The sequence below is a fragment of the Anastrepha obliqua genome, chromosome 3 (assembly GCF_027943255.1).
Source record: "Anastrepha obliqua isolate idAnaObli1 chromosome 3, idAnaObli1_1.0, whole genome shotgun sequence".
NCBI classification, from domain to species: domain Eukaryota; kingdom Metazoa; phylum Arthropoda; class Insecta; order Diptera; family Tephritidae; genus Anastrepha; species Anastrepha obliqua.
This window is the reverse complement of record NC_072894.1, coordinates 16,854,682-16,998,860: the sequence shown is the minus strand read 5'-3', so window position 1 is coordinate 16,998,860 and position 144,179 is coordinate 16,854,682. Positions and strand designations below refer to the sequence as shown.

Below are 144,179 nucleotides of genomic sequence, written 5' to 3'. Positions count from 1 at the left end.
TTTTTTTTTTGCACACATTTCTAAGAAACGTGTCTTCTGTATAAAAGCAGTGTTGGGAGTACCATACTTATGTTTGTATGAAGACGTTCCCGTAGCCCAAGTTGAGGAACGCCAACGCCAAACGTCAAGGCGCAAAGTTTTGTCTTCGCATGCATTGATAATTCTTGAATGTGCACAAATTAAATAATTCAAGAAATTATAATTGTAACTATTTAAGTATAAATTTAAGAAATACATTAACATTCTAAATTGTACAACATCCACACGCACAGCACAAATAAGAGAGATACACCCAAAGTGGGTGTAAAAGCCATTGAAGATCGACCAGTTTCGTAATATATTGGGTGTGTGGCCGAACTCCTCTTCTTATTTGTGGCGTGCAAATGCCTGTTGTGGTTAGTAAAGTGTACAAATACTCGTATATCATCCAGAACTTACCCGTTTCTGAGCTCTAAGTACTCAGTGGAACAAGAAATCGCCATTCTCACATTGCAATGCATTGATTTAGAGAAAAAATTCCCAGAAAAAAAAATTAAAAATTATATTGAAATTTATTGCAAAGTTTATTTAAAGAAAGTTTTCCGTCGACAAATATCGTTCACTGTTCAAGAGGCTGCAAGCAGAAAGAAAAGTTTTTTACGCACCACAAATGCCCACTTATCTGCAACGTTATTTGGACATGTGCAAAAGTTGTTGATGAACTTTTACCCAAAATACCCAATTAGCCATAAAAAGGTGGTACAACTCGACCACATTAAAATGTCAAGCACTTACGCGTGTTAAGAAAAATTGCTGCGAAAATAAACAGCCAAAACTTTGCGCATGTAGTCCATCGAACTGAAGTATAGTAGTTGCACGTGCGTTTTATTGTTAGGCAAATTTAGTTAGTGGCGACGAAAATTACATTTTCTCTGCACAATTCGAACCCTCTGCAGCGTCGCCACAAGTAGTGAGGTGTGTTTTAATAGTGAAAATAAAGTGATAATATCATGTACCGTAATAGCAAAAATTTGTAGTATAAAAATCGTTAAAATTATTGTTAAACTTTTTTAATCCCATGCAATTGTTTCTGATTATTATTTTTATGCTTTTTTTTGCGTAAAATTAAACAAGCTATGCCATAAAGTTTATTTGAAGCGCATTTCGGCTCTAAGATATTCAAATCAGCTATAGCAACGAAAGTACAACCCTAATACAGACAACTCACAAAGCTCCAATAACAATTACAATCAAATTCTCTAAAAAGCTTTCGGAGGTATAATAATTCGAAGCATACATTTAGGCGCAAACATCGAACAGATATTTTGCATATGCACAGCTGAAAACAAAATAACCGATCAACGATAACGCGTTCATTGTTCTGTTCGGTGCTTATGTGGCAGACACACAAATACATAAACAGATTGTAAATAATAGACCCCTCAGGCGGAAAATTACCTGTATTGTACTTACGTTCCACATCATTATTATTTGCTAATTGAAAATTGTCAATTAAATAAGCCACACTTAATCCGCTTGCCTACTTGTCAGGTTGCAGTTTGTGATGCACAATAATATCATTAGTCGGGCCACTGCGCTTGTCCGCAAGTCTATTATTGGGCGCTTAGGCTGAATTTGGGCACCTCGACGCTCTGTTCCATTCCACTAAAGGATTATAACGCTAATTGCCAACAGCCAGTCCACTGGACATGGCGGTGATGATCTTCATGTCCTGGTATGCAGACCAGCAAGTCGGTATTCTTTACTCCCAGCAAAGCATTCCTCAATGAGTTTAAATGTTATTATGTGAGACTGCATTGCACATAAGGTTGTCTGGCTGTCAGTGATAAACTATTGATGCATTTCGTGGTAATACCGCTTCGATGCGCTCATGGGTATCGATATTTTAAAGTTCCTCCAAAAGCCCGCAGTAGTTCTTTCACCGACAATCTCCGACTCATTTGTGTACCAGATTCCAAGATAGGTTGAATGCATGGATGGGCTGTGGATGTCTGATATGGATGGATATCTTGAAATTTCTAGAAACCTTTAACGCAGGAGTTATTGCATCACGTATTTACACTGCAGAATTGAATCTTAGGGCTTACGTTAGGTTAGTTTTTTGTGACAGTCGGCTTAGAGTAACCAACTCACTTAGACCATGTAGGTCCGTTGTGCTACGGCAACCTAACTGTTAATTATTTTCATGGAAGCAGTTAGACTCTTCTAAGAAGCGCAGGATAGGTTTCATCCCAACATCGGTTTATGACGTGAGAGAGTCAAAATGGTATTTTCCTAACAACCTCGCTAAGACTCCTAGCGAAGACTGGACAAGTACAAAGGAAAAGGAAGTGTTCTACTGTTTCTTCCTCTTCCTCGTCTTTACAACTTCTGTAGTATTCGTGCCAGCCTAGAATAGTGACACAAGCCATGACCTTCGAGATGTTCTCTCTTCAGAGGTTAAGCAACTCTCCTGATCTTCTCTTATCTATTTGCGGCCAAATTCGTCTGGTTGTAACACAAGTATTTTCTTCTCTCCATGGCCTATTGGCTTGCTAGAGAATATTATTTTTCATTCTTAATTTGCAAGTTGCCATAGGGATTCTAATGTCGCCATTTCAGGAAGTGGAAGATTAGTACCCTTTCTGACTAGCTCATAGGCCTTACAATTTCCTTCAATATACGAGCATCTATGTCCCGGAACTTCAAGGCTGACCTTAAAAACGTCGCTAATATAATTTAACGCTACCAGGCATTCAGTAAGCTTTCATCTTAATAGATTTATATAAAGGGTTTTTCAATTGGCACGGGTCGATTTTAGCGCCCTGTGGCAGCCATTTTGTGACATCTGTGGTGACATCTGTCAAATCTTTTGTTTATTATTCAGTTGTTTGTGCCAAATCATCATGGCAAGTTACACGATTGAACAGCGCGTTCAAATGATAAAACTTTGTTATCAAAATGAGTGTTCATTAACGCAAACGTTACGCGCATTGCGCCCATTTTTCGGTAGACGTGGTGGCCCTTCAAAGTCGACTCTTCAACGTTTTGTGGCCAAATTTGAGACGACCAGGTCAGTAAACAATCAGCCAACACCCGTACGTTCAAGGAACACAAGATCAGCTGAGAACATTGCCGCGGACCGTGAAAGTGTACAGCAGAACCCGAGGCAGTCTATTCCTCGCCGTGCACAAGAACTTGGCCTTTCGCAGACTTCAATTTGGCGAATTTTGCGTCGGCACTTGGGCCTACACCCGTACAAGATCCAACTGACCCAGGAGCTCAAAGTTGATGACCATAGACCACGCCGTTTGTTCGCTGACTGGGCTTCGAATCGTTTGGAAGAGAACCCCAGTTTTGGGCGAAAAATCATCTTTAGTGACGAGGCGCATTTTTGGATGAATGGCTGTGTTAACAAACAAAATTGCCGTATATGGGACGACACCAATCCACACGAGGTTCACCACGTGATAATGCATCCTCAAAAAGTTACCGTTTGGTGTGGATTTTGGACCGGCGGCGTCATTGGTCCGTACTTTTTGAAAACGACGTTGGTGAAGCGGTCACCGTCAACAGCGAGCGCTACACAATGATGATAACCAATTTCTTATGACCCATATTGAACCATAGACGACATGTGGTTCCAGCAGGATGGCGCTACGTGCCACATAGCAAACGCCAATTTACATACCTGTATATACATACTATATATATATATAATTGGCGCGTACACCCTTTTTGGGTGTTTGGCCGAGCTCCTCCTCCTATTGTTGGCGTGCGTCTTGATGTTGTTTCACAAATGGAGGAACCCACAGTTTCAAGCCGACTCCGAGCGGCAGATATTTTTTTTTGTATGCAGAGCTTTTTCATGGCGGAAATACTCTCAAAGATTTGCCTTTGCCTGCCGAGGGGCGACCGGTATTAGAAAAAACATTTTCTTAATTTTGGTGTTTCACTGAATTTCGAACCTATGATAGTCACGCACCAACCCATTCGGCTACGGCGGCCGCTAGTGGTAGAACTACCTTTATTGATTTGATGGCCGCCTGGCTGTACATAGTTCTTGTTACGGCGTGTGTGTTGAGGTCTGCAGTTACCTCCTTTATGGCTAAGACTTCTGCCTGGAAGACGCTACAGTGGTCCGGAAGTCGGGCAGATAATTCCAGTTCTAATTCTTTTGAAAAAAATCCACAGCTTACTTTATTTTCTAGCTTGAATCCATCCATGTAAAAATGTATTTCCCCTCTTCTTCGTAGTCTTTGAGTTTGGCACTCTCTTCTTGACGGAATTTTAGTCTTGAAGAGCCTGTCGAACGTGGGTTTCGGGAAAGAGTAGTCAATTTCTTTGTTATAACTACTCTAAGTATTTATGTAGTATAGAAGCATGACCGAACCGTTGGGTCTTCCATAGAGCCATACTGTTAAGTCTAAATGCTGAAACTGCGGCCACGTATTTTCCCACCAGATTTAGAGTAGGTAAGCTGGCGTTGCGACATGACCCGGTTTTCCGGGAGATCCAAAAGGCGATAATTTTTTGTGAGGTATTTTTTCAGCGAACCACTTTTATTGGATTAAACTCATCTTGAAAGCCAATATGGTCGATTGCTGTTTTGTTCCCAGCTCATAGACATAGATCCGTGATTCGTCACCAGTTATCATGTCATAGGGGTGATTTGAACCACTGTCTCTGAGTTTCTTCAGCATTTCTGTACACCAATCGACACGAGTTTGAGGACTTTTTGGACAATTATCAAATGATGCCGTATCCAACGAGAATAAATCTTCTTGAAGACCAAATGTGTATACAATATTGAAAATATTCTGATCCCACTAATGCCTCTATCTCGCGATATGTCACATGACGATGACGCAAGGCATCAATTGTTTTTGGTTGGCCTTCTCGAAATTCATTCTGCAAAGATCGAAGGCCACGGTGGAACTCGTTGTACCAACGTTTCACAATGTCAAAAGTCGAAGGAAGTTGATCAATGCCCTCCAGTCTCGATAAAACACGCCGAAAATCGTAATAAATCATCGTACGAAAATTTTCACGAGTTAGTCGTAGTTCCATTTTTTCGGCGAGATGTATGTATATAAAACTTACCTGCATTTATGATTTGGCGAACTGGCGCTTAATCACAGTGCAATCAAGAAGCGACCAAACAAAAATACCTCCATCAAGAATAATAACTTACTCAAATTGCATAATAATCTGAATGGGATGTAACTGTACCCTTTATCGAAAAAATGAACTTAGTGCTTTCTCTGACGTGTTTCACATGTGACTGCGGTTACAGTTGGTTACTTTGGCGAGTATTGCCTTCCTTTTCGCCATTTGGCGTGGTCAATGTACTCATCAAGCAAGCCCGAACCCCACATACCTTATGACCGAAACTGACATCCAGGGTTTCGGAGGAAGCACCATACTACCGGTGAAAAGTGGTACATTGACAGTGGCAGTGGAGAGCCGTACGAGTGAGAGCAATATACCGATGTCGAAACCATACGAAGCAACTGAACAAGCTGTGGAGGATGTGGAGATGTGGGGAAATCCTCAGTAGACTCAAACGTATATCTGGTACCGAGTAAGTCTCTGACAACGGTTAAATCTGGTGTGAGAGAGAGTAGCGGTAAAAAGGCTGAAGTTACTGAGGATTCGAATGCAGGTGCTGGTCTATCCAAAAGGCTGATCAAACGGAGAAGACAGAAGACAAAGAAAGCTGAAGCATTAGCTAAGGCAAGTACTCAAGCATCCTCGACTTCGACACCTGTAACCGCAACGGGAAATCACCTTTAGTACAGATTATTCCTCTGTAATGTGGCAATCTTCCGAAACCGAAACGCGGTCTCTGCCAGCGTCCGGGAAGAGGAGAAAGGCAAAGAAGAGGAAAGTCGCGAGACTTAAATCGGAAATGCCTGCATTCTCGACCCAATTGGAAACAGATAAACCTTTACCTAAAAAGGAAAAGGCTAAGGGACCTCAAATGTCGAATGACACTCGTCCGTCAATGTCTGGCGCATTATTTGCGAGAGTGGCAGCCAAGGCAATGACTGTAGAGATACATACCGACAACAAGACTATCTTGACGGCTATCTTTAGGAAGGCTTCGTTGAGTCGCAAGAACACCGACTTTCGAGGGTAAAAGCATAGTGAACGGCATTGTAAAAGTTCAATGATCCAATACGAGTAATGTTCCGAGAATGGCTGGAAAATTTTTTTTTTTTTATTAAAATGTTATAAATTTTTAGTATAAAACTAATATAATAAACAGTTTTCATTTCACAATTTGAAGTAGCTTAAACAATATTGACAGCTAAGTCTTGAGGTTTCTTTCTTTTCAATCTTCTTTTTACAGTTGTTTCATCGCTTAGTACGGAAGCTTCTGCGTTAATGTGTTTTTTTAATTTTTTAGCATGCTTAACTGCACAGAAATTGGCTGTGTCTGAGACGGTTTTTAAATTTAAATCCTTGTGCAGATCTTCATTACGCACGTACCAGAGAGCTTTAACGATTCCCCTGATTACTCTATTTTGGAGGCGCTGTATAATGTCGATGTTGGTCTTTGCAGTACATCCCCATAATTGAAGACCATAGGTCCACACCGGCTTTAGCACTTGGTTGTATATGAGGAGTTTATTTTGAGTTGATAGCTCAGAGTTTCTGCCAATTAGCCATTGGAGTTTTTGCGTCTTTAGATTCAGCTCAGCAGCTTTGATTTTCACGTGCTCTTTCCACTTGAGCTTTACATCTAAAGTCATGCCTAGATACTTTGCAATATTAGCATTTGGCACTATTGCTGACAAAATATGAACTGGTTTGTAGATAATTTTTTTATTAGTAAAATCCACGTGCACTGATTTGGTTTCGTTTAGCTTTATGTTCCAATTTTCAGTCCATGTGACTACTTCGTCAATGGACTTCTGCAGTTTCTGGATGGATTCGTTTTCAGTTGATCCAACGGCTAAGATGCGTGTATCGTCAGCGAATATAGCTACTTTGCACATTTTCGGTACTGGTAGGTCTGCGGTATAGAGTAGGTACAGTACTGGGCCGAGTATGCTGCCTTGTGGTACTGCGGCCAATATTTGTTTTATTTCCGAATACGCCTGCTTTTGCTTTACTCTAAAGTACCTATTTGTTATATACGATTCCAAAATGTCAGTGAACTGCAACGGAAGAAGGGATTTTAATTTACAAAGTAGTCCTTCGTGCCACACTTTATCAAATGCCTGGGCAACGTCAAGGAATATTGCTGAGCAGACTTTATTACTCTCTAGCGCGTCTTCTATTGTATGTGTTATCCTGTGTATTTGTTCGACGGTAGAGTGTTTTTCCCGGAAGCCAAACTGATGTGAGGGTATGATGTTTCTACATGCAATTATAGATTTTAAGCGTTTGGAGAACAGCTTTTCGAAAAGTTTACCCATTACTGGAAGCAGAGCGATTGGGCGGTAAGATGACACTTCATTCGGATTTTTGCCTGGTTTAGGTATCATTACTATTTCGGATACTTTCCATTGGAATGGTATATATTTCCAATCTAGACATGCATTCATTATAAAAGTCAATTTCATTAGCGCCTTAGTTGATATATTTATCAAAACTTCGGCGGTTATTAAGTCGAACCCTGGACTCTTCCTTAATTTTAAATTGGAAATTTCGGTAGCAACTTCATCTATACTGAAATGCTTTATTTTAACGAACTCTTGTACAGTTGATGGCGGAGTGAAATTTATTGTTTTTCCGTGCGGTTGAAAGATTTTCTGCAGGTGGTTGGCAAATATGTCAGCTTTTTCTGCATCGCTTTTAGCCCAAATGTGAATACCATTTTGCTGTTTTATTGGCGGATTATGTTGAATTGGTCGTTTGACACACGTCATCGCTTTCCAAAGCGAGAAATCACCTGTTTTTTCTGCTGATAAGTTTTTCAGAGTGTTTTTTGTGATATTGTTTTTATGCTCCTGTATTTTTTCTCTGAGCAATTTTGTTAATCTGTTTAGTTCAGTTTTCTTGGAAGGCACCCTTGTTGATTGCCACTTTCTTCTTACTTTTCTTTTTTCTCTTAATATTTTTAATATTTCTTGTGGATATCTTTGTTGATGGTTATCTCGTGTTTGTTTACTTGCTGGCGTGCTTATCCAAGCTGCTTTCTGAATATGTGTTGTAAGTTTTATTGTTTCGTCTTCAATATCTTCTTCGTTGGTAATTGTGTCGGTATTTTCCATATACGTATCGAGTTTATACTTGAAAAAATTCCAGTCGGTCATTTTATTTGAGAGTACGGGACTTCGTTCGTTAAATTTTGATTCGCCATTAAGATACATAAAAATAGGTGAATGGTCTGAGTTCAGGTCTACGCCGTCTTCTACTTGGATGATATGGTTTGGTATTTGTTTGACTACAAAGAAATCTATAACATCGGGGATTTTGTTAGGGTCTGAAGGCCAGTAGGTTGGACTTCCGGTAGAGATAATTTGGCAGCGAAGTTGTTTTGCCGCTTTCCATAGTTCACGACCTTACATGTTTCGCGTTGAAATCTCCACCAATTATGTATCTCCCATTGTAGTTTTCAAAAAGTTTTTTATAGTCTTCTGACTTTAGGTTATGTCTAGGTGGACTGTATAGCGCTATTACTGTTAAATCAGCTTCAGATAGTTTTATACAAACTGCTACTGCTTGGAACTCTGTTAATCTGGAAAAATAGCCAGAATTCCAGCCTGTGAAAACTGCAAGTTCATTCTTGTTGAGAGTAGCAAAGAAAGGCTGGTACGAAGGAGTGTCTGGATCCCAGGGTTTTCCTGTAACGTGTAGTCCAGCAGAACTCTTCACACGAATCCGTGCCCAGAACCATTGGAATCATTGAGGACCCGATTTGCCTGTCTTGCTTAAAGAAGGCGGACGGCACTGAGCATTTTCTCTGTGTGTGTCCCGCATTTGCTAAAGCAAGGCTAAGAATTTTAGGTGTCAGTGTCAAATAAAATTCGTTCTCTTCAACTAGAGGATATTTTCAGATTTATCAAAGAGTCTGGAAAATTCCCACAGGTCTGGCTACCTCTATTCTATCCTATATTTTTCCTTCTGTTACTTCTCTCCATTCCGCCTGGACTATCTACCCTTTCACTTTCCAGAACTTTAAACACAATGGGCTTTTTAGCCTTAGTGTTTTAGAAGTTACTAAGTCTTTCGGTGCTTTCAAATTTCAATAAACTCATCAAACTCTTTCATTTGATATATGTATGTCTATTTTAACTCTGCAGTATTTTTGAAGCGGCTTGTGTCAAAATTTGTGCTCAATCAGTGCAGAACTTTTTGAGTTTTTTGCCCACCAAAAAAATGAACATAAAATATGTTTTTTTTATTATTATTTATTTAATTACTTATTTATTTAGTCTAAGATAGAAGATTAGGAAACGCCTTTTCCAGCGTCGGGTATTTCATGCCCGTGGTTTGGTACGCAATAATAGTCACACACCAACCCATTCGGCTACAACAGCCCAAGATGTACAATTATTGTAAAATACGATAATACAAAAGGCTTCTCTTTTAGATATTTCAGCATTACGAGAAAATAAATTGATGCCAAAAATTCTCGATATTCAAATGCAAAGAAAGTTCACAATCAAATGCCATTAACCTGGCACAGGCATGGCAATTTGCAACTTCCCAAGGCAGCACAACGACTAAACGGGAATATTTGCCAGTGCCATGATGAGAAGTAATTCGCATTTAATTGAAAACTGCCCTAATGCCCTAATCTATATAAAAAATCGAACGAAAATATCTATAGCAGCGCGAACAGTTTGAAAACCACTGTTGCTTTCATGCCCAGTTAGTCGAATTATCCCCACTCATTTCATTACTGATGCTCACGCTGCTGTTCTCCAATGGCTCGGCGTCCATTAGATCAGTTGTGGTGAACTGTTGTTGCATTGCTGGCGTCTGCTGCGGTTGTTGCTCCATTTGCTGCACTGGCGATTGTTGTTCGCCCTGCTGCAACTGCTGTGAGTCTACTTGCATTTGTAGTAACGCCGACTGTTGCGGCGGTCCCACACATTGGATAACACCAGGTTGCGATTGCAGCTGTTGTGGTTGTTGTTGTTGAAACTGTGTAACTCTTGGTGAGGTGGCAGTCATTGGTTGCACAGATCCACCAGTATTTGGCGTCATTATATTCAATAACAACTCACTCATCTTCGCACGAAATTGCAAATTTTGCAATTCACTCATTCGCTTCATCTGTGGCAGAAAGCTAACAAGAAAGTTGTAATCAGAATCACCCACATGGCTGGTATTGTTGTCGCGTCTCATATCCATGCGCGTCGACTGCATTAAACTCTGCTCTTCACGCTCCAAATTCTCTAAAAAATGCACTTGATCATCAGCACGATTTGAGCATTTACAACCGGGGCGTGTACTGGCGGCAGATGTGGTCGCATCTTCAACAGCATTTGCAACAGATATTGAATTCGAAAGGCGGCGCACAGCTTGAGGCGTGGCGGCACTCACGAACTGTTCCAGCAATCGTTCCTCCTCTTCGCGTTCATCTTCGTCGCTAGTGTGATGTGGTTCCATTTTGATATCGCAAAAGCTATGAAAACCGGGCGGTTCATCAATTGAGCCATTAGAGCCCTCACCTTCGCTTCTGTGCGTATGCGAATGATATCTGGGACGGCGTGTATCATTAATGAAACTCATCGGTTCAAAATATGCCCATTTGCTGCCTATGTTCATGGAGCTGTCGTAGTCGCCGGAAGCTTTTAAACGCTCCACACGACGCTCGGTGCGACGCAACTCGGCACGATAAGCATCGCGTAGATTCTTCCATTTACGCTTGCAATGCTCGACTATGGGGAGGATGAAGAAAATGAGTAAAAAAGTTGATGAGCAAATTACTGAGAGAGGTTTTGGAGGGGCATATGATAAAAAATTGCTTATTATTTTTTGTTAAATCAAAATTTGTCATTAACCTAAATCCTTTATAACTATTTGTGCTTTAGGGCGGATCTTATTTTGGTGTCTACCACTTTTAATTATTTTGGATTATTTATACTATTTTGGGACTAAACAAATTAGAAAAAGTGCATTTCTCTTTTGCTATATATATTTTATCAAAAATGCCTCAATTATAAGCATTCAAAAATGTTAATAATCTGGTTTGACAATATTTTTCTAAAATGTGTTATAGAGTAAAAGCTTTACTTGATTTCATTTTTGATACTGAAGTTGTTCGCAGTTATTTAAAATGTTTAGTACACTATTTTAAACATTTTTTTTTATGCAGACCTTCAGATCACAATAAATAAATGGATAACAAAAAAAAAGTTTTATATTTATCTTTAAATAAATTTATTTATGAAAACTCGATTTTTGGACGAATTTTCAAATCGGTCCAGTTCACGTAAACTCTTAAAACATTTTTTTACTATCCATTTATTTATTGTGATCTGGTTAACAATATTTATACTTAAAACTAACATACTCTACGAGGCATGCATGGGTTTGCCATGTGAGCTTGCAGTCAAGATGCATTCAGACATATTTTGTTACATTACTTTGGGGTATGACTGTGTTATTGAGTTTAACGGGTGGGCAAGTGTTTCGCTTGAGTGTAAAGGTAACTTGAACAGATTTGGTCTCATTTGATTTTACTTTCCAATTTTTGAGCCATTGAGTTATTTCATCAAGTTATTTTTGGAGTTTAAGAGAAACCACATCAGGAAGGGAGCCAATTGCGAGTAAAGCGGTGTTATCCGGAAAAGTTGCGACGATAGTCTCCTCAGTAACTGGTAGATCGTGAATGTAAAGCAAGTATAAGATGAGGTCCATAGTACTGCCTTGGAATACATCAGCTCAACTTACGCAGAGCTGAGATTGCTCTTGAATTTGTTTTACAAAAAGATGCCGTTTTTTTGGTAGGATTTGTTTAAACGACAAGTTTAAACGACTAAGTCTTCTCCAAATATTTAGTTTTCTTTTTATTTTGTTAGCTCAAGGCCACATTATATTGATTTCATTTATTTGTGTTTGGTGGACACAGCCAAGAGATCCTGAGCACGTAGAAATCATCTCCAAGTAACGGCAAATAAATAAAAGCAAGAATTCTCTTCCTTTCTCTCAAAATGGCAAAATTTCTAACTACTTTTAATTTGATTTTCGACGCAGTCCCTCTCATCTTAATCGCATTTTTTGCAAAGCTAATTTTTTTATGTTAGTCGGGCTCTTAACTCTAATAAATCTTGACCGATTGACTTGAAATTTAAACTCTGTATACACAATTACATTTTGCGTGCATTTTTTCTTATGCAAAAAATCGTCTACAAATTAAATTATTATTATTATTTTTTTTGGAATTAAATGGGCAATGAATTCCGCTAAAAAAAATTCTGAAGCGCTGAGTGATCTAACTCACAGAACGTTCATGTCAGAAATGGTTAAGTAATTTCGCTCTGTAGATTTTTACTCAAAAATCACCAAAATTTTAGCCTTCCCGCCGAGGACGGGTGCAATTACTTTAAATATGTTGGACTTGGCAGAAATTAGAAACTATAGGTTAGGAATCCTAGTTTATTCATCACATAGTCCTCATCTTGCACAATTAGATTGCTACTTATGTTTACGAACGGTAGGAAGCAAATGCGACCCTGTGCAAGGTATTTATTGTTGACTGTATACTGACTCCTTAGACGCAATAACTTCCTTTCCACTGAACCGAATGTCACCAAGCTTTCACTGGAAGTCCGCTAGGGATGTAAACTCCAACGCACTTACTCATTAAAAGGATGGCGCCATCAAAAAGAAAATAAAAAAACAGTCTTGTTTATTTTGGATCTCACCTTGTATGAAATATAAATTCGACTTTTCTTGATTGGATGCGTTCCTATTTAATAAGGAGTAAATATTAATGGGGTTTCTACGAAACAGTTCATTGCCACGTCTGGTGTACTTTAACGTAGTATTTTAGGACCTTTGTTATTTTTTTGCTTATATATGATATCTGTTCGAGTTTTTCTTTTGCTAATTTTCTTCTCCTATGCTGAAATAAGAAATCCTAATGATTCAGCCGTCCTAAGCTAAATAATTTATTTTCCTGGCACCTTATGAATCATCTTTAATATTAAAAAATGTTATAAAATCACATTTTCTACGCTTCAAACCCCCTTAATACCTCTTATCATATTAACGATACATATACATATAATACATATGTATTGCTTCATCTGATGTGATTAAAGATTTATCGATTTTGTCACGCACTTAAATTATTTCGTTTCCAATTCACTTGCTATGCTCGCTTTTGTAAGACGTGACTCATCGCACTTCACTGACCCATATACTCTTAAGATATTATACTCTGCGTTTATTCGGTTCACATTACATTATATACATATATAAATAATTGGCCGTGTTCGGTGTTTGGCCGAGCTCCTCCTCCTATTTGTGGCGTGCGTCTTGATGTTGTTCCACAAATGAAGGGACCTACAATTTCAAGCCGACTCTGAACGGCAGATATTTTTTATGAGGAGGTTTGCCATTGCCTGCCGAGGGGCGACCGCTATTAGAAAAAACTTTTTTTTTGATTTTGGATTCGAACCTACGTTCTCTTTGTGAATCCCGAATGGTAGTCACGCATCAACCTATTCGGTTACGGCGGCCGCCACATTAGATTATGCTGCTTTTATTTGGAGACCTTATCACGCAGTCCGTATAAATCGAGCGGTGAGTGTTCAAATGATTTGTTTACGTTTCGCACTACATTCACTCCGTTTTTCAGAAAAACCGAAACCATTATACGAATCTCGCTGTCGATTGATTAGGCTTTTCCCATTAAGTGACAGAGGTACTCTCCAGGCAGTATCATTTACCTTTCCGCTCGTTAATGGCGAAATTTACTACGCGGTTCTTCTAAAAAGAATACAGTTTAATGTTTCTTGCAGAAATTTTCGTAGTTTTAAGATTTTTCGCATTGGCTTTAGTAAGTGATAATGCGCCAATCGTTAGAACGTTGTCCGACTTCAATTATCGCTCAACCTTCTTGGATTTGGATCTTTCTGGAGCCAAAAAGCTATTTCAAATGCAATCAAAAAACTACTTTCTTTGTAAGAATTCAAAATAATACTTTGTAATAGGACTATGGTTAAGTTCGTGCGGTTTTTTTTCGAAATTTGAAACTTTATTGACGTAAAATGGTTACAAATTTAATATTCAAAGTATTGTCCATCGCTTGCTACTACTTTTTCCCATCTTTCTGGCAATTCACGGATTCCCTTTGTGAAAAATTCGGTCGGTTTTGCCGCAATCCACGAATCGATCCATTTTTTGACTTCATCGTAATTACGGAAGTGCTGGTCAACCAGGCCATGTTGCATCGATCGGAAGAGATAGTAATCGGATGGCGTAAGGTCTGGACTATACGGCGGGTGGGGTAGGACATCCCATTTGAGCGTTTCTAAGTATGTTTTGACCACTTGTGCAACATGTGGCCGAGCATTGTCATGTTGCAAAATAACTTTGTCGTGTCTATCGGCGTATTGCGGCCGTTTTTCTCGCAGTGCTCGGCTCAAACGCATCAATTGTCGTCGGTAGACATCCCCCGTAATCGTTTCATTCGGTTTCAGTAGCTCATAATACACAACACCCAGCTGGTCCCACCAGATACACAGCATAACCTTCAGGCCATGAATATTCTGCGCCGACGTCGATGTTGAAGCATGGCCAGGGTATCCATACGTTGCCCGACGTTTTGGATTGTCGTAATGGACCCACTTTTCATCGCCAGTCACAATTCGATGCAAAAAACCCTTTCTTTTGTGCCGTTGAAGCAGTTGTTCGCATGCCATAAAACGGCGTTCAACGTCTCTTGGCTTCAATTCATACGGCACCCAATGGCCTACCTTTCGGATCATTCCCATGGCTTTTAAACGTTTGGAAATGGTTGATTGATCAACTCCCAAAGTTTTTGCAACCTCTTCTTGCGTTTGAGCCGGATCTTGATCGAGCAATTCCTCCAATTCGGTATCCATGAACTTTGGCGGCGCACCCTCGCGTTCTTCGTCTTCCAAGCCAAAATCACCACTTTTAAAGCGTGCAAACCACTTCTGGCACGTTCGCTCAGCTAGAGCATGCTCACCATAAACTTCCACCAAGATACGATGACTTTCGGCTGCTTTTTTCTTCATATTAAAATAATGAAGAAGAATTCCCCGCAAAAACACATTATTTGGCACGAAATTCGACATTTTCAAGTGTGGTAAAAATATTGTTGTTTACGCTTCAAATAAAAAACTTATACTGACGTTTGTGCCTTACGACAGTAGCTCTCCAATGAATGTTTGGAAATGTGGATCGATGGAATAATAATCAAGTTACGCCATCTGTTGTAAAACCGCAAGGAACTTATTCATAGTCCTATTACTTTAGTTTCAAATTATTAATTTCGTTAATATTCAATTTTAACCTGTATACATTTTTAGCAATGTAATGGTTACTTATATTTATAATCTATAATAACTGTACTACACTTTTTAATCTTAAATATTGTAAAATTTGTGTTTAAGTTTTGAATTATATTAATATCCTAAAATCTCTGTTCTGAATTTTGTTAGACATTGATAAAACAAAAATAAATAATTGCATTACAGTAGTAAGGCAAGTGGCAACTGGGGTCATCGGCCTGTGTAAAATAAAAGTCACAAATTATTGGCTTCATCTCCAACATTACTTGTCTAAAACACTTTCAACCAAAAGTCACGTCTCTGTACTAGCGACGGACTTCGAAAGGGCATTCGATCGCGTGGGGATTCATGTGGTGTTATCTCAACTTGAGGCATTGAGAGTCGGTCCTAGGGTTTTAATCTCGTTAAAAGCTTTATGACTGGTCGCAAGTTTCAGGTTAGAATAAATGGCAACCTCTCCAATTGTCACCCACTCAACAATGGGATCCCTCAAGGGTCCCCTTTGTCAGTTGTACTATTTGTCATAGCATTTGAACAATTTAATAAAATTATTTTAAAATATAGAAACATAGGTCTATCTGTTTATGCAGATGACGCAGTAATTTTTACAAAAGAAAAGAATTTAACTAAAGTAAACAACAGATTTAAAAACATAATAACATACATAAACACGTAGGGTGAGCTTTCCGGAGCAAACCTATCAATTGGAAAATGTAAAATATTGCATATTTGTAAAAAACGTAACTGTTTATACCCTACTTTGACAATTAATAACTTGCATATGGAAAATGTAAACTTCTTAAGAATTTTAGGCATAACATTTGATAAAAGATTTATTTACATTTAAGCAACATTGTTTAGGTTTAGGAAAAAATCTAGCTGCCAGACTCAATATACTCAAGTATTTGTCATCCAAACACTCTTTAATCCATACAAACACCTTAGTCAATATCACTAGAGCAATGATACTTTCTAAGATAGACTACCGTCTACCTGTGTACGGATGGACTGCCAATACTAATATTAAGCTACTTGATGCTCCATACCATACTGCTGTTCGTCGTAGTATAAATGCGTTCCCAACATCCCCCGTAAAATGCGTTTTGGCAGAAGCTGGTCTCCCTACTATAAAGGAACGTGTAATCGAAGCGACATGGCTACTAATTCCGAAACTCTCTTCTACTACTAATCATATTTTGCACAAGGATTACATATCAGCGTTTCGACACAAACGTAGATATAGGCTCAAGTCCACAATTTGCCGCTGTATTTCGTATGGCTTAGAGATTGATTTGACTCCAACTAGGAGCTGCACTAAATTAAACTGCCAACCATCGTGGTTTATATATAAATCGAATTTCAACACCGTGCTTCACGCACTTAATAAATCTACGACAAGTAGTTCGACCTATCAACAACTCTTCGCAGAAGAGGAAAGAAACTACCGGAACAACAATTGGAATTTTTTATATACGGATGGATCAAAAACCAGCACTAACATCACGTTCGCTGTAGTTAATCAACAAGGATTGCTCATTTCTGGAGGCCAGTTATCTAAACACTGCTCGGTGTTCACAGCGGAAGCAATGGCCATATACAAAGCAGCAGAGTAATAAAGGAAAATTCCTCATTTGTACGGATAGCATGTCGTCCATACAAAACATTTATAGTAGTGGCAAATTGGTTGACAAAAAGGGGAGACCTTTGTATTCGGAACTTAAAAAAGGCCATAAAGGCATCCGAGGCAACGAGCGAGCCGACGAAACAGCTCGACTTATGCCAGCAACAAGCTCATTGTTTCCAGTTTATTCAGAGAATGATTTACATAGGCATTTAAAAAAACATATTGACTCGATTAAGCTGACAGAATGGTATACGTTTAGGCATCGGTATACTGAATCCAACGACAGGCGCAAACCATCTCTATACCCAAGCAATACACCTCGATATTTATCAAGCCAGTTCGCCAGACTCAGAATCGGACATACTAAACTCACACACCAACACCTCCTCACAGGAGGTACCCAACAACAATGTCCATTTTGTGATAATAACGCATCAGCTGACCATCTTTTAAACGATTGTCGTACCTTAGAAAGTTTCAGGAAAAAACACTTCGGATCCACCAAACCTTCTGCTCTGCTGGCTACGGTTTCTACCACCAATATAACTGCTTTAAATAATTTTTTGAAAGATTGTAACTTAACTACTATGATTTAATATGATTTGCTAATAATAACACAGACTGTTCTATCTATCTATCGAGTTGTAGGCCCTGGCAGCTAGTACTCGCTCTTGTATTAGTTTTAGTATTATATATTAATTCTAATAAATAAATAAATAAATAAATAAAATATTGGCAACACGCTGGCACGCTTTATTTTCAGCACTTAATCGCTTTACTATTCGTGCACACGCTCATACGCTTAACTGAAGACTGAATCTTTATGAATCGTCTCTATTCGGAATTTCTCTCTATTATGAACAGGTATAACGCACACAAATACAATTTTGTACGTATACGGAATTCTTTCTCTATTACGAATTTCTTTGTAGCATTAAAAAACAGTGCAAATCAGTAACCACACGTTGATTTTCTTTTATCATCCATGGAGAAAAATATACATAGCTACGTTAAGAGAGTAAACCACAAAACAATATCTATTAAAAACTTTTTTTGAAAAACCTTTTTGAATCAATACACAAGCAAGCAATTTTCCTTCAACTGGGGACAATTTTTTTCCTACAATTGCAGAAAAGTAACCAACTAAATAAGAAACCCAAAGTCTTCAATACATAATTCGTGGAATAATTTTAGTAATTTAGAAAATTTCAATAATAATAATACAAAATAATAATAATGGAATGGAATGATTGGAAGGTCTAACTGAAAAAAATGTTTATCAAAACGTCTATAAAAGAGATAGCAGATCTGATATACATACATATGTACATATATACCATGATGGAAAGAATAATAAAGAATTCTATCATTCTTACATACAAACATATACGAGCAAGTAAATATATCCATGTGTATGGTACATTTGCGAATTTGTACAATTTTCTCTAAAGCGAAAATGTTATTTCAAGAGAGGCATTTTATGCTACGAAGTTCTCTTTAAAACATTTCTTATCATCACGGAATGCTTCGGTATAGAGATGCCTTGTGGTGTTTTGGCTGTAAATTTTGGGGCTTTCGTTTTGCAGCAAATCAGTGACAAATAGGTTAAGATGTAAGCTGATAGCCCTGCTAGCTAGAGCTTTTATATTTGATTAATCTATAATTTTAATTATATTTTAGTAAATAATAATAATAATAATAATAATAATAATAATAATAATAATAATAATAACCCCGCAAGGGCATACCCAAAAGAGGTGTGACGGGTGTGACAACCCCGCGGTCCCTAGTCCGGACGAGAGAACAACAAACCTACCGTCTGAATGCCAAACATGCAGGCTAGTAAAATGTATGTCTGAAGGATACTGTGAACCCAGAAGGAAAACTGTAAACCAACCGCAAAGGAATGCCTCTTTGGCATTACGGAAATGACGAATCCGCGGACCCCAGTCAACCACTAGAATAGACCAACCATCTACTAGTGTGAAAACACGGTTCCACGAAATATGAGAGCCTCGGACGAGCGTCGTAACGGTCGGGAACGACGCGGGAATCAAGAGCCCGATCATGATGACAATAGCCAACAACCTGCTCCAAATGTTTTGCCTGAACAACAGACAACCACAAAAGCAGGAAAACCAAGGCAGCGCATAGCATGGACTACAAAAATGAATGAAGATATTATGCACTGCTACTACACTGCAACGAAATTGGACACACTGAAAACAGGATACAGAACAGATTTCCATAGACTATTTATACAATTATATCCACAATACGAACACAAAATAACTGCACAAAGAATATCAGACCAAAAGCGAGCAATAATGACAAATAAACTTTTAACCGACGTCAACATTGAAAATATTAAACAAGAAGTAGCCAATAAAATAGCTAACATACACAACAACAATATAGAGCAGAACATTACACAAAATCCTAATAATAATAACCAAATAAACGATTTAATAGACCAAAATAATAATGAAGAACAAAGTCCCAATAGAAACACAAACAGAGCTGAAATCACAAATAACCCGGACAACGATATGATCGCAAAAACTCTAAATGAAATAAACACTAATCTAATAAAGTGGGAAGGTGTAAACCCAGTTAGTCGACCTCGAATTCCAAAATTAATATTTAAAAAAGACACCATTAAATATATCGAAACTATAAACAACACTATACTACCAACAATGCTCAATGATAACTCCACAATAGAAAACATTCACACATATATATACGTAGCTGCAATAACTACAACAATACTTAACAACCAACATCCTATAACACAAAACAACAAGATATTTAACCCGAGAAAACATAAATGGCAAATACGAATTGAAAATAAAGTAAATGAACTCCGGAGGAACTTAGGACGTCTAACACAATACAAGAACGGTAATAGATCAAAAAATATAATCAAACACATAAACGTTTTACAACAAAAAAATAACAAACCATTAGACGAAATAATAGACACCCATAAACAAAAACTTAAGGTGTACGCGGCCCGACTAACACGTTATAAAGAATCCAATCAAAGGAGGACTGATAATAAGCTATTCACAAATAACCAAAAGACTTTTTACAAAAAATTAGCATCCAAAGAAGACTTTCAAATTATCCCACCAACAAAAGAACAAATAACGAATTACTGGAAAAACATATGGTCAATACCTACTCAGCACAACGAATCAGCTACATGGATTCGCCAAGAAGAACACCGACAAAAAGATCTACAACCACAACACAATATCGCACTATCAACAGAGGAACTAACCAACATAATCAATAAAACTCACAACTGGAAATGCCCAGGAATAGATAACGTCCAAAATTTCTGGTACAAAAAGTTCACCTCAACACACCATCACCTAGCACTAGCAATTAATAAAATAATAGACCAACCACAAACCCTACCAGAATTTCTTACAATAGGCAAAACATACATCAAACCAAAAAATAATGAAACCACCAACCCGTCCAACTATAGACCAATAACATGCCTACCTACACTATATAAAATAATCACCTCCACAATTTCCTCGAAAATAGAAACTCATCTAACACAACAAAACGTCATAACTGATGAACAAAAAGGATGCAAAAAAAACAGTCAGGGCTGCAAGGAGCAACTTATAATTGATACAACAATTATGAAACAAGCCACATCAAAACAACGGAACCTACATTCATGCTACATAGACTACCAGAAAGCTTTCGACTCCGTGCCACATAGCTGGTTAATCAAAGTGCTTCAAATATACAAAATACACCCAAAACTAATAAACTTTCTACAAAACACAATGAATAAATGGAAAACACAAATAAATCTAATAACATCTTCAGAAACAATAACAACAGAACAAATAGACATAAAAAAAGGAATCTTCCAAGGTGACTCTCTAAGTGCTCTTTGGTTTTGCCTCTGTCTGAATCCTCTTTCCAACACCCTCAACAACACAAGATATGGATACAATATAATACACGAAAAGACTACAAAACACACGATAAACCATCTTCTATACATGGACGACATCAAACTATACGCCTCCACACAAACACACTTAAAAGCACTTTTAAAAATAACAGAACAAATAACAAACGATATAAAAATGAGCTTTGGCATCAGTAAATGTAAAGCACAACACATAGAGAAAGGAAAATGGACTAACGCACTGACTGAAACGTTAAACGATCAACTCCTTGAAAACATGGAAGAACATGAAACGTACAAGTATCTCGGATTCCAACAAAGTACAAAAATAGACCACACCTCTATTAAAAACCAGCTTTCACTGCAATACAAAAAACGCCTTAACCAGATACTTAAAACACAACTAAATTCCAAAAACCTCTGTAAAGCAATCAACACCTATGCCATACCAATACTCACTTACTCCTTTGGAATAATAAACTGGACCAAAACTGACATTGACAACCTGGAAAGAACAACGAGAAGACAACTTACCAAACATAGAAAACTTCACCCCAACTCATGCACACAAAGACTTACAATACCAAGACTACAAGGAGGAAGAGGACTGATTGATATCCAAAACCTTCACAATAGCCAAATCTCAACATTAAGATAATTTTTCCACACCCACACATCTGATCTACACAAAGCAATAGTCCTTGCAGATAAGCACTACACCCCACTAAACCTACAAAACACTGAAATAACAATCACCCAAACAACTGTTGACGAAAAGAAAACTATTTGGGCACAGAAACAGTTACACGGAAAACACTTACATCTTATGGAAGACCCAAATATTGACAAAATAAATAGCTACACTTGGCTTCAGAGAGGAGAGCTTCATCCTGAAACGGAAGGGTTTATAATTGCCGTTCAAGACCAAGTAATTCTCACCAAAAACTATCAAAAATACATAATCAAAGACCCAAGTATAACTAACGACAAATGTCGAAGATGCCAAATACACCCAGAAACAATAGACCACATAACCGCAGGATGTCAAATTTTAGCAGGCACAGAATATACACTTAGACACAACATAGTTGCAAAAATAATACATCAAGAAATAGCCAATAAACAACATTTACAAGAAAACAAAGATCCATATTACAAATATATCCCTTCAAACATCTTAGACAATGAAGAACATACCCTTTACTGGGACACTACAATACACACCGATAAAACTATAACAAGCAATAGACCGGATATTACTTTAATAAATAAAATAAACAAAATAACATACTTCATAGAAATCAGCACCCCAAATGATACCAACATACACAGAAAATATGTAGAAAAAATTGAAAAATATAGTGAACTAACGCAAGAAATAAAACGAATATGGAAACAAAAAACTGTAAAAACAATTCCATTTGTGATTTCAGCAACTGGAATACTCCACAAAACATTTATTAAAAACTTAAAAGAACTCAACATCAACCCAATTATACATCATAAGATACAAAAAGCAGTCATTTTAAAAACATGCAACATCATTAGAAAAACATTGACATGAATAAATAAACACTGACATAAATATTAATAAAATAATACAAAACATAACACAAAAAAAAAAAAAAGTGCCGACACGACTTGCAGCACGAAACTGCCGTCATGCTCGGTGAAAATGGACCCCGCCTCGCGCGGTATGCGGGGGGGAGAGTGGCGTGGGAAGAAATAATAATAATAATAACATACTCTTTTGGAGTAATCAAGTGGAGTAATACAGATATCGAAAATCTAAAGATAGCCACAAGAACGAAATTAACAAAACATAATAAACATCACCCACATTCATGTAAAGAGCGTATAACAATACCCAGAAAAAATGGAGGAAGGGGACTTATTGATATCCATCAGCTGCATAACAACCAAATAAATAACTTAAGAACATACTTCTACAACCAAGACTCATCCCTTCATAAAGCAATAGTACTAGCAGACAAAGAACTAACGCCCCTTAACCTCAACAACCAAAGCCTTATTCTACCAAAACATACAATAGAGGAAACCATAGCAGCATGGAAACAAAAACAAATACACGGAAAACACCCACATATAGCTAACAACGTCAACATAGATCAGCAAAATACATATACGTGGCTAAGAAAAGGAGATCTACAAGCAGAAACAGAAGGATTCATCATTGGAATACAAGACCAAATCATAGCCACAAGAAACTACAGAAAATACATAATAAAAGATTCAACCATCACATCCGACAGATGCCGTAAATGTAACATATACACAGAAACTATAGACCACATAACAGCGGGATGCCCAATGCTCGCTGGGACAAAATACACACAAAGACACAATACAGTAGCCAAAATCATCCACAAGGAAATAGCCACCTTTCTCAACTTAACCAATGACACAGCACCATATTATGAATATACACCCGAAACCATACTAGAAAACGAAGACTTTAAACTATACTGGGACAGAACCATATACACTGACAAGACAATAATATGCAATAGACCAGATATAACAATAATAGATAAGAAAGAAAAAACCACACAGTTCATAGAAATAAGTGTCCCCAATGACGTTAATATACACAGCAAATATACAGAAAAAATTGAAAAATACATAGAGCTTGCGCAAGAAATCAAAAACATATGGAAACAAAATGAAGTGAAAATAGTACCATTTATTATTTCAGCAACAGGAATATTACACAACACTTTCATACAAAACCTAAAATCAATAAATATAAACGAAAAAACACACGCACAAATACAAAAAGCTGTCATACTGAAAACTTGTAATATAGTAAGGTCCTTTCTAAACCAGATCTACTAAAATTTCACACTCCTGCAACACTCTTAACACAAAACAACAGAGCATTGTCCCTTGATACCGATATCCGGGACACATGTTATCTCCGATAGTTGCGAACCCTACCGAGATGGAGTAACTCTATAAAAAAAAATAATAATAATAAAATATAAAACGAATATGGAAACAAAAAACTGTAAAAACAATTCCATTTGTGATTTCAGCAACTGGAATACTCCACAAAACATTTATTAAAAACTTAAAAGAACTCAACATCAACCCAATTATGCATCATAAGATACAAAAAGCAGTCATTTTAAAAACATGCAACATTATTAGAAAAACATTGACATAAATAAATAAACACTGACATAAATATTAATAAAATAATACAAAACATAACACAAAAAAAAGTGCCGACACGACTTGCAGCACGAAACTGCCGTCGTGCTCGGTGAAAATGGACCCCGCCTCGCGCGGTATGCGGGGGGGAGAGTGGCGTGGGAATAATAATAATAATAATAATAATAATAATAATAGGTTAAGATGTAAAGGGTGTTTTTTTTAGAGGTTAGGTTTTCAAAATGAAATAAAACGTATATAATTTAATGTTATGGCCAAGAATTTAGCTTTATTATAAAGATAAGGGTTTGCCATCATGTTTTAAAAATGATTTCGGGCAAGTGGCCGCCGCGGCTGGCTCGAATAAATTCCAGCCGAGAGGCCCAATTTTCGACCACTTTTTGCAGCAATTGGGGCCGTATGTCAGCAATAACGCGCCGAATATTCTCTTCCAAGACGTCAATCGTCTCGGGCTTATCTGCGTAGACAAGCGACTTCACATAGCCCCACAAGAAATAGTCCAGCGGTGTTATATCGCACGATCTTGGAGGCCACGCCACAGGTCCACGGCGCGAGATAATGCGCTCACCAAAAGTTTCCTTCAATAAATCGGTTGTTACGTTGGCTGTATGGCATGTAGCGCCGCCTTGTTGGAACCAAAGGTCGTCCACATCAACATCGTCCAATTCAGGCACGAAAAAGTCATTAATCATGGCTCTATAGCGCTCTCAATTGACTGAAACATTATGGCCGGCTTCATTTTTAAAGTAATATGGACCAATGATTCCCTCTGCCCATAGAGCACACCAAACAGTGACTTTTTGAGAATGTAACGGCGTCTCAGCAATGGCTTGTGGATTATGTTCACTCCAAATGCGACAATTTTGCTTATTGACATACCCATTCAACCAAAAGTGAGCTTCATCGCTGAACAAAATTTTCTTGTGATGCGTCGCGCGAACCGAACCATTATTTTCGTAATAAATTTGCACGATTTGCAAACGTTGTTCAGGTGTAAGTCTATTCATTATGAAATGGCAAACCAAACTGAGCATAAATCAAGTGACAGCTGTCAAAAAGACCATCTACGAGAAAAGTAGTGCCAACTTGAAAACCTAACCTCTAAAAAAAACACCCTTTACTAGCGTTGTTAATTTTTTCGATGAAGCCATTTAATAAATATATTTTTTATTTTAAGTGAAAATTAGTAACAAAACAGAAGTCAAGAGTTAAATTTTTACGCATTGAATATTACATTAAAGTGCACATATCTGCCAAATAAATTAAAGTTCGTTGAAAAAAAATTCGTGCAAAAATAATTTAAAAAGTAAACAATGGAAACTAAATAATATTCGTGATTGAAATAATAATAGAATATACAATTTTTTTAATCTCGTACAATTTAAATGTAATAATACATATGCACTTATGTTAAATTCATCGAAAATTAAGTAAGTCAATGTAACCTGTTACGATAGAGGCCTTTACATGTGTGTATGTATTGTTTTTTATATAAAAAGAATTAAGACGTTTAAACATATCCATATTTGCTAAAACGTTTTTACATACATAATTACATACTTAGTCCTGCCAAACATTTTAAATTTCCATTCGCAATGGTCACCATTTGCTTTTACACAAGCCTTCAAACGATTAGCCCATAGCCCAGCTATTGCAGCTCGCACGGTTTCCACGAATACTGGCGACGAACCAAAGATTTTTTGGGGCTCTCCGTATTTCTGTGAGACCTTCGACAGGCCATATTCTCCAATTCTGAGCACAAACTGTAGGCCAATGGATTCGGATCTGGACTTCCAGACAGACAATCTTCTGTATCTATGAACCCAGGCATATTGTCTTTTAGCTACTGCTAAATGGTTTTTGTCTTATAAGCTGCAGCGGAATCTTGTTAGAAGATCTAACGCTCTCCATCGAAAGAGAACTGCTCAACTTTTTCACCACGACTTCTAAGACACTTTTGTCCCGGTCTTAACCCCTTTTTCGCAGAAATGAAGAGATGTAACGCCTTTACAAGACACTCCCCACCAAACCATGACGGGGGTTGAATGGAGACCACGCTGACCTATTCAAACAACATTTTTTGTTCGTCTTTAGAGGTTTTAACATAAATTTGGTCGTTTTGCTTATTAAAAACTTCGTCTACAGTGAATATTTTCTCATCTGTGAAAAGAATATTTTCATGGCCGTTGACCACATACCACCGAAGAAGCTGTTTGCATCTGTCGAGTCCAGTTTTCTCCAAGCGCGTTGCCGAAAGATGACCAGTTGAGCGACGGAAGGCTTTAATGTGGAGATCGTCTCTAATTAGGTTTGACATGTATCTAGTCGATACATTCATTCACTGCCCTGGACGTGATTTTCTGGCTTCTATGGGGATTTCTGCGATTTCTTCTCGAACAGCTTTTACGGCTGCACCGATTCGAGCCACGCGAAGACGCCCATTTCTTTTTCTGTCTGTCACATCAGACGTTTGGGGAAAACGATTAATATTCAATTTTTCCAGCAAATCGTAAATCTCACTTGCACTTTTACCTCACTTACGTCATGCAATCACTGCAATACGATTTTCCTTAGCTTTCCACTCCATTGCTAACAAGCGGAATTTGATACGAAAATGCATACGAAAGAAAGCAAAAATAGGGGAACTTTTTGGTACAAATTTGTTCTCGCCGTATGCATTGTACACTTTGTCATAGATCTTATGGCAAGACTAAGTATATCAACTAATAAAGGGTCTTTCAAAAGATGCGCCTAGATGTTGTTTTAAAATTAAACATTTAAAAATTTAGATTCTTTTAGATTTCACTATTTTTTATTCAAAATAATACTTAAGAATTATAGGTGAAACATTACATTATTTAAATGTCCACCATGAGCACGTTTTCAAATAAAATGCGCTAGATTGTCAATTCACGAATTCGTATTGCTGAGAATGTGGAGATGTTCAAAGTTGTTCCGCAACACTTTGCGCTAGAGCCACAATATTTTCAACAGAACATGCAGTTTTTTATCTACCAATCCTTTTTTCATCCCCGACAGAAGCATTTTCTTGAAATTTGTGCACCAAGCTTTGAATTGTCGACTCATTCGGACGATTAGTTCCACCAAAAAATAATAACGAATTTTGCGATGTATTGTTCTTAAAGATCGACCATTTTCATAATAAGTTTCAATCATTTTGACAAGTTGTTCTATCGTGTAAAATTGTGCGTCTGTGTACTTACCAAATGTAAAAAAATTACCGTCTAGGAATTATTCACTACTGACGTCTAGGCGACGCTTTTGAATGACCCTTTACCATTTGTAGTTAGTTGCTAACAAAGCACGAGCTACCTTTAGTACTACAAGTAACGAAATACTATGTATTAAAATATAATTCATATATAATATAAATTATAAATATTTTAGAATTCTTATTATACTGACAGTTAAATAACCCCAGGTCACAAGCCATTATCTAAACGAGCTCCACGATTTGCCTATTGTTTAATAAATTGATAGATACGTGCCAGCGTTCAATTTCGTAAATTTAGTTTATTATCTCTACGAAATTATACCGAAAACAAATTTAACTCATCGTCGCTGCGCCTACAAAAGCAGCTACATACCTACATGCATCGTATGTATGTATAGGTTTTCTAACTCCATTTCACATGCTTCATAAGATATTATAAATCCCGGCATTGTAGGATTGGCATCCCTACCCTAGTATATACATATGTATTTATGTTACAGGCTTAAAAAGAATGTTTTTTACATATTTATTTCAGATAAAAAAATGCAAAAATACTTACATACATATACATATAAATATGTATGTACATATGTACATACGCAGGCACAATAAATGTCTACAACAGGGAAGCGTACGTACATGCGCACATGCAAATATTCATTGAAATTATTTCGGTTTCGCATTGAATCAGCGTTTTTTCCATTTCATGCATTTTCACTTCTTTCACACATTTTTTTAAGTACCTGTGTACATATGTACATATATACGTGCATGTGTACATCTCACTCTATATCGCCAACTTACCGTCGACCCCTAGTATTGCAGCGATTTCTGCCCATTTCGGAGGTGTGTTCGTCCGGTCTTTGCCGTATCGTAAATCCCATAAGATGGGACGCGCCTTCACTTCTTCAATCAACCGACGTACATCTAAATCGTCTGGCATTTTTCGCGTAACTGAAATCTTTCTCGCAGAGTGATGTCATGTGCCGGCTAGCGATTTCGTTTCGTTGTGACGAGAATAACGAAGAGCGGCACACGATAACTGCGAAAGCCGCAGTCCTCTTCTCTCAGGAGAGCGAAAGAGAATTAGTTAATGGAAACGAATAACAACAAGAACGAAGGAAATAATTATGTTGCTTGGGAGGTAGATAGGCAGACAGGCAGACAGCAGAAAAGCAACCAGTAACAGCAATGAAAGTGACAAAGCGAGAACAATTCAGTACAAGATCTAGCACAACCAGACAATAAGCTCTACATATGTACATACAAATGCACATATCTACAAATTAAGTCCAGAGAAATACAAAGTGGCAGGAGAGGAGGCAATAACAATTTAGCAACGCAGAAGAAATACTACGTGCACCCATTTATACAGTGGTCACACAATTATTCGTACACTCACCGTTTATAAACAGATATACCTGATACTTAGCACGGTTTATACAAAAGAACAAAATTTGAATATATTCCCACAAAATAACATATTTATTCAATATTTAATGAACAAAAACTTTCAAATTCATTTCTGGAATAAGAGAACTTAAGGCAACAACGGAATAAGGCACAATTTCATGCAAAAATATTATTCGTACATCGCCACATAAAGAATATTTTATTAAAAAAATAATAGAAAAAACGAGTATTCAGTACTTTGTTGCGCCGCCTTTAGCTTTGATACTGTTTCCAAACGCCGTTGCACACTTTTTACCAATACCTTGGTTTCATTAGCTGCAATTTTCTCCCACTCAACACGTAAAGCTGTATTTAATGATGCCTTTGATGTTATTTTGTGCTTTCTGATTCTCCTTTCTAAGAGCTGCTAGACAGGCTCATTCAGATCCGGCGATTGAGATGAATATTTAAGCTGCTTACTGTGGTAAATAAGCCATTCTTACACGAGATAAGATGAGTGCTTTGGGTCGTTGTCTTGTTGAAACCAAAACCCTTTAGCATTCAGTCCAAGTTTAACGGCACTATCATGCGAATTATTCTTCAAAATGTTTAAATGGAGATGTTTGTCCATTTTATCATCAATAAAAACCATTTTTTATACGGAGCTGCTATGCACGCCCAAAATATAGCAATCCCCCTCCATGCTTAACTGTAGGAATAAGATTTTTTTCTTTTTGTTCTGTATTTTTTTGCGCCGAACTTTTGGAGCGGCATCTGATCCGGAAACATTAAATTTCGACTCATCACTGCATATAACGTTTTCCCAAAAAGAATCTAGCTTAATTATATAGCGTTTGGCGCACTCCAATCTCTTATTTCTGTTAATATCTGAAATGTAGGGCTTGCGGCGTGCCACTCTGCTATGATAACCAGCATTTTGCAGACACTTGCGGACTGTTCATGGGCTTACTTTCTTATGCAAAGACTCTAGAATATTTCAGCATAGTATCGTAGATGTTATTTTGGGATTTTGAGCGACTGATGCTACTATATTGCGTTCCGCACGTGAAGTCAATATTTTTCGCCTTCCGCCTTGGTGATGATTAGCTTCCAATTTACCAGTATTAACGCAATTAGCAATAACACTTTGCACCGTATACTGCGATTCGCCAATTTTTGTCGATTTCGCGAAGAGACCTGTTTTCCATGTATAATTTAATAACAATTTAACACATTTCTAATGGTAAATCCACACCTCGTCCCATTTTGCCACTTTCAATCGAGATATAATAAACTCAATCAGCGAGAAAAACTAAAAAAAAGCCTACATTATTTCGTGTTCAGCAATATTAGTAAAAACACAAACCATTTTTACTGTTACTTTTATATCTATTGTACACGGCTGATCTACCGGAACCGAAGTCAGAAAACAGCATGATTGCAACATTTGCGGATGACACAGTCCTCATGGTATCTCATAAAGATACAAAAGTCACAAAACAAAATTTACAAAACGAATTAAATGTGACATTAAACTGGTTCAAAAAATGGAACATCGAAATTAACGCTGACAAAACAATACAAGTAAACTACACAAACCGAAGGACAAGCATTGAACCAGTTAGCGTTGGTAATTCTGACGTGCATATTGACATCAAAGCGAAATACCTGGGTATTACGATCGACTCGAAATTAAACTGGCATATAAAGAAAAAGCGAAATGAAGTTAAAAATCGTTTTAAGAAATTGTACTGGCTTATTGGATCTCAGTCCAATCTATCATTGCAAAATAAAGTACTTATTTATCGAACGATAATTGCTCCGATCTGGAAATATGGAATTGAGATTTGGGACACTGCTGCAAAAAGTAATCTAAGTATACTTCAACGAGTCCAGTCTAAAATACTTAGGACCTTAACTAATGCACCTTGGTATGTACATACCTAACGCAGATATTCATCGCGACCTTGGTATTGATACTATTGATGAAACAATACAAAGCGCTAGCAGAAGACACATAAATAGATTACACAGGCCAACAACCAAAAAACTTTTTCGATAATTTTAACTAATTACTTTGTAATTTGGTGTCCTGATTACGAAAAAAAATTATTAAAAAGTTATATCACCCATCAATTTTTCACATTTTACAATTAAGTAAAAATAAAGTTTATGTACCAAAATGTATCGGATATATTTCACAGTCCTGCGAGGTACAGTTTCTAAAACGGCTATGGGTGTTTCTTGAAGGTTTTTTTGTGCTGAAAACGAATATGACCTTGGATATTCTCCAGCACGTCAGGATTTTTGGCAATTTGAGGTTAAATAGTAAAAAAATGCAAATTTGGCCATTTTTTTAATTTTTTTTGAACAAGGTAAAGTTTTTTTTTAATTTTCCACAACGGCATCACAAAGTACTACTCTTTAACTTTAAGTTCCATTTTTAAAAATATTTTTGCAAGTAATATAAAAAAAGTTATACTATTTTGAATTCGCCCTTTACAGGGGCGTTAGAGAGTTAGAAAGGTTGAATTTGCATATCTAAAAGTCTTTTTTTATGTTAATCGTAAAAATATTTAAAAAAAAGGACCTTAAAGCTAAAGAGTAGTACTTTGTGATACCGTTGTGGAAAATTAAAAAAAAACTTTACCTTGCTCAAAAAAAATTTTTAAAAATGGCCAAAATCTGCATTTTTTTACTATTTAACCTCAAATTGCCAAAAATCCTGACGTGCTGGAGCATTTTCAAGGTCATATTCATTTTCAGCATAAAAAGACCTTCAGGAAACCCTCATAGCCGTTTTAGAAGCTGTAAAAAAGCGAGATTTTGCAGGCCTGTGTTATTAACGCACACAAATCCTATGATGAGAAAACTACCAAATAAAAAAAAATCTACCCAAAGTCGGCTTAACCGTCAAACACCAACAGATCTTGCAAAATCCATGTAATCAATTGTCAACTAATCGTATATGTCATTGTCATTGTTTGTTAACCACTTGTTTTTAAATAATATGTATATTTCTTCTATATAAGCTTGGGGGCATTGGCCCTTCAATATCACTCTCATTCCATCTTTTTGTAAATCAAATTACTTATTGTCTAATGACAGGTGTAATATTTTATGAAAGAAATAAAAAAAAAAACTTTTGTAGCAACAATATCACGAACTGAAAGTGTACGAATAAATGTTTTGTAGCATTTTGCTACATCTGCCTGCTTTCCTTGGAACTCTTCAGTATGAGTTGAAATATCGGGAGTTTTGTTTGCGGCAATTCATCAGGAATATAACATACTTACACTGACCCAAAAAAAATATATTGTCACAGTAAATATATTGCGCAAAGCTAAAGTTTTTACGTACTACGCAAGGTGTACGAATAAATTGTGTGACCACTGTATATACAATACTTGGTATGTGCATACATACATACATACATACATACTACATGCATATGAATGGCTTGTATAGAACGCAATACGTTTTTGCCAAAACTGCGTTTACGTCGGTGACTATTTTCAGCATGATACAATACACGATTGCGCCTTCCCATGCCGTAACGCCAGTACAGAAAAGACACAAACAAACAAAAGAGAGAGAATGAGCGCAAGTTAGTGCAAAGTTGCGAGTATTGAATTGTGCACACACACAACTGCACATGTATGCATTCGCACTCAAAGGTTTGCTTAGGTTCCGTGCTAACATCACTCAATTGTCAAATTCGCCAAAGTAAAGTAGCGCTTTTGGCAAGGCGTCACCTTCTGTATTCTCTACATGGTTGCGTTTTTGCCAATCCACTTACTGTACAATTTTGCTTACCATTGTTTTGAATAGTTCATCTATTTTATACAATCCACGCACCTATGAACACAAAACGAAATATATGGTAATGTATGCGTTCCTACTACGAATTTAACTGCCGTGCAGCTGTTTGGCTAGTTTGGCTTATAGTGTTTTCTTTTCTCGAAAACAATGCCCTCTCATTACATGCGAAAATTTTATTTATTTATTTTACTTATTAAAAACTAGTGTTATAACTGAAAAATTATAATCTAGTGCAATATAAAACTATGCTATCGCAGGCCTTACATTCTTCTCATGTCATAGGTAATAGAAAATAAATGCTTGCAAATAAATTTATGCATGTACATTAGACTGGCCGTAACTTTTTTTTTGTGAAATCCATAAATTTTCGGGTCTTAAAACATGAGCTTAGGAGTAATGAAAAGCGGTGTAATTTTTTAACCCGATCCGATGATGCCTAACCGTGCCCATTTGACCCCAAAGTATGGACAATTTCAAAAAATCACAATTTTTACAAAATTTTTTTTTTTGTTTCCAATTTATATAATTTAATTTAACTTAATATGTTTATACTTAATATATATATAATTTAACTTTATTTATATATTATAATTTATTTTAATTTAATAAAATTTTAATTAAAGAATTAGATTGTCTGTTTAATGAGAGATGTTTTGGTGTAAGACGGATATAATTGCCTGTAGTGCTCAACAACTTGCAGTAAGTACTGTTTATCTTCTTCATTATAAGTAAGCGATCTGTTGTAGTCTGTGATCAATTTCAATGCTCTCTCTGCAGCGTCATTAACTACAGACAAATGCTGACAAATTCGTTTTCCCGCTATATAGTCTTCACTTTCTTGCCATGTTGAAGAATTTGATTCCAAAAAACTTGTTCGGGTAAAGAATGTTTTAGTTCTTGATGAATTAAAATCATTTATATTCTTGCTGCCGTAGAGCGTTATTTCTGACATTGTTGCAACAACTCCCTTTGGAACAGCATCTTCCTTCTGGTTATTGCTAGTAATTGCTTCCACCATTTTTCGCTTAATATGTTAAGGAATTTGATCATCAAAAAATGAAAGGTCAACCGCCTCTTCCGACAAATACAGGGTGGCTGATGAAAGCCGCTACCAAAAAAAATTGAATAACTTTTTTTCTTTTTAAGTTATCTGTTCCATTTTTGTTTTAATTTGCAGATTGATCTTTAAAATTTATTAAAATGGATAACTGGGACACGCAAACAAGAATTTGGATAGTCCGCCGCTATCACGCACTGGAGTCCGTAGTTTTGGTACAGAGAGAGTACAGGCGGATGTTTGGCGGCGATCCCCCGAGCAGATGGACCATAATGATACTGGTGAATAATTTTGCTGAGCAAGGAACGGTCGCAAGAAGGCCTTATCATCGAAACCCATCAGTTCGGACGGAGGAAACGATCGCTGCTGTAGCTGCAGCTATACAAAGCAATCCAAGGGTTTCAACAAGAAGCTTATCTGCTCAACTTGGTGTCAGCCCACAGTCTTTGCAAGCAATAATGCACAAAGATTTAGACTTATTTCCCTACAAAATTCAAATGGTTAACAAACTGAATGCAGCAGACTTGCCGATTCGCTTGGAATTTTGCCAGAAGATCCTGCAAATGGTGGAAGAAGACCAAAACATGTTAAACTGCCTTTTCATGTCTGATGAGGCCCATTTCGATTTAAACGGCAATGTGAACAAACAAAATTGTCGAATATGGAGTACTTCTAACCCACAGATACTCCACGTGACGGAATTGCATCCTCTTCGCGTGACAGTGTGGTGTGCGGTTTCTTCACGCTGTATTGTCGGGCCTTATTTTTTTGAAGAAATTGGTCACACCGTTACGGTTACTGGAGACCGTTATTTGAAAATGCTGAAAGAATTTTTCTATCCAGAACTACGCCGAAAGAGAATTCCTTTCAACTCTGTGTGGTTTCAACAAGATGGGGCAACGTCTCACATAGCCCAGACTGTTATGACAGAGTTGCGACGAAAATTTCCCAATAAACTGATTTCAAGAAACTCCGAATTTCGTTGGCCCCCCAGGTCGCCTGACCTTACTGCACCTGACTTTTTCTTGTGGGGTTTATGTAAACAAGAAGTTTATAAAACAAAGCCAACAAATTTGGATGAACTAAAACAATCCATTCGGGCAACAATTGCGGCTATTCCTGTCGCAACTCTCAAAGCAGCAATGAACAACTTTTTAGTAAGATTCCGCACTTGTGTCAACGAGCATGGGGGGCATTTAAATTCAATTATTTTTAAAACTAGTTAAGCTACATTTAATAACATTTAATGACCTTCAACTTGAAAAAAAAATAAATGAATTCCATACACTAAAAAAAAATTATTTGAGTTTCTTAATGTAGCAAAATTCATCAGCCACCCTGTACTATAAATGATTTTTAATTTTATGTAACAAGGCATTGGATGCATTCTTATCGAAATATACAATCACATCTTGAATGAGCTTAAGGTCATTTTGTGGAGCAGCTATTGGATCCACACAACGAAACCAATATGGAACGTAGATGCAGGTAAAAAAAATACCAACGCTTCTTAGACTCTTTATCTCTGAAGTCGTTAACACGAATTGCTCGCGAAACAGAAATATTTTGTAGCAATATAGGCACTTCGACATAAGCCTTGCGTGTGATGTTGCACCAGGTGACCGTACTTGTGAAAAATTTGGTACGTCTTCCCCAACAAAGAGCAACGATAGTTGTAGTAATTCTTTATAATCGGCACGAGTGTGGTGACTATTTAATGCAGTTAGACAAAAATTCTTAAATATATCCATTTCAGCTGTTGTAAAGATTTTCCGAAATTCATTTTCCGATATTCCACTTTTGAATGACTTAGAATTAATGTTTTTCCAGCTGTTAGAGAAACGATTGAATAAGGGAACTTCCGGTGCTGATGATTTGCCAAAATTTAGTTCGAACACTGCTTTGACTAGCAACTCACTAACATGGTGACGACAGGGAAAGAAAAGTAGATTTCGGCCCAACCTTTTTTCAAGCAAGAACGCTGCTCCATTATTAACTCGCGTATTAGCAGCTGTTGTATCAAATGATACAATTTCCACTAAATCATCGAGCTTCCACTTACACAAAAAATTATGTATTTCTGCAGCTATTTCATCTCCCGTTGAACTTTCAATTTTTATTATAGTATCCCCACCAGTTTTTCCATTTTTTCTCCTGTGACAACGAGAGACAATCTATCTTTCTTTTCTGTGCCTCGGATTTCTGCAAGCAGCTTGCCATCCCAGTGAAGGACAAAAGCGTCGGGAATCTACAAACAAGTAAAAAGAAAGGTCAAGAATCCAAAATCTTATAAACATATTCAGTAAAACCATTACATTGAATCCATTAATAATCTCTTGAGCTTGTCTGCGACGATAATCTCTTCTCATCGAATGTAATGTTGTTCGATTAAGAATTAAATCTTCCATTTTTATTGACGGCGTTCCAATAACATTTTGCATGGTATTTATGAAGGCAGCAACCCTTGCACTCACCAAATGCATGGCATCTCTTGTTGAGAGGTTACATTTGTCCATGCATGCAAGCATTCTATCATCAATAAAATTAATTTTTTCTCGATTTGCCTTTTTCGGTAGTAAATTAATGTTACTTCCGTCTGTATCTTTGCCTTCATTCATATCTTTTGCTGCATTTTCTTCGCCAGGTGAAATATCCTTTTCAGCATCCTCGGTATCAGAGACTTCAAGAGCATAATTAGCTTCAAATGGGATCAAATATTAAAAAAAAAGAACCAGTAAAGCTTAACTTTAATAAACTTACTATGAACTAAATACTTTTCAACGCGCTTTCTTTCTTCTTCCATTCGTTGCTCTTTGCGTTTTTCTTTTCTTGTGAGTACAGTATCGGCACCATACTATACAAACTACCTGGATGTCCTCTATTTCTTTGGAGCAAAAGAAAGTCTTTATCTTCCTGCATTTTCATTATATCTAGGGCATCCATGGCTGCAATGTCAAATATGAAGTTTTCAATTTTATCCTTAAACTCTGCTTCATTTTTACGACACTTCTCGTTAGGAGTTTTGGAATGTTTTTGTAAATTTCTCCATTCCTCGTAAAGATTTTTAAGTTTTTTAGTACAATTTTTTTTTTGCGCCGTGGGAATTTTAGCTTTTTTCCAAAATTCAATCGTGGCACCAATCGTGTATTTCATATTGCTTTCCAAAGTCAAGTTTTCGTGCCTCATTTTGTAAAACAATAATTGGAGCACCTGTTTCATTGATGGCAACTTGGCCCCCAAAATAACACTTTCACCCACAAGAAATACTTTTTGCTCAGAACGTAATCTTTTTTTCGGAATGCCTGATAATGATTTTGAACTCATTTTTTCACTAACTAATTACTTTTGTACTATTAAACGCATAAGACAACTGAAACTGAATAAAAATGCAATGCCAAGGCCTACTAATTCAAATGTCGAGTAAAAATTCATGATGAATTGTTTAGTGATCACCAAAGTGTTGATTATGAAACAAATTTTTATTTTTATTATTATAGTGAAGTGTGAAAAATTATTTAAAAAGTACCTTTGCATAAAATTAAAAAAAAATTATTTCATTTAGCAGCTGGCTCAACACACCGTTCATAAAACACAATTTCTATTATTCAACTGACGGGGACATATTTTCCACGTATCACTAATCAGTTATGTGTGCTGAAAGCGCCTTTTTTCAGGTGGCTTTCGCGATATAAATTGGGCCATACCGCAAAAAAGAGAAAAGATCATTAATTAAAATCGCATCACATCAGTAAATATAAGATTCGAACAAAAAAATTGGAAACGAAAAAAAATTAGTAAAAATTGTGATTTTTTCAAATTTTCCATACTTTGGGATCAAATGGGCACGGTTAGACATCATCGGATCGGGCTGAAAAAATATACCGTTCTTTATTGCATCTAACCTCATATTTTACGACCCGAAAACTTTTGGATTTTCAATTTTTATTTTTCTCCATACAAGCTGCGGCCAGTCTAATGTACATATATATATATATATATATATATATATGGCGCCATACACCCTTTCTGGGTGTTTGGCCGGGCTCCTCTTCCTATTTTGTGGTGTGCGTCTTGATGTTGTTTCACAAATGGAAGGACCTACAGTTTCAAGCCGACTCCGAACGGCAGATATTTTTATGAGGAGCTTTTTCATGGCAGAAATACACTCGGCGGTTTGCCATTGCCTGCCGAGGAGCTACCGCTATTAGAAAAATGTTTTTCTTAATTTGGTATTTCACAGAGATTCGAACCTACGTTCTCTCTGTGAATTCCGAATGGTAGTCACGCACCCACCCATTCGGCTACGGTGGCCGCCATGCGTGAACATACATACGAGTCAATAAAATTCATAGTATTCATTCATGTGACTTCTAAATTAAATTAAAAGTTTGATTCTAAATGAGATGATAATATCGCTTGTTTTAAAAAGGATGATATTAGGTAGGGTTTTCCAATAAGAGGTGTTGTATTCAAAGAAAAATGTTGCTTTTCAATATAAATGATCGGATGTTTTTTTCATTATAAATAGGAAGGTATGCCGTTAATAGTGGAAAATAACATCAGGCAAATGACCACCACGACCACGCTTACCGGACCATATCATTTTCATGAAATTTTCCATAACCGAATTGCAAAGTGGCTGCCCTATGTCCTCGATAGCCTCACGAATTCCATCTTTGAGATCTTAAATCTACCCTGGGCTGTTGGTCTTTCACGTCGCTTGGTGGCCAATTGTGATCACCTCTTCGAGAGATAACACGGTCCGGAAACTTTTCCCGTAAATGGATTCGTTGCTTGTGTGGCACGTAGCGCCGTCTTGTTGAAAATAAACGTTGTCCAGATCAATACCATCCAATTCCGGCCATGAAAAATAGCTAATCATTCCAACGTAGCCGCTGGATCTTTATTCGCTGCGCTATGTCTATGACGTCGTAAAACTCATACAGCTCATCGTTCCATCGCCTGTGATACTCACCGTCGTCAATGTGCAAACGTCTAAAAATCTTCCGCAGAATCTTTCTCTCAAACACTCCAAGCTACGCTTCATCGGATATTTTCATCGTTCACGCTTCGGCGCCACACGTTACGATGGGCATGATGATAGCCTTGTATAGTGTTAGTTTTGTTCGTCGAGAGAGGTCTTTACTACTCAATTGAATTGAATTAAAAGACCTGGGTGTTTATTTTGACTCCAAGCTCAACTCCACCACCCACATAAACTTCTTCTTTCTAAATTGTTATAAATGATAGCCTTTATTCGTTGGAATAGTTCTTCGTTTTCTGATCCTTATACTCTCAAACTGTTGAGCTCGTCCTTAGTTCGGTCCAAGTTAGAATACGCGGTATTCGTTTGGAGACCGTTTCATGCAGTCTATATTAAAAGATTAGAGTCTGTTCAAAGAGCTTTTGTGATCTTTGCATTGCGCTCGATGAAATTCGTTGATCCCACTCCGTCTTATCGGTATCGTTGCTTATTAATAAATCGAATGCCCTTAGAGTCTAGGCGTGATCTGGTGGCGATGTGTTTTGTCTTTGATATTTGTGTGGGCTCAATAGATTGTCCGTATCTGCTCAATAAAATTAATTTTAATATTCCCTCACGCATTTTCCGTAGTAAAGAATTGTTTTTTGTGGGTATTGCTATGGAATGTAGGCTCCTTTTAGAAGTACGTTAGCTCAATTTTACGCTTGATATAGTAAATATTACAATCATTCTATTGGCAACTACCTATGTACAGAGGGTTATAAAAGTGAAGCAAAATGCATCCCACGCTTTTAACTCTAATTTGAATTATTCTACAGGGTGTCTGATGAATTTTGCTACAAATAACTTTTTTTTTAGTGTATGGAATTCATTTATTTTTTTTTTTTTCAATTTGAAGGTCATTAAATTTTATTAAATGTAGCTTAACTAGTTTTAAAAATAATTGGATTTAAATGCCCCCCATGCTCGTTGACACAAGTGCGGCATCTTAGTAAAAAGTTGTTCATTGCTGCTTTGAGAGTTGCGACAGGAATAGCCGCAATTGTTGCCTGAATGTATTGTTTTAGTTCATCCAAATTTGTTGGCTTTGTTTTATAAACTTCTTGTTTACATAAACCCCACAAGAAAAATTCAGGTGCAGTAAGGTCAGGCGACCTGGGGGGCCAACGAAATTCGGAGTTTCTTGAAATCAGTTTATTGGGAAATTTTCGTCGCAACTCTGTCATAACAGTCTGGGCTATGCGAGACGTTGCCCCATCTTGTTGAAACCACACAGAGTTGAAAGGAATTCTCTTTCGGCGTAGTTCTGGATAGAAAAATTCTTTCAGCATTTTCAAATAACGGTCTCCAGTAACCGTAACGGTGTGACCATTTTCTTCAAAAAAATAAGGCCCGACAATACAGCGTGAAGAAACCGCACACCACACTGTCACGCGAAGGGGATGCAATTCCGTCTCGTGGAGTATCTGTGGGTTAAGAGTACTCCATATTCGACAATTTTGTTTGTTCACATTGCCGTTTAAATCGAAATGGGCCTCATCAGACATGAAAAGGCAGTTTAACATGTTTTGGTCTTTTTCCACCATTTGCAGGATCTTATGGCAAAATTCCAAGCGAATCGGCAAGTCTGCTGCATTCAGTTTGTTAACCATTTGAATTTTGTAGGGAAATAAGTCTAAATTTTTTTGCATTATTGTTTGCAAAGACTGTCGGCTGACACCAAGTTGAGCAGATAAGCTTCTTGTTGAAACCCTTGGATTGCTTTGTATAGCTGCAGCTACAGCAGCGATCGTTTCCTCCGTCCGAACTGGTGGGTTTCGATGATAAGGCCTTCTTGCGACTGTTCCTTGCTCAGCAAAATTATTCACCAGTCTCATTATGGTCCATCTGCTCGGGGGATCGCCGCCAAACATCCGCCTGTACTCTCTCTGTACCAAAACTTCGGACTCCAGTGCGTGATAGCGGCGGACTATCGAAATTCTTGTTTGCGTGTCCCAGTTATCCATTTTAATAAATTTTAAAGATCAATCTGCAAATTAAAACAAAAATGGAACAGATAACTTAAAAAGAAAAAAAGTTATTCAATTTTTTTTTGGTGGCGGCTTTCATCAGCCACCCTGTATTTGTATATTAATTTTTGTTATAATTCTGTTCTGAGGTAGTTGACTATGACTGATCGTTCGATTTGCTATTACTTCATTATAGGTCTCTTTGTCATTAAAATTTAGTTTCTACTTTCTAGTTCGATTACCAATAAAAGCGTGTTTTTTAGTTTTTTTAAACTATTTTTTAATTTCTACTTTTTAGTTCGATTAGCAATAAAAGCGTGTTTTTTAGTTTTTTTTAACTATTTTTTATTATGAATGAAAATTATTGTTATCATTGCAGTCAGTGAATTAATGATGCGATATATTCGTGTTATATTTAATTCCTTTCTTATCGACTGTGAGTCTAAAGCTATGCAGTTATCGGCCGTGATAAAGAAGTAATCGGGATGAAAAACTTATTTCGTGGAGGGAGCCTGAGAAACTGATTTACAAGAATAAATAAAGATTTTTCATTTTACAACCAAATTCACCTTACTTTTTGCCCACAGTAGTAAAAAAAGAGAAAATATTAATCCTGGCAATCCTAATAAGGATAATGGAAAACTTTAATCAAATTATTGCATTGTCATCGGTCCTTGATAGGTGTGCAAAATTCCAAGTCGATCAGATTTTTAGAAGCCAGTGAAAATTAAGCTCCTAGATTCCGTTACATACATACATACTTGCAACCCGAGCTAATAAAAGTGTGTTAAAAAAAAACTGAAGAATAAGCAAAGGTGAGTGAAAAGACAAGAATATAGATTGAATCGCACAAAATCCTCAGCACGTGCTTACCTGCGCACACAAAGGCTCGTTTATTCTCTGTACTAACGACACTCAATTATCAAATTCGCCAACAAGACAGAGCGGTTTTCGAAAGGCGTCTGTATTCTCCATATCGTGCAACCTTCTTACAAGCAAAAAATACTTACTTATGTACATATTCGTGTGCAACAAATGAGTACGGTTTTGGCACCATCATAAAGACATTTACAAATATTTGCTTAGCAGCATTAAACACACCGTTGGGTCAACCCAACTGGTAGATTTTACCAGAAGCATAATTTCTACATATTGATATCAACAATAATATATCCCACTAACACAGTAGCAACAATAGGAAGACTAGGTTGTCAATAAGTTTTGCGCTTCGTTAAGAAAAACACAATTTTATGGATTGAAATTCACTTTATTATTCCGTATAGTCTCTCTTATCACCAATACACTTGCTCCAACAAGTTTCCAATCGTTTGTTGAATAAATTCTGCAGATCGACAGTGTCAAAATGTTCCTCGCGTGTTTACCGTTTTGAAACAGCAACTTTGTTGACTGGATCATGTCGTCCGAAAGGATACAAACGCTCCTGCTCTGAAAGTATTCGTTGCGATATCAGCTGGTGGTAGCAGAGGAAAATAAAGGCCCCTCTTCGTTGGTAAGATCAGGTCGAGAAGGACTTGACTTCACTTGGCGCCAGTTAGCACGAGAAATAAACAACTAGCGCGCTTTTGTTAAACTCGGCTAATATAGCGTAAGCTGTTTTCGCGTAAATCAAGAAGAAAATGAAGTCACGTTTGCTCCGGTATGTCGGACAACTTCGTCGTGAATGTTGGCCTTCACATGCACGCCAAGTCTGAATTGCCGCTGCTATTATTCCTGTTGGTGTTTTCATTCTGCTTACTCTGATTCTGTCTCTGATTTTGCTAGTCTCGCTTTTATTTGAATTTTTATTAGAATTTTCCTAAAATGACTATTATATTTTTTGTAATAGCTGATGTCATTAATGTATTTGTTATCGTCGTCAATGCTTCTCGTTCGCTCGTTTTGTTGTGCAATACTCTTCAAATGCTCTCAAGGCCAATGACCCAAAATAACAGTTATCACATTGTTCAGAAATAAAAAAGTCAATGGCAAAATACTATTGTAAACAAAAGTATTTATTGTCCGTGAGGTGCCCATGACCTCCTCTATAAGAGGCTTGCATGCTTTGTATTTTTCTATTATAACTTTTTGGAAAAAGGTCAAATATAAACTGTCAAGGACGTTGAATTAAGTCGAACAGTAAAGTTCTTATTTTCTTCCTTCCTAGTTGCCTTTTCTTCCTTCCTTCTTCTTATTTCCTAAACGAATACTTATGTATTTATGGATGTATGTATGTTTGTATAGCTTTACCTACGCACCTTTATTTTATATTATATGTTTGTTTCATTTATGTACGAACGTAGTGGCAAAGTCATGCCTTACGCACATTTACAAACACATAAAGATACGCGTACATTTTGATATAAAAAGGAATTGCGGAGTTAAATCAATGGCAGTTTTAAAGAGAAAAAATAAACCGAAAGTTTTAAATTTTTGCTTTAAAATCGGTACAACGTTGACCGAAATATTTGAATTGATGAAAAAAGTATATGGCGATGATTGTTTACCTCCTGCCAGAGTTCCTGACTGGTTTACACGTTCCAGAGATGGTTGTGAGAACATAAATGACAATGAGCATTAGGGCCGTCCAAAATCAGTAATCACCGAAAACTCCATCGAAATTGTTAGTAAATTTAGCAAAATTAAACCGAAATCTCAGTTGAAATTCATGGAATCGGAGTTGAATATCTCCAAAACATCGATTTATCGCATTTTAACTCATCATTTGGGCTTACGAAATGCCTGTGCACGTTTCATTCCGCACAAGTTAACCGAGGACCAAAACTTGCTTAGAATTCAACATCCGAAAGACCTCATTAAAGAGGCTAGAAAAGGCGAGCACTTGCTTTACATTGTAACTAATGATGAAACGTAATGTTTCCAACAAGAACCTGAAACTAAATGTCAAATTGCCGAATAGAAAGCCTCAGACAAGCCACCACCCAACCAAATTGCGTTTGGAGAAGTTAAAAATAGAGTCGGTGCTCATTTGTTTTTACGACTCCAAGGGAATTCTCCACAAGCAGTTCGTACCAATGGGTCAAACCGTCACTGCAATTTTCTATCTTGACGTTTTAAAGCGTTTGTTTAATCGCATTCCTCGACTTCGCCCTGAATACCGCGAAGGAGGAAGCTGGCGCTTATTGCATGATAATGCACCATCTCAGCGACTCTCACTGTTGTGACTGGTTTTTTGCTTAATTAATTAATTTAATTTTGGTGGTTCACCGGGATTCGAACCGACGTTCTCTCTGAATTCCGAATGGTAGTCACGCACCAACCCATTCGGCTGCGGCGGCCGCGAAGATGTTAGCATCAGTTTTTTGGAATGCTAGAGGAATTTTGTGTGTGGATTACTTGCAAACAATTCTTAATATTATTGTAACCTTTTAGACCAGCTAAAGGAAAATATTCGTGAAAAATTACCCACTTTGCAAAATAAAAATATTATTTTTCATCAGCACAGTGCATTGACAGTGTCAATGTCACAGTGTAATAAGAGCATTTGGACAAAAACCAAAATCCATGAATTCAAGCTCGAATTGTGAGAGCATCTACCGCATTCACCAGATTTGACCCCAGCTACAGTATCCCAGCACGCTCTTGGCCACGCTTAGCAACTGGACAGATAATAGGGGACTCTTTACAAGGAAACAGTCGCCCTGCTAATTTTCAAGCTTATGAAGAAAAATAATGTTAGATACTTAGGTCTCAAATTAGACAGGACGCTTACATGGAAATCTAATATTGAGAATAGGGCTCAAAAGGCCAACATTGTATTGCTCACATGCAAAAATACGGTCGGAATCATCTCGTATCACACATTGACTTTAAAATTCAGTAGTTTGGCTCATTTTACTTATATGGAATTTTATACGAAACTGCTGAGCAACGTCCAAAGAACTGCATTTTTATGCATCCCCGGTGATTTAACGACCCTCCTTAATACAGCGCTCGAGCTGCTAGTCAACGTCCCTGCTCTAAATTTGGTAGGAAATCACGTGGCCGGCGCTTCAGCGCTGCGACTTAACAGTATGACGCTATGGAAGACTTGGCGGTTCGGTCACGCTTCTGTACTACACACTTTGAGTAGTTATAATCAAGAAGCCGACTACTCTTTCCCTAAACCCACCTTCGACACGCTCTTTTAGACTAACAGCCTAAGACCATGGAGAAGAAGGGAAATAAATTTCTACATGGATATATTCAAGCTAGAAAATAAAGTAGGCAAGTACTGTAGTACCAGCTATACTAAGACCAAAGGTTGCTTAAGAATGCCTGCTAGCTCTAAATGATATTAGCATCGTCTTCAAGGTCAGCATTATATGAGTTTTGGAACATAGAGATATTGAAGGAAATTGCAGGGCCGATGAACTAGCCAGAAAGCGTATTAATCTTCAACTTCATAAAAACAGAGGCGACAGTGGAATCCATATCGCAACTTGCAAATTAAGGATGAAAGATAATATTCTCCAGGAGGCCAATAGGTCATGGAGAGAAGAAAATACTTGTGCTACAACCAGGTTAATTCGGCTACAAATAGATAATAGAAGATCAGGAGAGTTGCTTAATCTTTAAAGAGAGACCATCTCAAAGGACGTCGCTTGTGTCACCGGTCAATAAGCTGTTAGGTAGGCACTCTTCTAGGCTTGGAAAGCATTCAGGGAGGTTCGGCGGATATTTTCTTTATCCATGGGTCCAAGAATGAAATAGGGTCTGGAACCGGATGGTGCGATAGTAATAAGTATCACTATGTTGTGGGGGAAATGGCAACTGTTTTCCAAACGGAAATATTCGCCATCCTGAAAGTAGCCGATTGGATAATCGATAGGAGATAGGACGGGAAACAGATTTTTTTTTTTTTTTCAGTGGCAGTCAGGTTGTATTGATGACCCTCGAGAACGCGAAGCCAACCTCGAATATTGCTCAAGAATGTAAGAAGAAGCTTAATTCTGTCGACTTGTACTTATATGGGTGCCGGGACACACCGGTGTTCAACGAAATGAAATTGCCGATGAGTTGGCCAGCCGTGGATCAGCGGTTCCCCCACAAGGGCCAGAGCCAATAATCGGAATCAGTTCCGCAGGAATCATAAATTGGATTAGCGATTATGTATGCAATCTGCATAAAGAGAGATGGTCTGGTCTAGAACGCTGCAAAACTGCAAAGGGTTTTGTGAGAAGTCCGAACAGAAAACTGTCAAACTTTCTACTAAAACTTGGAAGGAAAGACGTTCGGTTGATGGTTGGTATTATTACAGGACACAACCCATGGGATCAGCATATGAACAACATTGGAATCATTGAGTGTCCAATGTGCCTGTCATGCTTGGAGGAGGCGGATAACACTGAGCACTTTCTCTGTGAGGGTCCTGCCTTCCGATGTCGTGAGAATAAGTAATATTCGTTCTCTAAAACTAGAGATTTGCCAAAGAATCTGGAAACTTCTCACAGGACTAACTATCTCTATCTCTGTCTCTATACTCTCCTATCGCGTTCTCTGATACTTTTCTCCTTCCCTCCTTGACAATCCACCCTCTTTCCAGAGCTCTAAATACAATGGGCTTTTTAGCCTGAGTGTGAGGCGGTCGTCGTAGCCGAATGGATTGGTGCGGGACTACCATTCGCAATTTACAGAGAGAACGTCGTTTCGAATCTCGGTGAAGCACCAAAATTAAGGAAAACATTTTTCTAATAGCGGTCGCCCCACGGCAGGCATTGGCAAACCTCCGAGTGTATTTCTGCCATGAAAAAGCTCCGAATAAAAAAAATATTTGCCGTTCGGAGTCGGCTTGAAACTGTAGGTCCCTCCATTTGTGGAACAACGTCAAGACGCACACCACAAATAGGAGGTGGAGCACGGCCAAACACCCAAAAAGGCTGAACGCGCCAATTATATATATATATGTATATGTTTTGTGAGCCACCAAATCTGCTGGTGTTCCCTGGACCTTTTCAAATTTCAATTTCACGTTAGGTTTGTTTCCAGACCTAAAAAAATCATGCATGGAAAGTGTTTTTCATCAAATTATAAGATCATAACAGCGGAAGCGTATTTTACAGCTCTCATTTTAGGGAAAAAACACATAAATTGTGATCTCGTCGCATCAATTGTATTGATGTTTAGGAAGACTATACTGGATAATAAAGTGAATTTCAAACTTTTATAAAGTTGTGTTTTTCTTATCGAACCCCAAAACTTATTGAACAACCTAGTTTCTTACTTTCGAATGTCAAATTTTTCTGCGGTGAATTTAATCAAAGCCAAGGCTGATTGCATACAAATAACAACGGGATTATTTTTGTTTGTTTTTGTGTTTTAAATATATTTTGTTTTTATTAAATAAAAGAAAATTACATTTCCTCAAATCTAACTAAACAATTTTACATTTGTCTGTATTATTATAGTAAACATTAAATAAAAACTAGTAACTAAAATAAAAAAATCAAAAAAGTGTACCAAATAAAATAAAGTAAGCAAAAACGTCAAATAGTAAATAACCAAATCATAATAAACAACATTTCATATTGTAAAAATTAACTTCGTATTATCATTGCCATTATCATTATAAAAACTCATTAGCTCATAAAATGCGCCCAAGGCAAAAGCAAAGTTTAAAATAAATTAAAATTTGAGATTATTAATACCGGAATATTAATAAACTAGAGGAAATCGCCTCATAAATTTTTAGTTTACATTTTTTTACAACACGCATTGGTGAGTGATATAAAAAAGCGTTAATTTAGCAAACAAAAGAACAAATTTAACAATTTTTTAGCTCTCTCATAAATTTAGTACATACATAACATATTGAGAGAAAGAGACAAAGATTCACACATTCTAAATTACATACATTTTTAATACGTTTTATGCCTAAGAGTATTTGTTGTCTTTTTTTTTTATTACTATCTTCCTTTCCATGACATTTTTCCGTTATCTTCTTTCTCTTAGTGCTTACAATTTGATTTTTATGAGACACTGTAAAAACATGAACACAAAAGCGGCAACTGGATATATGGAGCAGGATCGGAAACAGGATCAGGATAAGGATCGGGATCAGGATCAGGACCAGGATGTGCTTGGTTCGTTGGCAAAAGGAACAGGATTCCGTGTGCTGGAGCATTGAGCGTGTATGGGAACCATTTGCGATGGGCGGGATGACGGTTAGGACGGGAGTGTAGTGTGTTGCGTTGAGGACTGGGAAGTACGAAAGGGATTGAACCAACTGCCAGGCACGTCATATGCAGGAACGGAACCAGGAACACTTACACAGCCATCAAAACCCTTTAACCAGCAAACACTCGCTGCTTTACAAGGAACAAGTGTATGGTGTTAGAAATACAGGATGGGGAAACGGGGTGTTGGTGGCTGTCGTGCTGTTGACGTTGAATTTAACGGACGGCGATAACTCACAAATATCCTTAGATATTTCAATATGTCATCCCTAAATTGGATAGGATGTTTTGGATTGAATGTATGTAGATGACAAATTAGTTGCGTCGTCGTAACGTCGTTTGTCATAACGTCGTTTTAGTCTCTCTTTTCTACTTCGACTACTGTTTCTGACGGTGTTTCGATATTTTCATTTTTCTCAATTTTGGCATCTTCATTTGATGTCGTAGTCGTTTTGCCAACTGTTGCTGGCGGCTCCGCTGCCTCAACCACAGCTGGTGTCGTGTTCGTCGTTAGTGTCTCGACACCGCCAACGTTGTTGCTTTCTCCCTTTACATCCGTTTCCGTTTTCTTATTCTCGGCCGCAATTGGCTTCGATTGCTCATCCTGACCTATTGCATTTATCGCGTCTGTCTCTTCTGCTTCTGTTGCTTGCAATGAAACGGTTTCTTTGTCATTATCAATAATTGCTGTTGCGTTCAGTCCTTCGTTCGCGTCAACGTCACGTTTCCTATGTAATTTGTCCGGTATGTTTTGTGTACAAGAGCACGGGCACATGCACTGATCTTTGCGTGCACCACCCGTGATCTGACTGAAACTAAATGGTATGGGCGCAGGTTGTACACCCAATGGGAAAGGATCAACATTTTGTTGGTAATTGCCATTCGTATGTATCGCATTGTTGTCGCATTGTTCATAAGCTGATTGTGGCAAAATGATCACCGGCATGAATGCTATAACCGCACCCTTAGGAATCTTGTCCGGTGCGTAGGAAGCCGCATAACCAGGCGCTTGTGGGAATACCGGTAGCTGCTGGAGCAATGACATAGAATTCGTTATACCGCCAAAACTGGCTTGGCCGGCTGAAGTTGTGAATTGTTGTTGATTATATTGATTACTATTCGACGCCGGTTTGCCGAAGGAAGAGGTTGTAGATTGGAAGGAGCCTACTGTGGTAGTTTGTTGTTTTGATGAATGCGTTCTATCCGCTTCACATGAACACAGTCGTTCGTTATTCAGTTCTGTTGGTGGATAGGATGGGCGAGGCGTTTGGTAGTTGGTGTTTGTGTGGGTTACCACGTTTTTCTCCGGTTGTCGACTTGTCTCGTAATTGGTTGGGTAACGTTGGCCGCTAGTAGGTTGCGCTGGCTTGCTGGGTGTGTAACCTTCATTAGTGGTTGTGGTGACTTTCTCAACAACCCTTTGACCAGTCTGATAACCGGGCACTTTTCCAAAATTATTATCTACGGTTGTTGTTGTAGTCACTTTTTCTACCACTTTCTGCCCAATAGGATAGCCAGGAACTTGCGTTGTGATAACTTTTTCGTTAACCTTCTGGCCATTATAAAAACCGGGAGTTTGTCCAAATGTAGTTGTCGTTGTCTTTTGGCCTGTTTGGTAACCAGGAGTTTGACTGGTAGTACTTGAGCCGCCTCCACCGCCTCCAACGGTTGCAGTGGTTTTCTGTCCCGTATGCAGGTCTGTGTTCGTGTATGTGTTCTTATTGGTATTTGTAGTCGTTACTTTTGTATTTGTGTCGAAATTGTGTCCATATTTATTACCGGTATTTGTATTTGTAGTAGTTGTGGTTATTGTCTTGTACGGTTGCTCCTTCTCAATGGAGACGTCCTGTCGTTGGAATGTATTCGTAATAGGTCCACGATTTGGTGGTATATATTTGTTGTTTTGTTGATAAGACGTCGGCGGATTAACCGGTACATTGTTATTCGAGTTCGTATTGGTATTCGTGTTGGTCGTAGTTGTGGTGGTGGTGAAGGTTTTGGGGGGAGATGGAGGAGAAGAAGGAGGAATATTGGTTAGTGGAGTTTTAATATTATTATTAAACTGAGTGTTAGTATTAGTATTGGTGTTGGTTGTGTGGGTAGTGGTGGTGGTGGTGGTTGTGGTGACCTTCTTTTGTGCATAATCATTATTATTACCATAATTTGGCACGAAAGATGTTTGTGTATTGGTAGTGGTATGTGTGGTTTTCGGCGGTATTTCACCTTCCACAACTAATGATGATGATTTAAAAGGTAGCGTAATTTTACCAGTTTTTGAGACGGGTGGCAAATAGCCGGGTGTATTCTTATTTGATTCTCTTGGATTTGTAGGTGGTCCTGGTCTCAATGGTTTGTATGGTGGCTGAGGTCCGGGTGGACCTGGACGATCTGGTCCTGGTGGTCCTGGTGGTCCGGGACGAGTTGGGCCGGGTGGTCCTGGTGGTCCAGGGCGAGTTGGACCTGGTGGGCCGGGTGGGCCTGGTCGAGTTGGTCCGGGTGGTCCTGGTGGGCCAGGGGGGCCGCCTGGGCCTGGACGAGTTGGTCCTGGTGGGCCTGGGGGTCCAGGTGGGCCGCCTGGGCCCTTAGGTCCGGGTCCAGTTGGGCCGAATGGTCCTACATTTATAAAAAAAATTTGCCATTTAGTAATTTATTGCAAGTGCTTTGCTTATGTATAATTCAGCTTCGCAATCGATTCGCTTAACAACCTGGTGGTCCTGGTGGACCAGGGGGCCCGGGTGGACCCTTTGGGCCGCCGGGTCCTTTTGGACCGCCAGGTCCCTTAGGTCCGCCTGGGCCGCCTGGTCCGACACCGCCGCCGTCGCCTCTACCGCCGACACCGCCAGCTCCGCCGTTGCCTCCATAACCTCCCTGGGGTCCCTCTATGTGTACATATGGTGGTGCTGGTGGACCAGTGGGACCTTCAACATGAACATATTTGCCCGAATTATCGGGGATATATTGACCTTCTCTAATACCTAGAACGAAATGAAAAGAGTGGTCGAATTAAGAAAGAGTCGAAAATAAAGTCAAAAAACAAAATAGCTCACCTTTATAACGACCATCAAAACCTTCATAATTACCATTTCCTAAAGAACGAGATTGAAGAAGTTTTTGGTAAGAAAAGAAAACTATTAGTAATGGGTAAAATATATATTAATACATCTAAAAATTATCGGCATTACTCAGAGCACTACGACAAATAATTTTAAACTAATTTTTAGGTTATTTCGAAATATACGAGTATTGTACATAACTACAATAAAGCTACAACTAATTCAAAAAAGGAACTTTTTGAAGTATTACAAACAAACCTAGAAGGTTCAACATAACTACCATTACATACCTACATCAACTACATTTACTTCGTAATTAACGCTGGATAATTGCAAAATTCAAACAAGTTTAGTTCTCTACTTACATATGGTTAGCAACTACAAGCTGTAAGCGCCTGCTACCGGTGAAGCTCAAAAACGATTCCAATATACATAAATTCAAATGAAAATTTTAGTCATATGTTCGCATGTATGTGAGATGAAAGCTGGTTAGTGAAAACCACTGGTCGTGTACACAGTTACAGAAAATATGCCGCACACGACAAATCAGAGTCAAATGAACAAAGAATATACGCAGTGCTACGATGTGTACAAAGAAATTCGTGCTTAATGGATTTCAGGAATACTTATGTGTAATAAGGCTTGATAGGACTTAGTACAGTATTAATGCAGGCGTATGAGAATTGTTTACTGATACCAAGCGCTGGTTGTGGACGATGATGGATATAAGCGAATAAGTGCCGGTGTTCATGAGCAGCTGAATGGTTATATGTGTGTGTGTGTGTATAGTGCATGAACGGTGTAATTAGGTTTCATTTGTTCAAACCTTTTTCGTGGCAAATGCATGTGCATGTGCATGTATGTATGAGAGTGTGTGGAACCGAAATCGGCAAGTTTTGTGCGGCATTCGTTTCGTTTTGAGTTTTGAGATAATGATTTTCAGTTCCATGTAGGCATATTTATTGTTGCAAGAAAAATAAAGCAAACAGTTTTCTTTTTCGCCTTCCTTTTTTTGTGTGTTTTTGTTTTGTTTTTTCTTTTAAGTCTACGTGGTAGTGGAAAAGGTGTCGATGAATATGAAAACAATATTTTTCGATATGAACTTTAGTGCTAGATCAGACATTTAAAAAGAGTGCAGTAAGGCCATATAATTCCCTTTCAGTCGTATCATTCTTGCAGTGGCTAAAGAAGTCATATGAATTGTAATAAAGTATGATAGCGAAATCCGATATACGTTTCACAAACGCGGAATTAATAGATATATGTGGCTAGTAGTAACCGCCTATGTATGTATGTGTGTCAAATCAAGTTCTGGTCTTACTCTTCGCATACACAAAAGTCATCTTGGCCATTTAAGGGGGCCCGGTGGACCAGAAATTTCAAAAACTCGATTTTTTGTTTCTTCGATATTTCGAAAGTATAGTGTCTTAAGAATATACTGTGAAATTTTCATGCGGAAATTCCCAATATTATAGCTTCTACAGCCCATTAACTAGGTAGAGAGCGGTCTGCGCGCTGCTGTACCTCAAACTTTAAACTCATTTACCTCGAAACGACTTTTTTCGGCCCGGCGGCGATGAAAAAAAAAACAAAACTATTCAACGGAATCAGTTGAAATTTGAATATGTTGTTCAGAACATGCATGGCTATCGTCGGAGCTAGCACCTTAATTTTATTTAAATAATTTCCTATATTTATTTATACTAAAAAACTAGTGAAAAAATACCCCATTTTACGAACTTTTTTTTCAAAAGCGCGCAATTTTGTCAATTTTTAATTTTTTCGATTTATTCTAGTTCCGACCATAACTGCACTCTTTCTGATTAAGAATCTTCTTAAATTTTGTGTTTCGAATGAGTAGAAGTGTTGAAATCACCTACGCCGTCCGGGTCCGATTTTTCGAGCGGGTCATCTTTAGCGGCATTCTTATAATAATAAATATTATTTTTAAAATAAAAAAAAAATTTGTGTGCTCAATAGATGTAGTAATAAGCACGCAGAAGTGAAATCTTTTTTTTTTTAATTTTTAATGGCAAAAAAAAAATCGTGAAAATAGGTGAAATTTTCGTGCTCTAGACCACCGGGTCCCCTTAAGTCACATAATAATTATTATTCTTCCAAAATATGTACGCATCCATGTAAGTATAGGTAAACGTATCGAATTTGTAGAAAAATGCGTCCTTAACTATTTGTCATTACATTGATTTCGATGCATTGCTTTTCGAATTGTGTGTACGCGCTTATGTGTGTGTACTGGTGCGTACATAGCGGCTTACGTAGTGTACGTGAGCTTTTATTTGCGTATATGTAAGAATAAATAAAATAAGTAGTTACATATGTTTTTTATGCAGTAGACGAGTGTATATTGTGCTATGCATGTGTTGGTGTGTTGGTGCGTATATGCAAAAAAAACTCGCATTAAATAAATTATCGCAGAAGATAAAAATATAATAAAAAAACATATATCAACACGAAATTATATTATATTTTAAATATTCCTAAAAAGCTTTTATCGCTAACCTAAATGCTTAATAAACTTAGGTTGAGAAATAATAAAACAAAAAACGGAGAGTCCTCGAAAATGGAGTCCACATGCGCGAATCAACGCTTACCGTTATGCTGCCGAAATAAAAAGAAATGAAAGCTCTATTATATTAGTTCACATTTGTATGTGAAAGCTTTACTGATTCACACCACTGGATGATTTTGAAAATGGTAAAAATTGTTGTGCACGCTAATATGAAAAAAGTAGACAAAACACCGGTTTCTTTAAGATGCGTAAGACGACTTCCAAGTGGAATGCAGCGGAAAGGAATGAACTATTGGCAAAACTTTAAACAGCGGCTCGAATTGGAAAGATTGTAGCTCTCAAGACAATCTTCAAGTATGTATCGGCTTTAATTAAAAATGAAGCATTGGGATCATAAAAACCATTTTTACAAAATTTCAAACGAACGGCAAATGGTGAACGAATGTCAAATAAAGTTTTCGCCTCGGAAAGTAAGAAATCATTTGGATGTAGGTATATAATTCATGTTTACCAAATCGCATTCATTACAGGTGGTGGCACTAGGCCAACAACAATATTTTGTAGGTTTGATTGTCAAAGCAAAGTTATGGCAAAGTAGAAAACAAATCATGAATTCGCCTTGTTTCATTTTGCGCTGACAGCCACATGGACACGGCGAAAGCAAACAAATAAATCAGCTGATTTACTGAAACCACTTTCAAAAGATTCGCAGTGGTTTTTACCCGATTCTCCGGCACAAAAAGCGCAAGCTTTTACAGTAAAAGAAAACTTTTAACAAAATGTGCACCTATTCGACGATTTTAGCAATGCTCACATAAACAAAAAAACATTAAAAGCAGCAAAAGCATGATTGCGCATATGGCTACTCCTTTCAGACTTCTCGAAAATAACCTACCCTAATCTTTTAGAAAACCTAAGAGCTGAGTTGTTCTATAAAGTATCCTGCCTATCAGAGTGTATGAGTTATTTATGCAAGCTAACCTGCTGCATCCGGGCCACCAGGAGAGCCGGACTCTACATATGCCAATGCGCCCGGCCCTCCTGGGCCACCCGGACCTACTCCTCCGAGTGATCCGGGTGTGTAAGCACCACCGCTACCTCTGTTACCGCTGCCGCTGCCGCTACCACCTCTGTTGCCGCTGCCGCTGCCGCTACCACCTATGTTGCCGCTGCCTCCATAGTCATTGCCTCTACCGCCTCCTCCAGAGCCCGACGACCCGCTAGGATATTTGGCACCACTGCTGCTATCACCTCCGTTAGCGCCGCCATTATATGGACCATTTCCATTATTGTATGGGCCATTTCCACTATTGTGTGGACCAGCTCCATTATTGTATGGGCCATTTCCACTATTGTTTGGACCAGCTCCATTATTGTACGGACCATTTCCTCCATTGGATGGACCATTTCCAGGGTTATATTTGTCATTTCCACTGGTATATTGTCCGCTATTGCTGCCGCCGCCGCCTACATTGGCTCCGCCATTATATGGACCATTTCCATTATTGTGTGGGCCAGCTCCATTATTGTATGGACCATTTCCTCCATTATTGTATGGACCATTTCCTCCATTGGATGGACCATTTCCAGCGTTATATTTGTCATTTCCGCTGGTATATTGTCCGCCACCATTGTCGCCTGGATAAGGTCCGTTGGTGCCGGGTCGCACGGTGGCCACAACATGCGCCGAAGGTGCTGGTATGCGCTCACGATCAGCATAACGTGAAGGGCTAAGAATAGCTGAACCGCTATGTACACCCGCTGCGTGAGAAAGTGAGAAGCCTGGTGTAAAACCACCTGGCTTGCTCTTCTGTAATAGGTAGTAGGTGAGGAAAGAGGTATGTATGTAGATATGGTTGCGTCACAAAATTAGTGCTTCAAGAGTGTTAAAATAAGTATTTCTTATTCAACGTACATCACCCAAATGTAATACTGGAAATTCTGGCCGTGCGCCACCCTCGAACTTGCCACAGCCTATGGGGAAGTACAGTTCATCCCACTCCAAAATGATGCCATGGCCCTTCTCGCCATACACCGGGAACACCTCGACCGGCTTTTGTGGCTCGACAGTACGATAACCGTGCGTATCGGCAACATAATGTGTTGCACGTAACATGTGATAAGGATCGACGTAACCATAGCAACCGTATGTGACACCATCGGGACCGCGTGTCTCATGATGAAAATTGCCAGTCTTACCGATATCATATCCATAACGGTAAGCACCTTAGGGGTGCCAAAAGCAAATGTGTAGGTTGTGTTTTGTATGGCGGGAGTGCAAAGCGGGTTGTGTTGTAACGGATATATTTTAGGGTAGTGGTTGTTGTTGTGGTTGTTTTGAGGTTTCAAAATGTGGTAAAGTGAAAAATTTAAATTTTCGAAATATTATAGTACAATAATTGGTTACTATTTTGTTCTTATAGTTCATTTCGGTTCATAGGAATTGAGTATAAATTTCAAATACAAACGTGAAAAAATATTATTTATACATAAATGTTTGGAAATTTAGATTTGACAATTCCTTCCGATTATAAAGTAGTCATAAATAAACTCATTTTAACATGGCTTATGCTTAAATTTGTGTAAATAATAACAGCACTTTATATATATATATATGTGCGTATATACCTTTGCGCAGGTGTTTAAAAAAATTAAAAAATAGAAAAAATAACGCTAGCCTTTGGTTCATAATGCCTAAGCCAGAGCTCAATACATTTCGGAGCCACACGGGTACGAGTGAATGATATGAGTGGAGTGAAAAGGTATGGATATGGATGTGGGATCAGGAGTGATGTATGAGAGGTATTAGGGGAAGGAAACGGAATCAGTTTAATCTTTAGCTAATTAATTGAGAATCAACAGACGCTTTTGTTTTAAAAGCTTACATAAATCGTATGACAACCGCAAAAGTTCACTTTATTTGAGTTTAGCGAAAGCTTGGAAACTTTGCTGAGACGACAGTGAAAACAAATTTACTGGAAACGGAAGTATGCCATCTATTTGAAGCGATCTTTTAATATAGGCAACAAATTATTGTAATAGAAAAAAGAACTGCAAATGAATATTTGAATAGTTGAAAAGCTTCTTTATGAAAAAAAAAAACATGAAGTGATTGAAATCTTTATGGGAAATACGAGTATTATTTTTAACTCACTATTGTTGGCCTAGCCATTGGCTAAGGTGCGTTGCCATGGGTCTGGACGCCATTTTAGGCTGATACCGCATTTTTTCATTCTTTTTAATGTATAGACGAGTATATTTTTTCATTGGTAAATGATGAAAATAATGATTATGCGAAGCTTTTATGGTAAAAAAAACAACAGTAGTCCACTAGTAGTTATAAAATAATTATCAAATAAACTAATAAAATACATACAAGTTATAGTGGGATAGTGGAGTGGGGTGGTGTGGCGTTGATTTGATTTGAGTTGATTTGATTTGAGTTGAGTCGAGTTGTGTATGTCGGTACGAAAATATTTACAATTTGAGACGAGGTTTGTTGATATATTGATTGGTTTATATCGTTATAATACTAAATAGATGTAGATATATTTGATATTTTGTGTGCGCTTCGCTTGGGTTTTAACTACGTTTACGCATTCTTTATGATTATATTTGGTGTTTAGTACAAAGCTACAACAAAAGTAACAACGTAAATGATTAATATGCATGTAATTTTTTCGATTGAGTAGTTACTAATTTTTTCTTTAATCCTTTACTATTGGGCAGTCTTAAAGCCTATAAAGGATTTTTGTGAAAGGCGAAAGAACTTCTAAATTGAACTTTTCTCTTTTTTGTTTGTTTAGTTGCTGTTGTAGTGTTTTAATCAAGGCTACGGCGCGCTACTGTTAATTAATTAATATGTATTTATTTATATGTGAACAAATCTGTCTAGTTTTCAATAGAAATATAAATTTTATATTTGAGGGCAAAACAAATATACCAAGGCAACCAAAATTAACTATGTAAATAGATCGATATAGCAAATTTGAATTTCCTTTTTAATTTTTTTATCTACAAACTACGACTTGTACTAGCAACATTTCAAAGTATCATCTAACTGCGCAATTATTAAAAGCTGAAAGGACCCCTTTCGTCGAAGGCTGCAAGGCGAATGAGTCCTTTCGATCGGCTCGTAGTGCAGCGTAAATAATAAACAATTTTTATATTATGTTTGTATGTATGTATAAAATGCTACTAACAAAACAACTACAATGCATGAATTACAAACGCAAATGTGAATTAGAGTAATAAAATGAGAGGAGTAAGAAAGAGATGGAAATTATAGTAGATACTAACTCGCTGGTTAGTTGAAAGAGAGAGAAAAAAATTGTGAGAGAAATAGAGGTAACTGAGTGATATGGCCTCTGGTGACGGTCAAGCATTGTTTGACAAGAACTTTATATGTGTGCGTGTCGGGTGCTTGACGCTAATATCTAAAATTTTTGATTTTTACCGACAACAAGTATGTGTGACACGACGCCACCCGACTGCACTAACACATACAAAGCGCAGTCAAGCATGCTGTATCGTCACCAGAGGCCAATAGTGCGAGAAAACGAGGTAACGGAAAGTTAGTGAGGAGAATGAAGGAGTAAAAGGAGCGGGAATGAAAGGAGCAGGAATAAAAGGAAACTGAAAAGTAAATAGCGAAGAAAGCGGAAACATAGAGAGATACAAGGAAAATGTACAAAGTAAAATATGCGCAAATGTAGTAAAGTTATGATTATATATATATATATATATTTTTTTTGTCTTTGATACTACGTGTGGATATGTATGTGTGTATGTATTTATTGGTGCATTAAAGAATAATCAATTTGAAACAATTTCTACTTACTGGTATCGAAATTTGACGAATAGTATTGTTGATTGGTCGTTTTTTGGTCTTTGATTTGCAGAATAAGGCGGCGGTTCTCCTTATCTACCTTTTGAGCGAGAGCGCATTGCAATAATATGCAAGCGATGGCCTATTGCAGAAAGAAGAAACACAATGAAATAATTGCATGAAAGTCTTATACATAAATAATATGAACATTAAGAAATAAATTCACTTAAGCGCTAAGATAAAAATAAGTAGAACAAAGCACTCCTATGGTGGTCGACGCAAACGAATAGGTTGGTGCGTGAGTACCCTACGGAAGTGCGCTCATGATAGAAAAAGTTTTTTTTTTTTTTCGAATAGCGGTCGCATCTTGGCCGGCCATGTCAAATCACCGACTGTATTGCTGTCATCAAGAAGGTTCTCATAAAAAGCCATCTGCCGTTCGGAGGCGGCTTAAAAAACTGTATATCGCTCCATTTGTGGAACAACATCAAGACGCACACCAAAAATAGGAGGAAGAAGCCGTTCTCGTGCTAATCGGCGCCGATTGAAAACACCAAGGCCACTTTATTTTATATAATTAAGTCAATGATAACAACCTTACTGACTAAATTTACAGGCTTGCATAACAAAAACTTAAAAACTAAAATTAAATATTTACTTTATTTAAAAAATAATAAGTTTCAATAAGTGACTTAAACAGAGGCCTTGGTATCGCGAAATCGAGAAAGCCGATTAACTAATTCTGAGAACTTCAACATAAAATGGATTATATGTAAGAGCGAGGTGCTCTATAAGAAACTTTGAAACTTATTTGGGTGAGTAGATCTAAGTCGCCAATGCTAGGAGATATTATAAACATTAAGCTTTCAGAAAGTCGCTTTCGTCGTCGTCAAGTGGTAAAACATTGATAAGCATGCACCTGACTCTGTATAATCGGCAAAAGACTATCAAAGTGTAAAGGTTAACCAGCGAAACGTACAAACTTGCTTTGAACTCTTTCAAATCTTGAAGAAAGGGTCTTCATGGACTTGTTAGATGGCATGCGGTACCACACCTATGATTTGTTATGCAAGGCCCAGTCATTCAGCGCACTCATGTCTTCCTGTTAAAACAATGTATCGGATAGAGCAGAGATTTTGCGAAAAAGTTTCAAATCGTCTGCATAGAGTAAATATTCAGAAGATTTGCAGCAACGGCCAATTAATGAAAAGTATAAACAAATACTAAGAATGCTACCTTGTGGTACTCCAGTAGTTGACACAAATGTATGGAATTTAATACTCTCAACTGCAACAAATGGGACTCTATTTGACAGGTACGATTTCAGCCAATTCATTCAAAGTGCTTTAACTGAAGAGTTCTTCTACGCTAGCAAAGAGTTAATAATTGAATTAATATTTTATAAAATTTAAATCGTTGCATTAGTATGCAAGGCAGCTCTCGGTAGAGTAAATTCAAAAAAATAATAAATAATTAATTAGATAAATTTCTGCACCATATTTCTATGAATTTCGTGGAAAATTTTAAGCTAGAATTTTCATGCAGCACATTTGCAATTTTTCGAAATTTTAACGGTATTTTTTATTTTTTCACATTCGAAATTTTTCGGAATTTTAACGGTATTTTTTATGTTTTCCCATTTGCAATTTTTCGAAATTTTAACGGTATTTTTTATTTTTCCCCATTTGGAATTTTTCGGAATTCAACGCTATTTTTTATTTTTTCCCATTCGCAATTTTTCGGAATTTTAACGGAATTTTTTATTTTTTCCCATTTGCAATTTTTCGGAATTTTAACGGTATTTTTTATATTTGCCCATTGGAATTTTTCGGAATTTCAACGCCATTTTTTAATTTTGCCCATTTGCAATTTTTCGGAATTTTAACGGTATTTTTATTTTTTCACATTCGCAATTTTTCGGAATTTTAACGGAATTTTTTATATTTGCCCATTGGAATTTTTCGGAATTTCAACGCTATTTTTTATTTTTCCCCATTTGCAATTTTTCGGAATTTTAACGCTTTTTTTTTATTTTTCCTAATATTTAATTACTTTAACTGAGTTGAGTTGAGTAGCTATAAAGAGGATGATGCTCATACAAAATTTATGAATTTATTGCCACATTTCAAATCTCCAATTTAACCTGATTCCAACCATTATTCCTCCACTTCAACCTTTTCACGTATAATCGATATTATTTCACTCATATTTGAGTAAAAAGTGCAAGTATTTTCGCACAGATTTGAGTCATTATTTTGAACAAATAGCAACATGTACCGCATCCATTTGTCAAATAATTTCTACATTTCTGCATGCAGGCTAAAAGAGAGCCAAAAAAATCCACAAATAAATATAAGTCCGCATATCTACATCTGTATATCTACATATGTATGTATGACTAACAAAAGGGTGACTAATTGCGGAATTACCCGAATACGGCTTGGAAATTATGCAAGAAATACAGTTAACAAATCGCTTTCAATTTCAATCTCAATTCATAGATGTAAAACCATATTTTTACGCTTCTTTTAACGATAATTACCAATTGTACCACGAATAGTGTCTGAAGCCACCGAGCCATTGCGTTGGCTGGCAAATGCGTTGAATGGCTGAATCGTCTTGCTAAATGATGGGCGTGTAAAATTTATTATCAACACTTTGAATGGGATTTTTTGTTAAAAATTTCCAGTAAATTGAAAATATGTTCAGCGACGCCCACACTTGCCAAAGTTATACAATACTTTTTACACGCACTCACACATACACACACCAGTGTGGTTTTGCTGCTAAAATGGAGCACTCAAAAGCGGATATGCGGCGCAACTAGCAAATATAGAAGATACAAATGACAATGTTTTTTGTGCTTTTATTGCATTGCTAAACAACCCACTACTAAATCGGATTGTCAGTTTATTGCTTGAAACGCGCACGATAGAACTGCGCGCTGCAACGGTAAAAGCGGGCTTATATTATATTTAAAAGAAGATTTGGCTGGCGCAAAGGTGTTGGCTTATTAAGAAGATATACGTATATATGTATGTGGCATAAGGATGAGCGTTAATTCATCCAGTTTTTGGATATCTATTTAAAATACATACATAAGCAAGTACATTTGTATGCGCGTATATATATGAGAATGTACACGTTTTAAGTAAAACGAAAACGTTTCAATTCGCTTTGGGAAGTCATGCCAAGATGAGAGAACGGGTTTTGAATTTTTGCACCATTTTTCTTCGTACTTTTCTGGTTCTATATGTATTAGGAATTAAGCTGGTTCTAGCGTGATTCAAGATCAATTTACTTTTGCTGCGCTTATGTAAGTAAACTACCTGTTTAAAAAACAAAAACACCCGAAAACTTATACAACTGCCCAAAATAGCATTGATGAGGCTTAAATTTAAATATTTGGCAATAATATGAGAAAATATAAAAGTGTGAAATATTAAATCATGCCGTCACTTGATTTCGCATTTGAAATATTTTGGCAGCAGCTTAATTATTATAAGTTGAATAAATTTATTTTGTGGATTATGATTTCATTGCCAAAACGAAATAAGCAGGTGAGTTGAAATGTTTCCTGCAGTAACAAATAAATATCTATTGTAACCATGCGACATTTATGGAATGTTTACAGAAGGGTCTTCTTTAAATAAATGCGTAATTTATGTGCATACATACAAGGTGGCGCAATTAATCAGCCAATTTTCTTTTTGAAAAATTTGTATATTTTTTTATAAACAAAATTTTATAGTGTAATTGAAATTTTTATTTTGACTTTTACGTGCTTCATTCCGCAGAATTAATTAGCCAATTTTGTTTTGAATATTTTTTTTATAAAATTTTTTGTTTTTTGAGTTTTTGAGTGATGAAAATTTTTATTTTGACTTTTACGCGCTCCATTGTGCAAAATAATTCAGTCAATTTTGGTTTTGAATAAATTTTTTTATTACAAAAATTTTTTGGAGTGATGGAAAACTTTATTTCGGCTTTACCGGATCCATTGCGTCAGAAAGCCAATTTTATTTTTGATTAATTTTTTTTTTGAATCATTTTTTTTTTGTAATAACTTTTTTTATTACAAAATTTTTTTTGAGTAATTGAAATTTTTATTTGCACTTTTACGCGCTGCATTGCTCAAGATCAATCAGCCAATTTTGTTTTTGAATAATTTATTTTTTATAAATTTTTTTGTTTGTTTTTTGAGTGCTGAAAATCTTTATTTCTACTTTTACGCGCTACATTGCGCAGAATTAATCAGCCAATTTTGTTTTGAACAATTTTTTTTTATAATTTTTTTTTGTTTTTGAGTGATGGGCATTTTTATTTTGACTTTTACGCGCTCCATTGCGCAAAATAATTCAGCCAATTTTGTTTTTGAATAATTTTTTTTATACACATTTTTTGTGAGTGATGGACATTTTTTTTTGACATTTACGCACTACATGGCGCTAAATTGATCAGCCAATTTTATTTTTGAGTAATTTTTTGTATTAAAAAAAATTTTTTTAAGTGTCGAAAATCTTTATTTCAACTTTTACGCACTGCATTGCGCAAAATCACAGCCAATTCTGGTTTTGAATAATTTTTTTTTATCACAATTTTTTTTTTTTTTTTTGAGTGATGGAAGTCTTTATTTTGACTTTTACGCGCTTCATTGCGCAGAATTATTCAGCCAATTTTTTTTTGAATCATTTTTTTTATATTAAAATAATAATCAGGCAATTTTGTTTTTGAATAACTTTTTGAAAATCTTTAATCAGACTTTTACGCGCTGCATTGCTTATCTGTTCGTACACTGCAGCTGTCTAATTCACAAGTATTGCAAGAATTAAAAAAATCTTCCAATAGGATGATTAATTTTGCGCCTCCTGTACAAGCATAACCACAAGCAGCACGCTAACTAGGAGCCATTAACTGAATTCAAAAAATGTAGTAAATAAATTTATTAATTTAAAGAAGAATTAGACGATCGGAAAACGCCAGGTCATCATTAGTACAGTTTAAACCCAAAAAGATTGCCCCCATGCTGTCCTACCAGCTTGTCTCCAGACGTCCTAAAGCTTTACGTTCAATTAAGGCTTGGCCACACTATATTTAGCCACTCTCAACTGCTCACTAGGAATAGGCCATCCTGTTAACCCACAGTACAACACCTGATCACTCACTGCCCGAAAACAATCGAATACCAGTACTCTGACAACATTAACCTAAACACAGCATTATCTTCACCTACTCCAATATTCTTCAAGTGTACAATTTTCTAAAGGACAATAAAATCTTAAATCGAATGTAATTTCATTGGCTCAATATTTGTAATTTGTTTTTGTATAAACTCTGTTTATTTTGCGTTTCCATATTACTAAACTCAAACGCCAATTATTTATTTATTTGTAAATTTAATGCACCACAGCAAACTTCAAATGCGATATCTTTGACATTTTGAAGAAATAAAAGCTTTTTAAGACTTTCTGTAACTAAAACTATTGAGCGTCTAGTTTTTCCTCACTTGATTTATGTACCACAAAAGTTGAAAGCTTTCACTCGACTCTCTATTGCCCTTATTGGGAAACCCTATATATTTGGGCAGAATTGGTAGAAAACAAGATAAATCTATTTCATTTGAAAATCCCGCATATGTCAATATGTAAGGAATCTGGCGGCTACCCGCAGCGTCTTCGCACAAGGACACAGATACGAAGGTCTCATTTTTCAATTACTTTACGGCATAGATTCCGAATGTGAATAGAATACACTTATTTATAAAGTGATGTAGTAAGTAATTTTATTTAACGATAATAGACGGTTTTACGGTTTTAACAGCTATTCCAAATCAATTCAAGTCTAAGAGTTTGATTAAGAAAGAATTGCACTATTCTGCAGATGGTGGGAAATGCAGCCAAGATTTAATTGTGAGCGTTGAAGAATTTAACAAACTTGTTTTTTTATGGGCAGAGATATCTGTATAAACATACTTATTTATAAGCAATATAATTTACGATCAGGTGAAGAGCAAGATTTTTGAATACGAACTCAAAAGTGGTTTTGATTTGAAATGTTACTGTTGCTCATGGCAGCAGTTTTTTAGCCAACCAGAAAACGCCTGCCAAAAAAGCCTTCAAAGTTAGTGATAGTTGGTTGTACATATTTTTAATAAAAATTGTACATTTAAGTTTAGTATTGATATTTGTATTTAGTATTTATATTTTTTATAAATAATATTTATATTTTTTCCTTCACAATTTCAGTTTTCTGTGCGTAACCCACAGATAAGTGCATACTTGCGCATGAGCATACTTTCATACTTATGCGGGCATAGTAAACATATGTACATACATGTGTGTGTGTGCGTAACTGAATTTATAACTGCATATAACTTGAATTCTTTTTGAATGGCAGCAATTAAAATCGTGTTATGGCGTTTAGCATTTATGCAAATTTCAAATATTGCAAAGCTCGAACTCTGTTTTTTCCTTTCATTATCTACGCATCTCAAGTAAGTTCTAATTTTTTTTAATTTTTTAAATTTTTTATTTTTCAGTAATTGTATATAGCAGAAATTGCATCAGTGCTTTACGCTTAATTGCCGCTTAATGTCTAACAAATCTTTAAATTTGCGCAAGAAATCGCCTATTTGCATTGAGTAAGCTCTTCACACTAGCGACGTGGTACCTAAACAAGCAATGATTCTACATTCATAGGTATGGATGTACTTGTATGTGTTGTGCAAAAATTTGTTTAATGTCCGCCAGTTATCATGTGCATGGCGTGTGAGCTCATAGTACTGTGGGTTCGCGCCCTACTCTTGCAGAACTTAAATGAATGGAAAATGACTATTTTAGACTTTTTTAGAAGCAAAATGCGATCGCAGCCGAATATATATCTAAAATATGTTTTTCGAATAGCCATCGATCGATCGATCTTCGGCAGACAATCGCAAGACCGTTGCGGGCATCCCTGCTTCTTATAGGAGGCATCTGCCAATCAAAGGCGCATAAAAGTTGTGTCTCTATTTGTAAGGCAAGACCAGTTTGAACACCACAAATTGAAGGAGGTATTCGGTAAAATCATCGTATATATTTATATGCACTGATGGAAAGACAAGAATGACAAGAGCGATTTGCAACCCTTGCGTGTAAATATTTTTAATATTTTTTAACTGATCGTGCAATCGCAGCCGCAAATTGCTTTCAGTGTCTGTTCAGCTTCTCAGTGCTTTTTGAACATTGAACTATGACATACGCGTATTTTTGTGGAAAAACCAATAGAAACAAATTAAATTAACTTTGCATTTTTCATTTGACATTTTGCATTTCGTTCTTGCTGTCTTAGTAAAACTTTATACAAACAATAGCAAATACTTATCAAAAGGGACCGAGGTAAACATTCAACTGATTCGAAACAGAAATACATCAAATACTGGAGGCAAAACTATGAACCATATTGCCGGAATCACGAAATGCTCCAAGAAAAAAGTGTTCACAGCTGTCCACGCACATGTAAAAAAAGAAACGAGAGGCAAAAAGCGGGCAACCACAGTTTGCCAGAACAAATTGGGCATACGACATATCAAAAAGCATCCATTCAACACCTCAGAGGAAATACAAAAAAAATGCAGTTAAAAGTGGAAAGCCGAACAATCAGATAAAAGTTAAAAGAGGCAAGTTTGCTGGCAAGAAGCCCAAGAAAAGTGCCATTACTTTCACAAAAAAAAGAACATCAGCCAGAGACTGTCCTTTGCGTTATGACATTTGCAGCCATTTACACACATCCTATGGTCAGCTGAAAGCAAAACAAATATGTTCAGAGCCGATGGAAAATGTTGCGTGAGTTATGTATTAATAACAGAGTTATTATCTGTTAATAACAGACCTAATGTTATTATACATGAGAATAACACAATAGTGATTTTAAACAATATAAACGATGTTAAATGTTAAGAAGTTAAATGTTAAGAACTTTTAATGGAAAAACAATATTGGGGAACCTAAATAAAACAGTTCTAGTAACAACAAATAAACAAATTGTAAAAAGGAATGTTGAATAGAAAAATACCATTCCAACTGAGCTTTTAAGTGGCGTGATGTTAAAATGATTTTGGGCAATAAATGAAATGAAATGAAATGAATGAGTTTTGTTTAACTGTTCATAAAATGCAGCTTTGTTTTAGGTAATAAGCAATTTATTTTACAATGTACAGATTAGTCTTAAGTTGGCGTTGACGATTAAAGTCATGTTTTCTGCAAACTACTCACTGTTTCACTTTAAATATATAATTTGTGCGACGTTCAAAAAACACAGTATGCGTTTAAATTCATTAAAAACAAAAAACAACCAAACATTGTAGTGGATCAATTATGTTATGGGGCTGCTTTTCTGCATTCGATGTGGGTTCCATTTTTTGGATTGAAGGCAAGATGTGTGCCACGGACTACATAAATCATGAATATAGAGCCTGGCTTCCATTTGCTAGAGAGAAGATGCCTCTAAAGTGGGAGTTTATGCACAATAATGATGACCACAAACATTCGTCAGCGCTTTTTAAGGCATGGGTTAAGGGATTGCAGTGGCATTCACAGCTAGCAGATCATAACCCTATAGAACACCTATGGAGAATACTAAAAAAATGATTGTGGGATATAGAGCGCGAAACAAGCGAGAACTTTGGGAAAGACTTAAGAGAGAGTGCTATTCTATGACCGCTGAAACTTGTGCTAAGCTCGTCAATACCATGCGTAGGAGATGCTTGGAAGCAATAAAATATAAAGTTGAAAGTGCCAAATATTAATATATTTTTGGGATTGAGTTTTTCATGTAATAAAAAGTATATACTATATTCTGCACTATTTGTTTGTTTCTATTATATTTTCGAACTTATATTTTCCTTGTTCACTCCTCTCGGGGCCATATGGCCTTGACAAGACTTGTCTTGCGTTGGTTTCGTAAATCTATTTCATTTTTGGCAGGGTAGATGATTAGCCTGCCGCTACCTGTCCTAGGCGATGGAAATGCCCACCTGTCGTTGCCTAGGAACAACGCCTTTTTTACTGCTCGGAGCGCCATCTGTGTGTTACATTTTTCTAGCAGAAGGATAGGACAGATGGTTGAGGACTTCGCTAAATTTAGTGTGTCTGCGCTGTTACCGCGATCGCCTGCATCCGCTTGTTGGCGTCGCTGATGCAATGCCACTGATTTTCTTGTTTTAGCCACAATGCGCTGACTATTGTGCGGGAGTAAGGATGGACTGGATACGGTTTTTGATTTGAGGAATGAGATTTTGATTTTTTTTTTTTTTTTAACAGGGAAAGTAGGTAAATTTAGGAAAGTGCGAGGCACCTTACGTGCGATTCGAACCCACAACCTCTGCGATGGAAGGCGTGTGCACTTACGCTAGACTACCGAGACCGAACTACCAAAAATGAAAAATATTAATAAAATAAAATATAATTTTTTTTGTTTTTCAATAGTAAATTAAAAAAAAAATGCTAAAAATTATCTTGCTCTTTTTATTTTTTACGCCAGTGTAAATACAAACATTGTTGGCTCTCCGCAAATTGTTAAAAAATAATCATTTTTCTAACAGCGCGTAGTATAGGGGCAAGCATTCATATGCCTGTCTGACGCACAGAAGCAAGACCTGATTTTCTCAGTTGGCCACACTTTTGATATTAATTCTTTTTTTGCGCACACTTAATACGAACTTGTAAGAAACCAAAAAACATTGACGCAGTGTGCGCAAATATATTTTTGCTAATATAAAACCAAAAATGTTGCATGCTCATCATAATTTATGCATTTTTCATGTTTTTCTTCTTTGCCTGTTAAACTCATCAATTCGCACACGCTCAAGCATTCTAAATTGACCTGATTGAAAAACTGCATGAGCTGTCACACAAATTGCTTAAATATGCATGAATGTATGTATGCAAATTTACAGACTTCATATATCGATATGCCAGCGCCATGTTGAAGTTCAAACGAAAAAGCAAAAAACTGGGTACTAAAGTTATTTGTCGAGCAACATACGAGTATATCAGCATATAGCCTTAAAATATATGAAAACTTCTTCTTAAGAGACCTTCGAAAAATACCCACACGAAAATACACACAGCAACATATGTCAACAACGTATCATACTCGTATATGCTATTAAAAGTGTGTTCCAAAGAAGTCATTTAAGCAAAAAGCATAGCGAAATGTGCTTTTAATTACTGCTTTGCATGTCGGTGAAATGTGAAAGTTCCCATGTCATTAAGGTCCATGCAACCAAATATTGCAAGGGGAAAACATCACCAGAGGTCATTATAAAACGAATATCATGTATCCCTCTTCATATCTTGAAACCTTTTAATGCACAATAAAATCTTTAAACATTTGCATCTAGCATTTGCCATAATATTTTGCTTACTTCAAAATTTAACTGTGACAAATAAATTCGTACGCAAACACCATTTTGCGATTATGCAGTTATTATACATTTGGTCTTAATTAAAATTTAGTAAATATGTATTTAGTATTATTATAATTATTTATATACCAAAATATATTATAATTAAAATTATAGAATAATCTAATAGAATAGCACTAGCAACCGGGGCTATCGGCTTACTCAAATGATGGGAAATATAAATTATGAGAGTAAATAAGCTGCAAGAGTAAATAAGTTACAAGATATTTAAAGATTTAGGGAAATTTGACATTTTTATAGTACGTGCTCCAGAAGAGATGGAGAGAATGTTGACTGGGTCTGCGCTCTCTAATGTTGTAGTCCGCAAAACGGATTATATCTCAATAAAGCAAATGAAGTATTGCGTATACGCCCGGTAGTACGCCGCTAGGATTATTATAACTAGAAGAGTTTGGGGAAAAAACTATATTATTTACCCAGTATATGACTGTAATGATTCATATCTCGTAAAGTATAAATCCGGTTGATGACTGTAGTGAGCGATATCGCGTTGTAAAGTGGCGTTCAAACAATTTAAAGTTTATGCCTCTTGCTAAGGTGAAATTTCACACTAAAAAATTCCTTTGCCGTTTTTTGTTTGTTCCATTCAATTGTGAGTTACAGTTTGTTAACAACAGAAGTGAACAAAGATAAGATTTGGCACATTTTACAGTTTTTCCTTGATAAAGGCGAAAATGCAAGCCACACCGCTGTAATTGTGATTGGTGTTTATGGCGCCGATACTGTAATGCTAATTAGGCGCAATTTTGAGTTCGTCGTTTCAGTTCGGGCATTTTTGATGTTAAAGAAATGTCGATAATATAGAAAATATCAATAAAATCACAGAAATAACCGAAGTTGACCGGCATATTAGTAGCCGTAGCATCGCCCAGGAGCTAAAGATCAACCATGAAACAGTTTTAAGCCATTTCCGCAAAATATTTACGCAGAAGTAATGCTTTACAAGTGTCAAATATTATTGGCGTATGACGCTATTTGCAAAAATTACTAGACTTACAATAGGGTGATTAATTTAGCGCCACGAATATATATATGTATGCTTGCGCAAGGTACGCTTTCATTCATTTGTATGAAATGTTTTAACAGAAATGTTTGAATTCAAAAGCAATTCACTATAGAATAACAAAAGGTTTTGCTGAGTTCGTATCTGGAATTGAATTAAAAAAAACTGAGAAACAGGTAAATATAGAAATTTGTAAAGCACTTTTTTATCAAGACTCAGCAACTTGCAGAGTAAAAAACTTATAAATTGCAATAACTAACAGCAATGCCGAAATGTATGTAGCTCAGCAAATGGGATTTGTGGTCATTCAAAGAGGCGTTTGATGACGTTGACGAGACGTTTTTAAAAATGAGGTGTAAAGAAAAAATTATAAACTATATAAATTATAAATTAATTGTAAAAAAATAAAATATATAAAATTGTATGCTATAAATAAATAATAATAAAAAATATATAAAATTGTATGTGAGCTACTACTTCTAAATCTACGAGTACACATTTCTATACTATCAGCTGACGAAGCCGAGTGAATTTGTGTGAGACTATCGTTCAGTTAATCTGGATTCACACTCCTTAGCGATCATGAAATACCGCATAATTTCTAAGATTTTTTCTAATGACATTAGACCCTCGGTAGGTAATGGCAAACCTCTGGCTGCGGTTCCTTCATGAAAGAGCTACTTAAACAAACCAGGGCTATCCATTTGTAGGATTATATCACAGAACTCCACAATTTGGAACCTAGCCAAATGATATATGCAAGTATGCCTTGGAGTAACTAAAAACGGTTAAGAAAATAATAAATTCATTGAACAAATTTTAAAAAAATATCAGGTGCCAAATAGCTGTATCTGGGAGAAAACTCGTGCACCTCTGGTCGGTAGGAGATTGAAAAGATAGTTCGAGGCGAGAACTTTTTGATTATACTTTTTGATATATCTTTGCGTAAGTGCATTATTTTGAAAGTGGTAAAGATGGTTGAGATTGATGCAGTAAATTTGAATGGGCGTTGGGTAAACAATTTTCGATTTCAAGCATAAGAAAGTAAAGAAGGTCAAACGAGATTCAAAAAAATGTATAGAAAAAAAATCTTAAAACAGGAAGTGATGGAATGCCCACATGTCATTTCTTAGGATCAAAACCTTCTTTACTGCTTTGAACGCCATCTGTGTTTCACATTTTTCTGGCAGAAAGATCGCACAGATAGTTGAGGACTTCACTAAATTTGGTGTGTCAGCGCTATTACAGCGATTGCCCGCTTCCGCTTGCTAGCGCCACTGATGCAATGTGTAATTGTGTGTTTTTGCTTGTTCTAGCAGTCACAATGCAAATAATGCGCTGACTATTGTGCGGGAGTACGGACGGAATGGATTAGGTTTTGGGTTTGAGAAATAAGATTTTTTTTTCTAGAAACAGAGAAAGTAGGTAAATTTGGGAAAGTGCGAGGGACCGTGCCTTACGTGGGATTCGAACCCACAACCTCTGGGATGGCAGGCTAGTGCACTTACGCTAGACTACCGAGGCCGATTTACATCTTTAAAATAGTCAAAAATTAAAAAATTATTTCTTTTAGGCTCTCACAGCGCCACATAGAGATTTAACTGCAAATATTTGCAGTGAATTTTCAATAACCCTGAAATTCTTTTACTTTTAACCCTTTGCTGTTGATGCATTCGCACGTCGTCGCCGAAGTCGGTGCCCCCTGCCTAGCGGCAAGATGTCAATAGGACGGCTCAAATCCTTATTAAACGCAATTTATAAATTTCAACGACTTCAGTGTTTCCTAATGCCCATCTATTTGCCTGAATTTGCTAAACAAGAAATAACTGCGAAAAGCTAAATTTGCTCCGACTAGCTGGTTCTCCCATCAGAAAAATTTGCCGATCACAAAGGGTTCAAATTTAAATCGAAAAATATGGGCCCTTGAAGAACCTTTGCCCTTTTGCAAATTCGGTAAATGATGTCATATTTTTGATTCGCTTTGATATTCACAAAGGCTCTAAATATATTAGCTTAGCTATTCAGTAAAAGTGTGCATAATTTAATTATTTTTAGTGTGTCTATACATTCAAATAGAAGCGGAAATAAATTGAAATTTTTATAGTTTGGAAAAAAAAATTGATATATTAAATAGCTGGCAGCAATACTGGTTTGGTACCTGATCTGTTAATGCCTGCTTACGTTCAAATATCATTTTATATCAAATAGTTATATAAAATCATATACCAGCATACATACACACGTACATGCATACACATTTGTATGTTGTATACACCTATAAGAAAATTTATAATTTAGCAAAACTTGCTTCAATCAACAAAATAATAGCACCAGTTATAGCACAAGAAAACTTTCAAATCACACAAAAATTTATTCATCTTGGGCAACATATGCACATACATATTTAATAATTTATGATGTTAACGAGCCACAAATTTGTGGAATTAAGCAAAATTAATGCCAAATTGAAAAAACTATTTTTTTCTAAAATATGCTAGAATGTATTATTTTTATATTTGCGCAAACTTGCATACGTATTTGAATGTTTTTTTTTTTTTTTAAGTTTGCTGTATATATTAAGTTTACACTACACATTTGTGCACATACGCCAAGCTGCCACGCAACGCAAACACACTGAGATGAGCACAGAATGGCTCAGCCATAATTTAAACTAATCCAAAGTTGGTTGTTTTCAAACCAGACCAGACCACACCAGAAAATGCAAAACGAAAAAAAAAGCACGAAAATTAGCTATAAAATTCAATAAAAAATCACGCGCATAGCAAAAAAGAAACAAATTTGAAAGCAAAACACTCGTTTTTCGTGTATTTCAAAAGCCAAATGCTAACGAGTAGGGTACATGTCATGCGGCTTTTTGATGAGTTCTTGGCTCGCATACATTTTTAAGCAACCAATTTTTGTATTTTATGACAAAATTAGAAATATCAAGTTTCTACAATTTATTTCTTTGCTATGGCCGATACAATAATGAATTCAATTTTTTTGTGTAAAAAATTCTTTCTCGTTTAGTGGTTTTTTCTCCAAAAAGCATTTTCATTTAGTTTGTTTTCATTTTTGTGAATAAAAAGTAGAAGTGGCAAGCAAACGGCCTTCACTTTATGTTAAATGTAAATGTGTATACATACATACATACGCATATATGTACACGTATATTTGATTAATGCTTCGACAGCAATGTCAGCTACTGCAGCACGCATTGGATAAAACTTTGGCTAAAGAGCTGATTAAGTTTCTCATTTTAAGCCTTTGTGTCTATGGACTGCTTAGTATCAATAGCATATTTGGAAAGCTATGCATAACTAACTAATTAGCAGGAGCATTATACGCTTGCGTAATGTATTGATTGCTTACTTTGAATTGAACCGCTGCAAAATAACTTTTAATTAATGGCGAAAAAGTTGTTTCCCGCCACCCCTCATACAAATCGCTTCTTTCGCTCCTCGACATACTCCCCAAAATCGTATAGCTATATAGTTTACACACCTTGCTTAAAATATTTCCAATACTCGAATTTTAACCAGACGTGTCGCTTCAATACGGTTATTATTACCCAACCGGATTTGATGCGCTTCACCAACTGTGGTCGTCATTGGGTGAAGGTAAGCAATGTCATTACCGCTGTTAGCGCGCTGTTCACTTACAGTTTTATTAACATAAGTATGTGAAAATAATTTTTGGTTAAGATAATACAAGAATTCCTTGCGAAAGCTCGCAGCGTTAGTGCTTACGAACAGTTCTCGGGAAACGTTCAATCACTTCTACTATGAACAAACCTTCAACAGAAATCATTCAATTGCAACTAATGGTCAAAAACAATAGCCAAGGCACCCCCACTAATATTCGTAAATAGCAAACTGCGGTTTGAAACTGATTGCTTTTGAAACGGTGGAGTGAAAAGTAAAGTACGTAATCTACAACCAGCTTTATATTTATTTTATAGATTATAAATGCATGAATGAATAAAACTGTATGAAATTTTCTATGCCAAAGTTGATCACCATATAATAATAAGTATTTGAGGCTTTAAAATGTGTCGCTGGCAAAATATTTTTTTTACGCTTTGACAAGCAAACGACCGTGAGATAAGTTAAGACCGGTGGAGGAAGTAATAAAGGATACTAACAAATTTGAGAAAGAAATTATATGTCTGGTATTGTCGGATAGTTAAATTTGCAATAGGGTGGATTTCAGAATTTATTAAAGCTGGAATTTGATTGAGTGTTGAAATTGGAATAAGAGTACGAATTGGAATAGGAACAGGAAAAGGAATAGGAATAGGAGTAGGGTAGGAATAAGTATAGAATTAGAGAGAAAAATAGGAATAGGATTCGTAATAGGATTCTAAGTGGGATTAGGATTAGGAATATGATTAAGAATAGGAATAGGATTAGGAATAGGAGTAAGAATAGGAATAGGAATAGGAATAGGAATAGGAATAGGAATAGGAATAGGAATAGGAATAGGAATAGGAATAGGAATAGGAATAGGAATAGGAATAGGAATAGGAATAGGAATAGGAATAGGAATAGGAATAGGAATAGGAATAGGAATAGGAATAGGAATAGGAATAGGAATAGGAATAGGAATAGGAATAGGAATAGGAATAGGAATAGGAATAGCAATAGCAATAGGAATAGGAATAGGATTCGGAATAGGATTCGGAATAGGAATAGGAATAGGAATGGGAATGGGAATAGGAATAGGAATAGGATTCGTAATAGGATTCATAATAGCATTCGGAATAGGATTCGGAATAGGATTAGGAATAAGAATAGGAGTAAGAATAGGAATAGGAATTGGAACAGGAGTAGGATTCGGAATAGGATTCATAATAGCATTCGGAATAATATTCGGAATAGGAATAGGATTAGGAATAGGAGTAGAAATAAGAATAAAATTAGGGATAGGAAAAGGATTCGGAATAGGAATAGGAATAGGAATAGGAATAGGAATAGGAATTGGAATAGGAATAGGAATAGGAATTGGAATAGGAATAGGAATAGGAATAGGATTCCGAATAGGAATAGGAATAGGAATAGGAATAGGAATAGGAATAGGAATAGGAATAGGAATAGGAATAGGAATAGGAATAGGAATAGGAATTGGAATAGGAGTAGGATTCGTAATAGGATTCCTTATATGATTCGGAATGGGATTAGAATTAGGAATAGGAATATGTATAGAACTAGGGACAGGAATATGGATAGGATTCGTAATGGGGTTAGGATAAGGAATAGGAATAGGAATTGGATCAGGAATAGGAATACGAATAGGAATAGGAAAGGAATAGGAATAAGAATAGGAATAGGAATAGGATTCGTAATAGGATTCATAATAGCATTCGGAATAGGATTCGGAATAGGATTAGGAATAAGAATAGGAATAGGAGTAAGAATAGGAATAGGAATAGGAATTGGAACAGGAGTAGAATTCGGAATAGGATTCATAATAGCATTCGGAATAATATTCGGAATAGGAATAGGATTAGGAATAGAAGTAGAAATAAGAATAAAATTAGGGATAGGAAAAGGATTCGGAATAGGAATAGGAATAGGAATACTAATAGGAATAGGAATAGGAATAGGAATAGGAATAGGAATAGGAGTAGGAGTAGGATTCGTAATAGGATTCATAATAGCATTCGGAATAGGATTCGGAATAGGATTAGGAATAAGAATAGGAATAGGAATAGGAATAGGAATAGGAATAGGAATAGGAATAGGAATAGGAATAGGAATAGGAATAGGAATAGGAATAGGAATAGGAATAGGAATAGGAATAGGAATAGGAATAGGAATAGGAATAGGAATAGGAATAGGAATAGGAATAGGAATAGGAATAGGAATAGGAATAGGGATAGGAATAGGAATAGGAATAGGAATAGGAATAGGAATAGGAATAGGAATAGGAATAGGAATAGGAATAGGAATAGGAATAGGAATAGGAATAGGAATAGGAATAGGAATAGGAATAGGAATAGGAATAGGAATAGGAATAGGAATAGGAATAGGAATAGGAATAGGAATAGGAATAGGAATAGGAATAGGAATAGGAATAGGAATAGGAACAGGAATAGGAATAGGAGTACGAATAGGAATAGGAATAGGAATTGGAATAGGAATTGGAATAGGAGTAGGATTCGGAATAGGATTCATAAAAGCATTCGGAATAATATTCGGAATAGGAATAGGATTAGGAATAGGAGTAGAAATAAGAATAAAATTAGGGATAGGAAGGGGATTCGGAATAGGAATAGGAAGAGGAATAGGAATAGGAATAGGAGTAGGTGTAAAGAGAGGAGCTGGTACAGAATTATAGTTTTCTGACGCCTCTACAAGGCGAGTTTTTTGTTTTTTTTGAGGAGCTTATATTTATCGGAGATTTGTCATTGCTCTGCCGCATCGCTTCAGCAGTTTTCGAGAGCATTGAATTAGCGTAGATTGTTTGCAGGGCAGTTTTGAAAAATACAAGAGTGTACTGAAGATGAAGATTTATTATATGTACATACAATACCTCCTGTATATTAGTTGTGTGCGATTTGATTTTTTTAATAATTATAGAGTTTAACGACAAGGCCGCTTGAAACCACCTATTTGTCGTCAAAATCAAATTTTCATAAACATGTATGTATGTATATATTTTTGACCGCTTGCACCATGTGAATGCAAATTTTTAATATTTGTTTTTATGATTATTATGTTCATACTTATTTATGTATAAGCATGCCTTTTAATAATAAGCATAGGCCTGCTGGTGCAAGCGAAGTAATTGCTGGGGTATTCACAGATTTAACCAACATCGGATACCAGCAGTTATTTTGAAAGAAAACGAATTTAACATTAACCAATCAATTGACTGGCTATTTTACTGACTTGCTCGGTTAACATCATAGCCACTGTCAGAAATTTAATTTTTCAAAACATAACATCAAGCTATCTGCTTCTATGAATAGCACACAGGCAAGATATGAAGAAGAAGCACCTTAATTGAATGTAAACGTTAACACATCAGTACAGCAAACAGGGATCGCCTGCAGTGAGGCGTATAAGTCTGCATAGATTTCGTTTTCATTAGCTAGTATAGGTGATAGGTACCTATACATATACGAGTATATGTCTATGTAATTACAAATATGAGATAGTCAACGACTCGCGAGCGAGAACAGTTAATGTTAATGTAAAGGAAAATGTATAGAGATGTCTGCTGTTAAACACATAAATGCTACTCGTATGGCAACAACTACTCGTACTTGTTTATACTTGTGTGTGCTGCAAGAGAGAATGTGCGAATGCGTAAATTTAAAAGCCATTTTTTATAGTTGATGTTCAGCAGTTTTGTTTAGCGTCATAACTTTGAAGAATTCAATACATTTTAATTACTGGCGCGAACGGCATGGAAATAAGTATGACAACATCAAGAGCCGACAACCGAGCGCCCGCTATGACAGCCGCATGAGCATACATAAATGCTTTTGATAGACATCCAGTCTGGTTGCCTAACAGAACGTTCACGCAGGCGCTATGATGATGATGTTTTCAAAAGATTACGTTGTGCATGCGTAGTGAAGGCATTTAAAATTGCTACTTTTTTATATTTTATTTTGATTTTAATAAATGCTACATGGCGGCATAACTCTGCATGATTGCAACAGTGAGTAAGAGAATTGACAGCTGTCAGTGTGTCATGCAGCAATGTGGGTGTACTTGAGGCAAAGTGGGTTGATTTGATTTGATACTGTTTGGCTTTTGCCAAAGAGGTGGGTGCCGGTAAGAATGAAAAGTAAACAGAAAGATTGATTTTTAAGATTGGATTTAGTTTTCCCACAGCGAAGATGGCTCCAGTAATATAATTTTTACAAACAAAAAAAGAGATATTGCCAAGGCACGTATTAATTATACACTATGTAAGTGATTTTGTATTTATTCAATGGCCTTTTATAAAAAAAAAATGAAATAAAATTAATTTTGTGTACGTTAATATTTACAATGAAAATATTTATAAGACTTCATTTAGACAAGTTTGACATTTAGACAAGTTTATCGCTATTTGAAATCATAAATAATAGAAATATCATAAGTGATACATATTATAACATACTGTCCATACAAATACTTAGACTTGACTTCAGTGGTTACTGTAACCAGAAGTTGACGCTTTTACAAATTTAAGAGTTATAAATTGGCGTAAATAAAAGTTTCTCACATATTTTTAGATGAGCCAAACCGTGGCACTTTATTAATATTTATATAAATAATAGCGGCCGCCGTAGCCGAATGGGTTGGTGCGTGACTACCATTCGGAATTTGGAGAACGTAGTTTCGAACCTCCGTGAAACATCAAAAATAAAGAAATTTTTTTTTCGTAATAGCGTTTGCCCCTTGGCCCACAATGGCAAACCTCCGAGTGCATTTCTGCTATGAAAAGGAATTCATGAAAACCATTTGCCGTTAAGAGTCAGCCTAAAGCTGCAGGTCACTCCATTTGTGGAACGACATCAAGACGAATACCACAAATAGGGGAAGAGCTCGGCCAAACACCCCAAACGGGTGTATGCGCCAATTATATACATATTTGTATATATGTATATAATAGAGACTGCAGTGAGAGATTTCGGTATGGTAAGAGATATCTAATGAGTATTTCTGCACTAAAACATGCAAATGACAAAAAAGTGCACAAGTGCAAGTGGACTGCATTGAGAGATTTCTATCTGGTATCTAATGAAAATTGTTGCAATAAAATTTTTGTAGTAAAATTTTCATTCAAGCTAATGACAAAAAATTGCACAACAATGGACTAATACTCCTCCTTTTTTCCAGTATCTTGCCATTTATAAATATATGTAAAAATATATGCATGTATGTGTGTAATGCCAATGGCCTCATAATCAACATATCAATGGCAAATTGGAGTTTTTTCTGTTTTTCAGTTTACTGAGATTTTAGGAGTGCTTGAAACATCGCCTTGAGCTGTCAACTCAGCTATTAAGTTCGATTTTCGAAGAAAACAGTTGAACTTCTCTTCTTGCTAACAAATTCATAATATCATATTAATTTCTCGGTCATCATCTTTCATACATGGATGAGGTGTTTACTTTATTTTAGCACTTGGCAGAAGCTCAATTTATCATAAATGATAAATTTAATATTCAAACGTCACGGTTTTGAAGGATAAGGTGTGAACTTGACGTTTTGATGAATGTGGCCAATTCAACCTAACGCATATTAGTTATGAATCAAACGAAGCCGCTGAGGCCGTAAAGATACTACTTATATATTTGAATTATATTTATATACATTCATTTACTTCACCATTTATTGGACCCACAGTTATATGCTCTCGGAGGACTGCAATTGCCTGCCGAGGAGCAGCCACTATTAGACAAAACCTATTTCTAGGGGAACATTTGAAATATGGTGGTAGCTACATACCAATTAAAAAAAAAACAAATATTAACTATTTTTATCATACAGAGTTCCAAATAAATACAGGAAGTAAATTCTATAACTTAATATCTGAATGATTCTCTTGCCATGCGCTAGTATGCATAGACATTTCTCTTCTAGTTTATTTATATGTATGTATGTAGTTATGGAACAGTTTACAGCTTTATTCTGCATGACAACATAAGCTGATGGTTCTCATTCGTGTGCTGACACTATGCAGCAGCAGAACAAGAGCAACAGTCGGTCGTTAATTGGCGAGAGCTGACGACGAATGCGGTGACCGCCGTAACTTTTCACAAATGCAACAATTCAAATACAGTATTCCAACTGCAAACGATAGTGGGATTACACGAATACACAACAAACATACCATATGATGTTCGCTGCTATGAATTAAAAGTCCTAATCGAAGCTATGATACTAAAATATTGTCATTGTGAATTGAATTTCATTACTTTTTGAAGAAGAAAATTTAAGTAAATGCACAGAGTGCTGCAAAGTTAGACCCAGTAGACTAAGTGAATATAACTTCGATATATTACTTCCAGAGTGCTTTCTATTTGCTGGTAAATAAAGGGGAAAAATACTTGTACATATACAATTTTTGAGAAAAAAGGCACATACAACCGCACATACATACTTTTATTAGTTTATTTATAAGAGTTAGCGAAGCTGTTATTCAAAATGGGGACTGCGAAATTTTAAAAAATATTGTTGTATTTATGTAGAAGTATAAAAATTAGCTCTCAAGATTGAATTCTTGGCGTGTATGCTGAGCACAATTTTTTAGTTATTCCCATTCGTATTTTTTGGTTACTCTAAGTGACATATTTATGTGCAAAAGTGACGCCTGAATGTTAGTAGTAATTAATTCCCAGACGGTACCTTTTCTATGCAATCATTGTGATTTGTCAAGTAGACATACGTACAATTTTACACGATAGATCAAGGCGTTAATATTATTCAAAATTATTATGAAAACGATAGATTTTTAAGAGCAAGATTTCACAGGTTTTGTGATTTTTTTTTATGGAAATAATCGTACAAATAAGTGGGCAATTCAAAGGTTGGTGAACAAATTTCAAGAAGCCGGTACTGCTGATGACAGAAAGAGGACGGGTAGGCCGAAAACTGCAGGTTCCGTTGACACTATTGCTGCTGTAGTGCAATGAGTTGCTGAACAACAACAACAATGATATGTATGTGGGCATACTCAACAATTCGGTTTTCCATGAATCACCTGTTTTGCGGATTGTACCTGTAGGCGTGTTCATGGTAGATATTTAAATTATGCCATTTTTCACATACATTTTTAAGAGGCGTATTTTGAATAAAAGTAGGGAAACCTGAAAGAATGTAAATTTTTTAATTTTTTTTATTTTAAAACAACATCTAGACGCGTCTTTGGAAAGATCCTTTTTATGAAGTAGAAAAATCTTCACAAATGCGGTTGAGGCTAAAGAATTACTAACGAACTGAAGAAAATATCGCAGCTGTATCGGCCAGTGTTAATGATGACCGTCAATTATCGATTCGTCGCCGTTCGCAGCAACTGGGCCTCTGTTAGTCAGCAACGTGGAAAATTTTGCGAAAGGATTTAGGTGTGAAGTCTTTCAAAATACAGCTGGTGCAAGAATTGAAGCCGAACGACCTACCGCAACGCAGAATTTTTGGTGAATGGGCTCTTGGAAAGTTGGCCGAAGATCCACTTTTTTATTGAAAAATTGTGTTCAGCGACGAAGCTTATTTTTGGATTAATGGGTATGTAAATAAGCAGAATTGTCGATTTTGGAGTGAAGATCAGCCAGAAGAATTGCAAGAGCTACCAATGTATCCAGAAAAGGTCACAGTTTGGTGCGGTTTATGGGCTGGAGGTATCATTGGACCGTACTTCTTCAAAGATGCTGCGAATCGTAACGTAACTGTGAATGGTAAGCGCTACCGTGAAATTATATCCAATTTTTTTTTTGACCAAAATGCAAGAGCTTGACTTGGCATGACATGTGGTTTCAGCAAGACATTGCCACGGTGAAGATTTTATTTCATGTTCAGGACCTGTCAATTGGCTACCCAGATCGTGCGATATAACGCCTTTAGATTATTTTTTGTGGGGATATGTTAAAGCTCATGTCTATCCAGACAAATCTGCTTCAATTAACGCATTGAAAGACAACATTAAAGCATTTATATGTGAGATACCGGCCAAAACATTGGAAAGAGCATGCCAAAATTGGACTAAGCGGATGGACCATTTGAAGCGCAGTCGCGGTCAACACTTGCATGAAATAATCTTCAAACATTCAATTATATGGACTGTACTATCGATTTAAATAAAAATTTCATACATTTTTCTGAATTTTACGTGTGTTTTTTTGAAAAACTTTCCTATAGCTCTTAAAAAATTATTCTAGATTCTAGAAAAAACTTCACGAATGCGGTTGAGGCTAAAGAATTACTATGTAATTTATAAGTGTGAGCCGTAACTTACTTTATTACAAATTTTATTTTTTAAAATACGAAAACAGTTAATATGTAACTCGAGTTTTCCAAACCGCAGTTACATAATTTTCTTTGCAAATATTTTAATATATAATTTTGCATGTAATTCGCTTACAATAAGAACAGAATATATATTGTCTGTGCGTGCATTTACATATTTAATTAGAAAAAAAATTACAAATTTATTATTTTTTTTGTAGTCAAAGAAAATTTTTTAACTTTTTTCGTTTAAAGTGGCAGCGAAACATTTTGAAAATAAAAAATTATGCTTACTACTTCTTAGTGATTAGTATATTTATGCCATTAACCTTGTTAGTATTAAAGCCATTGAAAGTATTAAACCACATAATTTATAATATTTTTTATAAGCATAATTTTAAATGTCAATTTAGTCGTCTTTACTTTAAATAACTGCCATACATTCTCTTTATTTTACAATTTGATTTATTCGATTGCCCATCATTAATTCATCTTCATTTAAGTTGCAATTGAAGCTACCACATTAAAGTTATTTTAAATCGGCTTATTAACAGCATACATCAGTATGTAGCTATAAAAACGGAGACATCAAAAAGCTAATAAAATTTCATGCATGCCCATTTTTATGTGTGCATAAGAATGTTTATACCCTTGAAACAAGCAAAAAATATATTTGCGGCGGTCATCGCAGCTGGGTAAGTTGAGCGTGCCGGATTTGCTCCTCTCTGTAACTAAATGAGGGGAAAAATGCCTAAACCGATTTGCGCACGGCAAACAACAAAATACTTCTTATGAAATTCCTCTGCCATTCGGCAGCAGCACAAAATTGTTGTTGTTAAAGGGTAACATCAAGGCGTACACCATAAAAATGTGAATAAGCTAAGACCAAAAAACTAATAAAGGATGTATACACCAAATTTATATGCTGGATCGCGTTACAGTAAATTGGCAGGCCAGTGAAAGTTCGCCCTATCATTCATTTTGAAGAATATGCAAAATGCTGCTAGAACTAAAACATTGACTAAATTAACCCCATTTGGCCTATTTCACGTAAATCGTTTTAAAGATAGAGTTCATTTTAATTAAGCTTAAAATATAACATTCGGCATGAAATATAGAGCTCAAATTCTTCCCAAACGTCATGAATTTCTGTGCGTACGCTTTAGTGCTCGATAGAAACCTACTCACTGTGATTAATTTCAACTAAAATACTATATTCATGTTTTATCCAACCTGCCTGTATAAGTACGAATGCATTAACTTTTGCTTACATTAAATTCACATCATGTTTTCAGTCTATCCAAGCCCATTATTTGAGTAATGCGAAACTTTCCATGTATCAAATTTTCCAAGCAAGCTTCTTTATATTCGTTGAAAGGAGTTCTAATTAGTGATTTAAGTTGTACACCATAAAACTTCACATCAGAAAACTGATTGAGTAGCATTGTTTTGCCACAATCTAATATCGAATAACAATAGCTTCTAATTTTAAACATATTTAAATCTTAAAAAAAACCGAAATTGTGTAGATTTTGGCAATGAGAAATGTGGCAAAATTTGTAAGCCCAACAAAAGAGTGGTAAACAAATTACCAAACCGACCTAACAGTCGACCTCTAAGACTGTTCTTTAATAAGAGAAAAATGCGCGCGGTGGGAAATTTTAAACTGATTTATTTACATACAAATGTGTTACCAGATATGCCGAAAATGCACAATTAACGTCCGCAGGCAAAATGCTTTCAAAAGATTACAACGCAAATTTTTGCAGAGTTAAACCCAACGTCGCAACTAAACTGGCACTGAAAAACTGCACCTATTCTAAAGGGTGGTTAAATTTCAAGGGCAGATGTTGAATGTGAACCACACCTAAACGTCACGCTTTTTTCTGCATTTCATTTGACATTTTTCAATTTCAGACTAACTCAATTTGAACCATGGAAAGATACACAATCGAGCAACGCGTTAAAAATATTCAGGCTTATTATGAAAACGAGCGTTCAAATCAAAATGCATATCGCGCACTACGTGATTTTTTCGGTCAATTTAATCGTAATGTGCGTACAAGCGTCGTCAAGGGTCAAAATGGTGGCAGGAAATGGCAACAGTGAATGACCAATTTTCGAAGAAAATCATTTTCAGTGATGAGACACATTTTCACCTCAGTGGATTCGTCAATAAGCAGAATTGCCACATTTGGGCGAATGATAATTCAAGAGTAATTGCCGAAAAACCAATACACCCACAAAGAGTGACTGTTTGGTGCGGTTTACGGGCCGGCGTCATCATTGGGCCGTATTTTTTCCAAAATGAGGCCGGTCAGGCAGTTACTGTGAATAGTGTTCGCTATCGTAAGATGATAACGAAATTTTTTTTTACCGGATTCGAAGATATGGATGTGGACGATATGTGGTTTTAACAGGACGGTACCACTTGTCACACAGCTAACGAAACAATGGCTATTTCGCGCGGAAAATTTGATGGCCGAATAATCTCACGTCGCGGCGATGTCAATTGGCCGCCAAGATCATGTGATTTGTCACCGTTGGACTTCTTTCTTTGGGGTTATTTGAAAGAAAAGGTGTACGTCGATAATAGATATTTCGGCACATTAATTGCATAGAACCTGAATTATGCCTCAGCGTCATCGAAAATTTGGACCATCGGATGGAGGTGTGCTGCCGAGGCCACGGCGGTCATTTGGCCAATGTTTTCTTACGTACGTAATTGAGCCATACCAATATTATCATAATAAAGAAAAATGACAATAATTTCTTAAAAAAATTGTATTTTATTTAAAATCAACACCGGGCCTTGAAACTTAACCACCCTGTATAATTTGATAGAATTAGGTATTAAGCGTAATAGAATCAGTTTCTTAGAAAACCTTTTCGCTTAACATAACCTAGCTTTTCACTTTTGCTTGAAAAACTTCTACAATTCTGTAGTCGTATAACATAGTTGTTTAAGTCGACTTAAAATATAAGTGCAATTGTCTCCTCTAATTGATTCTAATTACTAAAGTTTTTCATTATCAGTATTTTTGTATTTAAATTTATTGTTGTAGAAAAAACGTATGTTAAGATTCTTTACAGGAAAGAGTTAGCATAACTATTAAACAAAGGCTGCTATATGTCTAACTTCTCTTTTCGACTTAAGCTATGAAAGAAGCCTTCCTCACTTTTAACATTACAGCACAGTTACGCTCATTTTTTCACATTTATTTGCGCAATCTTCTATTGTATCACTTTCAAAGTGGAGAAAAGAGCATTTACGTCGTTTGATTAACTACCAGCAATATTTTGAGAGCGAAGTGCGCCTGAAATCTCTGTGTTTAACTATCACTGGAATAACAGAATATTTAATAAGCAGGCAAAGTAAAAACTTTTCCAAACTGACTGGCATTTACTCTTTTTTGTTAAGTTTATCTTGTTAAAAATACAGCAAAAACAATTTAAATGCATGGCTATTTTATTAAAATATTTAACTGCCTTCTTGATTTGGTTATAAGGTTTGATTATTACATAAAGTTGACCCAATAAACGAAATTGTTTGCAAATACAAATAACAAATACAAAAAACTTAGTTGTTGTGGTTGTTGTTGTAGCAGCATAAACATTCCCCACACATACATATAGGGGGAATACTGCTGAAGTGACAGTCCTTGGCCGAATATAAATCCGAGTCGTTCCGTTAACGTAGAACTGACTGTCGTGTTTTTTCTTTTTTTTTTTGTTACAAAAACTTAGTCTTCGGCTTTAGTTATTCTCAGTAAGACAAACCCTTTTTTTTTGTTTTTGCTTTTGCCACCCGTATTAGGTGCTCAAATAAAAAGAATAATTAATCGTAAATCTGCTGCGCCGAACGATTGAATAAATTACGTACGAAGCGTGAATTCCACGTGATTACACTGATTGATAGTCAATGTGAAAAGTGAAAAAAGTTGCAATTACATTTGTGGTCAATTAAAAAGTAATTCAAGAATTTGTAACACTAACTCAACAAACCGAGCGATTGCACACCGTTAGTGCACGAGAGTTCGCTCTCCGCTTCATACCAGTTCAATGGGTTATTCATTTGTATGGAATTTACATTGAGTGGCTCGAGATAAATGTGATGCGCTCGCCTTTATGAAGCCGGTTTCCCGAGGTTGCGCTGAGAGTAAAGTGAAGTAAGAAAAAATAATGTCTTACACATTTACATTCATCTGTACATACATACATATGCATTCGTGTGTACATACTTCATCTTGTTTAAAATGAAGCGTTACAGATGTGTGCGTCGAAGAGTTTTATTAAGGTCACTGCATTAATTTTTTTATTTTGTGAATTGTGCATGTGAGTTTTTGGATTTGTTTTAATTTTCCTTTACTTGACAGTTACAAAGTAATAACTTGCAGACATGTAAACGCTGAATGCACCACAGTAAAATTACAAAATTTAAAACTCCAAAAAGATAACCAACAGCGCCACGCCTAAATGCAACCGAAGATTAACTGCGCCTGTGTTCGCGTGCGTTTGCTTGGCCTTAATGGGATACTGCCGCGCCGACGCCAGCGCAGTTGTAGTCACAGTAATAGCGGCACTACGCCACCGCAATGGCAAGTGCTGTGCGATGGCACCAGCCAACTACCATAATTACAATAAAAAAAAGTGTACAAAGTGTTGGTAGCCGGTAACATGATCCACACTCGTCTCTCTTAACTCTTAATTTTCATTGAATCCGAACTGTTGCAAATTCTTCCGCGCTGTCAACTGGTTATGCAACGATTTTGACCATGAAAGCGTGCAAGTGAAATTTGTTGTCGTTCAAAGTTAATAAGTTTTATATGGATATTTATTATAGTGGGTATGTATGTATATACTTTTGAACGATTTTTTGTTTTTTTTTTTCATTTTCGCTGTGCTGTGGATGCCCCTGAAGTGCCAATATGAGCTCTTCATTTTCAATTTAATTTTAATTTAATTGAGGGCATTTTTTGAGAATTTATTAAATTTCAGTCAGTGTTCGTAAAAAGCGTAAGATAATACCTGGTGCAATATACGCCTGTAGCTGACAATTTCGTAATTAAATTTACAATTTTACTCACCTAAAAAGAGAAGAGAAGAAAGAAATAATTAGTAATTTCGTTGAGCGTTGAATGATAATAAATATGCACTTATTTAAATACGAAATATTAAATTATTAATTTTATTTTATTGATCTTACACAAAAAACTATATAAAATACATTCAAAAATATGTAAAAATATGAAGAATTATCCTACATCTAATACTTAATAGGGCATGTGGATGTGCACTTCAAAGTTGTAATGTTTTAATTAAAGAATAAAGGTTTTTCCAGCATAGAGACATATAAACGCGCCCTTATTTTATTATTTATTATTTTATTATAACCTGGCTCATCTAAGGTTTAGAATTTTATCACGTAGATATTCACGAAAGAACACGTTTTGGCATTTTTAAAAATGTATACCGAAATTCGGAGCGAATATTGGCAATTTTAAGTAATTTAAGCGAATCGTAATTATGGCCCCACCACAACTGTGTCTGCTATAGTGGAAAAATTCACATCAGCATGCCGCTCATTTACTTCAATAGTGGCATAATGCAAAAACAATTTTTTTATATATATTAGTTATGCAGAAATGACGGCAAGCTCTTCTTTTACGCTGCATAAAAATTCATGGCAATATCTATAAAAATTATTTTTACTTTTATTGAAAACTTTGAAGCTGTTTTTCTCGACTTTTTTGTTTTTGTTTTTAGAGTGTAACACTATTGAGATACATAAATGAGCGAGCGATATGTATTTACCATTAAAAGCTGCTCGGTTCTCGCTCGGTTCTCACGCTCGAAGTAAGAAAATCTGCCTGCCGCAAGGGCATTAGTTTCAAATTGGTTAAATCACTCGATCGCACACCGAATGACGAATTTTGTTTGAATCTCTTCGTTATATTCGGCCTGTTCTATTCGGCACTTCTATGCTCGCTAATTTTCTGATCGGCTCACTTGACGAAAAATTTGCAGAGAACCCGGAGGTTTCAGAGGTTTATCGTTACCTGCTTTTAACGTCTCACCTTCAGGAACTCTTTATTAATCACTGTTCACTGTAACCCAAGCTCCATTAAAGTGCGTATTATTGATTTATGTATACCAGAGAGAAGTGAGCCTTTCAATCAAAACGGCAAGGAATCCAACTCAAAGGTAGATAATAAATTGATAAATTTCTTTTTGTTTATTTAACAATTCTATTGTTATTTCGGCTTAAAAAAAAACATTGGCATTAGTATTAATCACAAGTGTCGTACTTAAGAACTTAAAAAGAGCTGACTTGGGTTTATAAAATATGAACATACATTTTATGCCACAAAAACGCGGAAGTCGCTGTAATAATTTTTTTTTTGTTGTTTTTTTCTTTTTGATTTTTTGTAGCACAAATTCAATAAATACGAACGAAAACCGGAAAATCGAAATTTGCGTGCGTTAATCTGATGATTATTTTGTCTTTAATTCCCTCGATAATGGCGCAGGGTTTTTAAAGTATTTCGATGGATTTGAATTACAAATTTTTGATTCGGAATTTGTAAAATCTAAAAGATAAAACCTTAATTTTTGAGCTATTATGCCCAGTTTCGTAATTTGACATTTAACATATTGACTTCCGGATCGATGCCACATTCAGTATCACCTTTATGCCAACGCTTGTAGCTTCAATCATTAGTGTTAGACCTGTCAATCATATAACACTAGCTAAACTAGGATTCAGCCACTTAGTTATTGACAAGTTTGACCTATTTGTAGCCGTCGCTTGCTCGCGAGCTGTCAAGCCATCGTCTTTGTTCGTCTACGCACCGGAAAACAAAACGAAAAGCTCAATTTATGGCCAAGCTTTGCATCGCATTTTAACCTCATTTGTTTTCCATGTAATTCAAATACATGGAATTCATTTGAATTGGGCAAGAGTTTCTTTTAATTAGCGCAAGAAACTCGTGCGCGTTATAATCAAATCAATTTTAGGTTGATGAAATCAACAAACATACATACTTGCTCAACACTCTTAAGTCTCAAATCTACCATATATTATATATATGTATTATTCGGCTTATCTATACTAATGTTTAAAAACATATTTTTACGAAAAATTAGTTATAGCAATTCATTAAATAGATGCACAATAAACTGTTGAGTAAGTTCCTTAATCATTTATTTGGATTTCGCTCATTATTTTTTGACTTATTTATCGGCTTTCGTGTCATATTTCAGACAAATTAAGAAATAATTGTGTTAATAACAAACAAGTTCAATAAACACGATATTCAACAAGAAAAAATTTCAAAAGCAAAAATATATCAAATTGTTTATCTCCTAATTGAAGATTTTGGAAGTCTGAATTTTAGTGCTTTATTATATTCATCTTTCGGTCACATATTGCAAATTTTTGATAAATCCAAAAGAAATATTCCCAAACCGATAATTTAGCAAACGCACTAAGCCAACAATTGGATATACCAGCTCGTATGAAAGGCATACATCAGCAATTAGAAAAAGCAGCTTCCCCTAAATTTAAGGCATACAAAATTTCCCCATGTTACACAACGTCATACTTACTTATTCATAAGTCTGAGTATTAAATATTAATTTTGCTTCTCATCAACGAGCAAAGCAATTTTTTTCCCCCTCCTTCAATCACATAATGAGAGTTTAATGAGAGCTTTGCCGCATGATTGGCAAATCTGTTCAACCCAGTTTTTGAAGCGGTTAAGTGAACTCCTCCCATAGGATTGACTGTCTGTGTCGTTAAAAACAAAAACAACATAAGGTCATACACCCCGTGCGAGGCAGAAATCAACGACTGTTGATCGATAATAAAAACAATTTAAAGTGTATGAAAATAGAAGCATGTTTTTTTTTCACTTATTGTAGAATATGAGCAACACAATCAAAATAAATTTTCTCAGTAACTGTAATCTCTCATATGCTGAAATCTAGGAAATTTAAATTTCTGAGGTACGAAATTAAGTCTTTTCACTTAAAGTAAGTTTTTTGTTGCATAAAATATCAACAAATATCAAGTTTCGCAAGTTTTTGCTTATTTAAAATCCGGTACAAATATCATATAATTAACAACAGAATTTTATGAGATGCTAACGAATAAATAGTACAATTCAAATAACTGTAAAAGTACATTTTAGCACCTCCACTATTATAAAATTAATTAAATACAAATACTTGCATGAAGAGGGAAAAAACTCTGCTGACTTCATTAGAGGTTTTCTTGTTGTGAGCATAAAAGTTGAACTGAGAACGTAAGGTAGGAATCAAATTGAATTCTCTTTAATTAGTTTTTGTGAATTTTGAATTTTATTAGCGCAAGATTTGCTTTGCTGCAGATGGTCTCTCAGTTGAAACTCAAATATTACTTACGGCTGCAGAGGTGGGGTGGTTTATGCTAGGATTTGTTGCAGGAATGTTTAGAACTACATCTGGCATAAAGTGCAGACCAGCTCTAACGCCAAATGTACAGCTTTCATGGTTAAAACAGAAATGCTCTTGAAACACGTGGGAGATGAGCAAAAGTAGGAGCAAGCGAGAGCCACCACACCTCTGATAACACTGGTAGCAGCTGGTATAATTTTCAATCGTTATTGTTAAGACCGTATGTGCACTTTACATGTGTTGAAGTGAAAAAGAAATATAAATATAATAAATATAAGTAAAAGCTTACGTTAACAAACGGAACATTCGGTGTTACTTTTACTTTCTTACAGCAAAAAATTACAACTATGTATTATGAGAGAAAAAGATAGGAGAAGCAGAGACCCAACTAGTCCCAGTATAGAGTACAAGCATAAATAATATTAATTAGCTCTGCTTTATCTTTTTCTCCTTCGAACGTTATTTATAAGAAGCCAAATCTGCAAAAATAAAAAAAATAAATACGCAACTACTATAAGCAATGGTGATGCTTTGTTAAAATATTATGCATGTACTCGTATATCTACATATAAATATCTACATATACGAGTACGCCTTTATATGCGCGTATTGCATAATAATTTGACGAAAGTGCAAATAATAACAAACGCCGCAAGAATAACAACCATGCGAGCTTGGCTCTCAAGTATTCGTACAGTAGTAAATTGTGAAACGGATTTACTTATGCATAAAATATGAGGTACTTCATAGAAGTTTAATTACCTACAAATGCTCACATATAATTTAATCAATTCAAATTCATTTAGGTAAAATTTACGAGCATTGCAAGTAAATATGTTTAAATGCATTTAGCTTTAATGGCCTAAGCAATAGGATGTAAACTAGCTGGTCAGAACAAAAACTAATATTTGAATAGCTAAGCGGATGTGAAAAACGGGAATAATTACTTTAAGGTGGATTTAAAATATAGCAGTTAACTATTTATTACTGTGTGTGGGAGTATTTACATTTCACATACGCACACACCCACTAAAAAGTGCAAAAATATTTCGCATGCAGGGGAATGTAATGCAGCTCGTACAAACTATAAATTTACGACCATTTGAAAAGGTGAATATATTTACAAAAAAGGTGTAAGCTTTTTGCAATTTGCACAAGCTCATGTAGAAAAGTGAAACCAACGGTCGTCTACCAAAACATAGCTAATTAATTTGTGATGGCTGATGCATGATGTAGAAAAAGTTATAAATATGATACTTTCGCATAGCGCTTTTTGGCTGAGTTGCAGAATTTATATACCTATTTACATTTTATCTAATAAATTTATAGTTTGGAAAAATTAGAATGCATACAACAAAAAAAAATATAGCATAAAATACCAATCTTTGTTCAATATTTAAAAAAAAAATTACAAATTTAAAATAAATTTTCGTAAAAATTTTTTACTTTTTAATTAGAATTTTTAGGTAATTTCAAGATATGCAGTTTTATAACCTATAACCTATTAAATTTTAGTATAATGTAGTGATAGTATGCAGATACTCAAAAATCAAATTGACTTTTGAATTTTTTTTTTTCCTACGACATTTTTTGTAAATTTTTTTGCATGCAAAGTATTGTGAGAAATCTTTTACATGGAAGAAACTGTTCAACACACGGAAAAAATTTTATTTTTTTTAATTTTTGTTGATAACTCATTTTTTGTAAAAAAATAAAGCATAAAATACCAATCTTTGCACAAAATTAAAAATGAATCACAAATTTAAAGTAAATTTTCATAAAAATCTTTTACTTTTTAATCAGAATTTTTAGATAATTTTAAGATATACAGTTTTCTAACCCATTAAATTTTAGTGTAATGTACTGTTAGTATGAAGATACTCAAAAATCAAGTTGACTTTTGAAATTTTTGTTTTCCTACGACATTTTTTGTAAATTTTTTTGCATGCAAGGTATTGTGAGAAATCTTTTACATGGAAGAAACTGTTCAGCACACGGAAAAAATTTTATTTTTTTTAATTTTTGTTGATAACTCATTTTTTGCAAATTTTTTTGCATACAAAATATTGTGAGAAGTCTTTTACATGGAAGAAACTGTTCAACATACGGCAGACATTTTTTTTTTTAATTTTTTTTTATACGACATTTTTTTATAAATTTTTTTGCCTACCAAATATGTTCAGAAGTCTTTTACATGGAAGAAACTGTTTAACACACGGAAGAATTTTTTTTTTTTTTTTAATTTTGTATAAAAGATTGATATTGTTTACGAAAATTTTTGTAAATTTGGTGCAAAATTTGGAGCTTTGAGTTGCATGCTTCTTATTGTAGCATGCAGTATACCTTCATACTACAAACATGAAAAAAATTCAATACAGCAAAAATGGTTAAAACTTGGTAATACGTCGCGCAGCTACTATTTTGCACATAGGTGTGCAAATTCATAATAAACATATACATGCATACATATACATACATACGTAATACACATAAAAATAATTTTCTATTAGCAAAAGGGCAAAATAAATTAGCCTTGTAAATACTACATTTAGCGCAAAAAGTTTTCATAATGTCATAAATCGTCGTTCAAAACAAGTTTCAAAAGCTTTTGTATTTCATTTTCTATCAAAATAAATTAGAAATAAAAATTAATTTAGTTAAATTTATATGCCTGCATTGCTTGCAAAACTCTGATTCCACAAATTTCACAACAATTTAAATTCATGTGCGCTCCACTCACACCATATTCTCTCATTGTTTAATTGTTTTTGCAGAAAGCAAACGAAATTCCCAAAAGTACGCATACCTACAAAACATACCCATATGTATGTATGTATAGGTACATACGATTAGTAGAAGTAGGCACTTGCATACATCTCACATAACCAGTCACCCACCAGCCGGACATGCTGCAATAAAATTTAAATCACTTTTACACATTTGTACATACACACATACATTCACAAGTATATGCATATTGACCACAAACCACACACAGTCTAACCAAATTTTTCGTACAGCTGATGTCATCCCAACCATTTTTGTCTAACTACGTGAAAGTGTGAATGCAAATAGAGAGAGAGAGCAAAAAGCTTTTTTAGAAATACAATAAAACAAATACCAGTAACAAAGTAACAATATTAACAGTCTACAAAAACGACCTTCACCAACACATCGAAGCGATGCGCAATCGATCATTGGACAATCGAGTGATGATCAGACATCGATTAACTAGTAAATATTTAGACACTGTGCATGTATGTATGTGTGCGAGCGATCTTCGTCGGCAAATGTCTGTGCCTTTTGAATTTTTCTTCTGCTTTTTTGAAACCAATAACTGAAGTTTATTTGAAAGTGAAACTGGTCGTTTTTTTTTTTTGTAAAACTTATTTTTTTTTACTTAATAATTTTTTACTTTTGTTTTTTGTACGGCTTACTTGCCACTTACAGACCAAGCTGTTGAGTAAAGTTGAGAAAATTAAAAACAAACAAAAGGCCTAAAAAACCAAATTCAGCCTAGCTATACGTGCGTTTATTGGCATTTAGCGCTTGCTTGCGCAGCGTGCTCTAGGGCTGTTGGCAAATATGCGACTAGTTTTGGTTTTTTGCATAAATAGCGACTAATATTTGTATGTATTTGAAAAAGCTGTTATTCAACTTAATAAACTGCTGCTGTTGTGTTTTTTTTCGAGTCTAAGATAATTTTTAAATATTTTTATTCGTTTTGTTTTTTCATTAACATCATAGGTTTTGTTGCTTTCCTAACTGGTATCACGCCAAAGACATGAGTCTTCTTCTTTTTGATCAAACAAATCTTGCCTTTTTTCAATACTTCTTTTTCTACTCATACTTCTTTTTATAAAATTATTGTATTTTTATATTTTTCTCAATCCATTGGTAACTGTTATTTACTACTTGATGTGAATTCAGCCGAATGGCACCTATTGATTTTTGAATTGGCTCTTTATTCTGTTTTTGCACATTGCTCGTTAAAAGCAGCGATTAGCATTGACACTTTTACTTTTTTGTATTGCGATTAAGGCCAATAGCAATGTCGTAGACAAAGAATCATTTTAGACTAGCGTGCATATGACTGCATGGGCACTTGAAAAACAAATTTAAATAATAAAAGTCAAGGAGTTCTCATATACTCGTATGTATGTATACATACTAAATACCTATAAAGCATATATAGCATCTTAGTATAATATAACTACATACACTCACGCAAACCAAGTAGATATGTGCACACACATACATATGTAGATATAAACTCGTATATGGGAGTATATAAAAATCAAGAACGGTTCCAGCGTTTCGAATACTTACTCTTTTGCTTTGCTGGTTTAGGCAAAAACACATTGAGGAAATTGAGTTGCATCGATTAGACTTCACACTATTGCATAATTTCATATTATAAGCTAAAAAACCCTCGCTTCCGTATCGATGCCATGTTCTTTTTCAGCATTTTTCTGGCATTTAGAAATCGTTACGGCTTGTGTCAGCGCAGCCCATCTCTAAAAATTGGACTTGAAAGCTTGATTGGAACCACCAAGTAAGTAATACTCTTCAGGTGCTGGCCCAATGCAGGCTGACTTTGCTTACTTGACTTCGGTAACTGTGAAAATGAATAGAACAGTGAAATGAGACCAAATGGCAGGGTCGCTTGAAGCGCTTCAAGTACGGCGAAGTTTTAAATAGCTCAATGTTCTATTTGCAGCGCTTTTGACATTCGGAATCGAACATCCCTGTCTTTCATTTAATTTAATTTGGTTTTTAGGCAGATTAGAGAGATTGTTTATTAACATTTGCTTTGCAAAAATGTTTGAAGAAAATGTAATAAATGCCAATGGAAGTTGCTGGATTTCCAAGGCGAATGGAATACTGAAGGATTGAGTGCGGAAGACGTCGTGGCTAGGAAGTATGTGTGTGCGTATAATTTCTTGTGGTTGGTTGTTTCCAAAGCGCATTCATTAAAGGTGGTGGCACTAGACCAACAACAATGTTCTGTACGTTTGATTGTCAAAGCAAAGTATTGAGAAACTAGAAAACAAATAATGAATTCGCCTTGTTTCATGCTGAGTTGACAGCCACATCAAGGTGGATTTATTATAGGTGACAGCATTCACCCAGCTGAATTTTTCGCCTTAGGTATGGCTTACGTCAAAATGATATGCTTTGTTTGTATGTATTGGTATGTTTACATTCGTATGTTTACATTTGCGATTGTACGTTGACGTGATGCTTGGACCAAACGCAACAACAAATACATGTAGGGTTTTGCTTATATGTGGTTGCTGTCACCTATAATAAATTCGCCTTGCAGCCACATGGACACGACGAAAGAAAAAAAAAACAACTCAGCTGATTTACCGATACCATCTTTAATAGATTCGCCTTGGTTGTTTCAGTTGCGTTCGCCTACTCTTCTTCTTCACAAACAATCAATTCCCCTTCCTTTTGTTTGTTTTTGGTGGAGTCTTACGACACGGCGAATTCAGAAGGCGCAATCTGTCTCTTTATAATTATTGCTGGATCAATTAGGTCAATTAAGGAGAAGAAAAATGCCAACCTTTTATTTCAATTTAACAGCGACACGCGGGAGGAGAGCTGAGCGGAAAAGAAGAGGGGGACAAACTAAACCGACAGGTGAAAAAAGGAAGAAGAGCCTTGAATTAGAGGATGACGACCAACAGTCCCAACTTACGTTTTTATTAACCACTTCAAGCTACTGATGAATTTCACCAGATGTGAGATATTCAAACCCGCTATAGCCGCCGGAGTAGCGAACTAGTGAAAGCCCAGATGTTTAAACATTTTCCCGATGAGAGCAGGGCAGCTGAGAAGAAGATGCTGAGATGATTCCAACTCGTCCCCCAGACAATTCCTGCAGAAAGGGTTTGAAGCAATCCCAAGGCTCACCGCATGGACACCTAACGGACAATGTCCGGTAAGGATACCTACCAAATTCGATAGCTGCGGCTTTGTTAGCCTTAGAAGTTCTCTCGATCGCACCCGATTTGCCCACGGCCAGAAGGCTCTCGCGACTTTGCAAGTTTGTGTACTTCGGACTCGCCTTAAAAGTGTACTTCACTCCATTGGTGGAATAACATCAAGACGCACACCGTAAATAGGAGAAGGAACTCGGCCAAACACCTAACAGAAGTGTGAGCGCCAGTTATTTATTTTATTTATTATTTATGATATTCAACTTGACATTCCACAATAACTTTTATGAGACCAATTTTTTTTTTAATTTTTTTGTTGATATTGACTTTGACATTTTTTGTTTTTATTTCTGTTATAGGTTTATATGAACACGCGCTTAAAAGGAGTTTACCGGGTTGCTATTGTCACACAATGGGAGAGAACTTTGAATGTTTTATTAGTTTGTATAATATTATTCTTCATGAAATTAACTGCCACAAAATTAAGCATTTCTTCGTTTTCGCTTCGCAAAAGATAGCGGAGCACACAGCTGACGACTACAACAACTTTATTGTTAAAATTTTCTGCATAAGTATATTAAAAGCTCACCTATTTACATATATTATTTTATAATTCATAGCATATTTAGGTTATAGCTGTCTTCTAAATTTTGGGTTAAGTTAAATGAATGGCCACAAAGCAAAAAGCAGGTTGCGTACATTTACGTCATTTGAAATACGAATATATTTTGGGAGTGTGGGAAATCTTCTTCCAATTCCCGCAAAACAAACGGTGAATCAAACGCAAGTTCGACTTAGCCCAAAAAATCGGGTTTATTTATTTTTTTTTTTGTTTTTGTTGGCGGTCTTTTGCAATGTCTCCACATAAAAAATATTTCGAGCATTCGTTATATGGAATCAAATACATAACACAGTCAACAAAACCAAAAACAATATGTAAATATAAGTATACCAGAATTGAATAGGCTACGCACCTGCATACCTACTCGGAATTTTTCTAAAAATATTTTTTTTCCAAAAAAAATTTTTTTTTTTTTTCAAAAAATATTGCATACAAATTGTTTCAATAACTGTCGGTCAACTAATTTATTTTTTTTCTAAAATTTTTTTCTTTTCTTTTCTTTCTTTTCAAAAATATTTTTTTTCCAAAAAATTTTTTTTTCAAAAATATTACATACAAATTGTTTCAATAACTATCGATCAACTAATTAATTTATTATTATTTTTTGTTTTTCAAAAATATTTTTTTCTAAAATTTTTTTCTTTTCTTTTCTTTCTTTTCAAAAATATTTTTTTGTTTTTCAAAAAATATTACATACAAATTGTTTCAATAACTGTCGGTCAACTCATTAATTTATTTTTTTTTTCCAAAAATATTTTTTTTCTAAAATTTTTTTCTTTCCTTTTCTTTCTTTTCAAAAGTATTTTTTTCCAAATTTTTTTTTTCAAAAATACAATATTACATACAAACTGTCGGTCAATTAGTTTAGTCACATGATTATTTCTGAAATTAGTGCATACAACAAATATTGTATTCGAATGCACATTTCAAAATCAAATCAAATTAATTCAACGCACTATTTACCGCAAATTTATGCCTGCGTTAAAACTGGTAATTTACCACTCAACAGACCACAGCTAGGCAATTAATAGTTGATGCCCACAGCATCACTCTGAATTGTTAATCACAATAAATGGCTAGCAGCGGGCATTAATGCGTCATAGTAATAGTGTGTTTGTTGTTGTTATATGTTGCTATCATACTTTAATGTCCATACGTGACCATAAATTTGTCAACCTTACTCGTTAGTTGTTTTTGTTGCCATAATTAAATTTTATTAAATCGCATTTAAAGCGCCACAGATAAGCATCTGCTGCCGGAGCGTAGTAGCTTTAAGGGTGATGGCAGAAAATTAAATTAAAAAAATATATTTTTTTAATAAAAATAACTCGTTCACACAAACTAAGTAAAACAAAACTGTAATCGTCGCCATATAACAGTAGTTACTGGGACTACCGACTTTGATGCGCACATTTGAGCTGCACGCGCACACCCACGTACAAGGGTGTTTGACCTTTCGGCGGTGTACAGCGTATGTATGTATATAGTGTGGGTATTGGTTTTGCAATACACAAAATAAATACGTTTATGTATATCGACCCTGTTTTGTAGGAATTTCTTAAAAATTCTCTTTCAAATGCAATGTGTTGGAAAAATAGCTGAACGTCGCCAGCAGGCGGAAGTGTGAAAAATGGCACAGAAAAACATTTAAATTAGAGTGGTTTGCTACACGCCAAGTGTCTGTCAGTGCGTGTTTACGTTAAAAATATGAATAAAATAGCAACCCAAAAAAAATGGATGCCTGACGGGCGATATTTGTGGGTTTTTGTTGTGCTTTTTTGTAAACCGTCGCACGCTCGCATGTAGCTGTGATTATGCAGTCCGTCGACAACACCTGAGATAGTCATCTTTGCTAAGCCAGCAGCGATTTACCAACCTATTCGTCAGTTTTAGCTTCCTGAGCTCTTTTGCAATTTTTTTTTTTTCGCTTTTTTTATACTGTAATTTGTCACGATTTCTTGTTCGCACTTAAGTTTGGGTTGTGTGACGTTAATTGTTATGCGTACGTCGCGCTCCGGGCGCCGGAGCAATACCAAATTAGTAAAACATTTTCACGAGTATTAGTCAGCAACAGACATGCTATGCAAAAAACAAAGGTAGTCGCAACCGTAGTCACAAAGTCACAGCATAGTCATCACAGCTAAAGTTCAGGCGCAACGGCACAAGCACAAAAAACGTTAACGAAATGGAAGAATGTTGCGCGTGTAGAGGAGGAAGTTCATTTTCCTTAGTCTGATGGATGCTATTATCATATTTGCATTACCACCTGGGCGCGCAATCGAGCGAAATACAGAAAGCAACAACAATGAAAATAGTCATTGTCGTAATGCCGTCGCTGTCATAGTCGGCATTTTTGGCTTCGCCTCTTCATATTCTTCTGTGTCCTTACGCAAATATAAGACGACATGGTTCTTAAAAATATGCACTTAGCATATTTAATTTGGTACGCATGCAAATTTCAAAACAAACACCATTTTTATACCCACGCGCACTTGTGTACAAGGGTATTATAATTTTGTTTACATAACACAAACACGAGAAAATCTATGCTAAAATCTATAAAATCTCAAAAAATGTTGTTCCAAGGGTTAGCGTGGCCACCTACCAGCCTCCGTAATGGTTTGGTGGTATGCGTATTGTCTCTTCACTTCTGCAAAAAAGGTGTTAAGACCGAGGCGAAAGTGTATCAGGAGGATGTCTTAGAAGGTGCGATGAAGCAGTTGAGCAGTAGAGTCTTCAATGGAGAGCGTTTGATCTTGCAGTAAGATTCCGCTGCAGCCCATAAGGCAAAAACCACCCAGCAGTGGCTAAAAAACAATATTTCTGGGTTCATAGACACAGAAAATTTGCTGTCCACATCTAGACCCCTTGGCCTACAGTTTGCGATCAGATTTGGAGAACATGGCCTGTCGAAGGTCTCACAGAAATTGGGAGACCTTCTTTGGTTCGAGCAGGAAACATGGAAAACGTGCGTGCTGCAATAGCTGAATGGCTAAGCAAATCGTTTGAAGGCTTGTGTAAAAGCAAATGGTGACCATTTCGAATGAAAATTAGAATTCTTCTTTTAATATTTGCATGATTAAATAAAACTAACTTCATCAAAGTATTATAATTTCATATCTAAACGCATTTAACTTATAATAAAACTTACGGCAGTACTAAGTATGTTCGTCCATCCTTCCATCCGTCCGTCCAATTCCAAAAATTCAAATGTGCGCGGGTACATACAGTTCACACCGCAGCGAAGTTAGCGCTACCTCACTTGTTTATTATAATTTTCTTATTGTCGCAAAAGCCCACAGACGGTCAATTTGATAAGTGAGCTGACTGATTTACTTTTCTTCTTAACTTCATTGTGCTCGTGCATATAAAAATATATTCTAATCACTTGGAATTCAAAGAAATTCTGAACTTAACCTTTTGTCAGGTGCTGTGCCCTTTGCAACCATAAAAGACGCGTTGTATCAAATAATAGAAATGCAGATAATGTTATGCTTAAGAAAAAAAGCTATTACTAATATTTTTAAATAAAATTTTTATTTTATGCAATTTAAAATAAATACGAAAAAACCTTCAGAACGTATTTTAATGTCAAAGAAGGTTTAAGGGATTGATACACCATTAACAGGAAAAAAATTGATTCGCTTATATCAACTAGATCAGTTGTGCCTAACGCAAGGTTAAACACGTGTACTCATAACACTCCCAACGGCGCTGCCAACCTCAACAGTGGACAGATTCCAGCGCATAACGTGAATAAGTCAAGGCGAATGTATTAAAAGTGCTAGCACCTGACCACCTGATTGATTAATTTTTTTTTTGTGCTTTTGCCGTGTAAGTTGGGCTGTCAGCACAGAATTAAATTACGAAAGGTATATATATATTTGTTTTCAATTGTGTAATGAATTTAAATTCTAAAAGGATTCTTATAATTATGTAAAATAATAAGAAAGTGTGCAATTTGTTTTAGAGAAATAAAGCATTTCTTTGTTTTCTACTTCAATGTGACATTCGTATATAGAAAATGTTGCTCTTAGCCCACTGCCACCACCTTTAGTGAATTTGCCTTGGAATAAGTACTCGCTTTCTTTCCTCATTTCTTTCAAGCAAATCGAACAAGAGCAGAAAGGCTTTATAACTGATGCAGACTAATGAGAGCAGAGAGAGTGCATAAACATCAATTCAAATAAATTTTTCATGTATTTATTTCATTAAAAAGTTTCAAGTAGGGAAGTAAACAGATTCTGAAGTCAATTGCAGCTATGGTGAAAAGATTTTTACAGGTGTGCTGTTCAACAGACCGTTATTCGGCTCCGAGCGAATCTCACAGAATTAGCTGATGCGCTAACGTCACTTGGGACGTCAATTTGCAAACAAAAACTTAGATTGTGTTACTGATATGCGAAAAAAATTAACCAATGAAGAAGCTTCGTTGCTATCTGAACACTGAATGTGTGAATGCATGTGAAATGATTGTGCAATTGTGTTAGTGATATAAAATCTGCACAATCTCCACAATGTTGCTTCGTTGCCATCGGAACAACGATTGATTAAACGAATGCATGTGAAATGATTGTGCAGTATTCGGCTGCCGATTCCCTAAGTGACTTGGCAACCAAAGTTCCCCTCACAATTTTATTTGTCACCATAGCTAAAGAGGGTAAATCTATCATCCTTGCTTAAGTAGAGTCGTTTTAGTGTATCGCCCTTTCTAGTGAGAACAAATGAGATACAATGTGCATGTCCTCATAAGCGCTTTAGGTAAATGTACTTATGTGTATGTATGTATTGTATGTATATATGTATGTATATTTATGAATGTATAAATGGTAAGCAATAACTGCAACATGCTGCACACTTACAGGAGAGGAAAATATGAAACACAACTCGCTATGCAATATATTAACTCTTATAACCTTGAACGGTGTTTAACCAGAGAACTTTAACATTAACATGGTTTAACCTTAGCTCCTTTTCCAATTTAGGGGGGGTAAGGGATAAAAATCGATTTTTTTTGCATGTTATTGTAGTAAAACATTTCAAAAATACCGTGTTAAAATTTTAAGTCAATCCGAGCAAAACTTTTTAAGTTATAGAGCATAAAGCCGAGCCGCCTCAAACATCTGCCGAGACGCAGCAGTTGCGCGCGTAGTCCGTTACAAACTTTAAACGCGGTTTTCTCGAACCTTTTTTTTTAAAGTGCGTAGTCATTGGCATTTGAAAACTACTCAACCGATCCTTTTGAAATTTTGCACACATATTTTACATATAAAAAACCTCCCCCCAACGTTTTTTTTTCGCCATTTTTTTTTTTATATTAAGGTGGTTTTACACCTACAAAATGGCGGAATTTTTTCGTCAAAAATCACTTTTTACTTCAAACGACTACCAAATGGCTGAAAATGAAAATAAATCGTCAAAATAAACGTTGGGGGGAAGTTTAACTCATACTTTAACTAAATTATTCGATTTTTTTGATTTCAGATGATTCTACGCTGAGGTATGCTGACTACTGCAAAATGTATTTTTGAAAAGACGTCTACGTAAATGTGCTCTCATTCGCTCATTTTGCAATATTTTTACATGAAAATTTTATCAAATATTCTTGAAATGTTACTTTATAATATGCAACCACTTTTAATAAACTGACTTGAACCGTTTCGCTACAATAAATTCATGAAAAAAGTGTTTTTTTTAGCGTTTATCCCTTACCCCCCCTTTTAGCTCTTAATAATTCTCCATAATGATGCTTCTTTATGAGAAAATTGTTCATGGCAGAGTGCACATCGAGAGTTGCCTTTGTTTTCCCGTTAGTGTTTTATTTTCAGAAAGAAATTTAAAAAAATTTAAACTACACACAGAATCTTATTAAATTCCGTTTTGCAACAAAAACAGGGCTTATTCTTTTGCCGATTGCGAATAGTTACTGGCTTTTAGTTTTCTTTGTAAGCGGAGGTCCGAAGCTTCTGATTTGCTGTAAGCTAACAAATAAGCAACAAACAATCAATTGCAATAAAAATGAAGTGAAATGTTTAAAAAAGTCTAAAAATAGACTCTACCAAAATATGCAATTCATCCACAAAGCACAATTTTGGAGTAGTTACGGAGCCAAACAGTAGTTACGATTCATAAACAGGAAAAAGTAATATAAATTTAACTCAATAACAGGTTATATCTACCATCTTATAGCTACTGTGCAACGTTAGGGAAAATTGTATTGACACCTACATATGTGAAAAATGATTTAATTTAACCATTTAACAAATACTAGGCAACCAACGAGTGCGAAGTGAGTGTGAAGTTAATTTGAGTTTGTGAACTTTTGACAAAAGAACTTATCTGGCCTTATCAGGTTTCGCTACTAGACCAACAAATTTTGATTTTTCAACAAAAAATTGCATATAAAACAATGCTATGAAAATGTATTCCTTTGCTAAAACTCTGAATGATTAATAGTAAAAATATTGCATTAGAAAATAAAAAATTAGTGCATAAAAGCTGAAAATTGTTAAGTCGATATATGTTGTTTTCACCAAATTTAATTGCACATATCACACATATACATATATGTAGCATGAATGAATTTGTTGGATACATTTGCATGTGTGCATATACATACATACATACGTGTACTTAACATGTGTGTGCGAGTTTAATTGGTTGGCAAGGAGACCAAATGTGCATATCTTCGTGCCGAACTGCAACCTTGAAATTATTTGCATTTTTTCCCCCCCTTAATATTACGTGCGATTTTATTAGTTATAAATGAAATGTTATGGCCATTACGCGCTTGTTAGTGTGTCATGCATTTGTTTTGAGTTGTGATGCTTTAAACGTTTTAAAATTTCGTTTTACTAGGTAGTGCAATGAAGCCTATTTATGTGATACAAAATTTATTTGTTATAAAGGGCCGATATTGAATGAGAACCACACCTAAACGTCAAGTTTTTTTCTACGTTTCATTTGACATTTTTCAATTTCAGACTAACTCAATTTGAACCACGGAAAGATACATAATCGATCAAAGCGTTACAGTTATTCAGACTTATTATGAAAACGGGTGTTCAAATCCAAATGCATATCGCCCACTTCAACTTCAGTGATGAGGCACGTTTTCACCTCAGTGGATTCGTCAATAAGCAGAATTGCCACATTTGGGCGAATGATAATCCAAGAGTGATTGCCGAAAAACCAATGCACCCACAAAGAGTAACTGTTTGGTGTGGTTTACGGGCCGGCGGCATCAATGGGCCGTATTTTTTCCAAAATGAGGCCGGTCAGGCAGTTACTGTGAATAGTGTTCGCTATCGTGAGATGATAACGAACTTTTTATGACCCGAATTGGAAGGTATGGATGTGAACGATATGTGGTTTCACCAGGACGGTGCCACTTGTCACACAGCTAACGAAACAATGGCTATTTTGCGCGAAAAATTTGATGGCCGAATGATCTCACGTCGCGGCGATGTCAATAGGCCGCCAAGATCATGTGATTTGACACCGTTGGACTTCTTTCTTTGGGGTTATTTGAAAGAAAAGGTGTACGTCGATATGCCAGCAACAATTCAAGAGCTAAAGGATGAGATAATTCGGCACATTAACGGCATGGAACCTCAATTATGCCTCAGCGCCATCGACAATTTGGACCATCGCATGGAGGTCTGCCGAGGCCGCGGCGGTCATTTGGCCGATATTTTGTTCCACACGTAATTGAGCTATATATATTGTCACAATAAAGAGAAATGACAATAATTTCTTAAAAACTTGTAGTTTATTCAAAATCAACACCGGCCCTTGAAACTTAACCACCCTTTATATTCGAATTAATTAATTTAATTGTTATTGTATTTCATTTTTTTCATTTCATAATTATTTTCACTTTGTATTCGCATGCATATTTGAATTCTTTAAACACAAATTGGTTGATTACTGATGGCAATTTCAAATTCTTGCCAAAAATCGATTTACCAGCAGATGGTACTAACTTACACTTAGTAAACTTTGTCATTGCCAAGACGCAATTGCCCAAAAAAGAAAACTAAAAAATTTACATAGCATGAAAGATAAAATAAAAACAGGTGCAAATACCAACACAAAAGAATCCAGCAAAACCAAGCAACTACAACATGTATTTGCATATCTAATTATTCTTTTTTACTAAAAAAGCTTCGAGTTGTAGACCCTCAGGCAAACCGTTGACCGAAATACAAATAATAAAAGGGGTAAATAAATAACTGTCATATTTTTTTACTGACCGAAACTGAATGAATGCGTCCCACATTGGTTGTAGAACGCAGTGTGTTCCAGCAAAACTGCGTCAGCCGCTCAGTTCATTAATAATACAGTATAAAGAAAATCGAAGGCAAACAAGGGCAAGCGACAAGTGCCAAACAGCAGATAAGGTTGCGTCGGAAAGCAAAAGCTGCAAAAATAATAATAAAAAATACAAAAAAAACATGTGACGAAATAACACAACAACAGACTACTATTTATCAATGCAAAGAAACCAACAATCACGTCAAAGACATGCCGTAGAAGGCCTCGCCAACTAACGGCGTTGGCTGTTTATTATAAAAAACAAAAAATAAAAAGATTAAGGCATTTAATTTATCATTTGGCATATTTTTGCTGCAAAAAGCTTTTGCTTGCTTGTGTGGAAAAACAAGAACAACATTTAATTGTGCGAAATGAATGAAGCTGCAAGTTTGGCTTGCATTAATTTCCTACTTCCAAATCATTTGATGTCTCTCTTAAAGAATTTGAATAAATACATACAATATCTAGTATTGTGTGCTCCAAAGGGTTGGATATTCTATTTGAGAAAAGTCAACTTTTTTACGTTTCAGCCATTTACCTTATTTAAACAAAAAGGGCCTTCTACCATCGGTGTGGAACTGTCGGATTTTCTAAGTGAAAAATATGTTAAGATGCCTTCTACTATGCCTCTATTGAATTACACTTGATTGCATTGAGCGATATTAGCATCCGCCGTAGCCGAATGGTACGTTCGGTAATGTTCGTATTCGTGATGAAGCATGTGGATGAAACTTGAAATTGTTTCTAATAGAGGTCGCCCCTCCGCAGCCAATGGCAAGCCTTTGAGTGTATTTCTGCCACGAGAGAATCGTTTAAAAACTGTAGATCTCTCCGTTTGTGGGAAAACATCAATGCGCACACCACAAATCGGCGGCGGAGCTCAGTCAAATACTCAACAAATGGCCTCTTCTATTCGCTATTTCCCCGCGCGCTATCTCTATGCTCGATTAACTTGACGAAAAATTTGTATATAAAAGCAACAACAAATTATACTGGTATAGCGCACTGCCTTACCACCCCATGCAATTTAAGGCAGCTCGCTTCCTGCGTTGCCAACATTTGTTCATTTGTACGAGCTGCTTCATCTAATCGCCACTTGCTAAGTCTGGGCAAAAAGAAGAGGCGCAAAATGTGTAAGCGCCAGTTATTATTTTTTACTATTATTAATATTAAATTAGAAAAGTTTTGCAGAGACCAAAGAAAATTATGATCACATGATGCACTATTTATTCATTTATTTGTTTATCATGGCTTATAATGGATAGATAGTCAAGCACTCTCATTGCCAGCCTTATAATCAAACGTTTAGAAATGTAGAAATTTATGTAATCTTTTCATTTTCATGACAGAAGACTACCACTTCTCGGTTGATCAATTCATTCAATTCATTGTCTACTCGGGCATCAATTATTGCTTGGAAGGTTCAGCTTACTTCATACACTATTCTAGATTTCTCCTACTATTAAAGCAGGCATATCAATTTGAAATCTCTGCAGTGTCAGCGATATATTTCGTGTTCATCTTTCGTCTTCAAGGTGTGGTAGTTTGTTCCTCCTCTCTGGAGCGAATCTATTTTATTACCCCATCTAAAGCGCTTCGCAATTTACATTCGCTCCATATTGGCTTTTTATGAACTCTATTTGCAAGGAATGCTCCCATCATAAGAGCTCTGATAGCTTGCAATACTATCTAAAAATTTTTCGAGACTAACTTTGCTTTCTTCAAACACTCTTTCATTAAATTTAAAGTTCATTTTGTGAAATGTGGCATCAACAGGTGTGAGGCTTCCGAAATGTAGATTCTAAGGCGAATTTTGAAAATTTCGTGAACCGATCTAATTTCCAACACAGAGGTTTTATGACGAGTTAATCGAGACCGTAAACTTCTACAAATAACAAAACGTAGCAAGACAGCTTATCATGAGAAACACCAAGCTCCACTTATTATAATGATTACTAGAAGGAAGAAGTAAAACATATTTACTTTAAATGCAATTCTAATAGATCTTATCCATGATTTCATCTTCGTTTTATGATTTCATTTTTATTTTGATTGAATAGTCGTAAAAACAGCGCCCAATTGATTCTATAATGGAAACAAATTTTAAAGCTTTCATTGTCAATCAGTCTGCAGGGCGCCTAAAATTTTTCAACGCGTTTTTCGCGAATTCATTTGATTCAAAATTCCACGTGCGACTTAACAAATACCTTTCAGTTCTTGCATTTTGCAAAATTGCCTCCTGCTCATTCTACGCTTTATCAACTTTCTGTATCTCCATTGAATTTCCTTGGAATATTCGTAACACAATGAGCTTCGAATGCTAAATAGCACAAAATGTTCGGAACTTGGATCGTTCGTTTAATTTGCTATAATACCGAGAACCGTTGAATACGAGCATAACTCCTGCTGCAACTATACATCGATTACCATAAGTCAGGGGTGAGTGTTAATCGGCTATTTTGTGAAATTACTATATTTTGTATGCAATAGGGAAATGCTCTTAGGGAAAATGCTTTCTCTACGAGTTTGTTTGATTCCAAAATGTAAATACCAGCTCAAGCTTAAGTCTACTACTGCGGGTAAATAAAGTTTAGTTCGGCGCGAGTTTTGCATTTTTTTTTGTAATTGTGTTATGTCGTGGCAAAGATTTCTGCTCAGATCAATTGCAACCCACTACCTGGCGGTATTTTTGTTGTGGTGCACATTTATGTATTTGCTTGCCTTAGTGATTCAGACAACAACAACAACAGCAAACTTGTTGGTAGCACATAAAATCCGGATTTCCTATTAATTAACTTTATGCAGCTTTAAAAGATACCACATAAAAAGAAAGCTAAAAGCTTGACCTTCATTTAATTGTCTTTGTTTCTGCTTTTATATTAGCGTCCACTTGTGTGCACGTTCTTGTTGTAGCGCTGAGTGGAAGTGAATAATTTTTATTTTTATTTTACTCACAAATAAATAAAATTATCATGAACATCTATTGCAGAAACAAGTTAATTTGTATGCGAATACCGTTAGAAATGAATTGAGCGATTTATTTATAACGGAGTTCGCTAAATTTAATCGCAAAATAAAAGTTAAGAGGTAAAAGCAACAAGAGGGTGCTCGGAATTGTAAAGAGATGGGTAAAAATTTAGATATACATATATTTTCTACAGAAAAGGTGAATGGGTGAGAGAAGAGAAGACAACTCAAGCAATGGATACGAAAGATTTCTGGAGAATTAGTCAGTCACAATACCCAGTATATGTATATGTAAGTACTTTTTTCGAATTTTGCATAATAGCGAGCAGTAAACAGCTCAGAAAACGTGCCGGATATTTTTTTTTTTTTTCAAAATTAATTATGCTATCAGATATCTGCATCTGAGACATTCTTCCATTAGATATATTAGAGGTAGACATTTTTTTATGAGTATGTGCATACATATAAGTGCATGCATACATATTTCTTCAAATGCTCTTTTTACTTAACATTATGTACTGTATGCATAGTGTCTTACATTTGTCAAATCATGTCATATCATGTCACATCACATCATGTAGCACGCCATATCATATTAAATCATATCACATGACATACGAGTATAATATCACTTGATCTCATGTAGCATGCCGTATCACACATACCAAGCATATCTCACATCATATCATATAATATATTATGTATGTATATGTATAGCACTGCAAAAATCATTACGCGTCATAAAATTATTTTTTTACCGTTGCTTTTTATCCTCTCATCACTGCTCACATTCTAATATTAGCAGGTATTAACATGTTGCTGTTATTATATGTGTGTGTGTGGGAGTGCGTCACTTAACAAAATTGTAAACTCTCAAAGTGGCAAATATTTATTTTAGCGGAATGAAAATAAAAATAGTTCAAAGCTCCGCATAGCAATTGAAACGTGCTTAAATTGAAAGCCTACTATATGTAAGTGTGTATAAGTACAAGTATAGTATAGTGCAATGCGATATACTATGAGACTTAAGCCAAATGCATACATATATCGGGTTCTATTTGAAGGAATGCATTTTACGGTTTTTCTAACATAGCAAAAATCAAAAGCAATATAAAGAAATGTTACTTAAAACAACGACAAAAAAAATGCACACACTTTGTGTTGCGTACATAACATATGTACATACGAGTATAGTCATTAAACGTTAGGCACTTAAATAAAGTACCGGTCATAATCTGTTTATTGACATACATGTAAATGCATACATGTAATCGCTTTTAGTCGACACTTTAGCTACAGCAACTACCAGTGAAGGTTTTAATTACGTTAAACGTCATCACGTGCCTACCCAAAGCACATTTCAAGACAGCCCAAGACAGCTAAGGCATGTACCACAATTAGCTAAATTAAAATTCTCAGTGTACAAAGAAAGAGAAGCGCTACTTAATTGAAAAAGAATCACGTAGCTTTGTGTTCAGTACCAAATAAACTAACCAAAATTAGCGCAAGAAATTCACGTTTTTTGTAGGGTATTTATTTGAAATTTCCTATTTTCATAGAATTGGGAAAAACTAAAATTTTTTAGAATTTTTGTTGTAAAATCTTTATTTTTAATAAGAAGATTCACTTTTGAAATTGCCTATTTTCATAAAATTTTTTAGAATTTTTGTTGTTAAATCTTTATTTTTAATACCAAGTTTCACTTATTATTAATTTAATAAAATTTAGACACATTTACTTTCTTTCCTTCTTTTTTTTCTGTGAGTGTGGCCACTGTGGAATTTCGTTGCTTAATTTTGATTTAAGATACATCCAACAGTTTTCCATAGAGTTTACCTCTTGTGAATTGGCCGCCCAAGTTAAGATGCTGATATCCAGATTGTGAAAAAGCTACATACGTGGGAAAAAATTATTCAGCAAAACTTCTCATTTACCCGCTTCTAATTGAAGCACCGTAGTCGAACGAGTTCATGCATTTTACGGGGCGTGACAAGCACGGGAGTGCGTAGGCTCGAATCTCGTGCATGAAACAGCAAAATAATAGAAAAAGTTTTTCCTAATAGCGGTCGCTCCACGGCAGATAATGGCAAATCTGCGAGTGTATTTCCACTCCTCATAAAAAAATAATTTGCCATTCGGGGTCGGCTTAAAACTGTAGGTCCCCCCATTTGTGAAGCAACATCACACAGACGCACACCACAAATAGAAAAAGGAGCTCGGTCAAATACCCAGAAAGGGTGTACGTGCCAATTATTTATGTATTTATTTATTTTAATAAAAACACCAGACTTCATGCATTAAAGTGAGCTTCAGTTTTATTTATGATTTTATATGGGCTCGCTCCAAAAGGTTGGCTATCAATGGTTTTCGGAATTTTCTAAATTTATTGTAGTTTTTCAAGCATAAAAGCTTTGGCTGTATTATGGAGTATAAGCTCCACGTTTGCGAACTATTTATCGAGTGATCCACAGGCGTTACGCTAAGTTGAGTCTTAACTTTTTAGCGAATATTTATAATACGAGTATTAGTTTGGGGGAAAAGAAATTCATTATTTTCTCAGTAGATGGTTGTAGTGACCGATATCTCGTAAAATATCGATCGAACAATTTAAAGTTCATGCTCGTCGTCAAGGTGACATTTCACACTAAAAAAATTCGCTTGCTGTTTTTTGTCTGTTCTATTCAGTTGTGAGTTACAGGGTGTTAACAATGGAAGTGAACCAAGAGAAATTCGGTACAATTTTCAGTTTTTATTTTTAAAGGTGAAATGCAAGTCAGGCCGTTTATGGTGTCGATACTGTAACAGTTAATGAAGTGCAATTTCGGTTTCACCGATTCTGTTCGGTCATTTTTGATGTTAAAGAATATGTCGAAAATGTGTTCCCCCAACCTAATATTTTTAACCCTCCATTTGGCAGGTGTGTGTCGTGGTCAGATGTTTTTTTTGTTTTTCATTTTTATTGTGAACAAAATACATACAGACATATGTTACTTATTGAGCTATCTTAATAAAAATTCATATACCTTCCTAAAATTTTATTCGCCCAAAAAAAAACCATAAAAATAAAAAATATTGTGCTATAATTTTGCTAAATTGTGCACTTATTGCAAGTGTGACTACCAAAGTCTTTACTATACAGAGAGTTAATACACAAATAATAATTTATAGTGGTTTATAAAAGCATATTACAATAACTAATGAAAAATGTTAAATTAAATTGAGAAAAATTTTAAATGGGGAATTTTTTTTTGTTTTTGTGAATGAACTATTTTTTTTTATTAGAACAAAAGTATTAAACGCTTTTTAATTTAAAATATTAAACTAAAGATTTTTTCGGAAATATTTAAATTGGAAATTTTTAAGTAGTTAAGTAGTGTGCTTTCTTTTAAGTAGTTTTCAGGCAGTTTAAATACCTATTTTTTGCAGTTTAACCCTTAACGGCCGAAAGGCCCCGCTACGGGGACATGAAAAGAATTCAGTTTTCATTTCATTTATTTATCATCGCTGTAGTTTTCTTTAGCAAATATTGCAACTTTGTACATTCCTGGTTTGTTGATCATATAAGATTATAAATTAAGTAAATATATTGAATTCATATCTAAATAAATCAGTTTAAATGTTTAGTTTAAGTTTTCATCCTTATAAACGTTTTAGAAATTTACCTAATTTTCCGTCGTCTTATGGTCGATTATTACAAAAAAAGCTCTCGGCCGTTAAGGTGGCGCAAAATTATTCACCCTACCGGAAAACTTATAATTTTTGCAATCGGCGTTGTAAGTCAGTAATATTTCACACTTGTGAACTATACCGATTGTAGTATACAAGCAAACAAGCCATGGAGCACGTAAAGGTCCAAATAAAGGTTTCCATCATAAAAAACTTGTAGCCATCAGCAAGAAAATCCGATGGATAATTTTACGCCACCTTGTATATACTTGTGTAGAAAAGTAAAAAGTGCCTAAATACGATTTCTTCGCTTTGCATTTACACATATGAATTCTTATTGAATGCCGCAGTAGTTATTGAGCTTTTAAGGGCTATTGTTTATTACGAAATAAATCGTTGAACTTTTCAATTACTAAATTACTTACTTTAATGAGATAATATTAAAAATATAATTTAAACTTTTTCTCGGAACTAAAATTATCCTTTTTCTTTTTCCGAAATCTATTCGAGCAGAATTTCATCTCATCTGAACCTGAGTTCTTATTCAATTCCACTCAATGTGCTTGAAGCATCTTAGACGTTATTGAGCCCAGAAATGAAGAAATAGGGAAATGTTTGGTATTATTCGAAGTCCGTACTAAGAACAATCTGAAGCACTCGAATTCATAAATTCACTTAAATTACTGCGTGAAACCTAAATTCTAACTGAACTTTACATCGAGACAAATCGTACAAGAAAATTTAAATTTTGTTTTTGCCTTGAGCTTTGAGCTCATGCCCTAACCGACTTAAGCACTTCTTAATTTGTACCACGTAAATAATAGTAACTTTTTTTCATAAATATTTTCGATACTTATTCGTTAATACTTTTTAACAAAAATACTAGAAACTAAAGTTAAGACTAAAACTTATTACTGCGATAATCTACTTTCGTTATATTCCATTTTTCTTATTAAAAATACATACGAATAATAATATGATTTATTTAAAAAAAACTCACCATGCAAAGTACTGCACGCGCCATTTTTGCAAACAGATAAGGATTTGCTTAAAGCAAGAGAAATTATTTTTCTAAAAGTTCTAGGCGATCTATTAAAAAATCTTTAGAAGAGAAAAAAAATATAAAAAATTAATAAATTATTACAGCAACGGCAAATTTCACTTTAAACAAATATTTAATTTAACACTTAATTCTTTTAGAGTTTGTAAATGTCTTTTGAAAACTTTTCAAATAGTTTTTACACGTTTTAGCAAATTTCGTGTTTGCTTCACAGTAATTTGTTTTTTTTATTTTTCAAATGAATTAATCCACAGTCTTATGTTGTCAAGTGTCTGGTGTTATCCTTTTAATGTTTGTAGGCACAATTGTTTTCAAAAACAAACATTTTTAGTTTTTAATTTTTAAAATGTCATTTAAAACATTTATTGTTTTTTAGTAAATTTCATTCTTAACTATAAATTTATTTTATTTAAAAATGTTTTGCCGTTAAGAATTCTAAATAAAAAAGTATTAAATCTCAACAAAATCAAATTACAATTTAAAAAAATCTTTATTTTGCTAGACCGTACCGTTTGGACCGATCTGTGAGAACTGAAGATGCTCGTCGCGCTGCTTGCCAATATAAATGAAGACTGCGAAATCCAGCAAAAGCCCAAACTGCGAAACGACATTTTTAACAAAAATAAAAATGTGATATGCCACGCCAATAATTCATACATACACACGCACATATGCACGTACACATACATATGCATATGAACGTGTTTATGTGGTGCGCAAGCGCGTACATCTTTGTTACCGTAGACGCCAACTCTGAAACCGACCCAGCAATTCATTAACGATCAGCAATGAATCGGTCGCATCATTGGAGCAAAAGAATAGCGTGAGCATCTTTAGCAACAACAATAGCTCAACGATCATCTGAATTGTTGTTGATGGTGACGCAGACGCAGAGGCGCACTGTGTGTATGCATGAAGGTAAGTTACTAGCCGAAACCTGCCGGCCCAGCAGCGAACGCCTAAAAACCAGTTTAACAAGCAACAAAACGTGAATGAGAGTAAAATCAAATTGTGCTTGTATTAAAGGGGAAATGCTCTTTGGCGCTCATCAAATTTCAGTGCAGGTGCTGCGCCCCTATGTGGATTTGTATGCATGGGTCTGTGTGCGAATATGACTTTAAAAACCATAAGGGTGGCTTTTGGCAAGTGTGCATTTATTTGAAGCAACAAAAACAAAACTCAACTCAATAAATTCTTAACTAATACATATTCACAAATTTCAGTAGGGAGTAATTGGCAGCAGTTTTGCTTCCATGTTTCGCTTTCGCCTCCTTTTCTTTAATTTTTGTAGCCATTCAATGAAAATTCGCCACAAATATTTGCTCACCCGTTTCTCCAGTTTTCTGCTTGATTTGAGAAATTGAAATGTATGCACATTTGAACCCTACCACTTCGGTGCGAGCAAACAAAATTGTTCGTTTATATATTTTTTTTTTTTTGATTATTCAATTCGATTTTTTTAGCAATATTTATTAACATATTTTTATTATAGTTGAAATTATAATATCTTCGATTAAATTCATTGGCTGCTTATCGATTAGAATTAATTTAAATGGAAATTATTTCCGCAAATTTGAAAATTATATTCACGCTAATGTGCGGATGTGTGCAGGTGAGTTTGTACGCTTATTTTAATTTTCTTGCTCATTAAAAATCAAAATACATAAATGTATTTAGTACTGATTATGAAAATACTCAAATACTATAATAAACTACAACATCCGCCACGTATTAATTTTTTTTTAATTATTACTGAACAAATATGTGTTGTACATTTTTTCGTTTGCGTGTGTCGTCATCTTTATAGGAAGCCCTTATCCGAGGCTTTGCTTTTTCATTGCGCGAGTTCGTCTGTGGTGGGTACCAAATCCTACGCACAACTAGTAATCCTGGGTGGCTTCGCCTTAGATTAGGTTAGGTTGAAGCGGTTGTCTATTGTGACGCCGCTTGGAGAACTTGTCCTTATCTCTCCTAAAACCAGTGTATACTTTTCAAACATTTTATAAGATCCTTGATTTCGACAAAGCTGAGATCTTCCAGTTCATTAAAGGATTGTCTACCCAAAATGGTGAGTCTACGTCTGGATGGAGCAGGACAGTGACACAAAAGGTGCGGTCGTCTCTTCCTCATATATACAACTTCTGCAGAACTCATGTGTTTGCACACCCATTCTCTGCGCGTGCCTACCGGTTAGGCACGTCCTGTTATAACTGAAATCAGTGAGCTAAGACTGTGCTTATCTCGGCTCGGTAGAAGTTCCGTGCGCTTAGCATTGAGAGTCGTCCACAGCTGTCGGGCTTTGCAAGTGGCTACATTACGCCATTTTTCATTCGCTGCTCTTACAATTTCCTGAAAGATCAGCAGTTTACATGTTTGTAAGGGTATACCAATGTCTATGTATTCATCGGTCAATTTGGTGTCGATTACCGCTAATTAATCGGCTCTGCAGTTCCCCTCAATGTCACAATGTCCAGGAAGCCATGTTATCATTAGCTGAAATGACTCAGCCATCTCGTTAAGAGATGTGCGGCATTTCATGGCTACCTGGAAGGTTGTCGACTGCTTTGTGAGGGTCTTTGCTTTGCCTTCTCACTTATTCGAAATCTACTCAGAGTATACTTGAGCAAAGCCCGAAAGTTGTGAGCTGCTTTCAAAAGAATCGGCTCTGCCACTGCCAACTTGACTTTAACTTTATCCACTATCGTTAACTTCTGCACAAGGAACCATCCTCCTCCGCGTCTTAGACAACAAGTCACTGTTGTGAAGTGGGGAAGAACGAAGTCAGTCTAGAGATTAACTCTTGCCAAGAGGTGTTACTTTTGCTCAGTAGGCAATTGAGAAGTCGAGCACGCTCTGGTTAAACCAAAAACAGCACTGCACAAAAGCCTAATCATTGCCCTCCTTGTATATGGCGCAGAATTTTGGACGATGACGATAACTGATGAGAGAGCACTGGGAGCATTCAAGAGAAAAATTCTCCGGAAAAGCGTTGGTCTCCATCGCGTAGGCAAAAATGAGTTCTGTATTCGAAGGAACAGCTATATGAGCTATACCGAGATGTGGATATAGTGAACCGTATTAAAATACAGCGGCTTGTCCATGTCTCCAGCAAGAGCGAAAGTGCTCCGACATGGCAGTTCTTCGAGAGGGAACCCACTGGTGGACGACGAGGAAAAGGAAGACTTAATCTATATTGAGGAGATCAAGTGAGACATAACCTGGCAGCACTTGGTGTCAAAAACTGTCCCCAGCAGCGAACCGAGCCAGATGGCACAATTTTTTAGATGTCATATACATAGGTTGTATTGTCATCTTAGTACGTAAGTAATAAATGTCTTTAAATTGTGTGTTTACAGTGACCCCACCTGTTTTTAGTAATTTATTTAAGCTAAGGGATTATTAATACATTAAAATAATATTTAAATGCCAATATAAAAGATTTTAAAGAGAGATCCTCCCCAATGCTGACATGGTTGGTTGATGGTTTTCCTACTAAATACAGACGTCGCAACTGATAAGGGCCAATTAGTTTGTTGATGTAGGCTTAGCTTAGTCTCGCGCAAAATGCTGGGCAGAACCTTGTTTGTAATATTTATTTAATAAGATTTTGCAATAAATAGGACAGATTAAGGGTTTCGTCTTCTCACATTTCTACACACACTTGCCTTCCAATCGGTAGACTTGTATTCATCGGACTTTATTCTGCGTAGGAGATGATGCATGCGCTTTTCATCATAGTCGAATTAATCTAATGAAACCCGTCAGTCAATGGGTGGAGAGCCGGAGTTTTAGTTTTCTCTATAATTTCTAGTACTTCTCATTTCGCAGGTTGAGGTGAGTTCCCTCTATAATTTAAGTCGTGTTCTTCATTCCAACTTCGCCTTTATTCAAAATCGTCTTGGCCTTAAAACATTTTGTAAGCCGCCATTTGAAACTGAACGAGGTTTTTTGGACGTATTGCTTCAGAAGTAAGTTGCTCAGGCACCAAATTTTATGAGCGTTCAATAGATATCAAAAACAAAACCGTTACTCTTGCTCTTTCTAAAGTAGGTAGGTAGGTGAAATGGTTGAAGTGCCAGTCTGGCACTCCTCAAGTAACACTAAAGCGGCGTTTTGATGCCATTATGAGACCTCCAACAGGCAGATAACTAAAGCCAGGCAGAGCTGTTGATATAATAGAGAAGATTGATGAGATTTAGGTTGGCGCACTGCCCCAGGCTATATAAGAAAGGAGCAGCCAATGATCTTAATCGTCTAGCTGCCAAACCCTTTAACAACCGTCGGGGGTATGCCGATGCCCGAGTAGGAGGTCTCTGAAGCCAATTCAGTCGCCTTCCTGGCAAGCTCATCAGCAATCTCATTCTCCTCCATGTTCCAATGTTCTGGAATCCAGATTAGAGAAATAATACCTGCACACCCAAGAGATTTGATCTCCTCCTTACATCAGTTTACTAGTTTCGTTCTGCACCACGGCGTCGTCAGAGCTTTGATCGCGGCTTGACTATCGGAGAAAATGTGAATATCGCAAAGACTTCTGCTTGAAAAACACTATGAGTATTCAGCAGTTTAAAGGAAATAGATAAATTGGCTGATTTCGAGAAAACCCCTGCTCTGACTCCTGATACCATCTTGGAACCGTCAGTGAAGGCAGAGGTGCAAGCTTCGGTGCAGATGTTCCCCTCGATCCTAAACTGGTTAAGAAATCAAGTGATTGGCTCTTGTGGTAAACGAGGGCAGAACAAAGCAACACCTGACAAAAAGCTTACTCGCGACTCGGCGCCCGCATCACTATTGATAATTCTAATTGAATTTTTTAAGGGGGGAAGCTGGTCTAGAGCGCAAAAAATGGGCATATTTTATGAATTTATTTTGACTCAACAAAGGAATCAATCGAAAATCTGTGGAATAGGTTTAATAATATAGCTTTCATGGTACAAATACAAAATTTTTCGTCTGAATTAATTTCAAAATGGCCGCTGTCCAGCAGTTCTCCTAAGGCGCCTTTTTTTCTAGTGGGTCCATTGCCGAAGACGTAAACTCCTTAATTTTTGTCCTGGATCAAAAAATAAAATTGTTTTAGTTTCTATATAACAACAGAAAGAGACGTACGTAGGATTTTTTCGATATTTTGTTTTTTCGCGAAATGGTGCACGTTTGAACAAAAAGTTACAATTTTCACTATAAAGAACGACATAAAATTGTTGATTAAAAAAAAGCTATGTAATATAAATAAAAATCCTACGTACGTCTCCGGAGAAAGGTATTTCGAATGTATTGTCAAAATTTCGTAAGAATCGGTAAAGATTTGTTCGAGTTATGTCTTCGGCCAGTTTAAAAAAAGTGATTTCGAGAAAAACGCGTTTAAAGTTGTAAGTAGCGTTCGGGGCATACCTGCGAGGCACTGCCGTCGAATGAAAAATTTGGGCATTTAGACATTTTTGCTGGCATCCCTCATTTGGTATATTATTTCTAAGACCCTAAAGCACCTTTTAAGACAAAAACAAATTTTTCGATTTTTTCAAAATTCTAGACCAGCTTCCCCCCTTAAGTGGTTAAATACTTCGTTTACTTAGAAAGCAGCTTTTATCATATTATTAATGCCAGCCTTCCAATCCAATGGAGTCTCTCTTGGAATCGCTATTATGGGCTAAGTACGCAATTACGTTGTCAAGTTTTATCTTGACGGACAAAAGTCGCGCTTATGAATTCTTCATCAGTGTTCTAAAAAAAGTGTATGCGAAAGATTTTTGAACTAATGCACGTTGGCAAATATCGCTCATATATTCAATATAATGTCCGCCAGTTATGGCAGCAGAAAGCTGAAGAAGGTAGAAAAAGAGGCAGAGGAAGACTCTCTATTTGTTGGAACAACCAAGTGGGGAAGGACTAGGCCTCACTTGCGAAAAAACTAGTTCCGCGTATTGTTTAGCTCGACCAAACCGTGTATGCATTTGAAGAAGAGAAAATTATTTCCATGCAAGCAAAAAATATAAAATTCGTTTTAAAGTGTTTTCTCTGTCACTCCAAAATGACTTAACTAAATTTGACGGAGCTCACTCGATCTTCCTTTTACAAACTACCAGAGCATGAAATCGGCGCATTGCTTTCAATCTCCCAGTAAATTTATTTTTTGGTCTGATGTAACACACGGCCTGAAAAGTCCCGTGCCTAACACATAGATGGCACTAGTTTTATTGCATTTACCTCTTTTTCAGTTAGTTCGTGAATTATTGTGCTAAGAGTGATGCTACTTTTATTATTTACAAAACAATTTATCTCAAAGGGTTCGTGGTTTACTTTTACACTGTTTCTTGATGAAAAAAAATACTGTTCAAGCGAGGCAAAGACTTAAAAAGTGTTATGGGGACTGCATTCCGTCAGAAACCACAATACAACGATGCTTTGCTGACTTTAAACGTGGTCGAAGAGACATCGATGATACACAACGCAGTGGACGTCCAAATGAGGCGATAACACCAGAAACCATCAAACAAATCTTAAAAATCGTTTTGAGTGATCGAAACGGGAGATTGCGTGAGCTAGCTGACAACGTAAAGATATCAAAAGAAGTGGCGGCTTTATATGACACAAGCATTTGACTATGAGAAAGCTCTGTTCAAAGTGGGTATCGCGTTTGCTCGCTGTTGACCAAAAAGAAGTCAGTCACAAGTCAATCAAAACAATGGCAAAACTACTTATACATGAATTGAACTTCGAATTGCCCCACATCCACCGCATTCGCCAGATTTAACTCCCAGTGACTATTGGCTGTTTGCAGCCCTAAAAAGTTTTTCGTTTTGAATTTCGCTTGCATGAAGAGGTTATCGATAAAACCGTGGTCTATTTTGAGGCAAAAGATAAATCGTTCCATAAAAGTGGTACTGAAATGTCAGAACGATAATTGCATTGTTCTTGGTGGGGAATTACGTTGAGGAATAAAGCTAAATGTGAACACATAAAAAACGTGTTTTCTTTGTTAGGCCCTGAACTTATTAACGCAAGTGTTATGTTAGTGAAGTTTTTCTAATTTATTATCTACGTAGTTCATTTAAATTGCTTAATTGAAAACACTGGCGTATAACTACAATTACCATTTATATTCTTTTTGGAGATTTATAATAATATTTAATATTTCTTACCCGTTGGCTATGGCTACAGGATGCCAATTTTAATAATTTTTTCTTTTAATATTATATTTAATATTGTCAAATTATCTCAAAATTTAATATTGTCAAATTCTTGAATACATATGTACAGTTTTTTTTATTTTTATCGTTTTTCCGAATTCTTCACAAAGATACCCCTATTCAAAGGAGTTTCGGCCAATAATTGCCTTCTCTAGGATTTATAAGTAAAATTTCTCAAAAAATCCCCATTATGCAGGGGAAGATTAAAATGTTCCGCATAAAAACTGGCCAGTTCATGAAGCCTATTCTCAACCAATGCCCACCCCGCCCCACATCCAATACCCATAAATTGAAGAGGACGAAAGAGGAAGGCGCAGTTGAATTTTTCTGAAAGATTATTAAAAATTGAGAAAAAGCAATTAAAAGAAATGGAGTAGGTGAATTCCTGAAAATCAGCCCAGCAAACACTGCTTTCACATTTTCACGGAAGGCTCCAAGACCGAGCACGGTTCCGGCTGTGGTGTTAACGTGGCTTCCAGCGGGACAAAACTACACTTTGCTTCTGGAATGTACACATCGAAGTTTCAAACAGAGGTGTATGCTATTCAAGAAGCAATGAACTTTGTTGTGGAAAACAGTGAAGAGGCAGCGGCGGCAAAGCTGCGCTCATGGCCTTAAACAGCCCTCCAACCACTTCCAGGGTACTTGAGTCCTGTAAATCCAGGCAGAACTATGTCGGTCGATCTAATATCCTGATGCTAACATGGGTCCGCGTGCGTATCGCAGGTAAAGGGAGCTCTAAATATTTAGCAAGCATGGGCTCGGAGGTCAATCTCTTTTGGCCTGGAGCTCGTTCTGCCACTCCCTTCTACAGCCATCAAAACCACCATTAGCAAACGGGTTAGCACATGGAAAAGACAGGTATATCAGACAGGCTCAACATGTGAAGAGGAGGATGCATCTGCCCGGCCTTCGCTCGAAGCAGGCTTGAGGTTTTTGGCACTGATGTGTTAAGAAGCGACCACCTTGGCTCCTTGACACAACAAGATTTACTCAGATTTCTTCGGAGGTCGAATGGATTTAAAAAAAGTTAAAAAGGGAACCCAAGTGCAGTACAGTGAACTTAATGTAGTCTGAGTGCTACACTTGCTAGGTATCGCGACCAAAAAAGGCGAATTGCCTGAAGCACGAACAAATTGCCATTATGAAGTAGCAGACGAAGGTACTAAAACAATTGAATTAATTATAATCGGGTATTTCTTTAGCCCTTAATAATTTAAAATATTAGTAGGGGAACTAAGATATACTTTAGGTTCTTCAAAATCCTCTATATAAACCGCATCGATTGGAACTCTTGCCCAAATTAAAAAATTATGTAGCATCAAACAGGCGTTAATTATAAGTCTTGCCTCTTCTTAACAGTTCTTTCCTTTGACAAACATCGAAACCTGGATTTTGGTATACTTTTCCACCCTTCCGGCAATAATAAACATGCTGAATTTCTTTGATTGGAACCGAAATGTTTATGTGTGTTCCATCTATGAGCCCGATTACTCCTGGAAGTTGGTATTCCTCAATAAATTTTGTTTTAAGTGCTGGAAGCTCTTCGTCTTTGAGAAACTTAACACATTTATATGCTACCTTAAGAAAAACTATCTTGCCCACACCTCTTTTCAAGCTACCGGTGGCAAACAAATGGAGGACACTAAGGACAAATACATATTTCGCTTTAGCATGTCTCCGTCGTGAATTTGGCCAAAATGGATTCATTTCATTAATTAAATCTAAGCGCAATGCTTTGAGGAAACTATGTAATTCCAGACGCATTTCTTAAACAGATGCTGACTGAGGATGAGAAATGGGTCACATACAAAAATATTGTGCGAACATTTTAATTAAATTGATTAAATTTAATTTAATTAAAATTTTCAACTAAGTCCTCGCTGTTTTTTTGATGAAAATACAACTTTATTCGGAGAAAATGGTTACAAGTGAATCATTGAAAGTATTGCCCATCGCTGGCTACTACTTTTTTCGATCTGTCTGGTAGATCTCATATACCGTCGCGGTAAAACTGTTCATCTTTTGAGGCTATCCACAGATCAAGCCATTTTTTGATGTCTTCATATGAATGGAACTGCTGTTCAGTTAGACCATATGCCATCGATCGGAACAGGTGATAATCGGACGGAGAATATGGCGGAATATGGTGGGGTAGGATTTTCCATTCAGTGTTTCCAGGTAGGTTCTAATGGGTATGGCAACGGGAGGCCGAGCGAAGTCATGCTGTGGAATCACTTTTTCATGCCAATCCGCGTATTGTGGCCGCTTCACGCGCAGTGCTCGGCTCAATCGCATGAATTGAAGTCGATACGGATGCCGAGTGATGGTTTTAATAGTTCATAATAAATAACACCAACTTGGTCCCACCAAATACATAGCATAACCATCGCAGCGTGAATATTCAGCCGAGCCAACGACATAGAAGCATGACCGGGCAGTCCCCATGACTTTCTTTTCTTTGAATTGCTGTAATGAATCTATTTTTCATCACCCGTCACGATGCAATGAAGAAAACCCTTCCTTTTTTGCTGCTGGAGCAGTTGTTCACAGGCGAAAAAACGACGTTCAACATTCCTTGGTTTTACATAACTCATAAGGAACCCGAGTCCCATGTTTCTGAATCATTCCCAAAGCATGCAATCGCTTGGAAATGGATTGGCGGATAACTCCTAATACTAAAGCAAGTTCTTCTTGCGGTTGATACGGATCCTCATTGAGCAATGCCTCCAATTCAGCGTCTTCGAAGGTTTTTGGCCTTCCTTCACGCGCACGGTCGTCAACATTGAAATCACCGTCTTTGAAGCGAGGGAACCAATCTCGGCACGTTGTTTCACTCATAGATGACTAGATGTGAAACTTTTTCATTTTGAGAGAGAGCGCGCCCATGAGCTCGTTTCAAAACTTGGCAGCATTCACACATTATGGGATTTCGAACAGCTGATAGGCGAAATGGCGGGCTGCCAGAGAAAATGCGCCAAAAATAACTAACGAAGCAGTTCGTTTTTGCTTAATCGAAAAATGACGCGATTAAATATTTGTAATTATGTGTCTTTAAATTAATTCAATTGAAACGAAATAATTTAAATTGAAGGGAGTTTTAGAATTTTCCAAAGCCTCTTATATCCTTTTCGACTTCTAGTTTAAATTAGTCTTATGTACATAATGTAATTTTATTGAAAACTGTGTGTTGGTTTATGTAAATTTGTATATACGTAAATATTCTATGGTTGGAAAGCGTAGGTAAGGGAATTGAGTTTAAGTTTGAGATATTTTACAAAGATTAAAGGTAATCTGCTTTAACTTATTCTGTTCGTTGTTTGAGAATTTTTGTTTTTTTTTTTTTGTTACATTAAAAAATCGCAATATTAATATGTATTTAGTTATAACTTATGTTTTTCGTGTTCATTACTTTATTATTATTAAATTGCTTTTGTATTTCAGGCGGCCGCCGTAGCCGAATGGGTTGGTGCGGGATTACCATTCGGTATTCACAGAGAGAACGTTGGTTCGAATCTCGGTGAAACACCAAAATTAATAAAAACATTTTTCTAATAGCGGTTGCACCTCGGCAGGCAATGGCAAACCTCCGAGTGTATTTCTGCCACGAAAAAGCTCCTCATAAAAATATCTGCCGTTCGGAGTCGGCTTGAAACTGTAGGTCCCTCCAAATCTGGAACAACATCAAGGCGAACACCACAAATAGGAGGAGGAGCTCGGCGAAACACCCTAAAAGGGTGTACGCGCCAATTATATATATGTATTTCAGTTCAATTTTTTGCTTATTTATGTACATATTTCATACGAATTGTGCTTATTTTTAGTATATGTAGGTATATACGAGTGATATAAGGCTATTGGGCAACCGCACACTAAGTACTAACCTCAATGGTGGTGTGGAAACTGAAAATTCTCAATTTTTGTTTACAAAATACCCAATTCATGTTTCTACAAGTGTGGCAATATTGGCGAATGTTATAAAAAATCTACATTTTTCAGCGCTCTCACGAGAAAAAGAGTTTCACATCTAGTCATCTATGAAAGAGAAAAATCAACACTTCCCGCAAATGACGATTATTTGGCACAAAATCAGACATTTTCACAAAACCAAAAGTATATGATACCAAAAGAAAATCACTAATGTGTCGAAGTAGTTTTGACAAATAGCTATGGTAATATTAATCCCCAAAAAAAGAAACAAAAAAAACTCAGAATAAGGCGACGTTTATGAACAATTTTTGGAGCGTAATGTCACCTCTAAAAGCCAAGCGGTTACTCCCTAGCGGCCACCCTAGACTAATGCGTTGATACGTGTTCGCAATTCGAAAGTGCACGATTTCGAACATCGGACTCGAAATATCAAATAATACGAGTGAGGTTCAATAAGTACCCGTGTTAGAAATGAAGTCACCTTTCTACAACAAAAATTTTTTTTGTCAACTTAGTCCCCCTTTAGAAAAATACACTTCTCCCAACGCTCCGGCCATTTTTTTAGTCCCTTCAAAATATAGGATTTGTCAAACTCTCCAAAATACGCCTCTGTCTCGGCGATGACTTCCTCGTTTGAACTAAATATCTTTCCCGCGAGTCCTCTTCCATCTACTATGCAAAAACTCCTCATAAAATACCATCTGTCATTCGGAGTGGGCATAAAACTGTAGGTCACTCCATTTATAGAAAAATATCAAGTCGCATAGTACAAATTGGAGGAGGTGCTCGGCCAAACACTCAGTAGAGGGTGTAAGAGCTACTTTATAGGTCGCTGGTTCATATCCGGCTCGAAGGACCATGTTATCATCGGAGTGCGACGCAATGAGCGGTTTAGAAATGTGGGGCCTCCACGGTCGCTCCGATGATATATTTTAGGAATATAAAAAAAGTACAAAGGCGTGTCAGTGTTCAGTTGCTATCATTTATTTTCAGTATATATGGCTTTAAAGCGTTTACAAATTGTATATATATATGTATACAGAAATACGTTACCTACGCATTGTATTAATATAATAATTAATAATTAATATGGATAGTTACCTGTGTCGGCTGACACGTCCTGATGGTAGGATTTAAGAAATCGCAGTGACAGTTAAAATAAAAATTGAGGCGAAAGTAACCTCGCCGAACAGGGTTTAACACGGTAAACATTTTAACTATTCGGCGGGGAAATGCCAGGGTTAACGGCCTTCACGTTGCAGCGACTGGAAACGGTGGTTAGCAACAGTCGGAACGGTAGGCGCAGTTACCATTAGGGTGGCTGAACATATATTAAATATTAGGGTGTGGCCTAAACACTTCAGCCAATGTAAAAAAAACGGTTTACTCAAGTAACTTTTGAAAGTTCTTATGAGTTTCATTCTTTATAGTTTTTAGTCAGAATCCAATCGTTTTTTTTCCTCTATTTTGGCTTTCTCAGTTGCAACAACAATAGAAAACAAAGTTTTGTTTTTCACATTGTGAGTTTAGTTGTTTGCGTGTTTTTACGCACATCAGTGGGGAAAAACTGACCCTAAATGTGTATGTATGTGTAAGTACAAAAGTGCTTATGTTTTGCTACTCGTTACTCCTTGCTTTTAGTAATACATTTTTTTTCTGTGAAACTACAAACCCCTTTTGTAGGTGAATATTCGCAATCAGCTTACAGATTATTGGGGAGGCAAGCTTCTCAAAAGCCACTTAGATGTTGATTAACTTTTAAACATTCTAGTCTTGATTGAAATGAGTGTGTTCCGGTAAATATTGAGTGTGGAGTAGTGCAATGCAAAATACGCACATTTACTGAAAAGTGGAAGCTGCCAAGTCAGTTCTCCGAAATTTCTTCGTTATTTACAGATATGTTGTTTTTTTTTTATTTTCGAATTATACTTTTCTAGGAACCCGGCCGTAGTTAAAAGCTGATTTATCTATACAGATTGATCTTATACAGATGGTCGTACAGACGAAGAAGGAAATTAAAATTTTACTCACTCAGTACGTTGGCATGAGTGGTGTATGATTTCAATAACGGATGTACTCAAGTTGCTGTGAGGTAGAATTTCATAAATCAGTTCCATTGACACATCGCTGATTTTTCACAATTTTTACATCAAAATATATGTATAGCAAATTGAATGCTTGCCCTATGTATTTTGGAAATTATCAGCTTCCACTGTACATATGTACTTGTAAAGAGAGAAATATTTTAAGGGCGATTCGTAAGAATATTTAAGTTTTCGCATAAAATCGTTCCGTTTAACAGACGGATAGGGTGAAAACCAATTTGACTTAAGGGGGGCCTCTTATCAGCCGGCTTTAAAAAAATCGATTTTTTTTACTGCAAAAAAACACCTGATTTTGAAGCCACTTATAAGAGGCCCCCCTTAATTTCGTATCATTTTTAAATAAATTCGGTTGGGGAATAAGTTTATAGCGTTCTTATATTTTCTTTCATTTTGCAACGATTTGTTTGCTGTTTGGCAAAAGGTAAGTGTTCATTCGATAAAACTCTTTCTGCTCTACAAAACTATATTAATTGTGTTTTTGAGTTATTTAATTTTTTATTCGTTTTGAGGCTTAGAAATGAAATACCTAAGAGACAAAAATCAACATTTTCGACACCTGTTTTTCTCTGCTTTTCATCAAGGTCAAAAAGCTACCGAAGCAGCCCGGGACATTTGTGATTTGTATGGAGAAGATGTGATAGCCGCAAACATTTCGCAAAATTTAAAAATGGCGAATTTGACATCGATGACACGTCTCGCAGCGAAAGGCCTTCTGAATCCGATGAAGAACGTCACAAATCACTTTTGAAGCAGAACGGTCGCCAAACGAGTCGTGAATTGGCGGAAAAAATGAACTACAATCATTAAATGATTCTCCATGACCTTCACTCAGTGAGATTTACTGCAAAATTGGGAGCTTGGGTGCCTCACGAGCTCAGCGAAGAAAACAAAGAAAGTCGCCTTCCAATAGCCTCTTAGCATCTCACCCGCCATCGAGCAACGCGCGGTCATAAGCAGAGCTTTTTGCATCGAATCGTCACGGGAGATAAATAATGGTGCTTCTACATCAATATGAAACAAAGAAAGGAGTGGGTGGCTCCAGGTGATACGCCAAAGCCGAGAGTCAAGCCGGATATTCACCCAAAGAGGATCATGAAATGTGTTTGATGGGATTGGGAGGACATGGGCACCGGGAAATGCTCGAAAGGAGTGCCACGGTCAACAAAGATATCTACAATGGCCAGCTAAACCGCGTGAATGAGGCTATTCGACTGACAAGGCCTGATCGACATGGTCAAACCATACCATTTCACGGCAATGCCAGACCGCGTGTAGCACAAGTCATCAAAGACGCACTCCAAGAGCTCGAATGGGAGGCCCTTCAGCATCCGCCGTATTCTCCGGACCTTGCACTGACCGATTATCATCTTTTCCGCTCCGTTGCCTTCAATGAAAAAGAGGTCCGCCTCCTGGCTCAACAACATCTTTGACATCTGACCAGGCGTTTTTTGGCGGAACAGCATCAAAAAATTGCTGGAGAGGTGGGAAGAGGTTGTAAACAGTAACAGCAAATATATAATTGACTAACTTATTGAAATAATTATTGTTTTTTGTTTAAAGAAAAGTCTTCGGTAAAAACGCTACGAACTTATTCCCTAACCCAATATATTTACTTACCCTATAATCAGAAGGTATTGGAAATGTTTAAATAAAACAAAACAAAGTTAAATTTCAGTCAAATTTATTTTATCTCTTTCAAAATATGATCCGTCTGAAGCAACACACATGTGCCAACGTTTATCTCAGTTCTTCATGCACCCCTGGTAGGCTGACGATGGGATGGCCTTCAGCTCCTTCGTCGCTTTCTCTTTGATCTCCTCTATCGATTGAAATCGCCTTCCATGAAGTGGTAACTTCAACTTGGGAAACAAAAAGAAGTCGCACGGAGCCATATCAGGTGAATATGGTGCTTGCACGATGGTATTTACTTGGTATTTGGTCAAATAATCCAGCACAATTTGGGATCGGCACGTTATCGTGATGCAAAATCCAAGAGTTTTTTGTCCACATTTCCGGCCGTTTGCGACGTACAGCATCTCTCTGGCCCGATGTAAAGTACTCATGGTGCACTACGCTTTCGGTTCGTTTAAATGAAACATTCCCAGTATATTTATTTTAAACCTTGAAGTACAAAATATTCGTACAGAATACACAGCTAACATTAATCTAAATGAAGATCAATCTGAAAATTAGGATAAATTATAAATTCATGAGGTAAGAAAAAAAAGAAAACCACTCGCAAATATTTAACTAAAGAAGGACTTGATTGGAAGGTCTAAAACAAGGAATAGGAAGTTATGCTCACCACAAGTTCTAGATAATGGGAGCGTTGATATCATAATTACTGGCGAAGAATTGTAGAGGAAATATTAAAAGCGATGTTTTCTAAAAGAGAAGAGCAATCAATGGAGCCAATTATGGCGTTAATGACAAATGATAATTCAAAACAAAAATATTGTTGAAATGAATTTTTTTTGTATTATAACCTGGTTGATAATTTCATGATATTTATTTTTTAAATAGGATAGCCGGTATATGTCCACCGCGGCTACGAGTTACGTGGTCGTTTCGATCAGTCAAATTTTTAACCGCTTTTTCCAATAAATCTGGCCGTATGCTGTCAATGCTTATTTGAATACTGCAATAAATCGATTATAAAGCGCGCTGTATGGCAAGTTGCGCCGTCCTGTTGGCACCAAATGTCGTCAATGTTTAGCTGATTAATTTTTGTAAACAGAAACAAAAATTCAGTGAACAAACTCGATAGTGCTCGCCATTCGCCGTAACGGCAGCGCCTTTCTCATATCGGAGAAAATACTAACAATTTATGCCACCAGTGCTCTATGAACTACGCGAAGAGATTTATTTGTTAAAAAAAAAAATTCAAATGTTGGAGGTGCTGATGATGGCATGCCAAACCTTCATCATCATCATTAAGTAGCGATTACAGCTCAGGGAAAGCTTTAGCTTCATCCACAATCATCTTCCAATCTGCACGGTTCATAGCAACAGATCTCCAGCTCCTAACTCGTAGCTTTTTCAGGTCGACTATGGCTTGGTCAAGCCAGGTTAACCTTGGACGTCCTCGGGTCATTAGACAAATTGTTGATAAAAAAGATTTTTGGGGGCGGCTGTCTTCCATGCTGTGTGCCCTAACCATCGAAGCATTTGGGATTTAATGTATTTCACGGCGTCTTCTCCCTGGCATAAGTTTAGCATGCCAAACCTTACCGCACAGAAATATCAAAACAGTTAGCTATTCTCAGCTATTAAATCATAGTTATTGATATCGATGGTCCTCATGCAGCTAAAAAAAAACACCCGATATAGTATTTTGTACACAACTGCATGCGGGTATAAAACTCTAGTGACACATCTTCGAAGGCTAAGAAACGCACCAAGATATGACTCACAGTTTATTAAATATGAGTCGTGAGACAATACTTTCAAATAATAAAAATATTTTATAACAGGTATAAAAAATAATATCTTCAATATCTTCAATAATTTCATAATTTTCGCTCTATACAACTCTGTCTCTACAAGGCCTTAAATAATGCAATTTAATAGACCAACAACCGAAGTGCCTGTTATTTTCAGCCGCTAAACTGCTTATGCCAAAGGCGCATGCCGACAGCTCTAAAAGCTCAACACTCCCTAAAATTAAACCAGTTAAAGAAACCAAAAGTTATTTAAAATTCTTCATTTTGTAGCAAACCGGTAGAAACGTAAACTCACAAGTACGAATGATTTCCATAATTTCTTACTTTTATGCAAATTAGCCAACACTCATGTTTTTGCTTTTATGTTTAAAATAGTTTAGTTTATGAATTAAATTAGACTTAAGAACTAAATGGGATGAGTGACGCACGAAAAACAAAACATTAGCTTGCTCGTTCTGCTCTAGAACTAGAACTGAGAATCTTCATGGACAAAAACAAAACCACTACACCCTTCGTGCAAATTAACTGGTTCAAAATATAATTAGGAGGTTCGCAAAGTACAAAACCAGATTAAAAATAGTTGGATGTGGTTTCGAGTCCTCTGAACATTTATTTAGCCATTAAGAACTTTAGAACATAAGACAATATTCACACCGCCTAAGTTATTAAGCTATCAAGTATTTCTGCCATGAAAAAACTCCTCATAAAAAATATCTGCCGTTCGGAGTCGGCTTGAAACTGTAGGTCCCTCCATTTGTTAAACAACATAAGGACGCCCACCACAAATGGGATGAGGAGCTCGGCCCAGCACTCAAACGGGGGTAAGCGTAATTTATATACAGTCTGTGTCAGAAAAAAGGAACCGCGATTATTCATGAAGTAAATGGTTTTCCAAAAACAGCGTTACAGGTGAATAGATTGCGCTATCAAGAGATGATTAACAATTTTTTATGAACGGAATTGGATTGTATTTATCTGAACAACGTTTATTTTCAACAAAACGGCGCTACGTGCCACACAAGCAACGAAACCATTGATCTTTTACGGGAAAAGTTTCCATGTTATCTCTCGAAGAGGTGATCACAATTGGCCACCGAGATCTTGTGATTTAACACCTTGTGACTTTTTTCTTTGGGGCCACTTAGACCTCTTATTAAAAACCGTATATAAAAGATATATATTTAAAAATTATTTCACATGAAAGTGTGTACAAAACTACGAGTCGCAATTACTCAATAAGCCGCGTAGTCTTCCGTTGCCAAGTATAGACTGGCATCTTCTCGGCATGCTTTGAACCAACTTTATGCATAGCTCGTCGTCAAACAGGACTAGATTTTACGAACTTGACGCTCGAGTTGCTTTAAATCATGGACTGGCCTTCCGGTAAGATGCGTTTTCATAGTTCACTACACATTTTCAATGGGGTTGCCGTCTGGAGACTGGGAAGGCCAGTCCAATACTGTGACGCCATTTTCTTGTCGTGTTGTTTGTCAATATGTTTTTCTGAGAGTAGTAGGTTTGACGATGTGGGACAGTAGGATATGTTCGCCTCCTTCAGTCGACGTTCGATGGTGTTGATACTCACATCTATTCCCTTTTTAGCAAGAACTGATCGTGCTTGGCGTAGTTAAAAAAGGGACGATCACTTTATCCTGCTTTTTTGTCGTCACTCGCTTCAAGACGCGCTCGGAAAAGTCATGTGGATGAAAGTACATGCTAATGTTTTCCTTGCAGAAGTATTTGCGATCCTGCAGGCATGCAAAATGCTTAAGGAAACTAGTCAACTCCTGTAAGGAGGAGATTATATATCTTGCGCTTGCAGGTAACGTTCATCTGATCTGGGTTCCGAGACATAGGCACATAGAGGGAATTTTACTTGTTGCTGAGCTTGCAAGGAAAGTTACTGGCTGTTGTTAAAGAAGAATTGCACTCCAGGACCATGCTGTCAAGGCAAGATGGAACGGTCCGGTAGATAGAGAGCGAGACTAATACTCGATCAAAAGAAGTGGGTAGAAAGAATGCACGATGAGGTTATTACCTAACACACTTTTTGTCCGGGCTTCGGTCCTTTCGCACGTATTTCTGGCGAATTGGAAAGGTGAACCTACCAAAATGCATTTATGGTGATACTGAATATAATGATAAGGAGCGCACCTTCTTCAAACGCGAGAGCTGGAACACAGAGAGAACAGTTCTGCAACGAGCTATTGGTGTATGTCCACCTAAAGAAATAATCGAGAAAATGAGAAAAGGCGAAGAAAAATGGAATGCCGTCTCAAATATCGTGGAGGATATTATCCGAAAAAATAGGTGTGGAATGGGAATATATGCCGAAGAGCATTGAGCATAGGTTTTTCAAAACAGGTGACTCTGGACGCAAAACGAGAAAGTAAATGCCCTTCTTAGGATGCCTTCTTGGACTTCTACCTCGAAGCAATGCGGAAGCAGTACTCGGGTGGAGGGGAAAATCCGAGAGAAGAGGAAGGATAGTTTTAGTGGAATCAAATACCTAATAGCGACGCTTACTATACGGTGCGAAGGTATTTTCAACCCAACCTCACCGCCAAAACAAAAAAAAAAAACAAAACAACAGGAAATTGCACAGTTGATTTCTCAGAAAAGTACAGTAGTGATGGAGCTCCATTTCTTCGTGTGCTGTTTCGAAAACCCTTTGGACCCAGTACAATAAGCGCCGGACGTAGATAGCTTTGAGGGGAATCCACGCCATTGAATTTCTGAACTTGTAGCTGTACTTAGCGGGCTATAGGCACACACGCAGAAAGCTAGGTTTACTATTTAACCTTCATTACAGAAGAAATGGGGCCTTTTAGAGAAGAACACTGTTAAGTACTTTCTCTGTAAATGTCCGGAATTGGCAGCTAGACGATTAAGGTCACTGGGACTTTCTTCAACAGTTTGGGGCAGTGCGCCAACCTAAATTCCAATAATCATCTCCATTACCTCAAGAACGCTAGCTGGCTATATAAGTAAAGGGAATTTTTTTAAGAGCTATAGGAAAGTTTTTCAAAAAAAAAACTCGTAAAATTCAGAAAAAGGCATGACATTTTTATTTAAATCGATAGTACAATTCATATAATTTAATGTTTGAAGATTATTCCTTGCAAATGTTGACCGCGACTGCCCTTCAAATGGTCCATCCGCTTAGCCCAATTTTGGCATACTTTTTCAAACGTTTCGGCCGGTATCTCACATATAAATGCTTTAATGTTATCTTCCAATGCGTTAATTGAAGCAGATTTGTCTGGATAGACATGAACTTTAACATAGCCCCACAAAAAATAATCTAAAGGCGTTATATCGCACGATCTGGCTGGCCAATTGACAGGTCCCGAACGTAAAAAAATAGGCGTGCTGTGTGGCATGTGGCACCGTCTTGCTGAAACCACATGTCATGCAAGTCAACTCTTGCATTTTGGTTGGATATCATTTCACGGTAGCGCTCACCATTCACAGTTACGTTAGGATTCGCAGCATCTTTCAGCATCATCCAATGACACCTCCAGCCCATAAACCGCACTAAAATGTGACCTTTTCTGGATACATTGGCAGCTCTTGCAATTCTTCTGGCTGATATTCACTATAAAATCGACAAATCTGCTTATTTACGTACCCAATGATCCAAAAATGAGCTTCGTCGCTGAACACAATTCTTCGGCTTTAAACTTTCTTAACAGAACACGCATTTTTATAATAAAATTCAATGATTTGCAAGCGTTGTTCGTTTGTAAGACGATTCATGGTTAAATTATAGACCAAACTGAAGATGTTCGACAGTGAAACAAAACACGGAACGTGCGTCAGCTGTTTAAACCAACTTTTTAAAAGATAATAGCTAAATAATCAGCCTTTAGATATCTGCCTATTGGAGGTCTCACGATAGTATGGCTTTAGTGCTCAGGGACTTCCAGTGTGGTACTTGAACCATTTACCTACCCATGTACGTACATGAAAGCATTATTTCAGAGGCTTTTATATACCAGTTAATTTTAACAGCACATTTTAAACACTTTATATTATACCTTTTGATTGCCTCTCGTCATTCCACTATTTGCATTAAATTTATTTCATTAACTTTTGTTTCTTTCTTTAGACTTAACTAATTAAGAATAAATTAAACGTATCTAAGGGCTACAATGGTTTCTATGGTTTTTAAGGGCTAATTAACTGTGCTTTCTAGTTGAACTAACCTTAATTACCCAATTTCGTCCTATCAAATTCCATGCAAATTCTTCGAAAGTAAAATATATACATCCGAATTTAACATATGTATATGTGGCTCAATGAAAAGAACGACAGCAACGCGACTATTAAACAACGCAATTAAATGCATTCGCCACTGTGCGATTATGGTGCGCTGGTGTATTTGGTGAAATAATGCACCCGCAATGTTACCTTGAAAACGCCACTTCGAATTTGAATCAATCTAGTCCAACCAATATCAGCAATAAAAAAAATATATCCGGTTCAAAGATTTATGAACATGTGTATGTAGCTGTTTGAACAAAGACTTGGAGAATATGTTTAAGATAAGGAACAAGATTTGCGTAAATTTTGCTAGCCAGCACGCCAGTATGCCAGCATGATCTACATAGCTAATTAGCCGGCCGATCCTGTCAATCGCATATATTTTATTATTATGTATGCATATGTTTGCATAAGAATGATTTTATGAGTTGCTCAAATTAACATAACAAAAACTAAAATCTACACAAAACTATAGAAGCAAATATTTAATGAAGAAACTTTATGTTATTTTGTCTCTATTCCACAATTTGTTGTGGATGCTGAAATCATTAATGTTGGCTTATTCTAATTTTCGTTATCATAAAACATTTTTTAGTAGTTCAACTAGTTCAATGCAAGTCTTATAGTTCGCACATCTATCATATATACATATATATATATACTTATGTACAATTAAGTGTTATAAATAAATTGCTTATGATGAGAATCAAATGAAATATACCATAAATAATAATTTACTAGCCCTAATGGTGCTTTACGCTTTTGTAGGCGTGCCATTCAGCATAGCGGAGTTCCTAAATCAGTGGCAATATGTTAAAATGTTGTTGGTAAATATTTGTATGTTCATATATGAAGCTAGACGAATGCTGTATTTGAGAAGCCAGTGACAATAACCTGAAGGTGTTTTTTGAATAATGGTAGCATCACGCCAATTTGACATATTTTTCGCTTACCTATTGAATAACCATTAATTTTCGAAAAATATGTATGTATAAATGCTGAATATTTATGAATGCGTGTAGACGAATTATATCAAGAATTTGTTATCAAGGACCAGCTGAATATGTATGTGTTTATTCCAAACAAACACATCCCTGCATTGTCCTCTTAAATTCCGAAAGGCGAAAGAAGGACAATGCAGGAATGAACAACAGCACCAACATCGGTATAAAAAGTTTAGTTTTTTAACTAACAGCACACGGAGAGCAAGGAAGACCGCACGAAGGAAATCAAAATCCAGCTATACCGCCAATTACACAGGTTATTATACATATCTACCTATTATTATAAATACAGGGTGGCTGACGATAGCCGCTACCAAAAAAAAATTGAATAACTTTTTTTCTTTTTAAGTTATCTGTTCCATTTTTGTTTTAATTTGCAGATTGATCTTTAAAATTTATTAAAATGGATAACTGGGACACGCAAACAAGAATTTGGATAGTCCGCCGCTATCACGCACTGGAGTCCGTAGTTTTGGTACAGAGAGAGTACAGGCGGATGTTTGGCGGCGATCCCCCGAGCAGATGGACCATAATGAGACTGGTGAATAATTTTGCTGAGCAAGGAACAGTCGCAAGAAGGCCTTATCATCGAAACCCACCAGTTCGGACGGAGGAAACGATCGCTGCTGTAGCTGCAGCTATACAAAGCAATCCAAAGGTTTCAACAAGAAGCTTATCTGCTCAACTTGGTGTCAGCCGACAGTCTTTGCAAACAATAATGCACAAAGATTTAGACTTATTTCCCTACAAAATTCAAATGGTTAACAAACTGAATGCAGCAGACTTACGGATTCGCTTGGAATTTTGCCAGAAGATCCTGCAAATGGTGGAAGAAGACCAAAACATGTTAAACTGCCTTTTCATGTCTGATGAGGCCCATTTTGATTTAAACGGCAATGTGAACAAACAAAATTGTCGAATATGGAGTACTTCTAACCCACAGATGCTCCACGAGACGGAATTGCATCCTCTTCGCGTGACAGTGTGGTGTGCGGTTTCTTCACGCTGTATTGTCGGGCCTTATTTTTTTTGAAGAAAATGGTCACACCGTTACGGTTACTGGAGAAAATGAAAAAATGCTGAAAGAATTTTTCTATCCATAACTACGCCGAAAGAGAATTCCTTTCAACTCTGTGTGGTTTCAACAAGATGGGGCAACGTCTCACATAGCCCAGACTGTTATGACAGAGTTGCGACGAAAATTTCTCAATAAACTGATTTCAAGAAACTCCGAATTTCGTTGGCCCCCCAGGTCGCCTGACCTTACTGCACCTGACTTTTTCTTGTGGGGTTTATGTAAACAAGAAGTTTCTAAAACAAAGCCAACAAATTTGGATGAACTAAAACAATCCATTCGGGCAACAATTGCGGCTATTCCTGTCGCAACTCTCAAAGCAGCAATGAACAACTTTTTACTAAGATGCCGCACTTGTGTCAACGAGCATGGGGGGCAGTTAAATTCAATTATTTTTAAAACTAGTTAAGCTACATTTAATAAAATTTAATGACCTTCAACTTGAAAAAAAATAAATGAATTCCATACACTAAAAAAAAAGTTATTTGAGTTTCTTAATGTAGCAAAATTCATCAGCCACCCTGTATAATTACTACTCACACATACACATGTATATACCATATATACCCAATTATAAATAAATTAAATTATAACGAATCGAAATTACCCTATTTTTCATTTATACGGAATCGGCCACATATCGTCGATATACCCCGACAGTATGTATGACTTTTCAGCCAGAAATCGAAAGTTACTTATACGCCCCCCTGGTTGGCCATACATATTGTGGGTTGGTACTTCAGATAAGCGTCTTGATGGGCCAACTGAAATTTTATTTATATAACTAAATAGGATTTAGTATAGCTGACTATTCTTACTATTCTTATACGCCTCGTATGGCGCAGAAGCTTGGACGATGACAGCATCCGATGAGGCGTCCTTTGCGGTGTTTAAGGGAAAGATTCTGCGGAAGTCTTTCGGATCGTCGGTGAAAGTATCATATTCGGTACCTGCTGGTGGTAGCAGGGGATGAGTAAGGTCTACTTTGCGTTAAAAAGATCAGGTAGCAAAGGACTTGGCTTCACTTGGTGTGTCCAACTGGCTCCGATTAGTACGGAGAAACGCAAGAAACGACTGGCGCACTTTGTTAAACTCGACCAAAACCGCTTAAGGAGCATTCCATGGAAAATGGTATATTTCGACCGCCGAACAAATTGCATTTCCGGATGATTATATTAGTGTTAATGTATTTAAAATATATCAATCTTCATTATAAACATCGACCTCTTACTTGACCTCAGTTTGAAGTATCTTTTTTTACAACAAAAACAACTCATAAAAATGTTATTTTCTTCTTTCGAAATTTGGTCAAGTTTAAGAGCTTAGTTCTCCTTATGTGTAACATATAGCGTGAAACTGATAATTGGTGTTAAAAGAACAACCTTTTACGTTTTGAAACGTAATATTAAAAAAAAAGTTTATTCATGAACAACGCAGATATGCTCTTTTAAAAAAATGGTTCGATGATGTCCCGTACGAACGCACTTAACACTGTACAGTTATTTTTGTGCTCATCCGAGTAACTTATTTGTTTCGATTACTTTACATTTAAAGCAAACTACTGGTGCTCTTTTTACTTGCAAAGCATTGGTTTCAGTTTGCATCGCAAATAAGTTCAATATTCAGTAACTAAATTTTGTCCCGTACGAACACGGTATATAAGTTTTTCTTTTAACTAAAAAATGGAGAAAATTAGTGAAAATAATAACAACCATAGCGTGTCATGTTATAAAAAATGGAGAGACGAGAAACAAAAAAAGGTCTAGATTTCAAAAACAACAAAAAAGAAAGAGTGAAACAGTGGAGGAAAAGAAAAACTGAAGCCATGACCCAGGCAGAAATACAGAAGAGGAAGAAGTACGAAAAAGAAAAAAAGAGAGTCCAAAGAGCCAAAAAGTTGATCCAAACCCAAGACAGGGAGGCTGGTTCAAATATTGTTGGTGATTGCGAATCTGAATGTTTTCCATACAAATGTAAGCAAACGTATGCTAAGGCTGTACGGAAATGTATGCGAAGTCTGCCCAGTTCACCCACTAAAAAAAAGGCTGTTGTAGCGGGTGTGGCAAAAAAAACTTGGACTTAGTATTGATAACGTTAGGAATAAATCTATAAATGGACCAATTAACGATGACAAAACCACCAAAATGGTGAAAGATTTTTTTTTTTTTTTTTTTGATTTTGCTATGTCTTATTCTTGCGCATATCAAAACGAGGTGCAGTCAGCTTTATGGAGCAGGGAAAGTGTTACTCTTTTTACCACTGCTTCATTTTTCATGGCACAATGTAAAACTTTTGTGATATGCTCTGATACAAAGCAAAAAGATAAAGACAGTATATTCGCCTTCGTGACATATTTTTATGATAAAATTTTTGCAGCAGATCATGGCGAAAGAATTACAGAAGTTATATGGAGTGATAGTCCTTCTTCTGAATTCAAAAATCGTTATATGGTCTCGTTATTGGTATATCTCTCTGAAAGATATAGCAAACAATTTGAATGGATGTATTTTGCCACTTCCCATGGTAAGGGAGTTGTAGACGGAGTCGGTGGCAATATAAAAAGACTTGTTAATCAAAAAGCCCGTAGCCAAGGAAGCAATACTGTAATCCAAAACGCGAATGATTTCGCAAAAGTTGCTGCCATATTAGTTCCCTCAACATCCATTTTTTATATTTCTGCATCCGAAATAGCTGACAAAATTCGGGATGTTCGTCCCTGGGAATCGTCCAAGCCTATACCCGGAATATCCAAATTTCACGAAATATTAGCAAATGGGCGCGAAGTTACATATACAAGCCATGCTCAAGATAACAACAGCATCAAATTTTCTCTTTAGAGAACGTTAAAATCAAAATTTAAGAGCTGAATTTCGTACGCGTCCCGTACGAACATTTTCATTTTTACACTATAAGTCATTTAAACTAAATATGCTTTAAATGTTTTTGTTGTGTTAATAAAGTCTAATACAATCACAATCAAATGTCATTTTCGTTTTCTTGTTAATATTATTAGTTTCGCTGAAATTTCACTTAATTCACTATAACTCAGAGTAGTGGTAGACTGGAGCTGTCCCGTACGAACATATAATTTTTTTTTGATTTTGCAAAGATATGGGAATATTTTAAAGCACGTTTATAGGTTTTGTTTAGAAAACTACCACACAGTATTAGTGCACTAAATAACTCGTTTTAAAAAGTTATGGTTTGTCTATAATTAAGGTTGTAAACTGTAAAAATTCGTACGATCTGTCCCGTACGAACCATGGAATGCTCCTTAAGCGGTTATTGCGCCAATTAAGAAACATTTCCCGCTAGCCGTACTTAATGCACCATATCTAATGATGTGAGTGTTATATTGGTTTTTACGATAGTATGCTTCAAAAATGTTCTTAGCAATTTTGAATTTTGAGCAAGCAACCAGTTGCAACATTCGTAAATGAAGATAAAAAAACAATAGAAAAATCGATACATTCTTCAGTATTGCTATGGCCAAGTTTGAAAGCCGGAGCAGTAGCTCAACAATCCCATTCTGGCATTCGGGACCTCGAAAGAGATCATATATAAATTTATATAATCTATATATATAAAAATGAATTGCTGTTCGTTAGTCTCGCTAAAACTCGAGAACGGCTAAACGGATTTATCTTATCTTGGTCTTGAATTATTCGTGGAGGTCTAGGGAAGGTTTAAAAGGTGAGAAAAATTCGAATAAAGATATAGGTCAAAACGTGGACTCGGGTAACCTTCGGACGTGTATGTACAATATGGGTATCAAATGGAAGCTGTTGGTGAATGCTTTAGTTCAGAGTATTTTTCATGCCGCTCCGTGACTGGGGTCTCGAGATAAAGGTCAAAACGTGGACCCGGGTAACCTTCGGCTGTGTATGTACAATATGGATATCAAATGGAAGCTGTTGGTGAATGCTTTAGTACAGAGTATTTTTCATGCTGCTCCGTGACTAGGGTCTCGAGATATAGGTCAAAACGTGGACCCGGGTAACCTTTGGTTGTGTATGTACAATATGGGTATCAAATGAAAGCTGTTGATAAGTGCTTTAATACGGGGTAATTTTCAAACCTGTTGATGACTAGGGTCTGGAAATATATGCCAAAACGTGGACCCGCCGTGTCTTTGTACCGAATTAAACCAAACTTACACACATTGTTAAGGAGGTATTGAAGATGGTTTCCGTATAGTTTGGATACCTATTGGTAGATAGGGTCTCGAGATATAGGTCAAAACGTGGACCCGGGTAACCTTCGGATGTGTATGTACAATATGGGTATCAAATGGAAGCTGTTGGTGAATGCTTTAGTTCAGAGTATTTTTCATGCCGCTGCGTGACTGGGGTCTCGAGATAAAGGTCAAAACGTGGACCCGGGTAACCTTCGGCTGTGTATGTACAATATGGATATCAAATGGAAGCTGTTGGTGAATGCTTTAGTACAGAGTATTTTTCATGCTGCTCCGTGACTAGGGTCTCGAGATATAGGTCAAAACGTGGACCCGGGTAACCTTTGGTTGTGTATGTACAATATGGGTATCAAATGAAAGCTGTTGATAAGTGCTTTAATACGGGGTAATTTTCATACCTATTGATGACTAGGGTCTGGAAATATATGCCAAAAGGTGGACCCGCCGTGTCTTTGCATCGAATTAAATCAAACTTACACTCATTGTTAAGTAAGTATTGAAAATGGGTTTCGTAAAGTTTGGTTGTACGCGTACAGCGTTCTTTTGAACCAGCCATAATGTCGTTTACTTTTTTAACGCTTGGGGCGGAACTGAACTGTCAAATTTACAGTGTGAGTTACAATGTGTCAATATTTCTTTCTGATTTGAATGCCATAAGGAGAAGACGTAAGTGCAAAGTGTAAAAATTTTTTGTGAATTTTTTTGGAGTGGATTTTGGAACAGTGAATAATTTCTTACGAAATTTGAGAATTTAATATGAAATCCGAATGTTCAAATGAAATTATGTGTTCGTGGAAAAACAAATTTTTTTCGTTTTTGTTTTTGAAAAATATAAATGGATAATGGTTAAAAAAGCTGCAATGCTTAATAAAACATATAAATTGAAACGAAAAATTCATGGATGATCAGGAAAAAAGACGATTGTTTCTTAGTTATTCATTTGGGTTGATTTGAAATTTAAAAACAATCTTCTTTTTTCCTGATTTTCAATTTATATTTTATATTTACTCAAAAACAAATAGAAAAACAAAAAATATTGTTTATGCCAAAGCGCTTGAATAAAGAATAAAGAAATAAATAATATGAAAACCATATCTTTTCTGTTCTAAACTATATCTATTCTATTTTAGTATGCCCACCGAAGCGGGCCGGGTTTGCTAGTCTTATATATAAAAATGGAGACGTTTTTTTGTGTTCGTTAGTCGCCGATTCACGCCTAAACGCATTCACCGATTTCAATCAAACTTTTACAGATCATTGGTATTGGTCCATAGATGGTTTATGTGAAGTTTTCAAGAAATCGGTAAAAGTATGCGTGCGTTGTGTAAGTGTGAAAAATGCAATATTTGCGTGTTTCCCTTATACGGACATTACGTAAACGGAATGAGAATACACGCAAATGAATAGAATATACACAGACATGAATAACATTGTTTCGATGTTGAGTGACGTATGCGACTGTATTATTCGTAACGCAATAGTTGTCCTCTCTTTTCTTTCCTTTTTATGCATGCGTGACACGGCATCAAAGCACATTGCTTTTTTTTTAAACTGGAAAAATATTTTGAGCTTCATTTGAACGTTTTATGATTTAGATAAAATAAAAATTCGTTAAATATTAAGCCTGTATTTTTCGAAATTCAAAGTTTTTGGTCGAATATTGAAACGTTTACTTAAATTAAATGTTAAATACATATATATAAATGCGCAAATGTAAAAGTTCAGATGGATTTAAAATATACGAAATTATTCAGCGGTTGAATCCATACATTTTTTGAAATCCATCAATATGGATCGACAGTCGCCATAAATGTTCTTTTAAAAAATAAAATGTGTCAATTTGATGGTAGCTCGAGTATTAAGATCAGGTTTCTATTAGTATAACTTTGTTCATGGATTTGAGTAATTTTTTTGTGGTGAAAGTCTAAAACCAAGAAAAGAAAACGCGAAAGCCGATGAGCAAATTAATTGTGTGGGATGAATGTACAATGGGACATAAAAAATCAGTAGAAGCATTGGATAGAACTTTGAAAGATTTACGTAATAATCAAGAAATATTTCGTGGCGCTTTAATATTATTGTCTGGTGATTTTCTTCACACTTTGCCAGTAATTCCCCGTTCAACACCAGCAGATGAATTAAAAGCATGTTTAAAGACATCCCATTTATGGAGGCACGTAAAAACTTTGACTTTGAAAACAAATCTGCGAGTTTATTTGCAAAATTATGCATCGGCTGACGAATTTTCAAGACAACTTCTGAAAATAGGAAATGGACAAATTCCTATTGATACTGCTACTGGCTTAATCACTTTGCCAGATAATTTTTGTAATTTCGCACACACAAAACAAGAATTAGTTTCAAGTGTTTTTCCAAATATTGCGCAAAATTATCAAAATCACAATTGGTTAGCTGAAAGGCAATACTGGCTGCGAAAAATAAGGATGTTGGTCAATTGAATGCGTACATTTTAAATGATGTGCCTGGTGAGATTGTAACATTTAAATCAATTGATACAGTTATTAATCAAGATGACGCTGTAAATTATCCAGCAGAATTTTTAAATTCCTTGGATTTACCTGGACTGCCGGCTCATCGCTTACAATTGAAAGTTGGTGCACCAATTATTTTACTTAGAAATTTAAATCAGCCACGATTGTGTAACGGAACAAGATTAGCAATCAAAAAGGTGATGAAGAATCTTGTTGAAGCAACAATTTTAAAAGGGAAATTCAAAGGTGAAGACGTATTGATTGCGCGTATTCCGCTGACTCCACCAGATTTAGCTTTTGACTTCAAAAGATTGCAATTTCCAATACGTCTTGCATTTGCAATGACAATAAACAAAACACAAGGAATTGACTTAGAATATCCAATTATATGTATCATGTTCACGCGTAGATAAGCCATCAGTTTTGTTTATTTATACCACAACTCAGGGCAAAACAAAAAATGAAGTTTACGCAAAAGCTTCGTGTTAGTTTGAGTTTAAAATTGACATTAATTTTATATTGTAAAAAAAGAATAAATACATATAGAGTGAATTTAAATCGGGTGTTCATTATTCATTTCTAATTTTGAAATGCCTAGCGAAGCAGGCAGAGGGTCCGCTAGTTATATAAGGTTGTCAAAAAAGTCTTGCGGTATTTTTATTGAATTTTCAATTGTTCATAAAATTGGTTATAATAATGCGATTTAAGTCAAATATGCTCCGTTTTGTTCGATGACGAGTTCCCAACGAGATGCCAACTTCATAATGCCCCTCTTATAGAAGTTCGCTTCCCTATTGTCAAAAAACTCGGAGAGCCAATTTTCACAGGACTCTCTTGTGGACAACTTCCGACTACCAAGCTCGTTCGCCATGGACAGAAATAGGTGGTAATCACATGGTGCGAGATCCGGACTATACGGTGGATGCAAAAGAACCTCTCATCCGAGCTCCCGGAGCTTCTGGCGCGTCACCAAAGATGTGTGTGGCCTGGCGTTGTCCTGATGGAAGACAATTCGGCCTCTGTTGATCAAAGATGGCCTCTTCTGCATGAGTGCTGCATTCAAGAGGTCCAGTTGTTGGCAGTACAGGTCCGAATTGAGCGTTTGGCCATAGGAGAGCAGCTCATAGTGGATGATTCCCTGCCAATCCCACAGAAGAACCTTCCTGGCCGTCAATCCAGGCTTGGCCACCGTCTGGGCAGCTTCACCGCTTTTCGACCATGACCGTTTGCGCTTCACGTTGTCGTAAGTGACCCACTTTTCATCGCCAGTCACCATCCGCTTCAAAAACGGGTCGATTTTGTTGCGATTCAGAAGCGATTCGCATGCATCCATACGGGCAAAAATGTTTTTTTGCGTCAAGTCGTGTGGCACCCATACATCGAGCTTCTTTTTGAATCCAAGCTTCTTCAAATGGTTTATAACGGTTTGATGACTCATGCCCAGCTCTTGGCCGATGCTACGGCTGCTACTATGCCGGTCTCTTTCGATCAATTCAGCGATTTTATCGCAATTTTTGACGACAGGCCTTCCGGATAGTGGCGCATCTTCGATCACCTCTGCACCAGAACGAAAACGTTGAAACCATCGTTCTGCGGTGGAAATGGAAACTGTATCGGGTCCATAAACTGCACAAATTTTATTGGCAGCATGAGATGCATTTTTGCCTTTATCGTAGTAAAACTGTAAAATATGCCGTATTTTCTCTTTATTTTGCTCCATGTTTGCGACGCTATAACTCACGAACAACTAAAAGCAAACAACAATTAATCAAATACGTG

At 36.2% G+C, this 144,179-nt stretch overlaps 2 protein-coding genes across 3 annotated transcripts; both read right to left on the bottom strand.

The window, feature by feature from the left end:
• Window positions 1-9,375: 9,375 nt before the first annotated feature.
• On the bottom strand, window positions 9,376-28,482 carry LOC129241697 (uncharacterized). The gene is made up of 2 exons (XM_054878167.1): window positions 28,233-28,482; window positions 9,376-10,823 (listed from the first exon to the last, which is right to left on the bottom strand). Exons 1-2 carry the CDS (start codon window positions 28,369-28,371, stop codon window positions 9,799-9,801), a joined length of 1,164 nt encoding a protein of 387 aa, XP_054734142.1. The 5' UTR covers window positions 28,372-28,482; the 3' UTR covers window positions 9,376-9,798.
• An 18,645-nt stretch (window positions 28,483-47,127) lies between these two features.
• Window positions 47,128-113,254, bottom strand: LOC129240968 (mucin-5AC). 2 transcript variants are annotated; one of them, XM_054877059.1, is made up of 6 exons: window positions 113,213-113,254; window positions 112,644-112,744; window positions 58,288-58,417; window positions 50,912-50,950; window positions 50,570-50,839; window positions 47,128-50,477 (listed from the first exon to the last, which is right to left on the bottom strand). In XM_054877059.1, the coding sequence occupies exons 2-6, from the start codon at window positions 112,665-112,667 to the stop codon at window positions 48,220-48,222; spliced, it is 2,721 nt and encodes a 906-aa protein (XP_054733034.1). In that variant the 5' UTR covers window positions 112,668-112,744; window positions 113,213-113,254; the 3' UTR covers window positions 47,128-48,219. The 2 variants fall into 2 exon arrangements, with proteins under 2 accessions (XP_054733034.1, XP_054733035.1); XM_054877060.1 differs by having other exon boundaries at window positions 113,179-113,221.
• Between the last annotated feature and the right edge of the window lie 30,925 nt (window positions 113,255-144,179).

What these genes read in the sequence shown, in the direction of transcription:
- LOC129241697 (XM_054878167.1), bottom strand. Translation starts at nt 28,371, where the DNA reads ATGCCAGACGATTTAGATGTACGTCGGTTGATTGAAGAAGTGAAGGCG. An exon ending in TGCAATACTAGGGGTCGACG is followed by an intron (nt 10,824 to 28,232) that starts GTAAGTTGGCGA and finishes TCCTCCCCATAG; the next exon opens with TCGAGCATTGCAAGCGTAAA.
- LOC129240968 (XM_054877059.1), bottom strand. Translation starts at nt 112,667, where the DNA reads ATGGCGCGTGCAGTACTTTGCATG. An exon ending in TTTTGATGGTCGTTATAAAG is followed by an intron (nt 50,840 to 50,911) that starts GTGAGCTATTTT and finishes ATTTCGTTCTAG; the next exon opens with GTATTAGAGAAGGTCAATAT. An exon ending in TGGTCCACCAGGACCACCAG is followed by an intron (nt 50,478 to 50,569) that starts GTTGTTAAGCGA and finishes TTATAAATGTAG; the next exon opens with GACCATTCGGCCCAACTGGA.